Here is a 138,722-nt window from a genome sequence, read left to right on the forward strand (position 1 = left end):
CTGTTTATCCTAAACATTCACACAGCAATTGTGCTTCGTAAAGTTGTTAAATCAGGGCCCAGAAGGACGGAATCGGGAAGAAATTTAAACGAATCCAATGTTTTGAAAATTACAACGAGCCTTATTGTTGTTTCGGCTTTATCCGCTGTTGCACTGGTACCCTTTGCTGTAAATTCTTCAGTGGAGTACATAGTGGGTGTAACCGGCGGAGATCCAGTTGTACTCCAGACGACTGGCAGAATTTGGAAGATTCTAAACGTTGTACGTTTACTGAACTATGCCATGAATTTTTATGTATTGATCGCATCTTCTCAACATTATAGAAATTTGCTGAGAAAGATGTTTCGATGCCCTCACTGTTCTGTAAAAAGACCGGGTAGCCGGTCTCCTGCATCGTTTGATGACCTTAGTTCTCAAAGAAAGATATCGACCATCACAAATAGCACGAGTGTTTCCCGTTAGATACATATGACCATAGACATTGATTATCCAATACTGGTTGAGATTATTGAATATGTCATCTTATAGGTTCCCGATGAAAATGTTATTATAAAATGATGATGGCACTCTTTGATAAATATAGAAAACGACAACTGAGTAAATGACTTGTTATATTCCGTTGCTTATGGAAACGTATGGTTTGAAAAAAATATACAGTGTCATCTTTATTTCGTTAGGTTATTAACACAAAGATTTTTATTTACAAAATGGTCTCCATTTGTATCTGATCAAACACATATATTTAATACAAAATTGTAACACAAAAATTATATGCAGAACGGTACTTATCTTGCTTAAATGTGAGGAATCAAGATTTCCTTGGCATGATTCCGCTGCTATTCACATGCGCTATTTACTGAAACTGGGTGCTACAAGAGAAGCGCTTATTTGACACTTAAGACGAATATCACTTTCTTTTTATTTGTCCGCTCGATCCTAATGTAAGGATTAAAGATACCCCTGAATATTACATTATCAATCCCATTTTAATTCAATTCACATCCCTTTTAAATAACCCGAATTACTTAATTTTACAACAGTAAAACTTTTACAAGTATATTCATCTTGCGATGATATATAGGAGAAATACTATATATGTTATACACTACTCTGAATGTACTAATTATAAATGTGCTGTAGACCTGTGGCCGGGAATAAAATAGTTGACTGTTCGTTCACACACACACACACACACACATTATAGAAATTTCCCACTGTCCTGTAAAAAGACCAGGTAGCCGGTATCATGTACCTCAAAGAAAGATATCCACTGTCACAGACGGCACGAGTGTATCTCTTCAGATATTATACATATCCTATATTCTGCATCTACCTTGTTGATTTTACTGGTCATCCTTGTTACAAAACACCCATAACTGTACCAACATTCACATGTAACCGGTATTCGTCATCTTCCCTGCCTAACTATTTAAAGTTCAGTTGCAAACTACCAACGCACCAAGTTGAATCCCTGTCCCATAACCTTACGAATTTGTATTTTGTATAAAGGAAATAATGTTTTATATTTCAGTGAGTGACGTTTTAAGTTTTTTTTATGTGTCATAAGCAGTCTGTCATCTCTATAACGGAGAGAATGTTTGGCTTCCTTATCCTATTGTTATTACAATGAAAGTGCATCATAATACTTTGCATACCATTGTGACGTCATCGGTAATCATGACATCATAATTAAATGAAATCACTTGCCTCTCTGCTATTGAAACTGATTAGCTCTACTTTTTACACTCAAGGCACTAGTTGTCACTGTTTATAAACTGAATAAGTTGGAAGAATGATTTTGGATGATAAATAGAAACCCACCCTTGTATCGTTTGAGATCAAATATGTCAACACTCTTCTATAAAAAGGGGGCGGTCGAGTAGCCTAGTGGTTAAAGCCACGCCGAAGTCCCGGGTTCGATTCCCGACATGGGTACAATGTGTGAAGCCCTTTTCTGGTGTCCCCTGCCGTGATATTGCTGGAATATTGCTAAAAGCGGCATAAAACCGTACTCACTCACTCACTCACTTCTGTAAAAGTGTAGAGCCTCGGAGTTTTAAGCCTTTATTGACTCTTATATACCACTTATCTTACAACTCGTTGTATGGGTCTTGTGAGGATAACAGAAACAGGTTATTGCACTCGTTCCTTGTTACCGCAACGCGTTGTAAGGTAAATGGTATATGACAAATACGAGTGCAGTTATCTGTTTCTGGTAGCCCCTCTACATCCCATAACCCCAACATCTTTATCCAAGCTGTATACAGTAATATGTTATTGACATACATTAATAAAAAACATTTAGCACATTTTAATCATCAAGCATGGTTATGGTTAATGTCATATATTTAGCATAAATATCTTTGATCACACCCAACAAATAATTTAGTTAACCTCGGTTTATTCCTTCTCGGCTTATCCTTGCGCTCATGGTTTAAATCTTTATTCAGCTTTATTTTAAACATTAAATGAAGTTTCGGTAGAAGATAACTTTGATGCAAATAATGTATGTGATGTAAACATTAAGGAAAGAGAATGCTTAATACCGCTATAGCACCATATATGTTATATTACATGTACCAAGATAGCAAATCATGTGTTTCCTATTTTGGTAATTAAACAAGTTTATTTTCATGTAAATTTTGTGTTCCACAAGGAGAAAACGAATCCGCTGTCACGTTTGCAATATTTTTCTATGATCTCAAAGTGGAAACAGGATTCATGTACGGTGTCCAATCGAAACCAGATGAATTCTATGATCGAATCGAAAATGTAACGACAATATTGGTATGATGTTTTTTCTTCCTTTTTTAATTTTTTTATTATGATTGTATGATGTGGTTTTATAGCCAGACATTCCTATGATCTATAAGAGATGTTAGACTCATTTCATGTCTTTATTTGAAATATTACCCAAACTAAAATGTTAATATTTGGTGGATCAAAAATGATAATTATAGAATGATAATATAATTTCAAAATTGGTCAGGTTTTGAAAAAAGTTGATTCCCATAGATACGTTGGCGTTACATTCAAAAGGAATAAAAATATTCACTTTAACAAAGCAAAGGTTATTAGAACAAGCAACGAAAGCCATGTTAAATCATGAGGTTTAATGCCAAGGACGGAAGTTCAATTTATCTCTGGGACAGTATGGTTGTACACGTTCTTCTCTACGAGAGTTAAGTATGGAGATTTGCAAACATCTCCAAGGTCATGTATCACAAGAAACAATACTTCAAATGTCATGGTACATGCGGAACTTGGAAGATTCAATCTATTAACTTAAAGTGAGAATGATATGTTTTGGGGCAAATGTTCTCTCCGGGAAATCATCTAAATTATCCTTCCTCGTATACATGTTATTGTTTAATGACAATCTTCTTGGAGAGAGTAAACATTAATAGATTATATATCTAAAATATAAAACGATCTTTAGACGAACTTTGAGTTATATATTGTTTTAACACTATTTCAATTATTGAATTGTACATGTATTATTATCTTAGTGAACTTGCACTTGCATGCTCGGCAGAGGTGTGTTGTATTTATTCGATATATGTACATGTTATTGAGTGATTTTGTACCTCAAATGCCAGTAACAGCGACCTGGAAGTAGATAGACGTTCAGTTCAGTTAATGAACCTTAACGTTCATTGGACTGTTCTACAAAAGGTAAATTCCCTTCCACAAAGTGGATGGGTATTTGGGTGTAGGAGTTTTGGGAGACAATCAATCTGTTCCTTACGCACCTTACAAACGTACCATTTCAGCGTCGATTTGATGCATCGTTTGTTTATTCAGGACGTATAAATACATAACACAACGATCATTAGTGACATCATCCGGCGTACTGCTTATTACGCATACCTTGTGTGACCCGCCAGAAAAACGTTTCCGTCAAATCTGCGGATGATCCAGGCTGTGATGATAATGGAAATGAAGAAAGATAAAAGAACATTTATAAAACACCAAACACATTACGCTTCTACACAATTGTAGATTAGTTCATATGCAGCACGATGTATCAAAGAATTACAATCAGACAAGTTGTTTGTCATGAATCTGACCTTGTTTGTCATCACCATGGAGTAGCCATTCATAGACCCAGAATTGAATCTCACACATACCATGTATGTTTGATATAGGTCATCTCAAATGGGTTTCTTACCAACAAGTGTACATGACATATGATACAAACACTATGACCAGAACATTAAACGCACATTATGGAGATATTTGTTATCGTCCCATAAATGAAATCAACGTTATTTCGTATAGTAATGACGATAAGCCACGACTATCATATACAGATCAATCAACATGATAGCTGATCAGACTGGTACCTGTTATTCCAATTAAAATTGTGTTATTGTTTGAATATTGTCATACTTAATTATTCTATATGGTTATTTATATAATGTTACTGTGTATATGTACCTTGGTTGTTAGATAGCTGTGTATGACATTGTATTTCAGTCGTACTACAAATACGTGATCATGAGTAGCGTGTTATATCCTGAGGTCCCAATGTGTTATGAAACTTTGACTTAAAGTTGTTGTTAAATAAAATAATGTTTTTGCGTCGAATTTCCTTGTTCTTCATTGCCGGTTATAGATACAGGAGCGTGTCATTATTTTAATAATATAGCCTACAACTCCTGACACAGAAGATATCATCTTTCGATTCTTGACCAGACGCTAAAATAACAACTTTCTTGACATGACGGTGACATATTAAGCTAACAACACTTCTTATACAGACGCTGAATTAGTAACCAAACAACACTTCGTGACAAGACGATGTAATAGTAAATATAAAAGCAGCACTTCGTGACAAGATGTTGAAATAGTCAACAAGCAGCACTTCGAGACAAGACGACAAAATAGTCAACAAACAACAGTAAGAGACAAGACGATGAGATAGTAAACAAGGAGCACTTCGAGACAAGACGATGGAATAGTAAACAAGCAGCACTTCGAGACAACATGACGTAATAGTCAACAAACAACAGTAAGAGACAAGACGATGGAATAGTAAACAAACAACAGTTCGAGACAAGACGATGAGATAGTAAGCAAGGAGCACTTCGAGACAACATGACGTAATAGTCAACAAACAACAGTTCGAGACAAGACGATGGAATAGTAAACAAGCAGCACTTCGAGACAACATGACGTAATAGTCAACAAACAAGAGTTCCAGACAAGGCGATGAGATAGTAAACAAGGAGCACTTCGAGACAAGACGATGTAATAGTAAATAATTATAAGCAACACTTCGTGACAAACGATGTAATAGTAAATAAACAAAAGTTCGTGACAAGACGATGAAACAGTAAGCAAGCAGCACTTCGAGACAACATGACGTAATAGTCAACAAATAACAGTTCGAAACAAGACGATGAGATAGTAAACAAGGAGCGCTTCGAGACAAGACGATGAGATAGTAAACAAGCAGCACTTCGAGACAACATGACGTAATAGTCAACAAACAACAGTTCGAGACAAGACGATGGAATAGTAAATAAGCAGCACTTCGAGATAACATGACGTAATAGTCAACAAACAGCAGTTTGAGACAAGACGATGAGATAGTAAACAAGGAGCACTTCGAGACAACATGACGTAATAGTCAACAAACAACAGTTCGAGACAAGACGATGAGATAGTAAACAAGCAACACTTCGTGACAAGACGATGTAATAGTAAATAAACAAAAGTTCGTGACAAGACGATGAAATAGTCAACAAACAACAGTTCGAGACAAGACGATGGAACAGTAAACAAGCAGCACTTCGAGACAAGACGATGAAATAGTCAACAAGCAGCACTTCGAGACAAGACGATGAAATAGTCAACAAGCAGCACTTCGAGACCAGACGATGAAATAGTAAACAAGCAGCACTTCGTGACAAGGCGATGAAATAGTAACCTTTATCACACGATTTTACCTGACATTGAATTAGTTTGTTTTTTTGTTGTTCAACGAGTATCAGAAGGAAACAGTCAACAATAAACACTTTGAAGTACTACGTCAAAGTAGCAAACGATCCTATCAGTATTGTTAACACTTGGAGAGACATTTTCAGGGAGTAAGCAACTCCGGACCTTTCAAACAGAAATAATAAATTCAATATATCTGACGACGAGATACAAGTATTGAACAGGGAGTACCTTGGACAAGTTAACACTATATAAAAAGATCCATTTACATCAGATGAGATTAGCTGTGTGGTGAAGACACTAAAATATCCTCTGGTCCTGATGGAGTGACTAATGAATATATATCCAGTAAGGCATGCTGGAGATAGATTACTACACCATCTTGTGATTCTCTTTAGCTTAATAATAAAACACGAATATTCTCCTTTACCTTACAGAACTGCGTTCACGATTGCACTAAGTCTTGCTAGAGAAAGTAGTCATGGAGAGAATACAGAGATGGACCAACCGTAAAATTATCATTCCCGATGACCAACAGTTTGGATTTCGGAAGAGTAGTGGGGCTCAGTTTGCAGCACTTGCTCTGCAAGAATGCAATGCCAATCAGTACTCTACTGCATTTTTCTCGATAACGAAAATGCGTTTATCAAGATTTGTCATAATGGACTGCTGAAAAAACTATTCACACTTATAATAAATGGAAAGTGTTGGCGATTTATCAAACATTCTTACACAACAGCAAGATCTCATATTACATGTCAAGGTCAGCAATCAGAATATTTCGAATGCGTAGAGGTGTTGGACAAGGAAGAGTCCTATCAGCATGACTTTTTCTTGTCTGCATTGATGAGCTTATTAACTAACTGAAACATACAGGCATTGGCATCCAAATATGACCATTCCGACCTTACAACTGGCAGATCATACTACCCTACTTAGTACTACGCTTAAAGGCATGCAGAACCTCATAGACACTGTAGACGCGTATGCTCTGATGGGGGCTTACCTACAACCCGTCCAAAAGCTGATTCATTGCTTTCAAAACGAACGTTAAAAGGCCATTGTCATATAACCTCACCATAGGCGGAGAAACAATTAATAGAGTGCAGCAGACGAGATATGCAGGAGTTATCTTCTCCCATAACACTATACCCAAGCGACGAATTGAATCTGTATGCCACAAAGCATTGAAAACTCTAAACTCTCTGTATACACCCGGATAAAATGTCCATGGGTTTATTTCTATCATGAGTGTAAAGATATGGCGAACTGTTATCTTGCCAAATGCTCTCTACTCATTTGATGCTTCATACACAAAACTTGAAACCACCCAGAGAAAGTTTGCCCGACGTGCACACGGCTTCCTCATAACAGCAGTAATGCATACATATATAGACAAATGTAAGCTGTTATTCTTTGGTCGACTATGTAGACAGAATAATTCCTTCATACTTTTCTTATGGCTATTAGGCAACTGTTTGGCAGCTTTCCATCTCAACAGCAGTCTTATACAAGAGACAGTTTTACTATTTAGAAAATATAATATAATAGAAATACTGCTTGCTTATCTCAGATGTGGCACGCTTATGGGCAAACCGAGATGGTGCTCTGTGGTCAAGAAGATTCTTAATCAATATGAACTGGCATTGAACTCCAGCGTGCCTCACAACAAATCAGGACTGCAAACCTTTTATGAAATTCACCCGACAATGCGTATGCATTATTTGTGGAAACTAGCATACGTTCATCCAACACACAAATTGTACATGTCATCCATGATATATCTGGCATCAATAAAACCTGGTGGTGTTAACTGTACATTATGTCACACCATAGTACCGGACTGCAGAAAACATGTCATCGTTGACTGTTGACTGAGAAATCAGATGCGCGATAAACGTTCTTCAGTGCTGCACATAAAACATTTTAATAATTTTTGTGACTAGGATAACAGTGCAATGTTGAACTGTTTGCTTGGAGGAGATCACAACACTTTATGTCATGTTGATTTTAGCACCTGGATACAAGTTGTGTTGGTTGTCTCAAAGTGTGTACACATTTCCAGGTTATACATCAAACAAAGTATTTATAACCGTTACTGTTTGGTAGCTTTAGCATCTACCTAGAAGGGCATTGATTATCTATTTTTTGTTAACTGCTTTTGCTTAATTACAGGTCATTTATGATTTGACCTACATGTAATTCACTTTCATATGTACCCTTTAATTATTTAGGAAATAAAGAATGTCTCATCAAGCTGACACGATATGATTTAACTGAAATACTGTTCAGAGCGGCGTCAAACCCTTACCAATCATATTAGCTGCCGCACACTCAAATTGTGATGAAAAATGATTCAACAAAGCGGACGTACAATCTTTCGTTATCGCATTTAATTTTACAACTTTCATTTTTTTAACAAGGTTCAACATTCTTGGATGTGTTACAATAAAAGCAAATATTGGCTTTATTAAATGATTTGTATTAATGTGACTAATACCATTTAGCTCTGTTACACATACGGCATAGTATGCGTCAGTCGGATACGACAAATATAGTAAGATGTTTCAGCTTCTTAACCTCAGTCAAGCGTACATTTATTATGTTAAAACAAATAGTGCCATAATAGAATGATTGGTATTAAAACTTTCGTGGCCATTTTTTGCACTTCCACATTCACTGATACCTGATAATTTCTTCACTGACCCCAAAGAAGCGTACAGAAAATATGAAGGTTCATGAAACGTTCCGCATTAAAATATGTATTCAGCTGAAACATTTCGACACAATAATAAAATCGCAACGTTTGGTAAGACACAATATTTCTATTGGTATTATCTACAGTGGTTTATTAATTCATAATGCTTAAAGGCATGAGACCTATAGTACATTCCCCGAAAAGGGTGTTGGCATTGAATCGATATTTACTTACATACACATATACGGTGAGCAATAATTAATCCTAAGCATTAAACATTGCAAGGAAGAGTAGCAACGTTGCATAGCATTGTAAACATACATAGGGATATTTGTAAGTTGACATCAACATGGACATTTAGGTGAATATAGAAAATCTTTTGCTTAAATATACTGATCGTAGATCATACCAGTAACACGTAAAACTCATCGTCAACCTAATTTACTTGACAGAGTTGACAGATTAGGGGTTCCGGTATAACGGACAGATTCTTGTGACATCTTAATTAGGAGAGAGCTATACGGAATTTACCATTACCAATTGCAAACAGATATTGTTCAGGACTTGTTCTGATTTCATAAGCGAGCCATCATCTTGTCATTGTGGCATGCCTACATTTTGTAGCCGATTTACAATGGATTATACATGATACATCAAAGGCAGTTGGGAAGGAGGAAAACGATTTTAAAACGTTTTGATAGGCAAAGGTATATGTTTCTATGCCATTTGATAATTATACTCATGTAGCGAAAAAAAGCCTCGAATAGAGTTTACGATGTGCCGTAAAATACATACATGTTATCGAGGAGACGAATCTGTCTCACCTATTCGTGGTGATTTGTTGATTATTTAAAAAAAAATAATCTTAGAAGTGACAAACGCGCTGCACATTTGACAACAATTACATAAACATAAATAATTACATAAACAAAACGCGACAAAACACTTTTCCATAATCACCACATATTCCCCTAAAGGCAGAGTCTATTGTACGATAACGGCTGTTGTGAGCATGTGTTTATCTATCAAAATAGCGATGGCACCAGGTGTTCGCGATAACCGGTTGCGGCATGTTCTTTATTCTTCTGCTTGTCGTACGAGTTAACAAAATTGGCAATTTCGTACAATCGACTCTGAGTTTAGCACAGATTTCCTGTGGCTCAGCAAAGAGCTTTGTCCTTTTTATTTCAGTTATTGGTGTACTTGGTCCAGACTCGTTTATTGATAGGCTGCCGTGATATGAAATGGATAGGGCTGACACTATTCACTCCACTCACTTGTCAGTGACTGAGTAGAGTTTTACGCCCAGTTCAGCAGTGATATCCCGGGACACAAGAAATGTGTTTCGCATCTCATTTGTCAGACGCTCATGACACGGATCTGCTCAAGACAAGGAACGACATTAACAGGACCATATTCGTGCTCGTGGGTTTCACCTGCGTGGTAAACGTCTGAGACCTGTGTCACATATAACGCTGACACGTGATAGAACTGGAATAATGTTCAGTTTTTCAAATTAAAGAATCTAAATAGGGAATAACATGAAATGAATAACACCTATATTCCCACAATCCTCTAGACATGTGTTTTATATATAGACGTCATTTCCCATACAGTATATTTGCAGTGTGATGTAAGGTCACATACAGTTTATTTGCAGTGACTTGACGGTATGATGTAAGGTCACATACAGTTTATTTGCAGTGACTTGACGGTATGATGTAAGGTTACATACAGTTTATTTGCAGTAACTTAACGGTATGATGTAAGGTCACAAACAGTTGCGATTAGATTATATACATGATGTATTCGTTTAGTAACATGTTAGGATTATATGACTTGTGTGGGTGCGATGACAATATATATATATATATATATATATATATATATATATATATATATATATATATATATATGTATATGTATATATATATATATATATATATATATATATATGGGAAATGACGTAAAATATACATTATCTTTCTCTTCTACTTAATTTTCTCTCTATTTTCATAAGGTTCCACTTGTCTGCCAGCGGCACAATTTATCTGTGGACAAATCAAAGGTATTCCCTAGTTCAGAATGCATAGGTGGTTAAAGCGTTCGCTTGTCATGCCGAAGACCCGGGTTTGATTTCCCACATGGGTACAAAGCCTGAAGCCCTTTTCCGGTGTCCCCCCTCCTGATATTGCTAGAATTTTGCTAAAAGCTGCGTAAAACCATACTCACTCACGCACTCAGAATACATGGTCTATTTTCAGTAAACCCAGAACAAGGCATCGTCACATTGCAACTTCAACATATTGAAATAACGTTAAAATCCTCACTGTTCACTAAAACATTGCAGATTTTAAAACAGAGCAATGAATATAATAAAGCACTATAATAAAGCATGGTTATATAAGAAATCTATGCATCACTTTGTGTAGAAAAAAAGTATGAAAAATGTACAACTTTATGTACAACAATTTCTTGTTTATTGCAAGCTCTAACTTGATAACGGTGTAAGAATCTACATCGAAACGTCGCTATATGCAATAAACCAGTTAAAGTTGTTATCCATGAGGTCGTACGTGTTTCGTACTTATTTGCCAAGTCCTAGAATGCCAATCAAACAGTTATCACCATGTGTTGCAAAAGCCCTGTGTTCAGTTTTCTTCAAGTTGACGGAAAACTGGTCAAAAGGACATATTTGTACTCACAACTGCCAGAGCTTTTCAATCACTAAGATTGTGGATGATGGACATAAATAGCACAGCTTTTGATGTAAAACTGAAATTTGGACGCCCCGAATCGTGTTACGAAATGGTTGAAAATCAATCGCCCCAAACACAACCAAAACAATTTGCTAAGTAATATACGTTCTACAATATCCAGATCAGTGGAGTCGTAGTTGGAGGTGAAACTCTGGCTGCACTTACCTACAAAGAAATGGGTATAGAAGGAACGATGTACTGTTCATGATCATTTACACCCTAAACGTTGGATAGTGACAAATGACATGCTAGGATGAACGCTACAACAGAGAGAACAGGCTGTTGGTGTGATACATCAAGAAGCAACGTATGACCACGTCGCTCGGAGTTTTGGCTGTAGCTTCAGGCAAACTGGGGAGAAGAGAGGCACGGCGGACGAGCTTCTGTCACCACCACCCAGGAAAACGCTAGATAAGTATCCTCCAGCTGAGGAACCATATTTTCACGGTGACGTCATCATGTCAGTCGTATGACAGTGTCCAGAATATCACAACTTGCAGACCGCTTCAAGACGTAACACTGACGCCGCCACACAGACATTGAACACTGCAACGCTGGTAGAACAGGAACTGGAAAAGAGTCATGTTCACAGGAAAGAGAACGTTCCAGCTTTTCAAGCAGGTGGAAGAGTTTGTGTCCACATGGCGGACGAACTTCACGTTGTTGCTTTCAAGATGTCGAACAGTTTGGAGGTGGCAGCATCTGGAGCCATGTCCCTGCGTGAGTGAGTGAGTGACCGAGTTACAATATAACGTCGCATCATTATTATTTTAGCCATATAGCGAAGACAACAAGTTGATAATATACAATTGAGTCCTGAATTTGTCAAACATATTTCGGCATAACAACATTATTTACAACTGGTTTAAACACTGACTATAAGCCACCAGTAACCAAAGCATGGCCATCTCGCTGGTGATCATTGGGACTTGCGTTGCCATAGCTTCCTGCACGATACCCCAGCAGGATTTACGTCATCACTTTAGCCACTGAACAATACTCGCCGATATTAAAAAAATACTCAGCTATGAGTGCGCTTTAAACAGTGGTTGATGATAGTTACATCGATTATGATAGAAACTGCGTGTCACACAGAGAGACAATCATCTTCCGGTACTCTACCTTCCTTGGCAGATCCTTCGATAACGTTTTTTTATTAAAGCATCACAACAAATTTAAAATCAAGAAATAGTTATTCACATACATTTTTAGAATTTGTGACACAGACCAATTTTTTTATGTAGCTTACACGGGAAAACGGATCTTTAAGAATTACTGTTTGATAATGCGAATCCCTTGCAATTGCATAGTCCACACCCTCAAGCAATTTAGCTTGACGGTGAACCCTTTCATCAAGGGATATGCTTATCCTAATCTGTTTTGAGCAGTGTTTCCGTTGCCAATACGACCTCGGCGTAAAACGACCCCATCATGTATTGATTGACAACCCAAGTTGGTGTGACCGATTGTTGGTTTAAATTCATTGTTTGATGATATTTGTACACTTATTTTATTGTTTAATATAATTCAAAGCTGTTACAATCTCATTAAAATCAGATCTGATTTCTCGCTGCCATCACACAAAGATCTGAGGACATCCCATTACGGGTCACGTCGGAACGACCTTTGCGACCACTGAAATGACAAACAAGAAGTCGACATCAGCCAATTAGAAAACAGCTTTCTCGAGCTTTACGGCACTCGTTTCAACCTGGCGACTTTCATTTCAGACTACGCTTGAAAAATATGTTGACATAGTTCTCGGTCAAAATTTAAAAGACTGAACAAACCAACATTCCGGAATGTCTAAAATATGTTTGAGTGCTTCCCACGTACTGTGCAACGCTTCCACCGTTCAAATGTTTATCCCACGGAAGCGGGCGATAGACGATAATTTTGACTGAATCGGTCGTACGGGCCGTAACTATCGTTCGGAATACCCCGTGTTAACGTTTTCGAGGTTGCGTGATTAGACAACACATTCTGACCGTCACTTTCATGATCTGGTAAGCAAATAACCGCTTTGATTGGTCGGATGAAAGGTCGTTTTGACGTTACCCGTAATCGGATGGATCAGTATGACCCCGGCCAGGCTTTGGGAATGGGAATGACAATGGCGTCATTCCACGAAGGATGGAAATGTCCGATTGTCCATATTTCATCTCATATATTAAGTAGGGTTTCCAAACATGAATCGAGCAAGTGTTGCAGGGGGTGAAAATAAATGTTGTCGGCCCCTTGTTGCAGTGTCATGAGCTTGCAGTATGCAATTCATGGAGTGAAAATGTTTCACTGATCGATGCTCTTGATATCAATCACTGGATTGTCTGGTCCAAACTCGATTATTTACAGACCGCCGTCATACAGCTGGAATATTGCTGAGTGCGGCGTTAAACAAAAAAAACAAAAAAAACATTGTTACAACTGACCTTTTTCTTTTCCTATTGTTTTTTAAACATCTGAAATTGAGGGTTTCAGTTGGATGATGGAGAATGGTTTACCAAAGTTTCATCAAACATGTTAGCAATTCAGATTTAGTTGTTAAATGTTTAGTACCATCTTTGAGATGGTGAACCCCAGATTTTGATCCTTTGTCCTTTATCTTTTGAACCATGTTCTACACCTTGGACATGGGTGTGCGAGAATTTATTGTTCCTCCAGGATTTACGTTTGTTTTGTTTAAAAGTATGTATCGCCTTGGCGCTTTTGATTTTAACGTGATTCGGCGGAAATATTTCTCAGCTTTCTTCCTATTTTTTCCTGGCTTGTTTACAATCATTATCAAACCATAGTTTACGTATATGGGGGTTTGCAGAGGACTTCAGAATGCATTCGTCTCCAATAGCATTACATTGTAATAGTTGTATAGCTTCGGGAACATTCCTGAAATTGTCAGGTTTTAGTTTTTCAGTACATAGTGTTTTGAATAACGACCAACTGACCTTTGGAATTTACACCTTGTTGAAGGTGGTACATCAGCGGGATTGTTGGTAAAAGGTCACTTCCACACGGACCGACCATTCAAATTCATTTAAAATACTTGAATCTGTAAGTGAGAAATCAAGGGCAGAGTATGTAGGAGTATGTATGGCAGGATGCAGATAAGTATTAGCTCCATCATTGAATATGCACCATAAACATTGTTTGAGATAAACAAGGTACCTTAATATTGTATTAGTACTCCCCAGTAGGGTTATATGGCCGTTTATATCGCCCATGATCATGCAGGGCTTTGGGAGCTGATCATACAAAGTCGAAAGATCTAATTGACGGACAGTTGAGGAAGGTGTAAGAAACAGTGAACATAATGTGAACACTATGTTCAGAGTTACACGGACAGCAACAGTTTGACGATTAGTGTTAAGTGGACCAAGTGTGTTAAGTGTTAAAGGGGAAGTGTACACGCAAAAATCACTTTCTTTCTTTTTCTAAACAAAACGCAATTTTAGAATTAGTTAATATCTGTGTTTGAAAATGTAAACTAATTTTTTTCACAGTGAAAGTAGGAAGCTCACAATAGTGTGAAAATGATATGCCGTTATGAGGCCTTCGTTTTTCGAGCTAAACAGGCCTGAGTTATCCCCCTTAGATTATGACGTAATTGGTGCCAATTCAACTGGATCCCTGTCTATTCTCAACGCAAAAGATATCAAGTACCAGTTTTCGGTAAAACAACATGGCCTACGACACACTCCGGCGCAGTGGTGACTCAGCATAACACTATGCTGGCTGGCATCTGAGGCGCTAGAATAACACAGCTGTACCTACACCACGTGAAGCGGCTCTAACATATCATGATGACGTCATAATGTTTATCAATTGGCACCAATGACGTCATATTGCAAGGGGCATAAGCCATGGTGTTTTTGTTATGAAAATAGAACACTTGGTAAATGTGAAAAATATAAATCGTTTTAATGCAAAACATATGTTAATTAATTGTGATATTTTTATATTTTTGTCTATGACACTACTAGGTTAACACTTTTAATGTGGAAAAAGTACAAGAAAAATAGGTTCATTTCCGTGTGAACTTGCCCTTTAAGCGATGGATTACGCCCTGCCTCACCAGGATAGAAGAACCTCCTGTAGCTTTATAATCATGAGGGGAAAACGAGTGGTAAGAACTGTACTGACGGATATCACATTTATCTGTTAGGTATGTTTCTTCGAGACAAAAAGCCGATGGTTTAAAATCTTGAATCAATAGCTGTGTTTCATGAAATTTCTTCTTAAGACCTCTGCAATTCCATTTTATTGTGTTTCGTGGATCCATGGTGCTTCCACAGGAGCTATATCCCGCGAACGTGTGGAAGACTTTGTAGTACTCCTATTAGTGTCGTATGGATATGGAGAAACCTTCATGTCCAGGGGACAAAACTTGTTATGTACCTCTATGTGGACCTCTTAAGAAGAAGTTGCATTTGGTGGTTGTGTTTGCAGCTGCTCTTTATGTTGCTTTTGTGTAAATAATTTTCTTTCTTCCTTTGTTGGTTGAACATTTTCTTATACTGGTGCAGGTACCAGTTCTGGAGTGAGACTCGTCAGTCTTTACAGTTTTTGGTTTGGGAAGTGTCGAAGGTGTGTTTACTTGTGAAGGGAAGGGAGTGGTTGAACAGATTTGACCCATGTCAGATCAGGCTGGCAGACAATAGAAGCAGTTGTAAAAACAGGATGGGTGACTGCAGCAGAGTGAGAAATAGATTCTTGAAAGGAGATATTTTGTTCATGCTTAATCCTCAGTATTTGTAATTCATGGTGCCACACAGGGCAGGATTTAGAAGAGGCCGCATAGTTCCCACCGCAGTTTGAACACTTCACATCCTTCCTACAGCCAGTGTTCCATGCCAATGTGGCTTCATTAGCCAGCATAATCACCAGACTTATTACATATAAGGTCGCCCTTATAACAGTTAGCACAGACTCTCTGAAGAAAATGGCGTTGCATCCCATTTCTTGTGATCAGACGTCTTACATCTTCTGCCCGTCGTCTATATAGTGTGTGCATTGACTGACAATTGTGGCATACTGAAGGATTAAAGAGAGTTCCATGTGCATATTTCAATCTCACCCCATCCTCCAAAAGGTAGACACAATATCTTCATTTTTGTTCTTATTGACGGCTTACTTGACAATGTAATGGTGTAATAATTCATGTCTTTTGACAACAGAAGTATATTTCTTGACACAGGTGGCCTCTTCTAATGGAAGATTTGAAATGATTGCTTATAAATAAGTGTTACACGCATACTGTTTCTCATGCTCATTTCTTGATGTCAAAGATTATGGCTTTGCCTATGAAATACTCCGTATTGATGAGGATTGCCATATTGCGGTCAAGATGTTTTATTGATGAGATCTTTGTATAAGAAGATGGAGGCTGAGGTATTTATTTACACAAAATTATAAGCTGGGGTTCAAATGGAAATCAAATGGTCCGCCCTTTAGTTCTGTACCTTTGGATAACCATTGGACTCACTAAACCAGACATTAAGTGAAAGAAATTCACAGATCTCTGCGATCTTCCATTCAATTCACCATGAAAACGGACAAACAGTCCGTTTTTGTCTGTCATCAGAGATGACAATACAATATTTTTGTTTTGTATTCACAGAAAGTTGCTGGTACCTGCACTTGAGAGTTCCGCATGTGATAATGATTAAGCAAGCATAAACATACCTAAATGGTGTCTATAATGTGTTTTGTAGCTTTGGCAATTATACTCTATTGTGACCCGTGAAGATCCGGGGTAGAATAGATCTTCAGCAACCCATGCGTGCCATAACAGTGCTTGTCTTAAGAGGCGACTAACGGGTGGTCAGGCTCGCTGACTTGGTTGATGCATGTCATCGTATCCCAATTGCGTGGATCGATGGTCATGATGTCAATCACTGGATTGTCTGGTCCAGACTCGATCATTTACAGACCGCCGTCTTATTGCTAGAATATTGCTGAGTGCGGCGTTAAAAAACAAACATACTCTATTATACTACATACATTGTATAATACATTGCTTTTTTCAGATAAAGGCTTACATCGATTGATTTATTCATATTGGCCATTACAACTTTATATTATACAATTATATCCTGAATTATGATATCACTTAACAGGTGATTAACATAAATTATGCACATTTCTTAACGTATGAAAGCAGGTTGCATAAAACAGCTTTTGATAAAAACCAGCATACGTTTGCGTCATTTGGCTGAGGAAGGGAAATTGAAAACAGTGCAATACGCAACAGTTATTATCAGAGAACGACTTTATCCAGTCAACACTGACCTCACGGTGCGGTGTAACACACTGCCGAGTGCGGCGAGAATGAGCGCTGTCAGCAATACTTTATAGGCGTCTCAAGTCACACCCTGGAATGAGTCGCGTTCGGTGCAAAATAAATCAAATATTATGAGTTAAATGCTTGTATAATAGCAGAGAAGAAATTTAAAGGGTGTCTTCATACATGTGTTCTATACAATCAGGATTAAAGTATAACCCTACATTCAAGGCCCCAGTAAAGCGTTTGAAAAGGTTTGTGGTAGACATGTGGAGGACATTTCCACATTTGAAGCATCAGTGACAAAATTCCATATTTTGACTACATATGTTCTCGTGGTTTTTTTCCGGTGAACAATTTACTTGCCTTTGCATGTGTTTGTGACGGGTGTCACTGCCGGGGCATGATACGCTCTCCCTTTTCGCGAACACTGGTATCATCAATTGCAACATCTTAATAACACCTGTTGGTAAGATAATGGATCTCTGAGAATTCATGTTGTTGATTCATCATCTAATCTCGAAATAATATTAATGAAAATAAATGTTCCTTCATTTACACTGTTAAAAACGATAAGGCGAAGCTCCGACGTTCATACAGTTTGGTCATCACTCTATGAAGGTTCACACTCCAATAAACTCACACAAGTTGAAAGTCAATTCTCAAATAAATATAAACACGCTCACAATACATATCAAATCTGACTTGCCTTGTAGATTTTTGTAGAAAACTTAATACATGCCTCCATGAGAACATTTAATGAGGCCGATCAATACTCAACTTTCTGTGATAGCAAGACAATTACGATGAAAGTCATCATACGATGACAATTTGCCTGAAGGTATAAAAGGTTGATCATTTTATGAATACAGTGTATTTCTTTTTCAAACTATACATTTATATACCGCAGGTATCCAGGTACAGTAAACTACGCTTATAACGAACACGCTTATAACGAACTGACGGATATAACGAACTTACTTTTTGGTCCCGACTATTTGCTGTAGTTATGCTGTATATATGTTTATAACGAACTACGGTTATAACGAACTAAATTTAGTAGTCCCTTTGAGTTCGTTATAACCGTAGTTTACTGTACTAGTATCTGCACAAATGCAGTATGTCTGGGGATGATTCAGTGTATCATACAATGTTGTCGGTGCCGGTTTCCTTCATATACGAAGTCGTTGTTTGGAAAGGTCTGACAACAAGAATAACATCATCATTTGGTACAGTGCATGAATGTTAAGTATGCGAAAATAACGCGAGCCTCCTTGGCTACTAATTACTTGCGTGTGTGTTCTATTGCGAATAAACAACCTCCATAGACACGGAACAGCTGTCTGTTTTCAACCAAGGAATGATAAGGAGGTAGAAATAATTTGTGACGCTATTGCTGTTTTTATGTGGTTTTGTTTTGACACACCATTTTACATATTGCAATATAGGTTTTTTATATCAAACAAATCTATTCTGCCCGTTTTCTAAACAGTTTGCAAAGGAACATTTGCCGGCCTATGAAATTGAACACATTGAGATATTCATTTTTCCCTTACATCTCTTTTTTAAAATTTAGTGTTATATCAACGATTCAAACATATACAAATTGATAAGATAACTGAATGGATTAAGATAATCTTATGTGTACACGTTGGGTGGAGATTGGATGTGTTATTCAAACATGTCGATGAAAGTGTGTCTAGAATTGCAATGCATTATTAATCCCTTCTGTATTGGTGAAACATGGCACAATATTCTAAACCTCTCACAAGGATGCAGGCTTCATGAACTCCGCGCAATTCTAATTATAAACTAGGCGAAACAATTGTGACATCCCGTCTCTCCGGCCTCCACTTCCTCGGCAGTTACTATATAGAGCGTTACATTCATGGATGTAATTAGCCAATACCCTCCCGTGTCAATATGTGCCGTTACAACTTATCAAGTTTCCGAGTTACAATATTCAACATGTGGGTCACTACTGCCGGTATAGTACTGAAAGTCCAGCCCAAACGGTTTTGTAACCAGTCAAACGTGGTCCAGCACGAGTCCCCTCTCCTCCGACAGCACGCGCTGACGACGAAGTGGGCGGGACGAGTGCGTCACTGCACGTTCAATGACGTCACGGAGCATGGCGCGTGCCGACTGTGTGCACCCCAGGGCCGAGTGACAAACACATTTCCTCCCCTTGATAGCACTAAAGTCAAACGAACCGGGCACAGCGACCTCAATTGTCCGATGCGCACAAGGATATCTGCGGCATGCTTGAACAAACATCGCGCGTCTAATTCCTGTTGTAAGCTGTAGGGTTGTTGCGCGAGTACGGCACGCAACACAACCCACAATTGACTCATAATATCTCTCGGCGTATAAAGCTGATAAGAGTCGGCAACTCCTTAATGAAGAAGCAATATACTTCCTTTGAATATCTACCCATGGTGTCAGTGTTGTGAACAAGGTAAGACCATCATTCTCCATTATTTACCTGTGGACAGGGACTTTCACCGTTTCAAGGCCAGACAGGTGTTACGCTTTCATCTGATCTTAATGTTTATCAGACCGTGAAGAATGTGTGTATTCCACTTAGGTCAACTTTTCCTACTGATACTGAGTATACAAAACGTATGGTTCGAGTCGACAGGTAGGCTATGTGTATTTCACCGTATAGCAATGACCTGATAAGCACACAACGTTCTACATGAGGTCAGGGGAATTCCTCGATCAATACAATCAATCTCGTTATAGCGCGAGTGCAGGGTTAACGTCTACTAACCTATATTCACGAGGGTTGCACGTGGAGTCATTTAAGGGAGTACCGGAAACACAAATGTACACATGTCTGGACAAAAGTAATGAAATCTAGGACATGTTGAAAAGACGAAGTCCACTCATCGCCAGCACACATTGCCTGAGCAAGCACGCTAACATTTACCCTCCCGTTGGTGGTAGTTTCGGGAGGATAGACATGACCCGAACGAAACATCAGCAGTTGGCTGTATAGTCTTATTGAGTGCAGTGTTCGGTCAACATACTGCGAACTGTTTAAATCATTTCATAAACGATGGTATCAGTTGTAAGACGAGTGTGACACGTTTGGCATAGGCACAAACCTGGACGTGCAGTCGATGTATTATTTTGTGTTGAAATGGTGAGAAAAATGCGCACTAACGTGACCTTCATTTTTTAGCTAATTACTCCCCTGGCGAACAAGACAAAACTTGAAACACGTGTATTGTATGCGTGTGTTTGTTTTTGTCTCTCTCTCTCTCTCTCTCTAGATCTCTCTCTGTCTCTCTCTCTCTGTCTGTGAGTGTGTGTGGCACGGTTCTCAGATTCAAATGAACATTACTGGCAGCCACACTAACAAATTCAAAACTGGATCAATAAATCGTACGCTGTAAGCATAAATCACGATCGCGCTCTGCTTCATGTTTTATTCATTTAATTTGATAGGTATACAATACCGTCAGCATCAGAGTTGATATGTACTTTAAGAACTGCAGAACTAAGTTTGAACATTTGCTTCACTGGTATGTCAATATATATACAGACAACTCAACTGTGTGGTATTATACGCACGGTTACATATATATATCTATATTACTCATAAACTAGCTACATTATACAGAATGTACCTAGATCATGATTACCATGGTATTATATTTGTAACAATGAATCACTTCACCTGTTCACTGTAGTTGTGACTTGCATGTTTTATACATAACAACGGTATGTTCATAGCAAGATCTGGGGTAGAAGTATTCAGCAACTCATGCTTGCCATAAAAGGCGAATAACGGGATCGGGTGGTCAGGCTCACTGACCTGATTGATGCATGTCATCGTATCCCAATTGCGTCGATCGATGCTCGTGATATCAATCACTGGGTTGTCTGGTTCAGACTCGATTATTTACAGACCGCCGTCATATAGCTTGAATATTGCTGGGTGCGGCGTTAAACAACAAACAAACATACCGTATAATACTACATACATTGTATGACACATTGCTATTTTCAGATAAAGGCTTACATCGATTGATTTATTCATATGGGCCATTGCAACTTTATATTATACAATTATATCCTGAATTATAACATCACTTAACAGGTTATCTACATAAACTATGCACATTTCTTAACGTATGAAAGCAGGTTGCATAAAACAGCTTTTGATAAGAACGAGCATACGTTTGCGTCATTTGGCTGAGGAAGGGAAATTGAAAACAGTGCAATACGCAACAGTTGTTATCAGAGAATCCATCTTTATCTGGTCAAGACTCGATTATCTTTAAGACCGCCGTCATATAGCTGAAATATTGCTGAGTGCGGCTTTAAACAACAAGCAAACAAATAAACAAATCACAGCATATGACGGCTTCACTAGACGGACGAGGAAGTCGAATGATGAGACGCTTTCCCTTCCCTGTCGTCACTTGCACTTGTATGTGGGATCTTAATCCAACCAGATAATTCTATACATGCGTTTAACTGTTACCTAATACCATGATATGCACGCATGACAAGTGAATAAGCGGCGAGGCTGATACAAACGCACAGAAGGGGGGAAATGGAGACGATTGACGCACTGACTACCGAATCAGTTAAGTTACAACTATCAGATATGTTTAATGAGTTTATGAGTTTTGAAATTGCATAATTATGTTTATAACAGGCAATGGATTGTGAGACTGCAAAGTGATAACGCTTTTATAGTCAAAGTTGCTTGTGCACTTTACAAACAGGCAAAGCACGTATTACCGCTTTCTGTGATGAGCATGTCGGAAAATGCGATAAATATTACTAATGTTCTTCCGTCTCGAATCTGTTGTAATCTAGGCGGAACATGGCGTTGGGTTTCCTTTGTGAGCCATCCTGTCGGGAGTGCAAGTAGTAGATATAATGTAATGCGGTAGTGTAAAGTGATAAGATTGCTCGTGTAATACAACCAATGAGTATTAAGTAGTGCCACATTCCACAGTAAAACCTCGCGGGTGAGGTGAGGTGAAATGGGGTTTAACGTCGCGTCCAATATTATTGCACTTATATAGTGACGTGCATGCACGTGTATGTGTGTGTGTGGCTGCTTGTACTAGTCCGGACTGATGCCGATTTATAGTGCTAGCACACTGAGATACCATGCCGCAGTTTAACATGAATACCCCACTCAGACACAGTATACTGACTCCGAGCCGACCAGTCCTTGTTTTAGCCCCTTAATGCCGAGCGCCAGACAGGGTAACAACAAGTACCATCTTTTAACGTCTTTTCGTATGACGCGGTTTTGGATCGAACCCCGGACCTTCCGCTCTCCGGGCGGACGCTCTACCACTAGACCACGGAGGCGGTCTCGCTTGTCCGGACACCGTGTCTTCCGAATGCTTTATTGAAGGAAAGTGTGTATTCATTTTGAAACAATAACAACCACGGTTTGTTAATCTGGAAATATGTAAATCTGAACATTTGTCTTGTGAACGGTATTGGCTTCAGTCTATGTAGCTTGAGAACTCTGGATTCATGGATCCAGTGAAATGAAATTTCGTATGCATTTCTTCTGGAAAGTATTCTAATATTATTAACTTAAGGGCAACAGAAACTATTTCTCTCAGGTGATTTTATCATGTGTCTGATTTGCAATTGAAAATATATATAGTTAGCAATATCATATCCAAAATATGAACTGTACTGGCGCTTAGACAGCACCCGAAGAAAACTTCTATATGGTTTTATGTTCTTAAATATAATTTAATTTAAAACTTTTAGAAATTAAAAGAAATGTTTTCGCATTATACACAATTGCTGATGGGTATCTTAGATATTTTGTCTTTGGAAATCGATCAGTTTGCTTTTTGCGGCGCAAATATACATTTCATACGTGGAAGGGGAAATATGTGGTTGCAAATTCATTTCTTACCACAGACTTCATTGATCTAATGTATTTTTATACAAAGTTATCCAGCCATATTACTATTTCCAAACACATTCAGGAACGAGTGATGCTTAAATGGACAAAATTAAATTTAACAACATTTCTTTCAATTATCAATTACATAAAAAACGAACTCGGAATACTTTCTTTAATTTTAGTTAGCAGTGTTGTAAAGCTGTCTTCCCTGGTGTATATTGTCGTCTTGACATATCTCGAAATGTGTAGTGATCCTTGGACACACTTAGTATTGGTCCAGGGTACAACGCACAACATCAGCCCCAACTCTGAAGCACATGTAGCACATGTGGTTTCTCCTAAGGCATTATTATTATTTACAGATTAAAATTAAAAATGCAGCAAAGAGGGTTTGAGTGATCCTGGCACAGTCAGGCTGGTCAGGCTCATCATCTGCTCAGGGCCCTTGCCCCCTTTACACGCAGTCCAGCGCATGGGACTTCTTCCAGGAAGCGCTGCCTAGTCAAACCCACCCAGAACTTTTCGGAGAACGTGAAGACTCCCCAACACTGCAGCCTTCTTCATTACAAAGATTGTCAGAAGGCCTGTATTCCTGGAAGCAAACCCAGGTACTTTCCCGTTGTCAGTCAACAGATTTGGGAGGTACCAAACCTACGGCACCGAGGACAATGGGGAGTCGGACAACTTGGTACTTGGAATGTGTGACATTCGGAACGCGAGGTCTGCATATTTGCCATGTTTTTCCTCAACTTGTCAAAAGAGATAGAAAATTCAATGATATAAATGATTTCATTGGGTTTATCAAAGAGGACAAGATCAGGTTTGTTGGCCTGGATATGTCTGCGGCTGTATACGGGCCTATTCCAAAGGATTTTGTATTTATCATTTTGCATGACGCCCCCAACGTATTCAGGGTCGTACCATGGATGGACCTCTGTGTCAAAACCCCAACATGGCGATGACGGTAATAAAATGATCGAGCCACTCATCACGTCGCTTAAGATATTGCATTTGTGCCAAAGCGGGGCATTCACTGACAATGCGTTGGAAAGTCTCACTAAATTACATAATCGACATTACATATTTACATTTTAATGCAAAATTTCGAGTTTTCGAGTGGGAAGTGATTGGTCCTGAGCAGCAAAGAGAAAGCCTTCTGTTTCACTTTTCAGGCCAGCCGACCTCATCCAAGCAGAGGACTCTGCAGGGTTGCCTACCTTCTCAACACACTGCACATAAACTCGATGCAGTGGTCGTTCAGATAGCCTCTCCTTGAAAAACGTGGACTGGGTCGATTTTATATGGCGTTTGTCTTGGTTGACACTCATTTCTGCACCGACCAGCAGTACAGACCCATCAACACTGACATTGAGATTATGTCCCACATCCTTTTTCTTAAGTTTACATTTGTACTCTGCCCGAAGTTCGTCCTTGCATGGGCATTTTGGAGTTTATCCCTTATCTGCATCCCTAAGTACGTATAGGCCTGACCGTCCACGAGATGATCAATAACTCCTCCCCCAAGTAAACTGACTGATCCTCCCTCTTCTACCTTGCCACGTTTTAAATGAAGAGTGTTGCGTTTGTCGAGTCCAAATGACATGCCGATATCATTAGAGAAGGACTCGACAAGCAGAGTCTGTTTTTTGAGTGTAGATCCTCCATTGGCAATAAGTTCAAGGTCATCCATGTAAAGGAGGTGTGTAAGGGGTGTTAGGGATCTGTGCTGAGGAGGTCCCGGGTGATAACCTTCCTCTTTGCTGAACATAAAGCTTAAAGGATTTAGTGGCAAAGAGAAAAGCAAAGGGCTAAAAGAATCTCCCTGAAATATTCCTCTTCTCCTAGAAATTATTATTATTTTTATTATTATTATTATTATTATTATTATTATTATTATTATTACAGGGATACTCCCTAATAAGGCGTAAGGTCATGTGAACAGGAATCATCAGGATCCTGTAACTTGGCGTGCACGACGCCTGTATGTGGTATCAGCTATGCGCACATGCATGAGCTACGTGAGCTAAGGAAACCTATCATTAGTACGTCGCGCCAATATCTTCCTGTTTTGAAATATGTGAATTTAACATGATCACACGATCCATCAATCCAGCTGTCAGTATCTGCATTACATTATAAGAGATGTAGCACGTTATACAATGATATGATTGCTTGGGTTAATGCTGTGCGTCAATTATCTGCTATGGTTTTAAATTTGTCGCAGGATAGACTGAGTCCTGTGAGAAACGGATATAATGTCGCTATGTACATAGAGTAATATTTGACTGCGTGGTTGCCACGTGAAGTACGAATTAGGACAAATGTTTTGTTTCTCATCCGTCACCACTCGCCCTTTTCCGTAACCCACTCGGCTTGACCCGGAATGACACGACTGATCATGAGTGCTGTGTCCTTGACACGAATTCAACTTGCTGCCAATGACCGGGCCCTGTCATTATTCAATATATATGCTTATAATAGCAATCACAAGGTTGCTGGTCCAGAATCAGTTATTGACGGGCCGCCGTCATATTGCTGGTTTTAAACATCAAACAACCACATCATTAAAGAACCATGAGTCAAGTACGACAGAAATAAGTATCGGGGAGAGTATAAATACTGTTACGAACACATGTATATAGTGTCATGAATTATCAATATATATTCACTACATCTCTAGCGGCGGCATACGCGCCTATATGGCAGTGATCGAGTTTGATGTTGTGAGAAGCAGATGTTTCCATATGAAGTACGCCAGTCTGCCGAGGTAGTATTTGTCGGTTACATATGAGTAGCGGTATAGTATTTCAAATTGGCAAAGAGTGGTTTGTTGCTTTGGATGATAAAAACAGAGGAAACCTATGAGTACCGACCCTGTTAGTCAGGACCCCCGGGCACGGATTGGTCAGCAATGCGCTGTGCAGGGTTGCATCCCTTGGACACGCCAGAAACCTATGATTGTGGGTTCGAATCTCGGTTCGCTCCGATTATGTTTCTAGGTTTATCAACATCATACCCATGGTCAACGGTTTCACCAAAGTGGTAAACGTCTGTGACCTGCATCACTTTCCTCCTACAGTAAGCTGACACGTCGTGATATATTGGAATACTGTTCAAAGCGGCGTTAAAACTATTTCACCTCACATCACTAGACTAGTTTTGGACGTGGTGAAGTCTTGACGATGTGTTAATTCTAAATCAGAATGCAACTGTTGCAGAAGTCAACGATGCTTCAAGAAGATGAAGAGGGTCCAGTGAAGACGGTGTATTTGCGTCAGTCAAGTTGGGACCTGCACCATTACAACCAAAGACCTGTGTCAGTAGACCAAGAAAGTATCAAATCAGCGGGTATCGACCCCCGACAAGGTTAGTCTGTCTCGTCGTAGCTTTATCTATTTCTTTTGTTGAACCCAGATCTTGTGCACGGCGATCGAATGCACTAGCCATTGTACCATCGCTCTACTCTGCTGACACTCATTATTGAAACCATACACATACAAACACCTCTTGTCAGAGAGGGTGAGTGAGTTTGATTTAGCGCTACTTTGCAGGTATGAGATGTGTACCACTTTGGGGAACCAGATGCACGAGTATGGGGTAATCCCACAATAGTAATGAGGACGAACCGGGATTTGAACACAAGATCACTGGTTTCTGCTCTTTTTGCACAACGAGTCTAGCTCTTTACAGAGGAAACATGAATTGGAGTCGTACCAAGTACGGGAGGTTGGGTCAACGTAATTCTTATGGGACTTTAATGCACACCTCTAAAATAGTTTTCAAAGCTTATGATTGGAATCAAACCAACGCTGAGCGAACGGTTTAACACGAGGCTATATCGCCATCTCAGATATGAGATATACTGATTAACAAATGTATAGTTTCTTGTAAATCTGATTTGACATTCACGTCCACTCTTTTGTTGCAGTGCCATGGTGGACGTCGAAGCGCTTCCGTTTATCTGTGCTGTGTTTCTTCGGCTTTGCGTGTCTCTATGCTCTCAGGGTGAATCTCAGTATAGCAATGGTCTGCATGGTCAGAGACGACCATTATAACAATACTTATACCGCATCACCTGACAGCACTACGTCTAACACAACAAGTCATTACTCTAAAACAACTGACGCACAACAATGTCCCGTTCAAGCTTCGTCGCATACGGAGGTATTTCTTTCATTCACTATATTAATATTCAGTTTTATTTACGGAGAACGATTTAATTACTTTTTTGCTGTAGTTGTCCGAATGTATTTTTATTTTCACCGCCATGTTGCCTTACATGACCAATGGAACCTGTTTCTTCGGATAATCGAGGCTGGTTATTCTCTGGCGTTGATATTTTGTAACATCTTCTATCATCACTATTTGATTGTGATTCAGGATCACATTATAATGAAATAGTCGGAATCGTACAATCCACTTTTTTTGTTATAAATATGGAAAGGGTTCACTTTTATTTATATAACTATCTGGAATGGTTCAAATTATTTGCAAAGAATGTACTGATATGACGTCAAGTTGCTAGGGACGGCAGTGCATTAACCAATCAACTTCTCAGCACGAATTGATGGCGGGGTTGAGGAATAATCTTCATCAATCGTAGCCATGTGGGGCACGGGACCGGTTCTCGGCTTCACGAGCTAGACTTTAATCACCAGGCTACCCCACCGCCTCGAGAGACAGGTGCACACCTGTTTGTTTGGTTGTTTCTTGTTTGTGGTTATTTCTTGTTTATCGCTGCACTCCACAATATTCCAGCTGAATGACATTGGTCTGCAAATAATAGAATCTGGACCAGACAATACAGTGATTAACATGAGCATCGATCTACGATCGGGATACGGAGTCTGACAACCCGACCTGTTACAAGCATGGGTTCCTGAAGACCTTCACTCTTGTAATCATCACTTTGTGAACGCATGAGCAGGGGAAACGTCACCAGCCAACATTGTTTGTTCATAAAAAAGAACAGGACCAATATCATTGCATACTCTTGTATTGGCAAAAGACATGAATTACCATCATCATTACAAGTTATGCCTTGAATGAGAAGAACAAAAAATAAGGCATACCACAGTTTTGAAGATGGGATCAGTTGTTCAGTAATCGATCAACCATCTAGAATGAAATCAACACATGAAACTCGCTTTTTACCTTCAGAATGTCACATATTGTCAGTCAATATCGTAAATATCAAGTCCAAACGCGACAACGTGCAGAAGGTGTGAGAAGTCAGATCTCAAGAAATGGGATTCGACGCCATTTGTCTCGGAAGGCCTGTGCTAACTGATCCCTGTTACAAGGGCGAACTAGTCGTGCTTTAATGTGAGGTTCAAGGTCCGACAAGTGTCCTATAGGTGATACGTGTGTTGATCGTGCTGACAAGGGCAAGAAGGCCACGTTATGGGCTTGCATGAAATCTTGTCTTGTATGGAGCTTTGCTTTATCTTGCTGAAACAGGGTCTCGGTTTCTGTTGCAAAACGGATAGGACGACTAAGACCTTGTCAGACGGTAGGACGTCTTGAACGCAACAACGTGACGTTCGTTCTCCTCGTCGGCGGTAGACACGAAATATTCCATATTATCTGAAAAGCTGGAATCTGTTCTCGTCTGTGAACATGACTCTGTTCTGCCAGTGTCGCTGTGTTCGAGCCCATCGATGTCTGTGAAGTCGGGGTTCCGGTGTCAGCGTTGCGCCTCGTGTTGGTCTCTAAGCCTTGCTCTTGTATCGTGGCCTTCTTCAGCAAACCTCCCAGCGGCTGACAGGGTGGTGACTACCAGCCACCTGCCAGTCACCGTAGGAAACCGTAGCCGTGTCTTTCTTTGGGATTGGTGGCTGGAGGTCTGACACTCCAGAGCATGTCCCTCGTCTACCCAATCTGCCTGTAAAAAGCAGAGAGTGACTGTCATTCGGTACAGCCAAATACGTTACTCATCATATCATACACCCCCCCCCCCCCCCCCCCCCCCCCCCCCTCTCTCTCTCTCTCTCTCCACTTATTTGCTCGTCAGTAGGTGTAAGATATTGCAAGACATGCTTCTGCCAGAGTGTTTTTCGCAACCCCACTTGTGATTTGAAAAATATAATTAATCTACAGGTTGTAATAATGTCTTTTTCAGGGGGCGGAGTTTTTATGGGACAAGTCACTACAAGGGTTGCTACTGGGGGCGTTTTTCTGGGGCTATTTAGTCCTACAAGTACCCGGAGGGATGCTGAGCGAGAGATTTGGCGCCAAGAAGGTGATTGCTGCCGGTATGTTCCCCGTCGCCATCTTGAATATGCTGACTCCATTTGCGGCCCGTGGAAGTCCCTATCTCCTGCTAGCTGTCCGCGTCATTGTGGGCATTGGGGAGGTGAGTCCACTTTCAGAAATAATCAAAATTTCTAAATTTAACGACGTACGATAAGGGACAAGTTTCACCCATGTTACATATTATCTCTGCAAGCACCAGACAATAATTACTCATTACAAATGGAATGCTGATATATGTTGAGGTTGAGTGAGTGACATTAACGTCTCTTTGAACAGTGTTTCATTTGTAACAGTTGATCGTCCAAACACGTATTGGGAAGAGGTAATGAAACTCTCTTGTTGCTAATCGTGGATGTATCGGAATTTTACCGAACAAGAAACGATATTGTAAAGCATTCGACGACGTGGGTTCTGATCCAAACAGTCATAAGTATGTGAAACCTTTATATACGATAGGCTCAACGCTACGAATATATGTTGATGGGGGCCTTGTTATGTGTAATCGGGTCAGGCACCTTTTTTAGCCAGTATCGAACCACATCATGTATCTTATAAATATTGAAAGAGAGAGAACCCGTTATGAGGTTTCGCCCTGAGGTTACACAATCAACATATGCCTTTGTGTTTTTTATTCGTTGTAGAAACAACGACCTCTCCTGGTCACTTATTCCTAAGTTCATATGTTTTGTGCAGTAATGCCTAAGCTTAACTCAATCTTTCTCTCACAGTCAGTCATGTATCCGGCCTCACAAGCTCTCTGGGCGAACTGGTCACCACCTTGGGAACGGAGCAGACTCATTGGGATATCATTGTCAGGTAAATAAAAGCAACACTGTACACAGAACTAGTTATTTGATTTGTCAGAAACAAAACACATTGAAGGTAGCTGAGAAAATATCATTTTTAGTCATAGAATGAGTAAGTCACAGGAGGACTTATAATGATAGGACGAATTAAGGAAATGGGTGTTTCATAAGTTACCCTTTACGTTGGCTTTGACACGCATTTGTTTATATATCAGATGCTGTTGAATTGAACGCATAAGTAAACTTTTTTCTGTCTCATGCTTATCATTTCCCATCTGTCTATTTTACGCTCCAATTATTTTACAGAATTTATTCAAAACCTTTAGCTTGACTGACAAACAAACACTTACGTTTTATATGGACATTGTGTTACTGGTCAGGGCTACCGGTAGGAGAGGACATACTTAGCCTTTTATTGAACACCTGGTGTCATGACTGACTTTAAGTGATCCAAAATTTTCATTTCTAATTTGCCTTTTCCGTCAAATGTAATATGTTTCGTCAGATAATCGAGACTGATTATTCTCTGGCGTTGCAGTGTTATATTTATAAGTATTAGTTATCATTTTCTTATTACTGTCTTCTTCATATCTTGATAGATATCGTGTCATAGAGGAACATAAGAAAACCGGTATGCTAAAGATATGACCTGCTTCTCTTACCCATGACACTTTATTTTAGGTTTATCAAATTTTAGGTAGATTATAACAATGAAGAATGAAGACCCAGAGAAAACGTTTATTGATACTGTGTTATTTGTTTCAGGGGGGCAGTTTGGTAACGCTTTGATATTCCCTATAGGAGGCCTGCTATGCAGTTATGGTTTTGACGGTGGATGGGCGTCTATTTTCTATGTCATAGGTAACTTTGCCTTGCCTTTGCATGTGTTTATGACTGGAGTGGACGGTGTGGCAGGATACGCTCACCTTTTTGCGAATACCTGGTGACAAGGTTCAATTTACCAACACCATTTTACAGTAACATTGTAAATTGTCTGGGGTGGTTGAGTGAGTGAGTAGATTTGTAGGGTTCAAAGCCGCTTTGAAAATCATTTCACGACGGGTCAGCTAAATATGGGAAGGATTCCGGAATTATGCCTTTACCTCCACGAGCCCGCGTATGGTGCTGACAAACCAAACATCATAGTCTGGTATTCGAACCCACGATCATAGGGTACTGGCATTTCTAAGGGACACAGCACTTATGAAGAAAATAGCGTATATTGACCAAATGTATAATATTTAATGAAATCTTTTATTGTTTTTCATCAGGAAGCTTAGGGCTTTTATGGTGTGTTATCTGGACGATATTTGCTCACGATCAGCCAGATTCGACCCCCGGAATATCAGACCTGGAGAGGAAGTACATCTCAAAAAGCCTCGAAGAGAGCAAGAAACAACCAAAGGTACGGTCAGACATTTCCACCATTTCCACAAATAGCACAGGGCCTCGAAGTAAGTAACAAACGGCGCAGACAGGTTCATTATGTATCAGTAGTATGATATTTAAGTCTCAAAACCCTCAAAGGATGTAACAAAGAGTCATTGTTCGATGTTTTGTAAATGTGTCGTTTACACTGCTTTTGAATTCATTCTGCTATTTGACCACGATACTGACGTTTATATGCGTTTGAACGACTATTTGACGTTCATACGTTTTATCACGAGAATATATTTTTGAAATGACCTTACCACTAAGTAAGGATATGAATTTATGGATGAACAACTTCTTTAATACAATTAAGAGCAATACGTAAACACTGACGTAAACACTGACGGGCTAATTCACATTCCTAAGAGACCATTGGGTCTTCCTAGCATGAATATACATGTATACAGAAGCGCTGTTTCCGAATATTTAGAAACTTCAATCTTGAACTGAATTTGAAGAGACCAGAGTGTTTGAATGCGTGTCCGTGATCGAATACCTGCAAACTGTCCAAGTGAACCAAACAAATGAATGCACACCCATACTTGCGGCGCTAGCTCCAAGTTACTCAGTCACTGTAGGAGTGTTACATATTGCTTGTCATGTTTCCAGGCTCGAACAACTCCTTGGCGGGCTATATTTTCATCAGGCCCGGTATGGGCCATCATCATTGCTCACACCTGTGGCAACTATGGGATATACATGTTGTTGACACAGATACCCACATACATGAAGGAGGTGCTCAAATTTGATATCAAACAGGTACGTGAATATTGAGTTTATATAATGTTTATTTATCTTGATATATTATTTACACTGCACTTTTGGGCGGCCCAGTCGTCTAAGGCGTCGCAATTTGCTCTGCAGAGTTGCGTCCCTTGGACACGGCAGAAACTTATGATTTTTTTATGGGTTCGAAACCCGGTTACCCCGAATATGTTTCTTGGTTTTTCAGCACTATACCCGAGCTCGTGGGTTTCACCAAAGTGGTAAACGTCTGAGACCTGCATCACTTGGGGCTTTCCTCCCACATAAGGCTGACACGCTGTGATATAACTATAATATTGTTTAAGGCGGCGTTAAACCCAAACTACTCACTCGAGTGACTGTATACCTATACAACAAAACGCCAGTAACAAAACTGTGCTACGATGATCGTATCTACTTTATGTGATATAATATATTTCTGAAAATCTTTTAAAACTTCTCCCATTGTTGTAACTTTTAACACGACTACCGTTTCAAAATTCACTGATAACAAATAGAAGTAAAATCGTATGTAGATTTGATAATTTAAATTTTATTAAATTCATTGTCTTCAACGCATTTTCTCTTTCAGAACGGAGTGTATTCCATGCTTCCATACCTGTGTTTCTGGGCATGCATATCGATATCAGGATTGCTTGCGGACTTTCTCATATTACGGAAAATACTCTCCGTAACTTGGACACGGAAGGTTTTGTCTCTCATAGGTAGGTGAGATGGCCATATGATTAAACGAATGCGAGTTCATAAGATATATTTTCAAGGAAATATTTCTGTGCGACAATTAATATGATAATACTTCAATTAGGCGTTTGTTTTTGATACTTTGTTTACAGACCTGCTATCCTTAGATTAAAAAATGGAATGCAATTGACATTTTTTTAAATATTCGCCGAGTCTGTTAATATTTTGACAAAAACACTTATTTATATCAGGCTCAACGTCTCGGCCCGTAACGTTAGTGGTATACACGAGAGTATATGTGTAATAATTACTGGTTCCTGATTTTTACTTATGTACTGACGTCATTATTTACTGACCACGTTATAATGTATTCATTTGTAATCATATTGCTTTTTCGATCATCACCCTGTCTTTTTTAGTTACGCGTTTAAATACAACAAGCGTATAACGACTACCCCAAAAATAATAGCCCTAACACTGGTAAACTCTAAGTATAGAAACATGGATCAAAGTACTGTTAATAGCAACAGAAGGTAAGGAAGAAAATTTATGGATGTCAACTTCTTTATTATGAGGAACACAACGTTTCGGAGTATATACATACTCCTCTGCCTCATAACATTGTTCACCCGATAAAGGAGTAAGTATAAACTCCGAAAAGTTGTGTTCCTCACAATAATGAAGTTAACGTCCATAAATGTTCTTCCTTGTGTGTATCACTTCTAAATGCCTTTCAAAGACAACATAAGGATAACATATGATATATACGTCAGTGGGTGTAGTGCAGTGAATGTCTGCTCCCCTGTTCTTACCCAATGCAGACTTACAGCTCACAAACTATTTCACATCGCACAGGAATGCTGGGGCCGGCGGTGTCGTTGATAGGCGTGGCCCACATGGACTGCACACAGCACGTCGGGGCTGTCATACTGCTGTGTGGGGCTGTGGGGTTGTGTGGTTTTCACTTCTCCGGTTACTTCATCAACCACGGCGACATCGCCCCCAACTACGCCGGCACCCTGTTCGGCATAACCAACACGGCTGCAACTGTGCCTGGAATCTTGGCCCCCTACATCGTTGGTGCTATAACTCCCAATGTAAGTGGTAGTTTCAGACAGAAAAGAAACATATAGCATTACATATATATTATTTCCCAAGATCATGTGCAACAGGCAAGTCAGAATTGTGACTCAGGGAGATACCACATGCATTATCGTTTCTTCGTCGTTGATGGATCAAACCCAAACGATTCTATGTCACCTGACAGGCAGAAAATTGCTAATTATTTACTGTCATCGGATGTACCTATACAACTAAATGTACGTGTATTAAAAATTCGAAAACGTGTATCTCTCCCTTATGAAAATAAAAGCGACAAAGCCCTTTCCATATTCATAAGGAATATCAGGTAAAAGCAGTCGGTTGTACGATTCTGACTATATTATGAGCATGTGTTTATGAATCATTATCAAATAGCGATGATAACAGGTGTTCGCGGAAAGGTGAGCGTGTCCTGCCCCACAGGCGGCACCCGTCACAAACACATGCAAAGGCAAGTGAGTTTTTTACCTGAAAAACACGGGAACATGTGGCCATGGTACAAGTAAAATGTCGTTCCGATCTGAGTCGTGACTTTCTGGTAAAAATAGACGTGAAGAATTCAAGCTTACCCTGATGATCTATTATGGAGATACGTTGTCAAATAATCTGCCACTGGTAGAGGGTGGGGATTACCACACGAGGTATATGCAAGTTTTATAACAGTAACTTGCCGAGGCCTAGTACCACAGCAGCTAAGGTTCTAGTGATGAAATGTGCTTGATAAATGCCTTAAATGTCGTTCAGTGCACCTAAACAAACACACTTATATTTGCGGTTGTGATCGGAGTTGATGAAACATGCTGTGCAGAGTTGCGGCCCTTTTGCCTTTCTGCGTATTGATAAAAATGGAAACGCATTCACTCCGTTTGACTAGAACCTAATGATAAAATATGTGTCGAAACATACTGGTATGTAACTGACCACTTGCAGATCAATCACAGGGAACAACATTGTACATCTAACTAATGTTTTCTACACATATTAATCCAAATCGCAATGATTTCTTAATGATTCAATATGTATAAATTATTCTATTACCCTCGAATGATTCCAGGGCAGATTAGCTCCCACCCCTCCGCGCTCATAAGAGTGATTGAGTGAGTTAGTTTGGTTTTACACCGCATTTAGCAATATTCCAGCAATATCACGCCGGGGACGCTAGACATGGGCTTCACACATTGCTCTTAAGACCAACTAAGGGTCGGTTTCTGGAATGTGTGTCAATTCAACGATGTGCATCAGTTCTCATGCTGACAACTTTGTTGGACCGATAATCCCATATTTACAGGCAGCTTTGATATAACTGGAATATATCTGATGTAACTACCGTAAAAAAACATCCCCCTATGTTTCATAGACACGATCAATAGATCGTACGGACCAGACCGTCTCCTGTGTGGGCCTGGGATTTCTTCATAGTGATTCATGAACACATGCAATGCCTCTACGTGGTGATGCCAGTTGTGAAGATGGCGAAAGTATAAATAGATTATATAGAACGTGTACCAGCAATACTGCTAAAGACGAATTGCGTTTTCTCTTTGACTGTAGTGCATATATTACGTACAGAGATAGATTACCATATATGATGTTTATATACAATCATATAGCATAGGCAACTTAACATCAATTAAGGGGCGGTCGGGTAGCCTAGTGGTTAAAGCGTTCGCTCGTCACGCCGAAGACCCGGGTTCGATTCCCGACATGGGTACAATGTGTGAAGCCCATTTATGGCCGTGATATTGCTGGAATATTGCTAAAAGCGGCGTAAAACCATACTCACTCACTCACTCACTAACATCAATTATAAAGTGACTGTTCTGTTTCAGAAAAGCCAAGAAGAGTGGCAAACAGCGTTCTACATATGTGCAGGAGTTTACATATTTGGTGCCCTTGTGTATCTGGTGTTTGGTTCCGGGAAGATAAGACACTGGGCCAAAGTTATTGAAAAACTCGAGGATGAGAACGTATCTCTTAGAAAACCAATTGTAAATGGACACCGTAAATCAAGGACGAGCCAGCGTGGTACGTACTTTGATAATGAAGAGAGTCACGTAACCATTGAATGTGATCCAGGAGAAAGCTACGCCGAATCTGCCATTGTATAAACTGTCTCTCTGACCAAATGACACATGACCAAATGAAGAAAATATTTTTCCTTGCAACCATGCTCGGAGTCCTTGCCCACAACATGCTGCACTATGAAATCTATATGTATATTATATTTTGTTACTATCCTTTACCAAGGTTATTGAACATACTTTTTCATGGATGTTTTTCATGCACATTATTCGGACTATTTTACGGAATAGTTTTATTTTTGCAATGTAAATGGAACAGTGTCTTATATAAATGTTTTCATAATGTTGCGCGTGAAAGACGTTTGATGAATGTTGTTTGTTTATGAAGTGCTGAAGATTTGAGATGGTCTGGAAGGGGGCACATGTTGAATTCAGGATTTTACCATGGCCTACAGAAGTAGGGCTCCGGAGGACCCCTAATCATTGTTTTCAAGGGTCCTTAAAGGACATATGATGGTCCTGACAAGTAATGAAATGGTGTTGTGTAATGTATTGTGAGATTTGATAATTACTTTATTTGCAGGACCTTTATATTTCTTGTCAAGAATTAAGTATAATGAATATTATAATGCGTCCTGCAGGATGCAATATATATTTTTTCGGCGTCAATTTTATATATTTGTGCTTACTGCACGCACTTTCTGCGTCATGTAAAACCCTGAATTAAATCAAGCCTTCTTTGGGAAAGCACGTTTTCAAGGCGTTCGCAGCTCTACGACTGTCTTGTGTCTATGCTGAGCAGTGGGAGTAGGTTACAGTAGTAATTGCACAACAACTGAAGTGATTCTATGTTAAATAATAATCGGATTGCTGCAACTGTTTTCAGTCGATGTTAAACATTGGGAGATAATACCGATAGTCGTGGCGAACAACTGTCATGGGTCGGCGTTATATATGGGTATTGCGATAGTCGTGGCGAACAACTGTCATGAGTCGACGTTAAAGAATGGGGATTGCGACAGTCGTGGCAAACAAGTGTCATAAGTCGACGTTAAAGAATGGGGATTGCGATAGTCGTGGCGAACAACTGTCATGGGTCGACGTTAAAGCATGGGGATTGCGACAGTCGTGGCAAACAACTGTCATGAGTCTACGTTAAAGAATGGGGATTGCGATAGTCGTGGCGAACAAGCGTCATGTAGTCGATGTTAAAGAATGGGGATTGTGATAGTCGTGGCGAACAACTGTCATGGGTCGACTTTAAAGAATGGGGATTGCTATAGTCGTGTCGAACAACTGTCGTGAGTCGACGTTTAAACAATGGGGATTGTGATAGTCGTGGCGAACAACTGTCATGGGTCGACGTTAAAGCATAGGGATTGTGATAGTCGTGGTGAACAAGTGTCATGAGTCGACGTTAAAGAATGTGGATTGCAATAGTCGTGGTGAACAACTGTCATGGGTCGACGTTCAAGAATGGGGATTGTGATATTCGTGGCGAACAACTGTCATGGGTCGACGATAAAGAATGGGGATTGCTATAGTCGTGTCGAACAACTGTCGTGAGTCGATGCTTTTAGATTATGATTTTCAATAGTCGTGGCGCACAAATGCCAATAATCGAAGTTAAACACTGGGAATGACAATAGTCGTGTCGAACAACTGTTGTGAGTCGATGTTAAACAAATGGAATTGCGATTGTCGTGGCGAACAACTGTCGATGTCAACAAAGCGATAAAACCTTTTCCCATATTGAGAAATGTCTGCTGAAAGCAGAATCGGTTTTATGATTCCTACTATTTCATAACATGTTCACTCATGCTAGCGCTAAGATTCCAATGAGTCTATGATAAATAACGGGAGTTAGGGGTCGTTTGAAAGTCACGATGTTAGCTCCTCGATTGCGCACGTCAATGTTAAGCGATGGGAGAGGACCAAAGTCGAAGCAATATGTACAAGGTTCTTGCATTAAGATTAGTCGTAGAGCTGCATACTCTTTGTTGAGTACTAGTATTCCAAGGCATGCATCCTAATGACGAGTGATTATGTAGCCTGTAACAGTATTATGCGTACCAACTTCCAACCAATACTTTCATGGCAATAATGACAAAAATATGCTTCCTGATTGGTCAAGGCTGTTAACCGTTTATTCAGAAGCAAGTGTATAACTGTTTTTAAAGCTGTTTATATTCACCAATTGTAACAATGTAGTGCTTCGTGCTAATATATGTCCATGTACATGCTTTCTGACTTTCTAACACGGGACGATGTGTCTCACGTGCCTGTTAAATGCTCCTATGCACAATTGTTGATGAGATTATATGGTTGTCTCTGAACGTGCCTAATAGCAGTGAAACTGCGCAGCATTCCTACCAGATATGCGATAGTCAAGTTCCAGTAATGTTTACTTGCTAGCTACCGACACTAAGGACATCGGTAGTCCGCTTGGGGTCTAGCCTCGTATGTATGAAGCCTTATGTCGGGAAGGTGCTATTTGTCCAAGAAACCTTTGTTTTGTATTGCTCCCTGAGCGTATGTGTGGTTTGAGTGGTGTTATATACTTTAGATATGAGTGTTATGAAGACAGAGACTTGAAATAAAAAAGTATTTTCTTGAAGCGTCATTTCACTATTAACCACAACACAACAGTAAATAATATAACTGTAATATTTGGTGGAAAAGATGCCAGGATTAGTCAGGATTCCGGTAAAGAATATGTCCACAGCACCGTATGCTTGTGGCAAGAGGCCCCTGAATGGATCGGGAGGTCAGGCTTGGTGACGTGAGTGTCCTCGTACCCCGAAGCCGTGGGATGATGCTCATAATATCATTCACTCGTTTGTCTGGACCAGACACGATTCTTTACAGGCCGCTGTCATCTAGTTGGGATAACATGCTGATGTGGGATCGTTCAGGACTCCGAGGGTGTACATTGTTTATTGCGATTGCTGGCTATTGGTCTGGTCCTTGACGATTATTGAGTTAGACACGTATTTATTTTCAGTCGATTTAGTTATGTGGTAGCCTCGTTGTAAATACGATCATCATAATTGTCAGTTGAGTTGATATTCTAGATGGGGGCCTGGGATTTTTTTATACAAATTATATGTTCCCTAAAAGACTTGAAAAGTCATTCGACCTCGTGTTTGAAACATGAAAAAACGTTCACTGTGCGCTGGATGTTCTGAAAAATAGAAGCAAGGACTTCACAGAAAGATGCATACCATATTATAGCTTCACCAGTCTTGCAGTTTCTGAACGGAAGGTGTTTACAAGACCCTGAAAGTATTTCGAGAGAAACTGTAATTTGAAAACAAGATCAACACTAACATACATGTACATGAAAAAACTCTTAACATGTGGAGAGTTTAAGTAAGGATAAGATTTATGAATGAACAACTTCCTTATAACAATTCGGAGCGACGTTTCGGTGTAGGTTCGGTGAATGGCTGACAAGTATATATACAGGTAGGAGGCAGTGTTTATACAATAGACTTGAATCAATCAATCTTTATTGTATGAAAGGCCATTGGCCCATATACACATAGAGATAAACAATATCATTTACAGCTGTACAGCGCATTATATAATTATTGGATAACTAATATGATGCTTGACATGTATTAGAGGTATTGTAATAACAGTGGTAATAACCACAGTGGCAGTAGTAGTATAAAATACAAAAGGAATGGAATAGCATAGCACGACGTTCAATACAAAAGAATCTATCAGTAATATATACTCATCATGTCATGACAATTTGACAATTTAAATGTATATGCATTTCTAGTAGAAACAAACAGACAAAAATGAAATCAGATGTAGTTACACTGGAGTGGAGAAGCCTGTTATGTACACAAAAAGCGTAGTAAACATATTGATCGGCGAAGTCAGTGATATAAACAAAAGGGTGAAGCCAGTAATATAAACAAAAGGATTATGACTGATTGGGATCTTTGTTGAGTTGATGGTACGCCAGGGGTATGTAATAGCCTTGGTCACGGTTGATTGAGCCACACAATCAAGAGACTCGTAAAGAAATAGGCCAACATTGATGTAGTTTACAAAAGAACTCACACCATTCAGAACCCAATTTAAGCCAGAGGAAAACCACCATCCAGCCCACAACCAACTAAAACCACACGATCCTTCCGACTCCCAAACAACCAATCAATATTCACGGCAGAACTAATGGGCATGGCCTCAGCCCTCCATAATCAAGAATCCAAAAAACACAAAAATATCCTAATACTTACCGACTCCCTAAGTGGACTGCAAGCCCTCCAAAACAAAAATACCAAAAACCGACCTAAATTAATAAATCAAATACTTAAAAGCTCCAACGACCTAACTAAGGCAGGCAAACAAATAACCTTCTTGTGGATACCCGCCCACGTAGGAATATACGGTAACGAAAACGCCGATAAAGCAGCTAAACTATCCCTCAAAATCCCAGAAATAAGCTTAAACTTACCCATCTCAAAATCAGAAATTAAAAGTGTAAACAAGCAAAAACTCACAAAAAAATGGCATAACCTATATCTAAACTCAAATAGCCAAATCAAAAAAGTGCTCAGCAAACCACTAACCAAACCCAAAATTCTCCATCCATCGACAAAAATCGACAGAGTAATCACTAAACTCCAAACAGGACAAACCAACCTAAATAACCACCTAAAAAAATTTAAAAAACACACTACAGGTAACTGCCCACACTGCAAACAACCAGTAACCCCAGAACACGCACTCATCCACTGCACACACTACCTAACACATCGAACCGCATTACAAACCACCCTAAATCTAAACAAGGCTCTAACTCTAGAAGCAATACTAAACCCACAAAATAAACTAGAAAACTTCAAGGCCTTAGGCGTATTCTTAATAAAAACGGAACTAATAAAACGCATCTAAAAACACAATAACCTACCAAATCAAAATCACATAAACAAACAAACATCCACCATACCCAGCTCCCTTAGTTCTCCTCCCCAATCCCATCGGCATCTATTCCTAATCTCAAAATTCCCAAATTCTATATAAGCAACCCCTAAAACCCCCCTCTTGGGTTGCACAGACCACCTTCGCCCCTTTCGGAAACACATTAAATGGCCTGGCCGTGCCCGTGTGCGAAATACGCATCAGTCGGAAAGCGCACGTTAAATCTCCAAAGTAAGTAAGTAAGTAAGTACCATCCAGCCTCCAACTAGAACCATCAGGAGCAGTGTACCACATTCCGTGCAATTGTGGACACGCTTAAATTTGGAGAAACATCGAGGCCCCTCAAAACCCGAATTAAAGAACATCAAAGCTCAGTCTCTAAAGATGACTCTAAGTCAGCTCTATCAGACCGAAGCCACAGCATCCAGTGGGATAACGTAAAAGCCCTCACCACCACACTCAAAGACTTCAAAATCAGAAAACTACAAAAAGCCATCAATATCAAAAGACTTCAACCGTTAATCAACCGTGATGATCAAAGCTATTACACCTGGCGTACCATCAACTTATCAAAGACCCAAATCCTTTTGTTCATATTACTGGCGTCACCCTTTTCCTTTAGTATATTACTGACTTCGCCGGTCAATATGTTTACTACCTTTTTGTGTACATAACAGACTTCTCCACTCAAGTGTACGCCTCTTGCTTGATAACGGTGTTAGAACCTACACCGAAACGTCGCTCCTAATTGTAATAAAGAAGTTGTTCATCCATAAATTATATCCTTACTTAATACTTTTAAATGCCTCTCAAAGAAATTATTTGGACAGTCTGATTATAAACTACACAGATGATGATTCGAACCTCTTGAACGAATTCAGGTATCCATGTGGGGGATATCCATGCCAATATGCAGCTTGGTCAAATTGTATCCGAGATGATGCTTAAAGACCATGCAACGGAGACTGGACAAGAAGGACATGACATTAGCGCGATTTAGCTATCAATCAAAAGGTCAATGCACAATGTCATTTGGGGAGCGTTCTGTTGTGTTATTTTATTTATATTATCATGGCGTCATATATTTCAAATATTCAGAATTACTATTAAATAAAATTGTACGTTATGCCGAAGGAATGCTGAGGGGAAGTAATATAAATTCTACCATGAATTTGTAAAATACTCGATTCTGATTTGTCTTTCAGGTTTCACATTTTAAATAACCACCTCTGATTTATATACGATTTGACGACCACATCACCGCGGAAACTTATATTTAATTTCAATACCATATTTCAATCATTGTCGGTAAATTGTTTTGAAATAAATAAATCATAATTACAATTATAAGTTACACAAGGAAAGAATACAGATTGGGCAGAAAACAGAAATAGACAACGAGAGTGTATACATGCAATGAAGTCTTCCAGACAACAAAGAGCTCTGAGTTAGGCGCATTTCCACATCCGACTGCGCGTTCAGCTCCCAATACGTTTTGGAGCGGTGAAATCTACATGTAACCTTACGTTAGCTCTTCATTGAAAACACTACTTTTACATCCAGAATGATTGATCGGCTTTAGCCCGACCCTGAATACATTAACCACTCTGCGGTCGCCCCCGGGATGGTTGGTTAATTAGTGTATTGTTTGGCTTTTCCATAAAATAATCAGATTTCGTCGACAAGCACAAGCAAAATGATTGATTCAGCTAGAAGATGGTCGCTTTTTCAACAGTAAAGCTATCAGTGTCAGTATTCCAAAGAGACAGGCATGGTGAAAGGCAAAGAAAGGATTATATTGAGACACGCCATTTGGTGTCTGCAGAGTAAAGTCCCTTAGTCTTGCAAGGATCCCTAGACCGTTGATTCAAATCACAGATTATCATCCCGGGTTTGTCAACACAATGCCCTTGCTCGCGTTTTACATTACGTGTACGCCATGTCATAAAAAAAATCCTGTTCTATACGAGATCTTAGTGTGCATGAAGGCCCAGAATGATGCAGGTCCTAGACTTTGGTAAAACCGTATGGGGATTGTCTTGACATACATAGACATGTGATGAGTGAGAACCGTGATATTTACACCCAATCATAGGGAAGCAGCTCTGTACAGCGAATTGCGCCGTCTCAAACGACTGACAATCCCATGCCCCTGGATGTCAGTTAGAAGATATCGATACTGCATCCGGTGACGTAAGTAATAACATCACTTTCTGGGTAACCGTGTACTGTACAAACATAGGGAAAAAAACTACGAACAACCAGCAACACGGATAATGTGTCCCTTATGAATTAATCCTGCAATTTTCAACTAATTCACGACGAACAAATAATCGGTAATTACGAGCTGCAAATAGGTTAGTTTGTATACCACCAATGGTATTCTGTCAGAGAAAATGTAGACAAATCAAAAGGAGACATGAGTTCAGCCACTGTATTGTTGGAACGACGTCATAAAATCGCCATGATATCATGAACAATATATTACGTCATCTTCAATTATTATGATAATTCGTTTATATTACGTCACGTTGCTAGGGGCCTCTTCTCAAACAGTGAAACAATGGAACAAGTGGTATAATGCTCAGAGAGAATTACTGAACAATATTTTAACCTTAGTCACTCACTCACTTATTTTAGGTTTAAGGTCCACTATTGATCCAGTCAATTTCGTGGACGTGACCTGGCATGGAGGTGAAATGGGGTTTAACGTCGCGTCCAAGATTACTGCACTTATATAGCGACGTGCATTGTTGCGACGTGTGTGTGTGCTTGTACTAGACCGGACTGATGCTGATTTATAGTGCTAGCTCACTGAGATACCATGTCGCAGTTTAACATGAATACCCCACTTAGACACAGTATACTGACTCCGAGCCGACCAGTCCTTGTTTTAGCCCCTTAATGCTGAGCGCCAGACAGGGTAACAACAAGTACCATATATTAACATCTTTTGGTATGACGCGGCCGGGGGTCGAACTCCGGACCTTCCGCTCTCCGGGCGGACGCTCTACCACTAGACCACGGAGGCGGTCGACTTGACGTGGAGTTTACTCTGATTACATTCATAAATGTAACAATGTCTTTTGGTGTCTTTGCACGTACCTGTGTCAAATAACGAGCTATATCATGATGTTCTGAAGTAAATAAATTAATTATCAAAGACAACGAAAGACTCGAAGTGTCTCTTCTGATACGTTGTACGACCATGCATTCCTCGAGGATAAAGTAACACAACCGGTCATCATCTCTGTACGTTTGAAGAGCTCCATCTTGCCCTAAAGCCGGGTCAGTATTGTTGTTCATTAAGGCGACAAAACAATTTCCGTAATCCCATGAAACCTCTGCTAAAAGCTGCTTCCGGTGATATAATAAACACGTGCTTATAAATCACTATGAATTATTGAACACAGGATACAAGTTGTTCGCGATGAGGTGGGCGTTTCCTGCCCTACGACTGGCGGTCGTCACAAACACGTGCAAAGGCATACCATACAACTTTTAGAAAGTTATTTTTCTGAAAGCTTTAATTGTTGTAACCTTGTTCAAACAACTTCTTAGCAGGTATCGTACGACGCTCCTGGAAATCTTGGAATCACAATATTAAACGTGGGTATTCATAGGTGGTCACATATGGTTCTCTGTGATGAGTTTGGTTTTAGTGAGTGAGTGAGTTGTGTTTAACGCCGCTTTTAACGGTATTCCAGTTATATCACGGCGTCTCAGCTTAAAGTGGGAGGAAAGCCCCAAGTGATGCAGGTGTTAGACGTTTACCACTTTGTTGCAACCCACGAGCACGGGTTTGGTGCTGACAAACCTAGAAACATAATCGGGGCGAACCGGGATTCGAACCCACGACCATAGGTTTCTAGCGTGCCCAAGGGACGCAACTCAAGACGACTTAGACGACTGGGCCACCCGTGCCCCCGAGTTTGGCTATAATTTATCCTTCAATGTTGGCCGCAGACCCGTCTCTAGACGACAGGTTAACCCTTTTATGATGTGGCAGTTCATGTACGCATCATCATTGTGGCCATGGGCCCGTGATAAAAAAGATAACACAATGATACTCTAACATAAAAGTATGTGACATGGTGTATTTTTGGCCGGACACTTTAAACACGGAAAACGTGGTCTCCAAACAACAACAAGATCATACACGGTTTTATCAGACACATATCCTCTCAGCATTCAAATATTCCTTGTGATATACTGTCATATGTCATATATTTGGCGTAATATAACTTCAAATATACATATGTATTTTGTCCAGGGTTATAATTTATCTTCAGTGCGATCTTCGGTAAGACTGTCCACTGTGGTTGTATCGTCAACAGGAGGTAGAGCCCAGGGTTGTGGGGTGGTCGTAGAAAACAGGAAGACAATGGTTGACATGAGCAGCAAAGCCGCTGCTACGTAGAACGCAGACTGCCACTCACTCTGAGAACCCTGGGGAAACATGGGGAAATAACGACATTTTGTCTTAGGAAACATGTTCTAGCAATTTGCCATGTATGTTATAAAATGAACGACCACAGTTCTATGTTTTATCATAGGAGACGCGTTCTATCAAGTTGTCATGTGTGTTCTGGCATGCACGACCAATGTTCTATGTTTTATCATTGGAAACGCGTTGATCAACTTGTCATGCGTGGGATTTAATGCATGACCAAAGATGTATGTTTCACCATAGGAACCGTGTTCTATCCACTTATACTGTATGTTCTTAAATGCACGACCAAGGTTCTATGTTTTATCAAAACATAGGAAACACTTTCTATCAACTTGTCATGTGTGTTATTAACTGCTCGACCAAAGTTCTATGTTTTATCATAGGTAACGCGTTCTATCAACGTGTCATAACTGTTATTAAATGCACGCCTCAGGTTCTATGTTTTATCATAGGAAGCGCGTTCTATCAACTTTTCATTTGTGTTATTAAATGCATGGCCAAATTAACATGTTTTGTCATAGCATAGGAAAGGCGTTCTATGAACTTGTCGTGTATGTTCTTAAAAGCACGACCAAGGTTCTATGTTTTATAACACCCAAGAATCACAAGTATCAGAGAATTAGCCAAACTGAAATTGAAACAAATGAATTTATTTAGTATCATGGTTGTCAAATTATTGTCACGTTGAAAATTGATACAACGGTAAAATGAAATCTGTATAGTGACAATGCAACACACCGTCCTCCTTGGAGACCCCTACCAAAATTATACATCTCCTCTTCATAATCAAAGATTATATTTACATACAGTGAATGTAAATGTGCTGAAATAAGTTTGATTTTGACTCAATCATGCACAAAATAAAATGCTGTCTCGATACAGAAACACATTCACAGAGACAGCGAAAGTATATATAAGGACAAGTTGCCTTTTCTTGGTTTGGCCTAAGGTTGAAGTTTTACGTATTTTGTTAAATACATAATTATATGTACATGTACACTACACTTCTCTCTTAACTTTGTACTTCGTCTTCCTCGTATCGATCATTTCTATTGCCAATAACGGTCGCTGATACTGTAATCAAAATATTAAATGTGTAATAAAATATGAGCTCTCTCCAATATCACTTGGTTTTATGGGAAGTGCAGGATCAGGGTATGTTATACTTTTAGACATGGGTGGGTCATGCATGCATCATGCATTGATCATTCATGTTTCAGCAGCATACAACCAACAGAAGCAGTCCACATTCGCCGCCACAAGCCATCAATCAACAGAGATCAAGGCTATTTCATCCCATCCGCCAACTATGAACCCATCAAGCAATAATCACCTATCCTGTTTAATTGGCTTCATGTCCCATTGGCTTCCACTTATGTATTCTCTGTCCATCGTGTTGTGACAGTATCCCTTTGATGTCAACCCCCACCTATGTTATCCCACTCATGTATGCAATTGTTGTTACTGTTAATCCTCAACCTACTATATATATTCTGTACTATGTCCCTAAATCAGTCATGCTTGACAACGGTATAAGGCAGCTATACCGAAAGTATTATAGAAGTTGTTATCCATAAAATTGTGTCTACCTTACACATGAACCGTCTGTTCCCAGAGATCAGAAAACGTTTAAGGCCCAATATTTTATTTGTTGGTTGGTAAACGCCGCACTCAGAAATATTCCAGCTTTATGACGGCGGTCTGTGCATAATGGAGTCTGGACCAGACAAATCAGTGATTAACATCATAAGCATCGATTCACACAATTACGATACGATGACATGCATCAGCCAAGTCAGAGATCCTGACCACCCGATCCCGTTCTCTTACGACAAGCATAGTCGCCTTTTACAGCAAGCATGGGTTGCTGAAGACGTATTCAACACAGGATCTTCACGGGCCCAATAACATAAGTTGACACGAACAAAAGGTCCAGAAGCTCCAGTCGTCCCTTTAATGCAATGCTAATCATACTTTTGTTTGTTTGTTTGTTTGTTGTTTAACGCTCCACTCAGCAATATTCCAGCCATGACGGCGGTCTGTAAAATAATCGAGTCTGGACCAGACAATCCAGTGATTGGCATCATGAGCATCGATCCACGCAATTGAGATCGATGACATGCATCAACCAAGTCAGCGTTCCTGACCACCCTATCCCGTTAGTCGCCTCTTACGACAAGCATAGTCGCCTTTTACGGCAAGCATGGGTTGCTGAAGACCCATTCTACACCGGATCTTCACGGGTCACTAATCATACTTACTGTGGGCGTGAGTCGTGACACTACATAGGGCGCCACTATCCCTGATATACTTGCAATGGTGTTGGACACGGCGAAGAGAGTAGCAGAATGGACACGGGCGATTTCTAGAAACGTTGCATTAAACCCTCCAGTCAAGGCAAGTCCATTTAATGCCCCTGCTAAACACAGCAAGACTACTGCAGGTATTTGACTTCTACTGTCCAGCTGTGCCAGGATGATCATCAAGATGGCATGCAATCCGCACCCTACAGACACACAAATAAACTGTTGGTGACATCATGACATATTTGCGTATTTGTGTGTGACTTGTATATCATCATAATATTTGCAACAGTAGGCACAATCAATCTAAATTTATTGTTTTATGTACAGTTTACTCTTATTAATCGTTAAATGATCTTTGTAGGGAGAGGTGTTTAAATAGGTTGAACCTGTTCCACCAATCCCATTCCTTTTTCCTGGAAATAAATATTGTTTAAATCATAAATAAACTGAAGTTGTAAAGTGTTGATGACATCTGCAAAAGTGTGTGATCCGTGATGTCGAGTAATGGGTTTGTTACCCATATAATTGTGTTTCAGCTTTATGTGAAGACAAAGTATGTGGAAGGTTTGTCATCTTTTATCACTTTTGATGACACTAAAAGCATATATTACACAGAAGCTTGAACAAACTTGTGGTAACCAATTTCAGAAGAGATCAAGCACTTAAAAAGAGAATAAACACAGCTGTAGTATAATATGTGTACGTTTGTCCTTCATTACAGAATGACATTCTTCATAAACGAAAAGTATTTTTAGAAAATACTCTTGTGCACAATATCACAAACATGTGTGCATTTCATTGTGTAACTTATTTTTTTTGTACACCCCCTCTGATTGAAACAACTGGTTTGACGGCCGCATCACCGCGGTAGCTAATATTCATAGAATAGTACTTTTTTCATTGCCGGTAGGCATAGTTAAATAATTATATCAATATTCAAATAATGTGTGACAATATATTTCCTGCAGAAAACACGATAGAAATCTTTAAAGACAATTTAACAATTTAAATTAACATTTAACATTTACATTTGCAACCTGACGCTGCGCGTTCGGTTCAAAATTCAATTTAGCGCGGTTAAATGTACAAGTAACCTAACTCTGCAATGAAAATACAGTATAATTGTTTATCTCCTGAATGATTAATAATTTAACTACAAATTGAATATCTGTCATGGTCCTGATAAAGTGATTTTCATTACATGCTTGTCTATCAACAAATATTTCATAATAACGATAAAGGCTGACAAGTTTTATGTTAATATATATTTGACAATATAAACGTATTTTATGCTGTATTTTGTCTCTGTTAGCACATGATTAGTGGTTTAAATTATACGATCTTTCACCACAAATGGCAATGAGGTAACTATGGTTAGCTGTTAACTCGTCTTCTGTAAGATGAACAAGAAGAGGCTGGGAATTCATAAGACAGCACATATTTTCCAGATGTTTGATACCTGTTTTGCAATTGTAGTTGGCATCACACATGAAAATATTCGAAAATGTTTTACACAAACATGACGCCTGATGGGTTTATTCCCAAAGGAACCTTGCATGTTATATGCGATTTGTAATGAGAATACAAACCAGTCTTGTGTTATTGTAATTGCGGTGTTTTCGTGTAAATCTCAGCACAAACAAAAGCAACTCTAATAGTTTATCTCAAACTTATTGGGCATTGTCTGCTTTATAATCACTCTGGGTGGCCATGTAATAAACATAAATCCCCTGGCAACAATTATTTATTTCTAACATTTTCTGGGTAATTTTAGTGTATTACTTCAATAATTGGAATTCGATTACACTATCCAAATTTACACATTCGCTGACGACGGACTGCTATCAGTGGTAAAACACAGAGATATCTCTCAAATCTGTAAAACAATTCAAGTCAGCCGTGGATGGAGCAGATCAATGAGGCACACAAAGAGGATTCGCCTTCTCAGCTAAACAAATTGTAGGAGTTCCGTTCAAGCAAAGACGTTAAGGTCCCCCGAATAAAGGCTAATGAATCAACTTCGAAAACAATGTCGACTTTCTGGGTATGACACTAGGCATTGTGTATCAAGTCAACACGAAAGGGTAGCTCTCCTTCTGTGGGCGATGTGCTAATCAGAAAGGTTCTGCCTACCTTCCTTCAGATATTTTTCAGGACAGATGGATTGAAGCCATGGCTTCAGCATAAAACATGTTACTGACGGATGCCGTCGACTTCAACAATTACCTTATTGTTGTCACCTCGGTCAACGATGACGACAGAATCCCTGTGCACCTGAATCACTATGGCATTGCCGGACCCAGAATAAACAACAAATGAGATGGCTTCCAGAACCACCCAAAAGGGACACTGCCTTATCCCCTTCCCCACATCTTCAGACTCACTATATTGGTTCGGCCCCAAGACGTATACAGGGGGCATGGGTGGCCCAGTCGTCTAAGGCGCCGTCATTCGCTGTGCAGATTTGCGTCCCTTGGGCACGCCATAAATCTATGATTGCGGGTTCGAATCCCGGTTCGCCCCTATTATGTTTCTAGGTTTGTCAGCACCATACCCGTGCTCGTGGGTTTTACCGAAGTGGTAAACGTCTGAGACTTGCGTCACGTGGGGCTTTCCTCCCACATTAAGCTGACACGCCGTGATATAACTGGAATAATGTTAACAGCGGCGTTAAAACCCAACTCACTCACTCACCCAAGAAGTACACAACTGCAGACTAGGAACCGATTGTGTCTGCTAAAGGAGCAGTGAAAAACAATCTCCTAGCTACATGGATGTAGTTGCACGTCTCATACACCTTAGATACACTGACATACTCCATCACGTATTCCATTACGATCTAAGAACGAGTTTTATGTCTTTAGTGTCAGGTATGGACCATCGTGTCTAGTAATATTCTTGTCACTTCCTTTGTAGAGGTTTTGGGACACAGTCACATTTACCCATTATTCAAGGTAACAGGTAAAATGCAGGGATTAGCTGTGCACTGGGTCGATGGTTTAGCCTACAGACGTTTCGGCATATGTAACTTTGGGACGACACCTCCAGGTCAGTTAATCAATCTCTTATCCGAACGGCCCTAATTGTCACCTTAAAGGGCAAGTTCACACGGAAATGAACCAATTTTTCTTGTACTTTTTCCACATTAAAAGTGTTAACATAGAAGTGTCATAGACAAAAATATAAAAACATCAAATTTAATTAACATATTTTTTGCATTTAAACGATTTATATTTTTCACATTTACCAAGTGTTCTATTTTCATAACAAAAACACCATGGCTTATGCCCCTTGCAATATGACGTCATTGGTGCCAATTGATAAACATTATGACGTCATCATGCTTTGTTAGAGCCGCTTCACGTGGTGTAGGTACAGTTTTGTGATTCTAGCGTCTCAGATGCCAGCCAGAATTGTGTTATGCTGAGTCACCACTGCGCCGGAGTGTGTCGTAGACCATGTTGTTTTACCGCAAACTGGTCCTTGATATCTTTTGCGTTGAGAATAGACAGGGACCCAGTTGAGTTGGCACCAATTACGTCATAATCTAAGGGGGATAACTCAGGCCTATTTCGCTCGTAAAACGAAGGCTTCATAACGGCATATCATTTTCACACTATTGTGAGCTTCCTACTTTCACTGTGAAAAAAATGAGTGTATATTTTCAAACACAGATACTAACTAATTCTAAAATTGCGTTTTGTTTAGAAAAAGAAAGAAAGTGATTTTTGCGTGTACACTTCCCCTTTAAATCATTGTCGACCCTTTCCCCGTGTACCAAGCATTCGTATTGTCAATCCCTCTTGTTATCTTATGTTTGTTAGTGTCATATGCTTACATCACGATACCTGAAAGCTGTAGCTCACTTGATGTAACGACTGGAAGAAGCTATAGTCCTGGGTTGGCCTTAAGAATGCTAACGGAATGGCCTAATGCACCATGTTACAAGTGCCGTGAGTTTTTCGGTGCAGAATCGGTCACCGAGGACTCTTTCCTGTCGTGTCATGCGGGTTGGATGATTATCACATGTGACTTAAATGTGAGACATCGTACACGGAGGGCGAAGATCATTGGTCTACAGTCATATGTGTGTCACCAACTATATACGCCTCCAATAAAGTTAAAAATATATACACAAACATACAATGATATATAAACATTTAAGTTACTAGGGGAAGTGATTTGAGCCCGGGGAGTCATGTGGGCTTACGAGAGTGGAGTGGTCTGAACCTAGGGGCAAGTGATCTGAGTCGAGGTTTAAGATCCTCCAGAGTGATCTCAGCCTAGGCTCAAGTCACTCTTGAGTGAGTAGCGCCGGAGTTTGAGTTGGGCCTTCTACGTCCGCCGTCTTTTTGCACAACGTAAAATCAACATTTTTCTCGAACAATATTTCTATGTATATGCTTTAGCATTTTAGCTGGTCTGCATCCATTCCAATGTCAATGGGATTCCACAGTTAAACGAACGTATTAGTACATAGCACCAGCCCACAAATGATTTCTATATATGTTCATTATGCATGTTTGTGTCCAACTATATTGAAACAGTAACAGTACCTACATCTAAAATCTAAACATCAGTTAGTACCTAGAGTGTTCATAAGCTTCCTTGCGTTGTCGCGAGACAGAAAGTGCTTCCGAATAACTGCATCAGTCAGCCAGCCAGCCAGGAACATCGACAGACCAGTGCAGATGTACGGCAGCATGACAAGCAAACCATTCTGTCGGTGAAGCAACACAATACATGAGCATCCTAGAAACTGTTAACAAGTAAATCGCCATAACACTCAAATGGAGAAGTATTGTTGATCGTCAACATGTGGAACAATTTGCGCTGGTGTTCCTCTTTTGACGTTTTTATCGTAAGTTTCCAGAGGAAAGGTATTAGGTTTTTATAAAAGGCGCCATTTGATTTACAGGAACAAAAGGGACCATGTGATCAAAATAATTGTCCAATGGAACTAATGAAGCACCATCAGAGCTACAAATATTATACACAGAGAACATTCAGGGTTCATATTGGGAAGCACTGTGACAAATAGTATTTCCCTGAATGGACAATATAATAATCAAAATGTGTTAGACCAGTGAATCATGCTTTACTGTCGTTGATTGTTAGCGGGAACGTTTGCGTGTTTGTTCACAGATATTGATTACAATTTTCAAAATTATGATTTTTTTTTAAAGCAATACACTGTGTTGTTTCTCTCTGGAGATGACCCATCACATATCGAACTTTATGTTCTGACCCTGTCGCGCATTACCGTTTAACAGAACGAAGTTGTCAAATATAAAATATCTTAAATCTAACAATCGGAAGAAGGATGCATGGCAATATTTATAGAATTAAACTATATGATACACAGTGAGTGAGTTAGTCAATATTTAACTTCACATCAGCAATATTTCAGCCATATTGTGACGAGAACATTAATAATACTTAAATGTAGACGAATAAAAACCTGTCATCGACGGACAGTGTACTAACTAGGCTATCGCAGTTTAAAGCTAAAACTGGTTGAGAACAATTAAAAGAATAACCTATGATTTAACAATACATTATGAAAGACGGGCAAAAGATCGCCAGCAACCAAAGTCTGGCCACCATACTAGGGACCGTGGGGACTAACGATACTTCTGCTAACTGCAGCAGGATTTACACCACCGGTTCAGCTGCTGGCGATTGTAGTCAATTTTAGCCCTCAATTAAAATTCACAAATAGACTACGATTAAAAATTACGGTAGGAATAACAAACTGTGAATGACTTAGTCTTATGAAACCCTCTCAGGGGGGGGACAATGATTTTACGCTACTTCATCCCCCTTCGAGGACACAGCCACAAACAATCTCGGTTAATAATTATACACTACCATTTCGTAAAAAAATAACTACGTACATCAAAATTGGTCAATAATTCTATTTCTTTTTAAAAAATCTATGATTAAATGAGAACTTAGATTAAAATTATCCTTCATGGATGACTCTTTGAAATATTGATCCCTTGTAATGGGAAAATCAATACAGTCAAGCAGTACGTGCTTGACTGTGATTCTCTCATCACAAGGGAAACAAAACGGAGGACCCTCACCTTTTAATACATATTCATGTGTATATCTTGAATGGCCAATACGACATCGTCGTAAAATGATCTCTTTAAATCTAGACTGACAACCCAAGGAGGCGTAGCCGATAGTTGGCTTAATTTGATGTAATTTATTGATACCTACTTGGGTGTCACACTTCTTTTGCATAAGATCTCGGATGTAACATCTAGTCAAAGGTTTATAATCACTGTATGGAATTGGAAATGGTGTCCCAGATTTGTTGAGCCAGTGTGTTGCCTTTTATGCCCACATGACTGGGCAACCAACACAATACGATGTCGCATTGGTCGGTTGAAAGATCATAATAAAGTTCTAAAATATTTGGATGTTTAGAAGAGACATTTGTCAGTGCCTGAAGACAAGATATAGAATCAGAAAAGATGATAAATTGTTGCAATCTGTCTTTGAATGGACCAAGGCTGTAAGGATAGCCCCAGCAGTGAAAATAGAGCTATTGTTTGATATTCTAGGTAATAAATGTTTCGTTCCAACGACAGTGGCACATGCTACTTTGCCACTGTCCTTGGATCCATCAGTAAATATTGAACGGCGTGTGTCATATTTATTTCTTAATTGTACATATTCCTGTTGATAGATTAGTTGATTGGTGTCAAATATAATAAATATGGTGAGGCAAACGTCAACTTCTGGCCTCACCAGCTGCCAGGGAGGAGCAGACAAGAGCCGATATGGAGAGATAATATCTAGATCTAGATTAGCAGCAATAATATGTGATTTGATCCGAATTCCAAGTGGTAGGATTTGGAGGAAGACAGATAGAATGAATTGACTTTGATACAACAAAAGGAATGATTTCGAGTGTCTCTCCATTTGTAGATTCAACAGCTATAAACCTTTTCCAAGTTTCTTGTTGCTTTGAAACTGAAACATGATCATGAAATGAAAGATGATCTGCCTCTAAACGACTTTTTTTGTCATTTCTGACGGACCCAGAATTGGTAAGGGACAAATTGTCGGTAGTAAGATTCGGCACCCCCGCTCCCCACCCACTACGGGGTGTCAACAAGGAAAGTGTTTCACAGCAGCGGATCTTCAGCATGAAAACAGAGGGATACAGGGGTGATATACTCCATTAAATACGGCATGAATAGCTCTATTTGTCTACCAAATAAAACGCTAGGCTTGCTCGGCTCAAAACCAGAAATTGAAGACATTTAGAACTCGGAGGTCGACATTACCAGATTGGCCCCATCTTCCCGAGGCAAGAGAGTTAACTGACTATAAAAGTCCAGTTTCCACCCTTGCCGAACTAGGCTGGTATTATGGAGTTACATTTTGGCTGGACTAACGAGTCTATGCATAATCCAATCAAAATCGCGCACCGAAATCGAAATCCGGTTCGTAAACTGTCGTGTAGATTTCGGTCGATTGCAGAATTTGCAAAACATGTGCACCGCCAGCTCGTTGTCAGCAGAAATTTTCCCATTCTTTTCATGTTTTTAATCAAGGTGCTCACGTGATTTGATGCATTTCGAGATGTAAGACCCGTTTTATCACAATATAGATCTTGATTATCGATCAGATCGTCCTGACTTGGCGCCACCATTTTGTGTGAAGCAAACGCAAGTGATACGAGAGGTGGAATCTGATTGGTCCATTGGAGAGGTTTATAAGGGACATAACTGGTAATAGCCACTTGTGGCGCTACGATCAAGCCCAGTAATTCAAGCCTAGTTCGGCAAGGGTGGAAACTGGACTTTTAAGGTCAGTTAACTCACTTGCCTCGGGAAGATGGATTGGCCCATGAGCCACCGCCTTCTGGCATAGGACTCAAGGCAAAAGTGTTCATACAAAGTTTAACATTCTAAGCCCAAATACAAAATCATGTAGAAAATTAAACAAGGAGGTTTCTAACACTGGCTTGACATGCCAAGCTGATTGATAGAACCGGGCCAGTTCTACCACCCGTCAAGGTGAAGTCAGGGTCAAAGTGGTTTGTTGGGCAAGAGAACACTGTTCCTGGCTCCAGTGCCCTCAACCACCAGAATCCCTTCCTCCACCGACACAGCAACCCACGGCAAACGGGTTGCCCAATTCGGTCGCCAATCACGACCAGCAATTGGGTGCTGGGGACACATTCTTATCTACCCCGGGACCCCATGGGGGTTATGATACACAGATCTGATGATACTGAAATGTGTTAAAACTTCGTTTTCCCAAACACTACTTCATCTCTTTTACTTACAGTTTTATGATATTCGTAAGTCATTTTATGGTTGCCAGTCATCATCTTTGTAAGGTCGTGTATAATATTTCCACCTACCGATTGTATGTCAAAATGCATGACTTCATTGAAGTAACTTGGAAGCTGAAGCTGTAGCATGTAGTAGGCGTAGGCGTACAATGTGTGGGTGCAGATTAACGTCCACGCCGCCCACGACCTCAACATATCACTCCATGGCATCTTCTGCACAGACAGACATAGAACAAGGTACTAATACATCAGAAAACACGTGAATGACGTACATTATGAAATGAAGGTTGAAGTTTATTACATAGCATTGATGTATCTGAACCCATGAAGATCCGTATCAGATTAGGTCTTCACCAAACCATGCTTGTCGTAAGAGGCGACTAACGGGATCGGGTGATCAGGCTCGCTGACTTGGCTGATGCATATCATCGTATCCAAAGTGCGTAGATCAATGCTCATGATATCAATCACTGTATTGTCTGGCCATGTCTCGATTACATTGTATTTACAGACCGTTATATAGCTGGATTATTGCGGCGTTAAACAACAAACAAACAAACAAAGATGTACCTGAACTAGACATAAAAGACCGCCTCATCTGTTTCAAATTTAGATCTATGCGTAAAGAGTGTGACAAAACACTCTCCACTGTATGACAAGAGGGATTACTTCAACTTTCCCTTATGTCGAGCATTATTCCTGCAGTTCCAGCCCTTGGTTCCAAGATTTTACAACGTTTGAGGTACGATGGAGCCTGTTCTTTCTACTAAGATTAAAAGAGCCGTACGACACTTGCTCAGAAGTTATTTAATCAAGGTGACAACGTTGAAGGCCTCAGTAAAGATTTCAAAAATGTAATGGTGGACATTTCCAAATTTGAAGCATGAGTGACACAAATTATGTGAGATATAATTATTTATGTTGACGTGTACCTTTTGTTAATTTAACTTGCCTTAGCGTGTGTTTGTGACGGGTGTCACCGGAGGGGTAGGATACGTTCACCTTAGTAATTCATAAACACATGCTCATGCTTTTGGCAGAGATTTCTGATGAATATGGAAAGGGTCTTGTCGCTATAATTTTCATGTCCGATTTAGTATATGGTTAAAATGAAATTATCGTCAGTATATCATGGGTCTGTATACACCATGTTTCCCAATTCCTATTTCAAAACACGTCCGTAATACCTTAAAGTAGTCGTTACATTTAAATACCATTACAACGAGCACGCTTATTTTTTTAGTCCCGGCCATTTGTTGCCTATATGCTGTATTTATGCTTATAACGAACTACGGTTATTACGAACTAAACTCAGTGGTCCCTTTGAGTTCGTTATAACCGTAGTTTACTGTATTTGTAACGAACGAATAAAGCTGGTCACAGCGATAGGGACACAAGCAGGCCCTCAGACCAATCAGCGCTCAGAGTACATCGGTAGTATGTCTCGTGCAACATGAGCCATGACCTTGCGACCTCTATTCTACGCACTGCTTCAATACCGGGTGAGGTTCGCTCAAAGCTCATCAACGGAGTAAGGCTCATTTGACTTCCATGAATTTATTTTTCTGATCATGAAAAGACTTGTGTCGCTTTTATTATAATTATACATGGTCTCATTTCATTACCTGACTTCGAATCGACACGCGCCACTACTGCTGGTCACTAATCCATGAGGACTAATGTGGTGTTTGATAAAAGAACTAGTGTTTCTATGGCGGGGCGGGATCCAGGTTGAACATGCAGGTAGTTCGACCAAGTCTCCTTGATGCGTCAAAATTATTGGGGTATGTGAAGCGTGTGCCTGGTGCTAGGAACAGCAACACGTTCAATGTGTCCACAATGAAAAAGGTGACCCTTTTTGGAAAACCTAAATCTTAAGGGAAAGTTTTCTCTTGTTCCTGGTATATATGTGAGTACAATTCGCTTACTTTGTTGCGTGAAATGTCGGCTAGGGTCCTTCTGTTATAAAACAACCAAAAGGATCATCGTGCGATGTGCGTGCATCAATATTGACATTATCACAATAAATAAGGTTTGTGATATTAATGCACATAACGGTGATGGAGATTAAGACGGTGATTGAGATGGAGATGGAGATGGAGATGGAGATGGAGATGGTGATAATAAAGAGGAGCAATTGCGTTCGATGAATTGGTTTCGTTTGTTTTCAATTTGGCATACCTTCTTCGCATGGAGCCGTGATTTGGTAGTCTGTTCTATGAACGTTTTTTCAGCCTTTGAAATCCATGGATGGTCACGTGGTTTATCACGCGAAAGAAACATCCATGATAAAGACCATGCTACCCCGAGGCCCCCTGGAAAGTAGAAAATTTAAAATGTTGCACTGAACTATTGTATCCGTGATATTCCTTGAACAATCTTCGACATACATACAGTAACCTGAAGCGTAGTGTTTATCTTCAGTTTTACGTATGTTATAATTTTACTGAAATACACAATGAAAGATTATCTTCTATGCGTTACCAATACGCACCTGTTACATAAAACACTGAAGGCCATCCGCCGTCAATACCAGATCTGCACAGGATTCCAGACAGCGGGAAGACCAAAGCAATTCCAACTTCACCACCTAGCACGCATTGCATCAATGTACAAAAATAAACCAAAATTCAACAACACATGAAACATATTTAAATATGATTTACTTATAAAACCGGGCGGTCGGGTAGCCTAGAGGTTAAAGCGTTCGCTCGTCACGTCGACGACCCGGGTTCGATTCTCGACGTGGGTACAATGTGTGTAGCCCATTTCTGGCGTCCCCCGCCGTGATATTGCCGGAATATTGCTAAAAGCGGCGTAAAATATAAAACTCACTACTTATAAAACCGAATGCCTTTATATGCAGTAGATCCTCACACAAACATTAGAGAATAACTCAGTTTGAATAGTCAGTTTGCGACATAACATTATAAATGGTATAAAATCAGTTTTTCTTGTTTGTGTTATTTGGGGAATGAATATTGGTACATTCAGTTAATGATGGAAATGTGCTTTAAGTCGGGGTAGTTGTGTCAGAGGTTGTAGTCACTATAGCAGTATTAGTTACAAGAACAGTAGTGTTTGTGTTAACACACTGGACGCGAATGACGTTCATGAGCAGCAGTGTGTTTCATTGTTGCTTAACCCGCACTCAGAAATATTCCAGCTATATAACGGTTATCAGTGATCGAGTCTGGACCAGACAAACCAGAAACTGACATCATGAGCATCGGTCTAGGAAATTGGAATACGATGCCATACATTAGCCAAGCCAATGAGCCTGACCACCCGATCCCCTTATTCGCCTCTTACGGCAAGCATGGATTGCTGAAGACAAATCCGACCTGTATCTTCTCGAATGTGAATAGTAACACATGCATTGTTCTAGTGGGAAATGACACATTATTATCAGCAGGAGCAGCAATGGTAATGGTGCTTCAAAGTTAGCTAGCACCTTGAGTACCTTTCTGATACCAACGTATTAGGAACAATAGATTCTTCAAGCAAACTGATGTCGTCGTTATGGAATTGAAAAACATTCCCATGTGGTCATCGTCAAATGCGATACCTTGAATCATTGTCATTTCTTACTTGGGTGCCAAAACGAATCCAGAAAGCATGTAGCAATGTGTACTATACTGACTTCAAACAGGTGCACATGGGTTGATTGAAATCACTACTGACCACGCGACCGCTTAATAGTTATGTACATGGTTTTGTCACTTTGCTTACCTGCAAATGCTATACCTTGTAACGTTGAGATTTCTGATTTGGGTGCCCAGTGTATCCAGAATGCAGGAAGCGATGTGAACAATACAGACTTAAAAACAGATGAACATGGATGTTTGAAATCACTGCTAATATAACCCAAGCCCGGGCCAGGATTACCAGAGGTTGATAGCATGAACAGCAGTATGCGCCCCGTGTAGAGTGACGCACAATCCGCCGTCATACAATGCAACCATTCGAGTGTTATTAATTAGTCAATTCTCATCACATTTCAAGCTTGGTATAGCTTATCGAGCCCATACATTTAATCAACTCTTTGCATTTTTTAATTTTTGTATAATAATGAATTGTGAAGAATATTTCTATATTTCGAATCACCAAACCAAGTTGCCAGTGTACATGTGTAACTTTTCGTTTCCTTGACTATCATAATTATAAAGTCGAGTGTTTTACGTTGCATCTATGTTTTAAAAAACCAAAAAACCAGAACCAATCTTATGATTTTTAACCACAACTGCTCCAGTTAGGAACTTATAGCAATCAGGATGTAGAACCAAGAACCGGTTTACTTGCCTTGTTTGTTTTTGAATAATTGTATCCTGTATATAGACTTACTTTAAATCAAAATATAAAACTTTTTTTCAAGTTATGCTGCCAAATATGATCACAACTAATTCCTATAAAGTTGCAGCTCTATCTAAAATATATATCAAACAAATCAGGACGGCTCTCACCACAAATGCGCCAGTTAGAATCCTTATAACAACCAGGATGTAGACGTTGTTTCGGGCAGCAACGGGTGAAAACAATGTTGATGCAGAACACAGAATAAATCCTATGCCCATGACTTTTCTGGGACCAAATCGTTCGGCAAGCAGCCCACAGGGAATCTGGAGGCACAGGTATCCCCAGAACATTGCACCGAGAATGATACCTTGCATGTCTTTGCTCCAATCAAACTCCCCAATCTATAAATACAAACGAGACATCACTGTATGCTTAAAAGGGCGTAAAGATGCTTACATGTCATATTTGGAATGCCCTGGAGCTTTGTTAGAAACCTGACTGACACGTGTACATGTCTGCTAGACCCTTTGCCGCAGGTTTCATTTAAGTGGTTATTTTGCCGGTGCAACCAAGACAATGACATCGACATCTTGTGCCAGACAACAAACACCTGTGCTGATCTGCTATGTCAGATTAACTATAATATTAATATTGAATAATCAGGGTTTTTTTTACTTTTTAGTATACACAGGTCATATGTATGTTTAATGTTGATGGTATCTAGACTAAATTGACTGTGTCTGAACATAAGAAGGTAAGTGTTAAACGTTTACAGCTTGTACATAACTTATTGGAGAACATTCTTACCTCAGCACCATCATTGGTAATCCAACTGCCAATCTGACTAGAATTGCCAGATTCGTAGCTGTAGTTTGAGTGATCATCGCGTAGGTGTATATTGTTTGAATGACGTGTGATCAAGTTAGATACCGTTCTGTTTGTTGGCCTTGCTCCTAGATCTTGAGAGTAGCTAAAGTTGCTGTGGGGATGGCGAACCATACACACAATAGTTAAGCCGAGATTCGCTCGCAGACAACTCCCTAAAACCATTCCAACCGACAGAAGTACGGCAAAATAGTAGCGACACTTTCCCCGTGGACATTCTGAAACAATGAATTATAATAGAACAATATATATTTCGAGAATGTGCTTTGACCATTAAATATGATACTTGAAAGTGACAAACGTTGAGGTAATAATACAACGAAACAAGGCACATGTGTGTGTTAGCGTACATGTGTATGTCTTACGTTTACCAGATACTACTGTAACACTCGTGGACCCTTACAGCAGCACAGCATGTACATAGAGGTTATCACGCGAGTGTGTTTGGGGATGGTAAATATCCTGCATTAGGAATAACCATTGTATTTAGCGAGCCTTGGCGAACTAAATACGTAGTGGTTATTCCTAATACAGGCGTTATCATGCTGAAACTCGTGGTTGCCCCGACGTGCCGAATGAGGTATGGCGTGTGGTCTCAAGACTTGATCAATATACTGACTTGCTGTGACACCATTGCCCCTCCCAGGACCGATGTTCCGGAAGACCACAGGACCGACCCTCTGTGCAAACCCAATTCCATCCCACACTATGATGCTCGGACCACCCCACGAGCCTCTCAACAACAAAAGCATCCGCATAACGTTCCCCACGGCGTCGCCAGACTCTCTCTCTCTCTATCTCTCTCTCCGCTGTTGAGATACAGTAACGGCTCTCGTCTGAGAAAGACTCTTTTCCACTGCTGTGTCACCAATGCTGGTGCTGTGTTATCAACTGAAGACGGTCCCGGCGATGACGTAGTGATAGAATGGGTCCTCGGTGTGGCCTGTGACAGTGGAGGTGTCTGCTCGTCAATCGTCGACGCACGGTGTCCGCACTAATGTGTCGATGTTGTGTCCCCATGGTCTGTCGAGCAGTTACCACAGCAGTAACAAGATGCTGTCGCGCAATCTAACGATCCTGACGTCGGGTGGTGACCCTTGGTCTCCGGTCATTTGTGTGTCGGTTGTCTGGTACCGTTGCTTGAGCCTGTATATGGTCCTTACGTAGACTTGAAATGCAATGGCTACTTGCCAGGCGGTTTGTCCAGCTAGCAATCGTCCAAGGGCTTGCTGTCGCTGATTTCTTTTCAATCTTGGCATGTGGTAGCAATTCAATAACGAACGAGAGACGGACTGTGTTTGATTATTCTGTGCATGCCTACATGTTTCCGTATTGTGAATGCAAGGTATGATGATGATCCGGGGATAGGCGAATATACTTGTCATCAAAGGTTGGGATCCAGTTGAGTTGGCTCCTGTTTATTAAAGCATGGATATTGTAATATACTGAACCGCAAAAGAAAAGTCACCATGGATAGATATATGAGAAACACTGTAAACATACTTTGAGACAGATTAAAAAGATGAAACTTGGCAAAACTGATCATCAAGGTTGAAATTAAAGTGTCAAAAGTTCTTAAAGTGAAACACAACACTAGTCAGTATCTCGTGTGTTTGCCATGTGCATTGATGACTGCCGTGCAACGTCGATACATGGAATGGATGAAGCGGTTGATGAAGGCCATAGGCACTTGAGCCCACACACTGAGGAAAGCCTGACGCAGTTGTTGCCCTTGGTAGGACGTCATGGTCTGTCGAGCAGTTTCCGCAGCAGTAACAAAGCGGTCTTGAACAATCTGACGATTCTGACGTCGGGTGGTGACCCTTGGCCTTCCACTACGTGGTCGTCATCTGTAGTGTTGGTGGTCTGGTACCGTTGCTAGAGCCTGTATATGGTCCTTAAGTGGACTTGAAATGCATCGTCTACTTGCAGGGCGGTTTGTCCAGCTTGCAATCGTCCATGGTCTTGGTGTCGCTAATTTCCTGTTAATCCTGGCATGCGGTAGCAATTCAATGACGAAGGAATGTTTTCCGATCTGGGTGGATTTTTATAAGACAAGAAATGGGGGAACGCATGTGCATTTAAATTTTGCACGGACCTCAAGTGTATCGGGTTACCATGGCCTTTACCGTGATGCATTTGGGCGATCGGTCATCTGCTTTGTGTTTGTATCATCAAATTTAATTTTTCCGGAAAAGGTAATGTTAAATTTTAGAAACTTTGACAGAAATTACCCAGATATTTAAATGACAACTTTTCATGCACAATGTTACTGGGGGTGACGTTTATTTTGCGGTTCAGTAATATGCCCTCTGCCTCATAGCATCCATTCACCTGATGAAGGAGTAAGCATATACATCGAAACGTTGTGTTCCTTATAACAAAGAAGTTGACATCCATATTTTCTTCCTTAAGCATGGGTTGTTGAAGGAAGACCTATTCTAACTCAGATCGCCACGGGTCCAGAGATTTATTACTGGTATGGTAATGGATCTGTCGCTTTTATTTATAGGCGCCATTGAGCGGTGATCCTCTCTCGCGACAACTGCTATCATACTGACACATGGGCACGCTCACACATTTTACTGGCATGGGGCTTGATATTGATGTTATACATCTTTTCTTATTAGCATGTGTATTGAGCTAAGGCGTTAGGAGACAGATTAAATATAAATATACACGTCTTTAAAATGGTTATGACGAAAACGCAATTCTTCTGGGCAAATGTGATACAAAGAGAGATAACTAAGTGAACCTCCAAATTATTCATGAATGTATCAGCTAGCTCGTGTCTTTCTCACGAGACGCAAATGATTCGCAATGAGTTTGATTTCCGGAAAGAAAGAACACTGATTAAGTGTTATTATATATGTCAGCTTTGTGCCTTAGACGTGTCAGCTTTGTGCCTTAGACGTGTCAGTTTTGTGCCTTAGGCGTGTCAGCTTTGTAGCTTAGACGTGTCAGTTTTGTGCCCTAGACGTGTGAGCTTTGTGCCCTAGACGTGTCAGTTTTGTGCCTTAGACGTGTCAGTTTTGTGCCTTAGACGTGTCAGCTTTTAGGCTTAGACATGTGAGCTTTGTGCCCTAGACGTGTCAGTTTTGTGCCTTAGACGTGTCAGCTTAGTGCCTTAGACGTGTCAGCTTTGTGCCTTAGACGTGTCAGCTTTGTGCCATAGGCGTGTCAGCTTTGTGCCTTAGACGTGTCAGTTTTGTGCCTTAGACGTGTCAGTTTTGTGCCTTAGGCGTGTCAGCTTTGTGGCTTAGACGTGTCAGTTTTGTGCCCTAGACGTGTCAGCTTTGTGCCCTAAACGTGTCAGCTTTGTGCTTTAGACGTGTCAGCTTTGTGCCCTAGACGTGTCAGTTTTGTGCCCTAGACGTGTCAGTTTTGTGCCCTAGAGGCGACAGCTTTGTGCCTTAGACGTGTCAGCTGGCATGTGTGTAACCCAACTCACTCACCCACAAACAACAATTGTTTGCGAAACGACCACTGACACTTCTGAAAGGTAATTCTGAAAGGTAATTCAGAAAGCGAACAGTGAACGTACCTTTGTTTGTGTTCAATCTTCGTTCCCCTTCCGTCGCCATTTCTTCATACACAGGTATTCAGGTTGTAAGAGCTCATCATTGTAATTCTATCAAAAGTGTTTCCCGTTGCCAGACATGAACCGAATTGTCCCTATGTAGAAAATCCCGCAGTAAGAGTCACGGCCACCCAACAAGCTTAAGTCTAGGTAACGTGAGTCGTATGGAAACAAAACTGTTGTGATCGTGTGGTCGGCATTGTAACATTATACTCAGAGGTAAAAGGTAGTGTCACGTAGACTTGTGTTTACTTTTTATAAGCATAATAGAAATGTTTTGCATTTGAACCAGCGAAAATGTTTCAAAGAAACAAGAATTGAGTGATATTCTGAAGACGTTGTATCAGATGTTCTTTTTAAAAAGTCATATATCCATTCCCTTATCTATGCCACTCTATGCAATCTTCGTTGATGAGTGCAGAGTTCAGAAAACACCACTTCTGATCGTTTTAAAAGTGAAAATGTAAGATGGTGAGCCATAGAAATGCTTGAATCGTGAACTTCGCAGCGACACGCCGATTTCAGCCAAGTAATGTTTTGATAACGGTCGTAATGTTTTTGTCAAAACTAATTTTCAAGAGCATACTTTCTATTGCCCGGCAGTTTAAGTGTAGTGAAACCGTGCGTACGCAATAAGAGAATACACGATCCATCGCGAGCGCTTTACAGCAAATAATTGTTGTTCATATATATAATAGACCGCCTACGTGGTCTAGTGGTGGAGCGTCCGCCCAGAGAGCGGAAAGTCCTGGGTTGGATCCCCGGCCGCGTCATACCAAAAGACGTTAAACGGTGGTACTTGTTGTTACCCTGTCTGGCACTCGGCATTCAGGGGCTAAAACAAGGACTGGTCGGCTCAGAGTCAGAATACTGTGTCTGAGTGGGGTATTCTTGTTAAACTGCGGCATGGTATCTCAGTGTGCTAGCACTATAAATCGGCATCAGTCCGGACTAGTACAAGCAGCCACACAAACACAAGCACAAACACAAACACACACACACACACACACACACACACGTCGCTATATAAGTGCAATGATCTTGGACGCGACGTTAAACCCCATTTCACCTCACCTATTCATCCATGTCTTATCATTAATGTTAATGAAGTACAGCATGTGTGCTGCTCACCTCCGGCCTGTATGGTATCTATTCTAAACCATAATATCTACGGAGTATGGTGAAAGTACAATTGTGAAGATCTTATTGACATTGGCGAGATACACGACGTTTAGGCTCCCCACGTTGTACTCACGTGCTCATGGGAATTGTGTCCACTGTTTAACTGATCCTTCAGTCGGATTGTGGCTTCGAGTTGAGTGTGAGAGACGTCCAGTCGCTCACGTTTCAGCTTCACGACGATTGTGTGAAGGAGTCACATAAGCTTGTGCTGACTATCAAGTGTGTCACTTAGGTGCCTGGTAATCTCAGCAGATTGCTTCTGAACTTTACGACGCTGGTGTGAAGGTCACCTATGCTGGTGTACACTCCATGGATGACTTAACTTACCTTGGAAACCGAGTGTTTGTGAGTGGGAGCAGGCACTACTAAGTCTTGTGACAGCCCAAAGACAAGCCGAAAGAGCGTATGGGGGTGATTACAATAATATCATATATATATTCACATCACATCCATCACCGGGGTGGGTGAGTACAAGACATGTACGTGAATGAGTTAAGGAATATGTATCTCATTTTCTTTCAAACAGGGATTTTTTTTTGCGACCGTTTTATTATTGCGTGTTTTGCGAACGAGACTCAATCGCAAAAATTAAAAACGCAAAAATAAATATACATACATACTTTATTCATTGCAACACGTCATCAAATGTTGAAATCATCAACCAGAACCACAAGTTACTCAATAAGTTAAAAACACAAATGAATGCAGAATGGTCACACATCACAGATGACAGTGTAAACAGACCAATTGGTGTCACTGTTACCTCACAGTAATCCTGCCTTCTTCCAACCTCGCTTGATTGCGTCAGTGTCCTTTGCAATTTTGTCCACAATTTTGTTTGCATTCAAACCCACAGTCATGACACTGAGTTGAGTCAATTATCGTATTTGATAATTGGTCGCAATCCCACCCGGTCAACTTTCCGGCCAACTCAGATTAACTAGCTTTGGAGAGAAGCTGTCTATTGTTTGGTAATCGAGAGGTCATCTCAACATGGCAACTCGCAAAAATATCTCGTCCCTGCATCTAAACCACTCCTCCCTACACCACACCCAAACACCATCCCACAAACAAACACCACACCCATAACCGACAGCTCTGTCTGGGCCCCCTACTGAGAAACCGCACCCACCTCACACACACAAGCAGCCACTCAACCAACCACAAACCCTCCCACATCTCACATAGCCAAAACATCAACCCCCGCATGCAAAACAAACCTCAAAATGACCACCACAACACGACCCTCATCCAAGCACCCTACAGCCCATATGGTAACAACACTCTCCCACAAGCAAGCACAACAACAAAACACAAACACTAAGAAATCATCAGCTACACCCATCCCACAAACACCTTCACAATCCTCCACATCACATGCCTCCCCCATGGAAACTCAATCAGCTAAACCTTATCTAACCGATGACGAAGATTTCTCCACTACTGAGGAAACAATAGACACTACTGCAACTAAAACAAACCAAACTCCCCAACCAGCCAACACCCAAAACCTAAATAACCTCACCTTACACCTAGCATACATGCATAGTCAAAACTCACCAAAAGCTAGCATGAAATCCTTCCACAAAGTAGCTTTCAATCTAAAATTAACCGATCTTCCCTGCTTCCTCTTTAACCTCCATCTAAAAGAACTCACCGAATAAAATAAAAACTAAAAACTAAATCACCAATCACCCGAACCCAATATTCGAAGGACTAAATATTTTTCAGTGGAACGACAACGGACTCACCTCCCACACTAAAAACTAAATTTAAACTAAATAAAGGCCCTCACATTGCTTGTATACAGGAAACCAAATTCTCAAAAAAATCCAAATTCACACTACCTAACTACAACTCAGTTAGAACTGACAGAGCTAAACCGAAAACAAGAAGAGCCGCAGGAGGACTAATCATATTTATCAGGGAAGATATAACTAACGAAGAAATAAAAATAGACACGCCAAACCTAGAAGCCAACGGCATTAAAATCACATTAAATAACCGAAACATAAACATCATAAATATTTACCACTGGGCGGAACAAAAAGTCCAACCTGAGGATCTAAACAAACTACTCCAAATAAGCGATAAATCTACTATATTCCTAGGAGACCTTAACGCTCACCATCCTACATGGAGCATAGATGATAAAATAGATAATCATGGCAAATTAATCTCCGAATGGATAGAAACAAACGACCTAGTACTCCTTAATAGCAACCAACCCACGAGGTACGATAAGATAAACCAACAAATGTCGGCTATCGACCTAACCATATGCACCGCAGATCTAGCCCAAAGTACTCAATGGGAAGTGCACGACGTCCCGCTAGGTAGTGACCACCTCCCCATAAACATAACCATAGGAATTACAAACGTACCAATCCAAACAGAAAACCAAGAACCAAAATTCCATTACAATAAAGCTAACTGGGACCAATTCCAAGATATCTGCAACGAAGCTAACTTAAACGAAATAGAAAATAATGATCCAGAAACCTATTGTAAAAACCTAACAGACTATATAATAAACGCAGCCAAAACCTCCATCCCCTTCAAAACATCTAAGACAGGCAAACCGACGGTGCCATGGTGGAATGAGGAAATAGAACAGACTAGACGAAAACGTAAATCAGCCTTCAATAAAGCAAAACGCGACTACAAATATTTAAACATAGCCCACGAACTAAACCACCAGGTTCAAAAACTAGTCCAAATAGCCAAAAGTAGAGACTGGAAAAATTCTACGTAATCCAAAACAGGAAAAAGGGCACAGCCCCAGGATTAGACCTAACTTCTTACCAAATAATTAAAAAACTACCCCTAAAACTACTCCAGGCACTACTCAAACTATACAATCTCATCTACCTAAACGGACAGGTTCCTACTCCCTGGAAACAGGCCCTAGTCATACCAATCCCTAAACCAAATAAACCAGCTAATCAAGCTAACTCATATAGACCAATATCTCTAACTTCAAACTTATGTAAAGTAATGGAATCAATGGCTAAAAATAGATTACAACATTACTTAACCCAAAATAACATCATAAACCCAGATCAAAGCGGTTTCACTCCTGGCCGCTCAACCCTAGATAACCTCGCCCGACTAGAACAAGATATTAAGACAGGACAACTAAATAAACAATATACCACAGGCATCTTCTTAGACTTCTCTAAAGCTTTCGACATGGTATGGCACGATGGGCTAATACAAAAACTTTAAAAAAATAGGACTCAAAGGTCAGATAATAAACTACATCCAGGACTTCCTAAACAATCGTAAAATAACCGTGGGTATAGACCAAACTCTATCGGACCAATGTCCCCTAGAAAATGGTACTCCACAGGGCAGTATCATCAGCCCCGCCCTCTTCAATATAATGATAAACGATCTATTCGAGAGCCTATCCCCTAAAGTAAACACATCAAAATTCGCGGATGATGGAGCCATCTGGATCCGCACTAAAAGCATGAACATGGTCCAAAATTTACTCCAAAAATCTCTTAATAAAATACAACAATGGGCTGACAAATGGGGCTTCTCCCTTAACTCAGAAAAAACAACAGGAATAGTATTCAAACATAAAAACATGAAACCCGCCTCCCCAAACCTCCAGCTAAACAATCAAACAATCAAATTTCAAAAACAAACCAAATTCTTAGGACTTATTTTCGATGAACATCTCACCTGGGATGCTCACATCAAAAACCTAACAACTAAATGCAGTAAAGACCTAAACACCCTAAGATGCCTAACTGGCTCTAACTGGGGAGCATCCAAAGATACCCTCCTCTCTCTCTACATATCACTAATTAGATCAAAACTAGACTACGGCTGCGCCATATACAACACCCTAAACAACTCTCTATCTAAAAAACTTGACTCAATACAATATCAGGCTCTCAAACTAATTACACGCACCCAACATGGCACCTCCTACACCTAACTTCAGGCCTTAACAGGAGAAATGCCACTAAGTCTACGCAGGCAACAGCTAAGCTTAAATTTCTGGGCCGCGTCCCAATCAAACCCTCTCATCCAAAACTTAATAAACCAAAACATCAGCCCCAAAAACCAAGCTGTAGCTCGTAAACACCCCTTACTTACCCCAATATCCCAAAGAATAACAAACTACCTAAATGAACACCAAATTAAAAATCTTAAACAAACTGCAAACAATCAAATATCTTCACCCCTAAACTTAAAATACCCAAAATAGACACAACACTAGCTAGCCAAATAAATAAACAAACCGACCCAAACATAGCTAAAACTACCACACTAGCATACCTACACGAAAATTGGCCAAATTGGTGTCACATTTACACGGACGGATCCTCAGATCCGACCTCCAAACACACAGGTTTCGGAGTCCATACCACACAACCAACTAAAACCACACAATCCTTCCGACTCCCAAACAACCAATCAATATTCACGGCAGAACTAATGGGCATGGCCTCAGCCCTCCATAATCAAGAATAAAAAACACACCAAAAAATCCTAATACTTACCGACTCCCTAAGTGGACTGCAAGCCCTCCAAAACACAAATACCCAAAACCGACCTAAATTAATAAATCAAATACTTAAAAGCTCCAACGACCTAACTAAGGCAGGCAAACAAATAACCTTCTTGTGGATACCCGCCCACGTAGGAATATACGGTAATGAAAACGCCGATAAAGCAGCTAAACTATCCCTCAAAATCCCAGAAATAAGCTTAAACTTACCCATCTCAAAATCAGAAATTAAAAGTGTAAACAAGCAAAAAATCACAAAAAAATGGCATAACCTATATCTAAACTCAAATAGCCAAATCAAAAAAGTGCTCAGCAAACCACTAACCAATTCAAAAATTCTCCATCCATCCAAAAAAATCGAGAGTAATCACTAAACTCCAAACAGGACACACCAACCTAAATAACCACCTAAAAATTTAAAAAAAAACACACTACAGGTAACTGCCCACACTGCAAACAACCAGAAACCCCAGAACACGCACTCATCCACTGCACACACTACCTAACACATCGAACCGCATTACAAACCACCCTCAATCTAAATAAGGCTCTAACTCTAGAAGCAATACTAAACCCACAAAATAAACTAGAAAACTTCAAGGCCTTAGGCGTATTCTTAATAAAAACGGAACTAATAAAACGCATCTAAAAACACAATAACCTACCAAATCAAAATCACATAAACAAACAAACATCCACCATACCCAGCTCCCTTAGTTCTCCTCCCCAATCCCATCGGCATCTATTCCAAATCTCAAAATTCCCAAATTCTATATAAGCAACCCCTAAAACCCACCTCTTGGGTTGCACAGACCACTTTCGCCCCTTTCGGAAACACATTAAATGGCCTGACCGGGCCCGTGTGCGAAATACGCATCAGTCGGAAAGCGCACGTTAAATCTCCAAAGTAAGTAAGTAAGTATTTGCTATCCGTTATTGAGGTGCATAGTCTTTGGTGCAACTTTTCTGTAATGTACGGGTTTGTCTCGGTCGATCAAGAAGGCATGTAATCCGCACCCTACAGATGCAAGCAAACAACCTGTGAGTTGGGTTTAATAGCGAGAATAGACTCGAGTTAGTTGGCAGACCTAGTATGTTTGGTTCGAATCATCTAAACCACAAAATCATCTTTTGTTTGTAATTTTACAGTATATTTTCCATATCAATAAGTCTAGAGGTCAGTTTGACACCCGTCACAACACACAATGTCTAGGCATACATGTAGACAGGAAAAACCCCATCTAACTATGATGGATTGTGTTGATCGAATTTATTGCTAAATTAATGTTTAACATAATCCCTCTTCTCTTCTCAAATTTTGAAAAAGGTATACTACTTTATATATGCAAACTGTTAAAGATGTACTATATATCCTTCGTAATCAGGCTCAGACCTCTTCAGAGTCGACTCGTATGTGGACGATCTTTAGAAAGTGAACAGATATTTGAGTCGTTTGCCATCTTGGTGAAACCATGACAACTGGGATAGTGCCGATAACCCTGGAGTGAGTGAGTGAGTTAAGATTTATAGTCACATCGGAAATAGTTCAGCCATATCGTGACTAAATCAAGTATTACATTAATAATACATAAATATAGCCATTAAAATCTGTCGACAAAGGACAGTAAAAACACTAGACTATCACAGGTGTAGATTGTAAAACTAGCATATCATAATAAAATTCGTAACAATTCACAACAGTACACAATAAAAATGGGCTATAGATCACCAATAGCCAAAGGTAGGTCACCATACTAGGTAAAGGAGAGGATGGCCGACATATGTTTCGAAAATTACTGTGTCATATTTTGATATTGACCAGCGAAATAGGGGTGAAGAAATACACTCATGGACATTACAAGGCACGGACCATCCCTTCACAGACCGCCGTCATATAGCTGTAATATTGCTGAGTACGGCGTTTAACAACAAAGAAACAGACAAACGTGGTATGACTGACGACGGATGACCTCAAAGGCCTAGTGCGGGCCTGTGGTAGTTACCGGCAGAGGTGGGAGGAAACTTTTATTATTCTTTCATCCCTGTCCCCTGAACTACAGTTTTGGTTTGTCATGTCACATCTTCGTAAAATCTAAAACAATAAAACGTCTTCATCGCCCAAAGTGAAATGTTCCCCTGATGTCCTTTTTTCTTTACGTGGCACACATATGTGTGAATGTCATCTCAATTCGAGAATTTCGTCTGAGTGAAGCACACGTATAATGATGTGGTCAGGATAGACTTTCAATAATTGGAGATTACTTCAAAACACGAATGAGATCCTAATTTTAAAAATAATTGAGACAAGACCAGCGGAATTCAAAGTCTCGCGAGACTCAACGAGATCTCGCCATTCTCCAATTATTAGTGAAGTGCCAGCAAAAAGAATATCAAGACAAAAACTACAACAACTCAAGTGTGAAGAAAAGAACTTTATTATCATAGAGGGACAAGAGGGCTTCCCTGGCACAGTTTGGGCTCATTGAGTCAAAACCAAACCGAAATTGTTCACTGGGTCTCCTTGCACAATTTGCACAAAGTTTGGATCTTTTTTCGTTCAGTCTCTTAATCCCACTATTCAACGGTTGGTTGGTTGGTTAGTTTGTTGTTTAACGCCGCACCCAGCAATATTCCAGCTATATGACGGTAAATAATCGAATCTGGACCAGACAATCCAGTGATTAATATCATGAGCATCGATCCACGCAATTGGGATCGATGCCATGTATCAACCAAGTCAGCGAGTCTGACCACCCGATCCCGTTAGTCGCCTCTTACGACAAGCATAGACGCCTTTTACGGCAAGCATGAGGGGTTGCTGAAGACCTGTTCTACCCCGGACATTCACGGGTCACTACTCTACGGTAACAAGTTTCACTATTCCGCAGGAAAGAGAACTTCTGCTCCCATGCACTCCTTGAAACAAAAACAACCTGTTTGAGAGCAATGAGGCAATTATCAAATGGGAGAACAAGAACAAAAAATAGGGAAAGGGTGATATCTTGTCATTTGTCATAACATTAGGATTTCATTTCACACACTACAAGTGTTGAAGAAATTTCCAATTTCATTTCATTATCTCGGCAAGATACTCAAGTGTTAGTGTAAAGCCTATCTTGAGAGAACTGCAGTCTTGATATCACAACCATTCGGTTCCCAACAATAAAATCTCTTAAAGGTTGACATTGGATGATTTCGGTAGCCACATACCCCTACCCATACCTTCAGTGCTTTAGAAGTTTATGCATTCCTTGTTGAATGAGCCTTGAAATCCGATGTGTCCATGTTGGCCTATTCCATCATAAATACGAATCTGCAAATCAGAGCTGATACATGTGCACAAAGAAACAGATCCGCAAAGCGCGGAGCGTGATTGGTGCCTATGGGTATGCCTACTTCTTGACTAAATGTTTTATCCAAAAATTTCAGCATTTCCCCAGTAAATGCCCGATGGCATTTGCTTTCAGTTTTTACATGAACCTCTGAAGATAGATATGTAACCGTATCTATGGTCATCGTCTTTTGTAACAAAAGCCCCTTGGATCAAGGAATGAAGTTTACCTTAAGTTTGTCATGTGTGATAGTGATGTACGAAGTTGAAAAATCAAATGTTTGACAGAACTGAAGCTGGTTCTTTTCTGAGGTTGTAAACCGTCAGGCATTCTTTTGAGTTTTTTTTAGAATCCACATGGTATTAATTCCGCCTGTCTCAAATACTTTCTGTGAATATAAAGAAAGCCATTCTTTGATTGCATTAATGATTATGGTTAATCTTTGAGACAGGGATTTGGTTGTGCATTTTCTGGACCCAGCAATATATCTCTCTGTGTTCGGATTTTTATGGTGCTTTGTCCAATACAAATGGATGGGACATGTCCCCAGGTTGTAGAGTCAAGTCAAAAGTTGATAGTATTGATGCATGGTTTTGGTAGATTTCTTCCTCAGTTAACATACTGGCCTTATATGTGGCATTAGTTAATATGTCACTTATACCAAGTTCATTGATGATACAATTAATGTAGTGATGCTAACATATAATGGTTATGTCATTTGAGACCTTTTCAGTGGGAACAACTACAAACTCTAGGGCAACCAAACTTTGGATGACAGCTGGGTGTGACAGAACGGGTTTTTCCATTTTTGTTTCCTCTTATTCAATGTGTGCATATTACCAATGTCACTCACTGACTTAACCCACTCTGAAAGACATCCAACAGGTTCCAACAGGCCCATTTATTGGCATATGCTTCGACAGCATAAATAATTATTTTAAAGTTGCGATCCCATTTGGCAGGAGGCTGATGCCGATATTTTTGTCGATTTACAAATAACTGACGAGGGTTGTTATCGTCAAAAATAGAGAAGTCAACTGTGATTATAAGACCTACAGGTTGGTAGCAGAATGATGAGTCTTGGCAGCTACAAGTAGTGACTCAACGTTCTGCAACCCTCACCTATAATTGGATGAATTCCCTTGTTTGCAAATTTCAAGGATTTTCGTTGTGTGTCTTGGAAAATCTCAATATTGTACGAGCGCATCTCTCGATTTGCTGCAACTTACATTAAACACTACTGCCACATAGCAATACACGGAGATGTGTGCAGCTACATATGTTTTGTGACGTTTATGCCAAACGAAATATACATCATGTAGGATCCACACATTGTACTTCAAACATTTTGCAATGCAAGTCAGCTTTGTGACTAGGAATCATAAGCTGGGCCTCACTACTAAGTGTGTCAATCAAATTGCTTGTCTGGTTTGTAACTTTGTGTGGAGGTCACACAAGACAGGTACTCAAAACCTGATGAATGCAAATAACAAATCATGGGACACGTACATTTTGCCACGCGTATCTGCGTGAATCGTTATACTATCAATAAATCCTTGTCTGAGAGCCCGGTACGTGTATGCCCTATCAAGCGACTACTTAGTAATGCAACGACACGTTTAAGTAGAACGAACAAATGAATACAAATATATGGCCTAGTCAGTTGAGCAAGCTATTTCCGTTATCATTACTAGACGAAACACGTCAAAGGTGGCATGATTTCAACTGAGCAGCTTTATGCAATTCTCATTCAACTGATAATATCAAATGTGGTAAAAATTCATTAATATCACCAATTCTAAATTGTAACAATGTTTTAAAATATTCATGCTTTAGTGAGTGTGTGAGTGAGGTTTTACGCCGCTTTTAGCAATATTCAAGCAATATCACGGCGGGGACACCACATTGTATCAATGTCGGGAATGGAACCCGGGTCTTCGGCGTGACGAGAGAACGCTTTAACCACTAGGATATTCGACTGCCCCTATTCATGCTTTAATAAACAGGAGTCAACTCAACTGGATCCCAACGTTTGATGACAAGCATATTTGCCTATCCTGCATCATGATCACACCTTGCATTCACAAAACGGAGACCTGTAGGCATGCACAGAATAATCAAACAAAGACCATGCATAGTCACGTCTCTCGAAGCGTCATCTTCATAGTTGTTGTCTCACATCCATTCTTCAGTTTATATCATCGCCATATCAGGAGAACTGATTGACATATGCTTCTATTGTTGGTAATATATCCGCTTCTGTGCTCTTACAGGTGGTCCCCTCAATAGGAAAGTATCCAGCACTGTAAACATGTATCGACAGCTGTAGAGCTGATTTGTCTGTTTTATTGGTTTTATTCCTTTCCTTATTCGTCTTCTGACGAAAACCATCACTTGCAGGTTTGGTTCTTTTGTGTAGATTTGGACGTGTTTTGAATACATCTACACAACGTTTACTTGTTTTTATCGACTCATCAGTGTGTTTACGTTAGCTACCGTATTTCTCACAGGAAGTTCTAAATTGTCTAATATTCATGTTCTGATCAATGTGGTCGAAACGTAATCTAATATCTCATATCCATGGAGGAGGAGGCTCGTGCCCAGCGTTCTGTTGGTTCAGACGGAAGGGGGAGGTTCGCTTGTGTAGTCGTGCCAGAGGAAACTGTCATGGCTTCCATCTGCCTGCCGTGTTCACTTGATATTGACATTGAAAGAAGACAGGTATCCCGAACTCTGGGGATTTTGTGCCTTAGAAAAGTCCACATTGTCCACAAAGTGACCTTACTGCATTTGGTAACTTCTTGTGAACAATTTAGATGATAAACGTCGTTAAAGCTCATTTTCTCTCTCATTTGACGAGCGTCCACCATCATGTTGTTTACAGGAGCACGCCACCACCACTTGTCAATATAACTGACTACAAGAGAAGGACAGTCTCTTCAGAGTATTAATTGTATCAGTGGATTTCTTACAATACACATTTTCATTCCTGATAGGGATATTTTATCTTTCCATGATATACAAAACTGAATCTCATGATATGCCAAGTGTATATTTTCAGAGAATGTCATATCTGATTATCCTTATCAAACAGTGAGTAATATATATGAGACAACTGTAAAAGTACAAAACGAACTGAACAATAATATACCAGTAATCGTTTACATATTCATGTGTAATAGATGTGTGTTGCGTAGCAGTATCCCTGAATAGATGTGTAAGATGGATGCGTAAGGCAACTGTATGATCCTGAATGATGTGTGAGGTTGTGCAGTAAGCTTATACTTGAATATGGAATGGATGTTTTAGATGCATCACTAGCGCTGAACAGCTGAACATACATTTTGTATGAAGATGTAGGATGTAAATGATCCCTAAATAAAAAATACATTGAAAAATGTGTCGGATGTCCCTGTAATCATGAAGATACGCCTTTAAGCAGGATGAAAGTGTGTGATGCGTACCATTAACCTGTCAGTATTCTTTAGGGACAAACACAGTATGTGAAATGTATTTGGAGACCAACATGTTGGCGTGCATATTGATCAGCTTAATCTTCCAAGATCAGCTGACCGTGATTCAAATTGAAAACTCACTCTAATGGTGATTCGTTGTTTGTAAACACGGCACTCATGGATTGCCTCTCGACCTCCTTCAGAGTTTGCATCCTTCCCCAACCCCTGCCCCCAAAACATTAAGCTAACACACCTTGACACCATTGACATTTGACTGTCGGTCGATCCGATAGCTATTTACTAGTACTGGTGTGAAAGCACGTGAAGATCCGAGTGGAGAATGGGTCTTCAGCAACCCATTGCTTGCCGTAAAAGGCGACTTATGGCATCGAGTGATCAGGCTCGCTGATTTGTTTTAAGCATGATATCGTATCCGAATTGCGTAGATCGATGCTCATGATGTAAATGCAGTCTGGTCTAGACTCGATTATTTACAGACCTACGGCATAAAGCTGTAATATCCCTTCATTGCGTAGTTAAACAACAAACAAGCTAATATATCACATGTCACTCATTCTGCTAGAACTCGACAACCGGCTTTATGTATGTCAGGATACACATTTACATTTCTGATTAAATACTCTCTCCCTAGTTCGACCAACAGGGGTACATGTCACGTTTCTTATATATGTATTCGCAATTCTTATATAAATAAACCATTTAATATTCTGTGATTGTGAAATTTACAAACTAAACGCTTTAACAACAAACAAACAAAACAAAATCCACTTGACTATCGTCGAGTTGGATGCAAATATGACAACGGATGTTCAGCATCCCTCGTATCAGTATTGAGGCTGTTAGAACGTGTCGAGTCCTGTGCATCCAGTCCAATTGGACCCGAGAAGAAAAGTGTTAGAAGTGGTCTTCGGCAACTCATGCTTGTAAGAGACGACTAACGGGATCTGGTGGCCAGGCTCGCTGACTTGATTCGCATATGCCAGTTGCGTAGACCGCTGCCTATCATGTCAATCACTGGATTGTCTGGTCCAGACTCGATTCTTTACAATCCGCCGCCATATATCTGGAATATTTGTGAGTGCGACTAAAACATCGTTTCATAATGCAGACTTCCCACGTCTTTCACTCGTTCACATATTTCTGAGCATTTAAGTTCAAAATTAATGAAGTTTAAAATTATAAAAAATAGTACATAAATAGTGCATATGAAAGCATGAACATTGGAATAAATGATGGTTTATTTATAACCATGAAATTATATGATGGGATACACTTGCAGTTATCTAGTTGAATCAGGAAAATAAATATAGGTTCAACCTAAACAAAGCTCCCAGAAGATGAGGTTTGAATAGAAATCGTGATCGGAGCAGGTGCTGTTTCACTGAATTTAATTAAATATTCTGCACAGGGTTTCTGTGCCAGTCAAATGCTTTGATGTTGCTACGATGGTTGTTCAGGTTTCAAAATCGTTTGGAGATATCTAATATACTGTAACTACAGAAATATCAAAGGATTCTCCAGGGTTATAATTTATCTTCAGTGCGATCCTCAGTAAGACTGTCCACTGTGGTTGTATCGTCAACAGGAGGTAGAGCCCAGGGTTGTGGGGTGGTCGTAGAAAACAGGAAGACAATGGTTGACATGAGCAGCAAAGCCGCTGCTACGTAGAACGCAGACTGCCACTCACTCTGGGAACCCTGGGGAAACATGGGGAAATAACGACATTTTGTCATTGTTAAAACGTTCTGTAAAGATGTCATGTGTTATTATATACACAACAAAACCCTATCCATAATCATAAGCCATCTGTACTAAAAACATAGTTCAAAATACGATTCCGACTATATCATATGCATGTTGATGAATCCCTATCAAACAGTGATGATACCAGGTGTTTGCGATAGGTGAGCGCATCCTGTCCCTCCCGTCCGTCACAAACACATGCAAAATAAAGTCAAGTGTACACGTGAAAAACCCATGGGAACATATGGTAGAGGTTAAAATACAATTGGAAATGCCCTCCACCGGTCTACCATAGAACTTTGGAAAACTTTACTAATGAGATGAATGTTGTAACTTTGATCAAACAGCATTTTAGCAGGATATTTATGGCGCACTTTAAAATCTTTTCAGAGATCGTGCTCGATAGAATCTCAGAAGTTGTGAAATGTAGACACCAAAGCCTGGTTACAGTGTTTCTGGTCCAGTTATATAGAAAGTATCATACTAATAATCATAGACTGGTCCGAAACATCAGTTTTGAATATGATGTGTGTTCACAACTTCATGTTCATATTTGGGTAGACAGACGTTGAGCACAGAGGCATTCCTCATATAACATAATTCACAAAAGGTTTCAACCTTTATTAGCCTCGTGTTATCAGAAATGTACAGACGGCTAATGCCCTGACATAGGCTCACACGAACAGTGTGCTCAGATTAGCTAACACCGTCCCCTAATGCAATGGTATCTATACTCACTGTAGGGGTCAGTAGTGACACAACATAGGGCGCCACTATCCCTGGTATACTGGCAATGGTGTTAGACACGGCGAAGAGAATTGCAGAATGGGCAAGGGCGATCTCTACAAAGGTCACCAAAAACCCTCCAGAGAAGGACAGTCCACTCAATGCCCCTGCTACACAGAGCAATGCGACTGCGGGTATCTGACTTCTACAGTCGAGCTTTGCCAATGTGATCATCAGGACTGCCGGTACAGCGCAAGCTGAAGAAACAATGGTCTATGTGAGTGAAGTTGTGTGTCTTGAGAATCTTTCATGTAATAAGGTATGTTATCGTCATAAGCTTTGCCCTAATATTCGTAGTAACTTCAAATATACCTGTATCATGATAATAAAAATAATATTGGGACGCAACGTTCAATTATTTTCCAAAGATAAATTTCAAAGACAACATTAACATTTGCAAGCACTACCACCTACGTGTAATTTAATCTTATGTTTGATGGTGGCTAAAATGAAACAAACAAGAAATGATTATTCGATGGTGACGTATTTGATACGGTTATCATAGTTACGACATGGCCTTTACGTTTGCAGTGTTTAGGCGACTGTTTTCATCCTGGTAACGTTTGTAATAACGTTTGAAATGTTTTGATCTATTCCAATTTCCATGTGTTCATTTTCTTTTGCTCGGCAGTTTATGAGAACAATTGTGACAATAATGACTCTTAAACACCATGCTAACGTTAAACAGAATAAACACAACAAGAAACGAGAACGAGAGCAATTAGCACCTAGAGAATTCATGAGCTTCCTTGTGTTGTCACATGAGAGATACTTCTTCTTTATAAGTGCATCCGCCAGCCAGCCAGCCAGAAATACAAAGAGACCACATATATATATATATATAAAATTATATATGGTTTAATCGTCTTAATGATATAACGTATATGTAAGGAATAAATGAATAGCGTTTCCATTCTTTGGAAAAAAGGGTAGTTAGATTTTTATCCTGATTAAAATCTGTAATATGCAAGTTCAGTCTTACCGATTGAATGTCCATATGCATGACTTCATTGAGGTAAGTTGGAAGTTGAAGCTGTAGCATGTAGTAGGCGTAGTTGTACAATGTGTGGGTGCAGATTAACGTCCACGCCGCCCTCGACCTCAGCATATCCCCCCATGGTATCTTCTACAGAGAACACCGAAGTTTCGTGTGCACATTTGTATAAATAAAGTACGAGTAATAGAATATATCATGTCAACAATGTAATTAACTTCCAGTACTTATTGAAATTACATTTTGATTTTATCTGTTGGGATAAAGGCTTTTATATAGGCCAATGAAGTTTACACTATAGCCATAGTAATTGTGACTTTGGTGTTTAACACATTGTGACCGGTACCAAAAATGATCTCAGCGTGCAGGTCATCATAAGCCCATACAAAGTTCCTGATTTTAAATTTTAGATACGATCGACACCAAGTCGTGCATAAACCAGTCTTAACCAAGATAGTCAATATAATAACCAACTTCGAATCGATACAATTGACAATACATCATACAACAATAGCGTATTTGTAATGCGGTGTGAGAAGGCGGAGACGGTGTTGTGAGACAGAACGCCAACACTTTTCATGACGAGGAAAGGGCGGTGGGGGAGTCTAGTGGTTAAGAGTTCGCTCGTCACACCGAAGACCCGGGTTCGATTCCCCTCATGGATACAAAGTGTGAAGCCCAGTTCTGGTGTCACCAGCCCTGATATTGCTGGAATATTGCTAAATCGTTTGCTAAAACCATTGTACACATGTCCGGAATCGAAGCCGGATCTTCGGCGTGACGAGCGGACGCTTTAACAACTAGGCAACACGACCGCCCAACAAGTGGATTCCTTAGATGACGTGGAAATGCTTCGCAATTGTTTCTGACGAAGCGAGGCATGAGAATAGCAACATTGGCAGCTGGACAACATATACTAATAGTGAGGGAGTCCGTTGTGTTTAACAGTATTCCAGTTATATCACGCCGTGTCAGCTTGATGTGGGGGGAAACCCCGAAGTAATGCAGGTCTCAGACTTTTACCACTTAGGTGAAACCCAAGATCACGGGTATGGTGCTAACAAACCTAGAAACTATGTCTCATAATTTCTGTTCTACAGATAACTGGGACCTACACTGACACTTTCTACAGTCCTGCCTAACAACAATGTGAAAAACACAAGGTTTTGGATTAACTTCAAGAATGTGGCCCTTGCTGTCCGCAATATGACCACACTTGCTGTAGACGTAGATGACGTATTCAACACCCTTTTATGTAATCGACTCTTTCAAGTCAAATATACACCAACGTATTTTTATTTCCCTGTGGAATTTTCATCTGCAAATTTTGGAGAAAGAAGCAATGAAAGTAATATTTGAAAGCGGTTGGTTTTAACATTTTCTTGGCAAATATGATTAAAACATGTGACAGAACAGGAGATGGTTTGTCTACTGGAACATACTTAATGTTTTCTGTTTTCATTATTACATTCAAGGTATGTTTGAAATAAGCAAATGTAGTAGAGAGTTTTTGTGATGACGTGATGACGTGATGAATGTAATGTGCCCAGTTTCCACAGCTGAGTCAGTACCTCTGCAAGCCAATAACAAGTGATTCGAACTTCATAATCTACTCCACTTATTTTCCAAAATCTATCACTGCAGTAAGGCAGCCTTAGTTTTGTGTACAGAAACACTTACATATCAGCATACCCTTATGAAAACTGTTTTGTAACCTTTAAACAATAGCTTATTAATCACGCATGCCTCTTTTGGTAGGTTATCTTTATATTTACTTGTTCATCGGATGGTGAGAACAAGTTTATTGGGTCAGGTTTTGCACCGTCCACATCATCCTTCATACGATAAATGCAGGATACCAGCATAGAAGGAGGATTGAAACGTCAAAGGAATAGAGTGATGGACAAAGACATATGTGTTTACCTGTAAATGCGATACTTTGTAAAGTCGAGATTTCCGATTTGGGTGCCCATTGTACCCAGAAAGCGGGGAGCGATGTGAGCAACACTGACTTAGAAACAGAACAAAACACGACTGTGAGAAACTGCTCTCACCAACGGTAATGATTCATACACGTGGTTGATATGTTTGGCAACGTCTCATTCAAGAAGGTGAACGAGTATGAAAAGATCATATTAAGTAGCTCCAACGACAAGCAACAAAGTGTTAGCTCACGGGTCTACATTAATCAAAAGCGGTGGGTATGTAATCTAGGAATAGTCAAGGTATAACACAAAGGCAGGTGAGGCCAAAGGTTGACACTAAGAAATATTTAGAGACTACATGTATGTACTTACATTGCTTCCTTCTTAAAAGATGGAGGGACGGTCGGGTAGCCTAGTGGTTAAAGCGTTCGCTCGTCACGTCGAAGACCCGGGTTCGATTCCCGACATGGGTACAATGTGTGAAGCCCATTTCTGGTGTCCCCCGCCGTGATATTGCTGGCATATTGCTAAAAGCGGCGTAAAACCATACTCACCCACTCACTCACTCACTCACTCACTTAAAAGATGGATTACTTCTATGTATGGTTCTAAAACATCAAGTACCTACGATATATTCATACTTGGTGCTAGCCCTAAATAAAGGTTGATGTAATGAAATAATACAAAACATAAATAAGCATACATTTATTATGACAATTCTCACCGCAAATGCTCCAGTTAGAATCCTAAGACCAACCAGGATGTAGACGTTCTTGCGGGCACCGACGGGCGATAACAATGTTGATGCAGAACACAGAATAAACCCTATACCAATGACTTTTCTGGGACCAAATCGTTCGGCTAGAAACCCACAGGGAATTTGGAGGCATAGGTAACCCCAAAACATTGCACCAAGAACAATTCCTTGAATTTGTTTGCTCCATTCAAACTCTCCCATCTGTAAATACCAAGACGTCCTCTGTATTAATACATGAACACAACGATGTATTACTAATGTGGCAATTAATAATAAGAAGAAGAAGATGAAGGAGAGGAAAAAGAAAAACAACTTTACAGGCACTTAAAAACAACCAATGGCAGTCATGAGAAAAGACCTACCATGGATTCCAGTGAGAGGTTTAGGAAACAGGTGTGGTCTATAACTGCAACCTCGGGGTACCAAGGGTAGGGGATTACAATAATAATGTACATGACAAAACACAGTGACATTGTTGTTTTTCATTTACACCCAGTAGCCTGAAAAAGGTAATTAAAAGGTCCAAATCTAATACGGCTCCAAGGCCTGTTGGTATTCGAGATCGGCTTTGGAAACTGTTTCCTTGTGTCCAAAACCATGACTTCAGTGCATAAATTCTCTTGTGGATACAGGGGATGTGAGGCATCAAGACTCATGATGAAAACAAGGCATTCCACATTCCTCATGGAAAGGTTATCTGAGCGACCACTGCATCGAGTTTATGAGCAGTGTGTTGAGAATATCAGCAACCCTGCAGAGTCCTCCGCTTGGATAAAGTCGGCTGGCCTGAAAAGTGAAACAGAAGGCTTTCTCTTTGCTGCTCAAGACCAGTCACTTCCCACTCGAAACCGTCAATGTGTGAGTTTGCATCAAAATGTAAATGTGAAATGTAGAATATGCAATAACTTTAACGAGACTGTCCAACATATTGTCAGTGGATGCCCAGTATTGGCACAAACACAGTACCTTAAGTGACATGATGTAGTGTCTCGACCGTCTTTGCAATGCTTGTTGTTTTGACAGAGAGGTTCAGGAAAAACATGGCAAATATGCAGACCTCGCTTTCGAAATGTAACGCTTGCATCCCAAGAACCAAATTGTCCGTCTCCCCATTGTTCTTGGTGCCTGAGGTTTGGTACCTCCCAATCTGATGATATTTGGAGAATGCCTGGGGTGGCTACCAGGAATACAGCCCTTCTGACCATGTGGGTAACGCAGAAGGCTGCAGTGTTGGGGAGTCTTCACATTCTCCGAAAAGTTCTGGGTGGGTTTGACGAGGCAGCGTTTCCTGGGAGAAGTCCAATTCGCTGTCTGGGCTTCGTGCGTGTGTGTGTGCTGATGATGAGCCTAACCAGCCTGACTGTGCCAGGTCCACCCAAACCCTCTTTGCTGCATTTTAAAATTTTAATCTGTACATAATAACAATTTTCATTCTTCCGTGAATTATGACATGCTAAAACAATCCCTGAAAATAGTATATAGATGTTTCAGATGAGTTACTATAAGACAACTCACCTCGTACCCATCACCATCATTGGTAATCCAACTAAGAAATTGCCCAGCAAAAATGATCTCAGCGTGCAGGTCATCATAAGCCCATACAAAGTTCCTGATTTTAAATTTTAGATACGATCGACACCAAGTCGTGCATAAACCAGTCTTAACCAAGATAGTCAATATAATAACCAACTTCGAATCGATACAATTGACAATACATCATACAACAATAGCATATTTGTAATGCGGTGTGAGAAGGCGGAGACGGTGTTGTGAGACAGAACGCCAACACTTTTCATGACGAGGAAAGGGCGGTGGGGGAGTCTAGTAGTTAAGAGTTTGCTCGTCACACCGAAGACCCGGGTTCGATTCCCCTCATGGGTACAAAGTGTGAAGCCCAGTTCTGGTGTCACCAGCCCTGATATTGCAGGAATATTGCTAAATCGTTTGCTAAAACCATTGTACACATGTCGGGAATCGAAGCCGGATCTTCGGCGTGACGAGCGGACGCTTTAACAACTAGGCAACACGACCGCCCAACAAGTGGATTCCTTAGATGACGTGGAAATGCTTCGCAATTGTTTCTGACGAAGCGAGGCATGAGAATAGCAACACTGGCAGCTGGACAACATATACTAATAGGGAGGGAGTCCGTTGTGTTTAACAGTATTCCAGTTATATCACGCCGTGTCAGCTTGATGTGGGGGGAAACCCCGAAGTAATGCAGGTCTCAGACTTTTACCACATAGGTGAAACCCAAGATCACGGGTATGGTGCTAACAAACCTAGAAACATAACCAGGGCGGACAGTGATTCTAACACACAGTCATAGGTTTTTGCCGGACACTAATCTCCATAGTAAAATGGCAGCGCCTTAGACAACTGGGCCACAAATGCCTCAACATCTAAGGTGAGGTGAAATGGGGTTTAGCGTCACGTCCAAGATTATTGCACACATTGCGACGTGTGACGTCTTTTTGGTAAGCTCTACTGAAATTATACTTCGTTGTAAGTCACTCCCTTTATATTTCTATCAATACACACGCGATAGCAAATCATAGCAAAGTCAGTACTGCATAGGACAAGATAAAGTCGTACTTGGATTTCAAATGACTAGTTTTTTAATTTAATTGTATTTGTCCTACCTTTTCTTTCCGTATCCGTGATTTGGTATTTTGTTCTATGTAGGTTTTTTCATCCTCTGATATCCATGGTTGATCGCATGGTTTATCACGTGACAGAATCATCCATGATAAAGACCATGCTACCCCGAGACTACCTGTATTTGATGAAACATGTGACAGTATGTACCCATACAATCAAAGCAATAACCTTAGTCTGATACGACATGTGACATCACTGCGGTGTGTACATACACTGTGTACATATTGTATAAATTATAAAGCGTTCTTGTGAAAAGTTAAAAAGTTTCCCCGAAAATTAACAAAAATAAAATAATACTGTCTGCTTAATAAGGTGAGGTGAAATGGAGTTTAACGTTACGTCCAAGATTATTGCGCTTATATAGCATGCATGTATGTGTATGTCTGTTTGGCTGCTTGTACTAGTCCTGACTTATGCCGATTTATAGTGTTAGCCCTCTGAAATACCATGCAGCAGTTTAACATGTATACCCCACTCAGACACAGTATACTGACTTAGCCGACCAGTCCTTGTTTTAACCCCTCAATGCCGAGCGCCAGACAGGGTACCAACGAGTACCATCTTTTAACGTCTTTTGGTGGGATGCGGCCGGGCATCGAACCCCGAACCTTCCACTCTCCGGGCAGACTCTCCATCCCCGGACAGCGGAGGCGGTCTTATGGTTGCAAAGGTTGTGTATAGGCGTAAGTGTTACAATCAGCTTAATAACCGATGTGTATGATAATGGAGTCTTTGTTTGTATGCGACATGAACTTAGAATTACCTTTTTAGGTAAAAGGAGCTGCTTGATGTTATTCAAAGAAACATAATTATTATTCACTGATACGCACCTGTGACATAAAACACCGAAGCCCATCCACCGTCAATGCCAGATCTGCACAGGAACCCGGACAGTGGAAAGACTAAAGCATTTCCAACTTCACTACCTAGCACACATTAGAGTAAATCAATAAACCACAAAAGGATAATACAAAAACATTCGCCTGATTTAAAGCGTATTAAATGAAATAACATATGTGTGAGTGTTTTGCAGTGGGTGTCATTCCATATATTGGAGATGTTCTCGTTATGTTGAAGCTGAATACTTCTAAATAATAGTTATCTTGAAGATACCCCTCGGCTACACTGCTATAGTTATGTATGTTTCATTGTTTAGTGATACTGGTGATTTGCTCTGCTTGGTTCCCTCAATTCGCCATTCGTTTAATCAGAGTAAATGCATGAAAGATAGTCATTAAAATTCAAATGAGTGTATTTATTAAGGAGATACATCTACTGTTTTCAATTTAGGGATGGATTATGTCCGACGCAGTTTCCTTTTTTCGACTTGTACCATTTGTTCCTGTGTGGTTGTTTTTCAGGTGAACAATTGACAGGCCTTTCCATAAGTTTGCGACGGGTGCCACCTACGGGGCAGGATACGCCCACCTTTTCGGCACCACCTGGTGTAATCACTATTTGAAAGTGATTCATAAACACCTGCACCTGATGTAGTCGTTCTCAAATATATTCAGTAACCTTTATATTTTAGCATCACTACATTATTTGTTTGATCAAAGATCTTAGTATGATTGACATATCAGACAATGCCACAGTGAAGGACAGTATGTTAATTGGTTGAGGACAGAAAGATTCAGTACAATTTGCCCAAAAAGAAAGCTAATGTCATCTGAAGTTTAGTGAGAAAACAAAATATGAAATGCTGGACTTCCTTATTGAAAATGCACATGTGAAATTAGGGAATATGACATTTTGGCAATAAGAAGACATCTCAATGGACATCAGTTGCAGATCTGTTTCTTGATGCAGATAAATTGGAATTTCAGCTTGGAATGTCAGAGTCAAAACAAGTCAATTTTGCCATGAAGTTGCAGTTATGATTCATAATTATGGAAAAGTTTTTTTGTCGCATTCTTTTACCACTACTATGTCTCATAATTTCTGTTCTACAGATAACTGGGACCTACACTGACACTTTCTACAGTCCTGCCTAACAACAATGTGAAAAACACAAGGTTTTGGATTAACTTCAAGAATGTGGCCCTTGCTGTCCGCAATATGACCACACTTGCTGTAGACGTAGATGACGTATTCAACACACTTTTATGTAATCGACTCTTTCAAAGTCAAACATACACCAACGTATTTTTATTTGCCTGTGGAATTTTCATCTGCAAATTTGAAAGCGGTTGGTTTTCACTTTTTCTTGGCAAATATAATCAAAACATGTGACAGAACAGGAGATTGTTTGTCTACTGGAATATACTTAATGTTTTCTGTTTTCATTGTTACATTCAAGGTATGTTTGAAATAAGCAAATGTAGTAGAGAGTTTTTGTGATGACGTGATGACGTGATGAATGTAATGTGCCCAGTTTCCACAGCTGAGTCAGTACCTCTGCAAGCTAATAACAAGTGATTCGAACTTCATAATCTACTCCACTTATTTTCCAAAATCTATCACTGCAGTAAGGCAGCCTTACATATCAGCATACCCTTATGAAAACTGTTTTGTAACCTTTAAACAATAGTTTATTAATCACGCATGCCTCTTTTGGTAGGTTATCTTTATATTTACTTGTTCATCGGATGGTGAGAACAAGTTTATTGGGTCAGGTTTTGCACCGTCCATACCATCCTTCATACGATAAATGCAGGATACCAGCATAGAAGGAGGATTGAAACGTCAAAGGAATAGAGTGATGGACAAAGACATATGTGTTTACCTGTAAATGCGATACTTTGTAAAGTCGAGATTTCCGATTTGTGTGCCCATTGTACCCAGAAAGCGGGAAGCGATGTGAGCAACACTGACTTAGAAACAGAACAAAACACGACTGTGAGAAACTGCTCTCACCAACGGTAATGATTCATACACGTGGTTGATATGTTTGGCAACGTCTCATTCAAGAAGGTGAACGAGTATGAAAAGATCATATTAAGTAGCTCCAACGACAAGCAACAAAGTGTTAGCCCACGGGTCTACATTAATCCAATGCGGTGGGTATGTAATCTAGGAATAGTCAAGGTATAACACAAAGGCAGGTGAGGCCAAAGGTTGACACTAAGAAATATTTAGAGACTACATGTATGTACTTACATTGCTTCCTTCTTAAAAGATGGAGGGACGGTCGGGTAGCCTAGTGGTTAAAGCGTTCGCTCGTCACGTCGAAGACCCGGGTTCGATTCCCGACATGGGTACAATGTGTGAACCCATTTTCTGGTGTCCCCCGCCGTGATATTGCTGGAATATTGCTAAAAGCGGCATAAAACCATACTCACTCACTCACTCACTCACTCACTTAAAAGATGGATTACTTCTATGTATGGTTCTAAAACATCAAGTAGATACGATATATACATACGTGGTGCTAGCCCTAAATAGAGGTTTTGATGTAATGAAATAATACAAAACATAAATAAGCATACATTTTTTATGACAATTCTCACCACAAATGCTCCAGTTAGAATCCTAAGACCAACCTGGATGTAGACGTTCTTGCGGGCACCGACGGGCGATAACAATGTTGTGGCAGAACACAGAATAAACCCTATACCAATGACTTTTCTGGGACCAAATCGTTCGGCTAGAAACCCACAGGGAATTTGGAGGCATAGGTAACCCCAAAACATTGCACCAAGAACAATTCCTTGAATTTGTTTGCTCCATTCAAACTCTCCCATCTGTAAATACCAAGACGTCCTCTGTATTAATACATGAACACAACGATGTATACCAAATGTGGCAATTAATAATAATAAGAAGAAGATGAAGGAGAGGAAAAAGAAAAACAACTTTACAGGCACTTAAAAACAACCAATGGCAGTCATGAGAAAAGACCTACCATGGATTCCAGTGAGAGGTTTTGGAAACAGGTGTGGTCTATAACTGCAACCTCGGGGTACCAAGGGTAGGGGATTACAATAATAATGTACATGACAAAACACAGTGACATTGTTGTTTTTCATTTACACCCAGTAGCCTGAAAAAGGTAACTAAAAGGTCCAAATCTAATACGGCTCCAAGGCCTGTTGGTATTCGAGATCGGCTTTGGAAACTGTTTCCTTGTGTCCAAAACCATGACTTCAGTGCATAAATTCTCTTGTGGATACAGGGGATGTGAGGCATCAAGACTCATGATGAAAACAAGGCATTCCACATTCCTCATGGAAAGGTTATCTGAGCAACCACTGCATCGAGTTTATGAGCAGTGTGTTGAGAATATCAGCAACCCTGCAGAGTCCTCCGCTTGGATAAAGTCGGCTGGCCTGAAAAGTGAAACAGAAGGCTTTCTCTTTGCTGCTCAAGACCAGTCACTTCCCACTCGAAACCGTCAATGTGTGAGTTTGCATCAAAATGTAAATGTGAAATGTAGAATATGCAATAACTTTAACGAGACTGTCCAACATATTGTCAGTGGATGCCCAGTATTGGCACAAACACAGTTCCTTAAGTGACATGATGTAGTGTCTCGACCGTCTTTGCAATGCTTGTTGTTTTGACAGAGAGGTTCAGGAAAAACATGGCAAATATGCAGACCTCGCTTTCGAAATGTAACGCTTGCATCCCAAGAACCAAATTGTCCGTCTCCCCATTGTTCTTGGTGCCTGAGGTTTGGTACCTCCCAATCTGATGATATTTGGAGAATGCCTGGGTTGGCTACCAGGATTACAGCCCTTCTGACCATGTGGGTAATGCAGAAGGCTGCAGTGTTGGGGAGTCTTCACATTCTCCGAAAAGTTCTGGGTGGGTTTGACGAGGCAGCGTTTCCTGGGAGAAGTCCAATTCGCTGTCTGGGCTTCGTGCGTGTGTGTGTGCTGATGATGAGCCTAACCAGCCTGACTGTGCCAGGTCCACCCAAACCCTCTTTGCTGCGTTTTAAAATTTTAATCTGTACATAATAACAATTTTCATTCTTCCGTGAACTATGACATGCTAAAACAATCCCTGAAAATAGTATATAGATGTTTCAGAAGAGTTACTATAAGACAACTCACCTCGTACTCATCACCATCATTGGTAATCCAACTAAGAAATTGCCCAGCATGGCAATAACTGTCTGCTGTTCGAGATTCATCGCTGTTGTTTACATGACCATGATTTGTAGACACGTTAGGTAATGTTTTCAATGATAACCCTCCTTCAAGATCCTGATCATAGGTCATGTTCCTGTGGGGATGACGAATCATACACACTATAGTAATGCCGAGACTCGATCGGAAACAGCTTCCTAGAAACATGCCAACCGAGAGAAGCATGGCAAGACAGTAGCGCCATTTCCCCTTTGGATGATCTGAAAGAGTGAATTCATTTGCGCTATAAATCTGCTCCTATGATTTGGTCCTGTACGGAGCAGCTGACCTTTTTTAATAATACAAGACATGCAATTGTTGTTTTTCTTGCTTTATTTAAGTTTATTTCTGTAATGACGAGTTCGGTTCAGTCTAACTTTCAAAATGTCACCATTGCCGTCACTTTAAAACAAACACATTTGTTGTATCCTAGTGCAGGTAGTGCAACGAAATACTGATAATTTTTTTCCTGAAATGGCGGCACGGGTAGCCCAGGTGTCCAATTCGCTGTGACATATATTCGCCAGAAATATATGATCGTGGGTTCGAATTCCGGTTTAGCTCGATTTTGTTTTTCGGTTTGTCAGCATCATATCGGTGCTTGTGGGTTTCACAAACGTGGTAAACCTATGCGACCTTCATCACTTCGGGCTTTCCTCCCACATTTAGCTGACACGCCGTGACATAACTAGAATGTTGTTGAAAGCGACGTTAAACCCATCTCACTAAAATCCCGAGATCGGAGGCTATCACGACAGTGCGTTTGGGGGATTGTAAATGTTCTGTATTCTGAATATCTTTGTATATGGCGTACCTTGCCGTATCACATATCTTAATTTCATATTTAGGGTTTTATCCGTATATGACTCGAACGGATATCGTTTTTATTCATTAACTTTATATGGTTAGTGAAATGGTTTATGCTATACTAATTTATTCATATCTTTTCATTTTATTCCTTTAATTTCAATAATTTGTGATTTCCTCTTTTTCCCCATTGTTTCCCTTAAGCAGGTTCTTTTGAGGCCATTTCTTGATTTACAACTTTCTCATAAAACAATTAACCAGAACATGTTATAAGTAGCTGCTCAACTAAGAGAACATCTCTTTCAAAACATTATTCACAGTATCATATTCAACTCATATCATACAGAAATCACAATACAAAACACGTTTACAGTATGCAATCGTATGCATCAATTATCAAAATATAAATATTCTGGGGTATTTCTGTCAGGTGTATCATGTACGTTACGTTGCTCACATTGTAATATTGCACATGGACGTAAACACCGCGGCCTTCATAATGTACAGCCATATCACTTCCAAGCTCATGGATGTGTCTCCACCGAGTGTCCACATTGTGGTTTCTCCAAACGCACTTATAACCCCGGTCAATGGATCAGTATGCCCTAAGCAATCATTCTCACCTCCATGGGGAGTATACAGCCTAATCTGCCTTCTCATCCTACCGGGTACCCATTCACTGCTGGGTGAACAGATGCATATTACTTAACCAAGAAGACACCACATGTGTTATATGTGCTTCAGTGTGGGGCATGATCGAAGCTGCCTAACACAGTCCCCCATCCAAGAGCTCTCCGCGACCAACGTGGCCCAACTTCAGTTGACTTATCACCTGATTTGTGATATGACATTTGTAAACTAGATCCATCAGATATGTAGTTGTACTTGTAAAGGTTCATTCACAATACTGTCAACAACTATACATCTGTCAAATGCAGGAGTGCAGACATCTTAAGTGACGCTGAATCAGAGGGAGGCTAAACCTTCTCACGTGGCAACATCGAATATTACCTCTTTTGACAGTTGAAAACAAATAATCCAACAAACAACCTGTATAAATGACAACATGGCATAAGTAGTGAAGAATGATATTAGACATTCTGTCTTTTAGCAAAAACTCTATTGTTTTTTCTGTTTCTGTTGTATGTTTGTTGATATATTTGATTCTCAATCTATTCATAAAAGAAACACTGATTGGTAAATTTGGTGTAGGTTTCAATATAACATTTTTGGAAATAATGCTAGTTTTCTCACTTTCATTACCACATTTATAAACCATGCATGAAGGAGAAATTGTCTTTTCTTCAGGGCGGAAAGTATCACTGGCACAATTAAAAAATGCATGAAAAGTTTGTGAACTGTCTAGATATATTGTTTCACTCTGAACGTCAACGTATGTGGTGACATATTGCCGTTTAACGCTAAGGCTACCCAACCTTCACCCTTTGGATATACCTTACAGTGTTAATGGTTCGTAACAAGTTTTATGGCCAATATGTAACAGAACGTTGTCCCGATAGTACTGTCCAGTCAACACATTTTCAACACGTGAATATGCTTGCACACACATGTGAGATACCATATATCAAATCAACATGTGGTAAAAGCATAAGATTTTAACGCTAGAGATAGTCTAACAAACACAAAGTAAACAAAATGAAGCCGATCGGCCAACGGGAGCACAGTGATGAGTAGAGATACCATATTGGTGTAACCTTTAAGTATGTGTATAGTGCTGAGGTAGGATACCATTTTTATGAAAATATAATAACAACCAATCAGGGATTCGTCAGATTCTGGAATAACTAATATTGTCCTTTATTCGTAGATACCTAGCCTACCAAACCCATGAATTGAAGACAATAAAAGTTTAATTAAGTACCCATTAATGTACAATGCATACCACCGCGCAACAGGTGGCTACAGTGCCTGAGGCTCTAAATGTCTGTCGAGTTAATAATAACAATTTGCAGATGATAAAACGATGACTTGACACATTTGTCAGGAATGTAAAGCATTACAGTAAACGTACCTTTGTGTATGTTCAGACTACGTTCCACTTCCATCTTTATTTCTTCACATATAGTTGTGTCGGTGTTGGCCAGTTATTGAAATGCAGGATTGCCCCTATCGCCCTGCGTTGTCCTATGTGATGTGACTTTTGATGCAAGAGAAATTCGGGAAGATTCGTTCGGTTGCGAGTGATGTTTATTTGCAGCTGTATGGAAGTCTCGTTAACATCATGTAGGTTTTTGTCTTCATGGTTAATTCCCTGATGTGCCATGAGCATATCGACATGATTTTCGAAATGTCACACTTCTAGTTATAGCTCATCAGTAAATCGATACAGCATATAAGTCTTTTTGGTCACGGATAACCGTTTACTTGAGCTTTTTCACCCAGGTAATATTGATCTTCCACAAACTCGGCGCAGTGGTGACTAAGTATAACACCACAGCCACGGCTTAATATGCATATCACGTGACCGGACTTTTCTCTTGTTTTTAAATCAACGCGCGTATTCTGATATTAGAACAGAAGCCTTTCGGGGCGACACGTGCTTCTCATGTAATACGTTTGTTTGTTGTTTAACTTTGCGGATGCCACAGTGAAACATATGTCCCGCTTCTTCAACCCTCAGTGTGAAGTTAAATAAAACCAAAAATACATCATGCACACACAGTGATGAATTCTGTGGGAACGTCCCTGTTCTGGGATATCGTCTTGCAATCTTTTTCGGCAAAACAAAAATTACTGAAAATTAGAGTCATCTTAAATGATAATCGCTTTTGACATTACACTAAATCACCATTCACGGAGTTATTTCGTGCATATTTTGAAATCTAAGTATCGGATATTTACTCGAAAAATTCAATGGAAACAAAAGCATATCGGTGATACCGGGATCATGTATCTGTTTTTATAAGCAATGACCACCGTTAAACGTCGCCGATAACACCAGGATCGTTCAGAACGTTTTTGAAAATATGCGATCATGAACGCTGATGTGAACTTTCCGCGATATCAATTGTTTGATCAAAAACTTGGTATAAGTGACACATCAAAAGTGCCACAGTTAAGGTTGGTTGGTTGGTTTGTTGTTTAACGCCGCACTCAGCAATATTCCAGCTATATGTCGGCGGTCTGTAAAATAATCGAGTCTGGACCAGACAATCCAGTGATTGACATCATGAGTATCGATCCACGCCATTGGAATCGGTGACATGTTTCACCCAAGTCAGGGAGCCTGACCACCCGATCCCGTTAGTCGCCTTTTACGAGAAGCATAGTCGCCTTTTACGGCAAGTATGGGTTGTGGAGACCTATTCTACCCCGGAATCTTCACGGGTCCCACATTTAAGGACGGTGTGTTAACTGGGGAAGAAATCTGCCCTAACCATATTCTATCAACTTTTGACGACTCTAAAACCTAAAGACATGTCCATTCCTCATATTTACTGGATTCCAAAGCTTCATAAAAATCCGTACAAAGAGAAATATGTTGCTGGGTCCAGCAAAGGTACCACCAAATGCCAGTTCCAAAGATAAAACATAATCCTCAAAACAATCACCGAACGACTTTCTTTATATAGAAAATAATTTGAGATAGGTTAATATCATGTCGATTCTAAACAAAATCAAAGGATTTTCTCGACTTTTTGCAATGTCAGAAAGGAACCACGTTGAATTCTTTGAAAACATTTGATTTTTCAATTGTGTTCACCACCATCCCACATGAACAACTGGAGGAAAAACAGTTACTTCATTCCTTTGTCAATAGGGCTTTTGTAATAGACCATAGATAAAATCATATATCTATCGAAGTACAGGACAATTTGCTAAAGCTGAAAGCAAACGTCATCTGAAGTTGACCGAGAAAACAAAATATGAAATGCTGGACTTCCCATTGATAACATCTATGTAACATATAGGGGTAAGACATTCAGGCAACAAGAGGGCATTCTCTTGGGCCCCAATTGTGCTCCCTTCTTGCTGACCTGTTTCTTTATGCATATGAATTATAATTTCTGCACGGATTGGCAAAGTCAAAACAAGGTAATTTGGCCAAGAAGTTTAACCTGAGTTATAGGTATGTCGAAAGTTTGATATCATTTAATAACCATCAAATAGCCAAATCCCTTTCAATGATGTACCCATCCGAACTAGAAATAAACGATACCCGTGAGACCGTCTCATCTATTTCACATTCTGATCTTTTCAGAGTGACAAAACACTCTCCACAAGACTGGATGACAAGACGGATGACTTCAACTTTTCAATTGTCAACTTTCCCTTTATGTCGAACAATATTTCAACAGCTGAAGCCTTTGATGTCTTTGAGATACAATCAAGCATGCCATACGATTCTTCTCAGTAGTTATTAGATAAAACTAAACTTGAAACAAATTGAAACTTTCACAACGTTTTATGGTAGACATGTGAAGTACATTTCCAAATTTGACGCATCAGTGTCAAAATGATGCAATTCCCTATGGCAACTCGTACCAATTCCCTATGGTAACTCGTACCATACGTTCCATTTTCTTTCAGGTAAACAACTGACTTGCCTATACATGTATTTGTATCAGGTATCACCTGTAAAATACGTGTGTATTCTGACAAATATGAAGCCGGCTGTTGAGTTCTAGCACAGCGAGTGACACGTGACATGTAAAATATTTGCTTGTTTGTTGACTAACGACGCGATTCAGGAATATTCAATCTATTTGCCGGCGTTCTGTAAATAATCGAGTCCAGACCAGGCAATCAAGTGATTGACATCATGAGCATCGATCTACGCAATTGGGATACGATTATACGCACCGAGTCATAAGTCAACGAACCTGAACACTCGACCCCGTTCGTCGCCGCCAAAGGCAAGCATGGATTGCCATTCTAACATGGAATAAACTTGGATTTCAACATCCATGATCTAATCTTATTCAAACGTATCCACTCACAAACGCATTAGCAATAGTGAACAACGAAGACGTGTTTGTCAGTAGCGAATAGCTCAAAGTACCTTCAATGAATAACTACCATTGTCAGCATTTTTACCACGTTTGTAACTCATATGAGAGAAAGGCGCGTTCGATATCTACTCATTTCATGTCCGTCACTGCATTCAACCAGATTAACCACGTGTGATCAACGGGGACAGAACATTATAAGTTTTGTCAGTAATAATTTCATGCCATGAGCCGATGTCGATAGGTTTACCATCCAACATATATAAAATCATTACTTTAAATGCATTGTACGTCATCGGACCAATCGCAGAATGTTTATCACAGATGTACAGAATCCACAAAGGTGGTTGTTCATCATAACTCGATACTGTTGCACGAGAAGCCACTCGTAATAATAAAACTACCATCGTATGTAGAACATTGTGAAAACCGATGAAAGGAGATGGCAGACTGAAGGCATTAGCAACGTTTCTGATGTATGTACATATAGTTATATGCATTTTTAACAGCCAGTGTCATTCCCTTTGAACTGACGTGAAACAGCACAGAGATCTGTGATCATTATTTTATTATCATTTGGTCTTCCACTCATAATTAGAGTGTACCTAAAGTGCTAAACCCTTATTGGAACTTCAAATTCTCCTATTTGTTCCGTGTTGATGTGTTAAATAAGTCCGAAATTCGTAATGCATTACGAGGTGGACGCCTTTGCATTATCGATTCACTGAACATGTGTATCAAACTATTCGATGACCTAGATTTCTAGCTATACATAGATACGTATAAGCTACCTTTTTCAGTGCGTGACCTGGGAGTTCGACACCAGTGTAAAACCATAAAGCATGAATAGGTCCAAAGTAAATATCCCAACTGAGATGCACATAGTTGGAGATCCCCAAATGGAAACTGTGTCTACTATTCTGTAAGAAGCGGAATGTGCTGCAAGTCCGCAAGTCACGATGGCGGTAAATAACCTTTGTGTCTGAGTCACACGTGACGGTGTAGTGAAGCTGTGTGTCACCGGTCGGTGTTTGGTGGATTGGCAGTCAATCAACACGTTGCGCCGAACCTGTACTTGCTACGCTAGAACATTATCAGCAGGGGGCCTTCGTGAGGAACCAATGGAGAAGCTGGTTTCACAACCATTCTGATATCTGCACATTTGAGCAGGCGTATGTGGGTCTTGATGACATGCGATGCAGCAGTAAGTCATAAACTCTTAAGAAGGAAGGTCAGGATAAACCAACAGAGAAGCTGGTTTCACAACCATGCTGATATCTGCACATTTGAGCTGCCTTATACACTCAGATCTAGTATTTTTACTCGATATACACTCTTCAACAAAAGAAACGCACAGGTAGAGTTTTAGTAAATTTATTGTAGCTAATAAAGTCGATATATTTCATTTAATATCATAGATACAAATACGAAATTTTGGAGCTCGATAGTCACATGTTGTCGTTGTACACAGGCATTGAAAACTGTTCATTGTCACATAAGGCCCCAAGGTTGCGCTGAACTCAGTATCTTGTGTGACCACCCCGCGCAGCAATCACGGCTCGGCAATGACGAGTGTACGAATTCTGTCCTGCGGAATCCTGCGCCATTCTGCTTGTAACGCGTTGGTCAGTTGTGGCAGTGTCTGCGGCGTGTTCTAACGTTGACGTACATCGAGTTCATCGTAGATGTGTACGATTGGGTTGAGATCTGGAGATCTCGACGGCCAGGGCAGGCGTTGATGTTGACATTATGGAGGTAGTCAACCATAACACGAGCTGTGTGCGGAGGGGCGTTGTCCTGATGAAGCAGCTCCCTCTTGCGGTCAATGATTGGAAGAATGTGAGGTTGAAGAATTTGATTCATGTAGGGATTTGCTGTCAAATCTCCCTGCACCACAACCAAGACAGATCTCCTGCTGTAGGATACGGCCCCCAGCACCATGACAGTACTGCCACCGAAATTGTCGAATTCACGTACACAATGTTGGGCAAAACGCTCATTTCGACGAGGATAAACACGTTCTCTTCTATCTCGCCTAGTTTGTGACTCATTTCGATTTCAACTCGTTATTAGGAAAACATAAAACTTCAAATATGAGAATGTGTAAAAACGTTCGGCCAAACTCAAGTCAATAAAAGGGAAACTGTGTCAAGCCTACCCATCAAAATGTGTTGCAATTCCATGGGTCACAATGGCGGTTACCGGCCTAATGTGTCAGCTAAGTCACATATACACGACCAGTGAAGCTGCTTTTATGTGGTCTGCTTTCATTTAGTAGTCGATCAGACGTAAACAACACCGAACCATCTGTATGCTGCACCGGAACATAGTCAGTGGGCGTCCTTCAAGTAGCTAGCAATAAACTGCATTCGTTTATAAAAAGGCTTCCTGCTCATCGAACTATACCGGTTGTCATGACTACTATACACGGGCTGATACACGGACTGACACGAAGATACCCGTGAAGATCCGGGGTAGAATAGGTCTTCAGCAACCCATGCTTGCCGTAAAAGGCAACTAACGGGATCGGGTGGTCAGGCTCGATAACTTGGTTGATGCATGTCATCGATACCAATTGCGTGGATCGATGCTCATGATATTAATCACTGGATCGTCTGGTCCAGACTCGATTATTTACAGACCGCCGTCATATAGCTGGAATATTGCTGAGTGCGGCGTTAAACAACAAACCAACCAACCAACTGACACGAAGAAGACCCTGCGAAAGACGGAAGGTGAACGAAATGAAATCTCTTCGTCCGGAAAATGAACCTGTAAACGAAAAAAAAAAACTGTGGTAGAAAGTGAATGTTTACTTACCTCTGGTGTCCGTAACTCTCGGCTGACGATCCACGATAAGGCTGAATGGAGCATTACATATATCCTCCATGCGTAAGTGAACGTGGCACGTCTTCTTTGTGTGCGCATGATGTTTTGTATAATGCAGCATGCTGCATGTCAACAATGCGTACACAAAATTTGAATTGTTATATCCCTATCAGCCTCCATTATACATTGTCATTAGGAGGACGGAGAGTTAAATATTTCAATGCAAATACAATTATGTTAAATTAATGTTCAACTACACTGGGGTGCAAGTCATCTTCCAGTTACGAATACGCGAACCAGTCGCGGTTTGAAGGATATACAGAAAACACGAAATTAAAGTTTATATCCATTGAAGGCGATTCAGACATTCAGTGACAAAGGATGACAACAGGGTGACGGTACGGGCTTGCCGACTCAGGCAGTTACAGGTCGGAACGCAATATTTTAAATGACGGTAATAATTGTTACAAAATTTGTTTCGATCGCTACATGTATTCTCACTGCTTTGTATGGACGATTTTGTTTAAGTAATTTGCACCGTCATGATTGATATGATTATTATAATTAATAGTGTCAAGGTTGTTGTAATATAATGTCTTAGTCAAGTTGTTCATTTTCGAAAAAAGATGTTGTTCAAGTTTTCTGGTGCTTGTATCAAATCTTCTTTAAACTGCGTTCTCCTCTACGTATCGCATCTTACTAATGCAAAAGTGTCTCCGTTTCCTTAATCGTCACATGTCAAAGTGTCATTTATTTAAAGGCCTAAGTATACAGGAATGCGATATAAAAAATCATTGATAAAATTATCACCAATGCTAAACTGTGACAATGTATACTGAACCGCAAAAGAAACGTCACCTAAAAGAATATTGCATAAAAAGTTGTCATTTAAATATCTCGGTCATTTTTGTCAAAGTTTCTAAAATTTAACATTAACTTGTCCGGAAAAATGAAATTTGATGATACAAAAACAAAGTAGATGACTATAAAACCGATCGCCCAAACGCATCACGGCAACGGCCATGGTAACCCGATACACTTGAGGTCCGTGCAAATTGAAATGCACATGCGTTCCCCCATTTCTTGTCTTATAACAATCCACCCAGATAAGAAAACATTCCTTCGTCATTTAATTGCTACCGCATGCCAAGATTAACAGGAAATTAGCGACACCAAGACCATGGACGAATGCAAGCTGGAGAAACCGCCCTGCAAGTAGGCGATGCATTTCAAGTCCACTTAAGGACCATATACAGGCTCTAGCAACGGTACCAGAACACCAACACTACAGATGACGACCACGTAGTGGAAGACCAAGGGTCACCACCCGACGTCAGAATCGTCAGATTGTTCAAGACCGCTTTGTTACAGCTGCGGAAACTGCTCGACAGACCATGACGTCCTACCAAGGGCAACAACTGCACCTGAACTGCGTCAGTCTTTCCTCAGTGTGTGGGCTCAAGTGCCTATGGCCTTCATCAACCACTTCATCCATTCCATGTATCGACGTTGCACGGCAGTCATCAATGCACATGGCAAACACACGAGATACTGACTAGTGTTGTGTTTCACTTTAAGAACTTTTGACACTTTAATTTCAACCTTGATGATCAGTTTTGCCAAGTTTCATCTTTTTAATATTTCTCAAAGTATGTTTATAGTGTTTGGACAAATAAGGTTTCTCATATATCTATCCATGGTGACGTTTCTTTTGCGGTTCAGTATATTACAATATTCATGCTTTAATAAACAGGAGCCAACTCAACTGGATCCCAACTTTTGATGACAAGTATATTCGCCTATCCCCGGATCATCATCACACCTTGCATTCACAATACGGAAACATGTAGGCATGCACAGAATAATCAAACATCGTCCGTCTCTCGAAGCATGTGCAAGTTGTGAATCGGGGATTTAATTTGCGTCATCATCATAGTTGTTGTCTCACATTCATTCTGCAGTTTATATCATCGCCATATTAAGAAAACTCATTGACATATGCTTCTATTTTTGAGAATATATCAGCTTCTATGCTCTTACATGTGATCCCAACAATAGGAAAGTATCCAGCACTGTAAACATGTATCGATAGCTGTAGATCTGTTTTGTCTGTTTTATTGGTTTTATTCATTTCCTTATTCGTCTTCAGAAGTAAACCATCACTTGCAGGTTTGGCTCTTTTGTGTAGATTTGGACGTGTTTTGAATACATCTACACTACGTTTACTTGTTTTTATCGACTCTGCATTTTCCTCATCAGTGTGTTTATGTCAGCTACCGTATTTCCCTCAGGAAGTTCTAAATTGACTAATATTCATTTTCTGATCAATGTGGTCGAAACGTCACCTAATATCTCGTATCCAAGGAGGAGGAGGTTCGTGCCCAGCGTTCTATTGGTTCAGACGGAAGGGGCAGGTTCGCATGTATAGTCAGAGGAAACTGTCATGGCTTCCATCTGCCTGCCGTGTTCACTTGATATTGACATGGAAAGAAGACAGGGTTTTCCGAACTCTGGGGATTTTGTGCCTTAGAAAAGTCCAAATTGTCCACAAAGTGACCTCACTGCATTTGGTAACTTCTTGTTAACAATTTAGATGATAAACGTCGTTAAAGCTCATTTTCTCTCTCATTTGACGAGCGCAAGACCAACGTTCGACCGTCCACCACCATGCTGTTTACAGGAGCACGCCACAACCACCACTTGTCAATATAACTGACTACAAGAGAAGGACAGTCTCTTCAGAGTATCAATTGTATCAGTGGATTTCTTACAATACACTTTTTTATTCCTGATAGGGATATTTTATTTTTCCATGATACACAATACTGAATCTCATGATATGTCAAGTGTATATTTACAGAGAATGTCATATCTGAATATCCCTATCAAAAATTGAGTAATATATATGAATAATTAAATTTTCGTTGTGTTCATGGAAATTCCTGCATTCTGATTAGCTGAATTGGTCACGTGTTATTGCATTCATTCCCAATGAATGTAAAAAATTAAGCTACGCCCACCGCGGCGCACTACTTTTATTACTGCGGAATGTCGGGGAATCCCAATATTACAGTCGAGGGAATTCCCTTTCTGCTCAGGACATTTAGCGACTTTCATGCCTATTCATTGTCCAAACTACCCTTTGAAACCAAATGAATGAAACAGCAAACGTGCAGGCTCGCTCGCCTGTTTTTTTCCCGCTCGCCTCGGTTCAACTTTCATGTCTTCGGGTTTCATTTCTAACTAGCTATTCTCTAACTGTGTTTTACCGTAATCTGGGAAGTAATGTTTGAATCACGCAGTAAATGACCATGTTATTTGAAACAGCCGCCTTCTCTCGGACATATTTCTTCCGGTTCGTTACTAATACTAAATACTAATATTAATACTAATACTAATGCTAATACTAACTACACTATGTATTATATACACTATATACTATATACTAACACTGACACAAATAACTAATGCTAATATTAATACTAATACTAACTTCACTATGTATTATATACACTATATACTACTGGTTAGTTGACAGTTAAACAAAACCTGTAACTGCCACATATGTATTCGCAATTCTTATATAAATAAACCATTTAATATTCTGTGATTGTGAAATTTACAAACTAAACGCTTTAACAACAAACAAACAAAACAAAATCCACTTGACTATCGTCGAGTTGAATGCAAATATTACAACGGATGTTCAGCATCCCTCGTATCAGTATTGAGTCTGTTAGAACGTGTCGAGTCCTGTGCATCCAGTCCAGTCCCGAGAAGACAAGGGTTAGAAGTGGTCTTCGGCAACTCATGTTTGTAAGAGACGACTAACGGGATCTGGTGGCCAGGCTCGCTGACTTGACTCGCATATGCCAGTTGCGTAGACCGCTGCCTATCATGTCAATCACTGGATTGTCTGGTCCAGACTCGATTCTTTACAATCCGCCGCCATATATCTGGAATATTTGTGAGTGCGACTAAAACATCGTTTCATAATGCAGACTTCCCACGTCTTTCACTCGTTCACATCTTTCTGAGCATTTTAGTTCAAAACTTATGAAGTTTAAAATTATAAAAAATAGTACATAAATAGTGAACTTGAAAGCATGAACATTGGAATAAATGATGAGTGGGTTATTTATAACCATGAAATTATATGATGGGATACACTTGCAGTTATCTAGTATAATCAGGAAAATAAATATAGGTTCAACCTAAACAAAGCTCCCAGAAGATGAGGTTTGAATAGAAATCGTGATCGGAGCAGGTGCTGTTTCACTGAATTTAATTAAATATTCTGCACAGGGTTTCTGTGCCAGTCAAATGCTTTGATGTTGCTACGATGGTTGTTCAGGTTTCAAAATCGTTTGGAGATATCTAATATACTGTAACTACAGAAATATCAAAGGATTCTCCAGGGTTATAATTTATCTTCAGTGCGATCCTCAGTAAGACTGTCCACTGTGGTTGTATCGTCAACAGGAGGTAGAGCCCAGGGTTGTGGGGTGGTCGTAGAAAACAGGAAGACAATGGTTGACATGAGCAGCAAAGCCGCTGCTACGTAGAATGCAGACTGCCACTCACTCTGGGAACCCTGGGGAAACATGGGGAAATAACGACACTTTGTCATTGTTAAAACGTTCTGTAAAGATGTGTTATTATATACACAACAAAACCCTATCCATAATCATAAGCCATCTCTACTAAAAACATAGTTCAAAATACGATTCCGACTATATCATATGCATGTTGATGAATCCCTATCAAACAGTGATGATACCAGGTGTTTGCGATAGGTGAGCGCATCCTGTCCCACCCGTCCGTCACAAACACATGCAAAATAAAGTCAAGTGTACACCTGAAAAACCCAGGGAAACATATGGTAGGGGTTAAAATACAATTGGAAATGCCCTCCACCGGTCTACCATAGAACTTTCGAAAACTTTACTAAGGAGATGAGTGTTGTAACTTTGATCAAACAGCATTTTAGCAGGAGATTTATGACGCTCTTAGAAATCTTTTCAGAGAGAGCGTGCTCGATAGAATCTCAGAAGTTGTGAAATGTAGACACCAAAGGCTGGTTACAGTGTTTCTGGTCCAGTTATATAGAAAGTATCATATTAATAATCATAGCCTGGTCCGAAACATCAGTTGTGAATATGATGTGTGTTCACAACTTGCCCTAACCTATCATGTTCAAATTTGGGTTGACAGACGTTGAGCACAGAGGCATTCTTCATATACCATAATTCACAAAAGGTTTCAACGTTATTAGCCTCATCTTATCAGAAATGTATAGACGGCTAATGCCCTGACATAGGCTCACACGAACAGTGTGCTCAGATTAGCTAACACCGTCCCCTAATGCAATGGTATCTATACTCACTGTAGGAGTCAGTAGTGACACAACATAGGGCGCCACTATCCCTGGTATACTGGCAATGGTGTTAGACACGGCGAAGAGAATTGCAGAATGGGCAAGGGCGATCTCTACAAAGGTCACCAAAAACCCTCCAGAGAAGGAAAGTCCACTCAATGCCCCTGCTACACAGAGCAATACGACTGCGGGTATCTGACTTCTACAGTCGAGCTTTGCCAGTGTGATCATCAGGACTGCCGGTACAGCGCAAGCTGAAGAAACAATGGTCCATGTGAGTGAAGTTGTGTGTCTCCAGAATCTTTCATGTAATAAGGTATGTTATCGTCACATGTTTTGTCCTGATGTTCGCAGTCACTTCAAATATACCTGTATCATGATAATAAAAATAATATTGGGACGCAACGTTCAATTAATTTTCAAAGATAAATTTCAAAGACAACATTAACATTTGCAAGCACTACTACCTACGTGTTTTTTAATCTTATGTTTGATGGTGGCTAAAAATGAAATATACGAGAAGTGGTTATCATAGTTACGATATGGCCTTTACGTTTGCAGTGTTAAGGCGACTGTTTTCATCCTGGTAACGTTTTTGATAACGTTTGAAATGTTTTGATCTATTCCAATTTCCATGTGTTCATTTTCTTTTGCCCGGCAGTTTATGAGATCAATTGTGACAATAATGCCTCTTAAACACCATGCTAACGTTAACACAGATTAAACACAACAAGAAACGAGAACTAGAGCAATTAGTACCTAGAGAGTTCATGAGCTTCCTTGTGTTGTCACGTGAGAGATATTTCTTCTTTATAAGTGCATCCGCCAGCCAGCCAGCCAGAAATACAAAGAGACCACTACAAAGGTAGGGCAACATAACAAGTACACCACTCTGAAATGAAAAAGAGCAATAAAGATACTATCGATAAAAAAAAAGGTGTATACGATGTAGATGTACTTTCGACATAACAATTCAAAATCGCCATACTTGTCCTGAAAAAAAGTGCCTTATTCTTCTCACAAGCATCTAAATTCAAAACGTCAACGCCCGAGAATAGACAGTCTATAATATGATATTATCAGCCGATACAGATTCCACTGGGAGCATAAGGCAAAATAATGATGATAGTTATATGAAGTGATCATTGAAAATCAGTGTTCGCAAAAATCGGGTAAACATGTCTTACATTACTCGTAACATGCAGCATGTTTAACCAAATTCCTGAATGTTTTAATCGTCTTAATGATATAACGTATATGTAACGAATAAATGAATAGCGTTTACATTCTTTGGAAAAAGGGGTAGTTAGATCATATCCTGATTAAAATCTGTAATAGGCAAGTTCAGTCTTACCGATTGAATGTCGATATGCATGACTTCATTGAGGTAAGTTGGAAGTTGAAGCTGTAGCATGTAGTAGGCGTAGTTGTACAATGTGTGGGTGCAGATTAACGTCCACGTCGCCCTCGACCTCAGCATATCACCCCATGGTATCTTCTACAGAGAACACCGAAGTTTCGTGTGCACATTTGTATAAATAAAGTACGAGTAATAGAATATATCATGTTAACAATGTAACTAACTTCCAGTACTAATTGAAATTACATTTTGATTTTATCTGTTGAGATAAAAGCTTTTATATAGGCCAATGAAGTTTACACTATAGCCATAATTATTGTGACTTTGGTTTTTCACACATTGTGACCGGTACCAAAAATGATCTCAGCGTTCAGGTCATCATGAGCCCATAAAAACTTCCTGATTTTAAATTTTAGATACGATCGACACCAAGTCGTGCATAAACCAGTCTTTACCAAGATAGTCAATATAATAACCAACTTCGAATCGATACAATTGACAATATATCATACAACAATAGCGTTTTTATAATGCGGTGTGAGGAGGCGGAGACGGTGTTGTGAGACAGAACGCCAACACTTTTCATGACGAGGAAAGGGCGGTGTGGGAGTCTAATGGTTAAGAGTTCGCTCGTCACACCGAAGACCCGGGTTCGATTCCCCACATGGGTACAAAGTGTGAAGCCCAGTTCTGGTGTCACCAGCCCTGATGTTGCTGGAATATTTCTAAATCGTTTGCTAAAACCATTGTCCACATGTCGGGAATCGAAGCCGGGTCTTCGCCGTGACCGGACCCGATCAAGTGGATTCTTAAGATGAAGTGGAAATGCTTTGCAATTGTTTCTGACGAAGCGAGGCATGAGAATAGCAACACTAGCAGCTGGACAACATATACTAATAGGGAGGGAGTCCGTTGTGTTTAACAGTACTATTCCAGTTATATCACGCAGTGTCAGCTTGATGTGGGGGGAAACCCCGAAGTTATGCAGGTCTCAGACGTTTACCACTTAGGTGAAACCCAAGATCACGGGTTTGATGCTAAGAAACCTAGAAACATAACCAGGGCGGACAGTGATTCTAACACACAGTCATAGGTTTTTGCTACTCTCCACAGTAAAATGGCAGCGCCTTAGACAACTGGGCCACCAATGCCCCATCATCTAAGGTGAGGTGAAATGTAGTTTAGCGTCACGTCCAAGATTATTGCACACATTGCGACGTGTGACGTCTTTTTGGTAAGCAGGAACATTAACATATGTTTTCAGGTCCACTGAAATTATACTTCGTTGTAAATCACTCCCTTTATATTTCTATCAATACACACGCAATAGCAAATCATAGCAAAGTCGGTACTGCATATGACAAGATGAAGTCGTGCTTGGCTTTCAAATGACTAGTTTTTTAATTTAATTGTATTTGTCCTACCTTTTCTTCCCGTATCCGTGATTTGGTATTTTGTTCTATGTAGGTTTTTTCCTCCTCTGAAATCCATGGTTGATCGCATGGTTTATCACGTGATAGAATCATCCATGATAAAGACCATGCTACCCCGAGACCACCTGTATTTGATGAAACATGTGACTGTATGTACCCATACAATCAAAGCAATAACCTTGGTCTGATACGACATGTGACATCACTGCGGTGTGTATATACACTGTGTACATATTGTGTAAATTATAAAGCGTTCTTGTGAAAAGTTAAAAGGTTTCCCCGAAAAATAACAAAAATATTATAATACTGTATGCTTACAAAGGTGAGGTGAAATGGGGTTTAACGTTACATTCAAGATTATTGCACTTATATAGCATGCATGTATGTGTATGTGTGTTTGGCTGCTTGTAATAGTCCTGACTTATGCCGATTTATAGTGCTAGCCCTCTGAAATACCATGCAGCAGTTTAACATGTATACCCCACTCAGCGAAGTATACTGATTCTGAGGCGACCAGCCCTTGTTTTAACCCCTCAATGCCGAGCGCCAGACAGGGTAACAACAAGTACCAACTTTTAACGTCTTTTGGTATGACGCGGCCGGGGATCGACCCCCGAACCTTCCACTCTCCGGGCGGACGCCCTATCCCCAGACCGCGGAGGCGGTCTTATGGTTGCAAAGGTATGTATAGGCGTAAGTGTTACTATCAGCTTCATAACCGATGTGTATGATACTGGAGTCTTTGTTTGTATGCGACATGAACTTTATCGAGGTTAAAGGAGCTGAATAATGTTATTCAAAGAATCAGAATTATTATTCACTGATACGCACCTGTAACATAAAACACTGAAGCCCATCCACCGTCAATGCCAGATCTGCACAGGAACCCGGACAGTGGAAAGACTAAAGCATTTCCAACTTCACTACCTAGCACACATAAGTGTAAATCAATAAACCACAAAAGGGTAATACAAAATATTCGCCTGATTTAAAGCGTATTAAATGAAATAACATATGTGTGAGTGTTTTGAGGACAGAAAGATTCAGTACAATTTGCCCCAAAAGAAAGCTAATGTCATCTGAGGTTTAGTGAGAAAACAAAATATGAAATGCTTGACTTCCTCATTGAAAATGCACATGTGAAATTAGGGGATAAGACATTTTGGCAATAAGAAGACATCCCAATGGACATCAGTTGCACTCCCCTCCTGGCAGATCTGTTTCTTGATGCAGATAAATTGGAATTTCAGCTTGGAATGTCATAGTCAAAACAAGTCAATTTTGCCATGAAGTTGCAGTTATGTCTCATAAGTATGGAAACAGTTTTTTGTCGCATTCTTTTACCACTTCTATGTCTAATAATTTCTGTTCTACAACTAACTTGGCACCAACATTGACACTTTCTACATCCCTGCCTAACTAAAACAACAGTGTGAAAAACACAAGGTTCTGGATTAACTTCAAGAATGTGATCCTTGCTGCAGCAATATGACCACACTTGTAGACGTAGATGACGTATTCAACACCCTTTTATGTGCACGACTCTTTCAAAGACCAAAATACACTGTCACGAAAAATACCAACGCATTTTTATTTGCCTGGGGAATTGTCATCTGCAAATTTAGGAGAAAGAAGCAATGAAAGTAATATTTGAAAGCGGTTGGTTTTCACTTTTTCTTAGCAAAGACGATTAAAGCGTGTGACAGAACAGGAGATGGTTTGTCTACTGGAATATACTTAATGTTTTCTGTTTTCATTGTTACATTCAAGGTATGTTTGAAATAAGCAAATGTAGTAGACAGTTTTTGTGATGATGTGATGAATGTAATTTGCCCAGTTTCCACAGCTCGGGAACCTGAGTGCAAGCCAATAACAAGTGATTCGAACTTCATAATCTACTCCACTTATTTTCCAAAATCTATCACTGCAGTGACATTACCAACTCCACGATCGTCATTTGGTATCACCGATGCTTATTTGCAATGCAGCCTTAGTTTTGTTTACAGAAACACTTACACATCTGCATACCCTTATGAAAACTGTATTGTAACTTTAAACAATATATAGTTTATTAATCACGCATGCCTCTTTTGGTAGGTTATCTTTATATTTACTTGTTCATCGGATGGTGAGAACAAGTTTATTGGGTCAGGTTTTGCACCGTCCATACCATCCTTCATACGATAAATGCAGGATACCAGCATAGAAGGAGGATTTAAACATCAATGGAATAGAGTGATGAGGCCTGTGTTTACCTGTAAATGCGATACTTTGTAAAGTCGAGATTTCCGATTTGGGTGCCCACTGTACCCAGAAAGCGGGAAGCGATGTGAACAACACTGACTTAGAAACAGAACAAAACACGACTGTTAGAAACTGCTCCCATCAAGGGTAATGATTCATTCACGTGGTTGATATGTTTGGCAACGTCTCAATCAAGAAGGTGAACGGGTAAGAAAAGATCATATTAAGTCGCTCCAACGACAAGCAACAAAGTGCTAGCCCACGGGTCTACATTAATCCAATGCGGTGGGTATGTAATCTGGAAACAGTTAGGGTACAACACAAAGGCAGGTAAGGCAAAAGGTTTATACTAAGAAATATTTAGAGACTACATGTATGTACTTACATTGTTTCCTTCTTAAAAGATGGATTAATTCTATGTATGGTTCTAAAACATCAAGTAGATACGATATATACATACGTGGTGCTAGCCCTAAATAGAGGTTTTGATGTAATGAAATAATACAAAACATAAATAAACATACATTTATTATGACAATTCTCACCGCAAATGCTCCAGTTAGAATCCTAAGACCAACCAGGATGTAGACGTTCTTGCGGGCACCCACGGGTGATAACAACGTTGATGCAGAACACAGAATAAACCCTATACCAATGACTTTTCTGGGACCAAATCGTTCGGCTAGAAACCCACAGGGAATTTGGAGGCATAGGTAACCCCAAAACATTGCACCAAGAACAATTCCTTGAATTTGTTTGCTCCATTCAAACTCTCCCATCTGTAAATACCAAGACGTCCTTTGTATTAATACATGAACACGACGATGTATACCAAATGTGGCAATTAATAATGATAATAATAAGAAGAAGAAGCAGAAGATGAAGAAGAAGGAGTAGAGGAAAAAGAAAAACAGTTTTACAGGCACTTAAAAACAACCAATGGCAGTCATGAGAAAAGACCTACCATGGATTCCAGTGAGAGGTTTTGGAAACAGGTGTGGTTTCTACCCGGCAACTGCAACCTCGCATGGGTAGGGGATTACAATAATAATGTATATGACAAAGTAATGTCAACATTGTTGTTTTTCATTATACCCAGTTACCTGAAAAAGGTGATTAAAAGTCCAAATCCAATACGGCACCAGGGCCTGTTGGTATTCGAAACCGGCTTTGGCAACTGTTTCCTATGTTCAAAAACCATGACTTCACTGTATAAATTCTCTTGTGGATACAGGGGATGTGAAGCATCAATACTCATGATAAAACAAGGCATTCCTCATGGAGAGGCTATCTGAGCGACCACTGCATCGAGTTTATGTGCAGTGTGTTGAGAAGATCAGCAACCCTGCAGAGTCCTTCGCTTGGATGAAGTCGGCTGGCCTGAAAAGTGCTCAAGACCAGTCACTTCCCACTCGAAACCGTCAGTGTGTGATTTTGCATCAAAATGTAAATGTTACATGTAGAATATGCAATAACTTTAACGAGACTGTCCAACACATTGTCAGTGGATGCCCATCATTGACACAAACACCGTATCTTAAGCGACAAGATAAAGGGTCTCGACCGCTTATGGTTTTGACACAGAGGCTCAGGAAAAACATGACAAATATGCGGGCCTCGCTTTCGAAATGTCACGCTTGCATCCCTAGAACCAAGTTGTCCGACACCCCATTTTTCTTGGTGCCTGAGGTTTTGTAACTCCATATCTGATGACTGACATTGGGAGACAATGACAGCCCTTCTGACAATCTGGAAAATGCAGAAGGCTGTAGTGTTAGGGAGTCTTCACATTCTTCACCGAAAAGTTCTGGGTGGGTTTGACTAGGCAGCGCTTCCTGGGAGAAGTCCCATTCCCTTTCTGGGCTTCGTGTAGAGGGGACAAGGGCCTTGGGCTGATGATGAGCCTAACTAGCCTGACTGTGCCAGGATCATCCAAACCCTCTTTGCTGCATTGTATTTTTTAATCTGTACATAATAATAATTTTCATTATTCCGGGAACTATGACATGCTAAAACAATCCCTGAAAATAGTATATAGATGTTGCAGATAAGTTACTATAAGACAACTTACCTCGTACTCATCATCATCATTGGTAATCCAATTAAGAAATTGCCCAGCATGGCAATAACTGTCTGCTGTTCCGGATTCATAGCTGTTGTTTACATGACCATGATTTGTAGACACGTTAGGTAATGTTTTCAATGATAACCCACCTTCAAGATCCTGATCATAGGTCATGTTCCTGCGGGGATGACGAATCATACACACTATAGTTATGCCGAGACTCGATCGGAAACAGCTCCCTAGAAACATGCCAACCGAGAGAAGCATGGCAAGACAGTAGCGCCATTTTCCCTGTGGATGATCTGAAAGAGTGAATTCATTTGCGCTTTAAATCTGCTCCTATGACTTGGTCCTGTGCGGACCAGCTGGCCTTTTGTTAATACCAATCTCAAGTGACGCTGAATCTAATGGAGGCTAAACTTTCTTACATGGTTTTCCAAATAAAGGGCCCGGCATAGCCTACCGTAAGGTTCTACTAAACGTTTACAGCCAGATATGTACAATTAGTAAGATGGCAAAAATGACCACAAATACATGAGAAATATCTACACTGTACTAGATAACCCCGCTACTCCTTGAAAATCAAAGTTACTAACACACTTTCAACACGTGAATATGCTTGCACACACGTATGAGATAACATTTATCAAATCAACATGTGATAAAAGCATAAGATTAAAATGCTAGAGAATGAAATGTACAGACAACAAATTTTCCAGCGATAGTCTAACAAACACAAAGTAAACAAAATGAAGCCGATCGGCCATCGGAATGACAGTGATGAGTAGATTGGTGTAACCTTTAAGTATGTGTATAGTGCTGAGGTAGGATACCAATTTTATGAAAAGAAAATAACAACCAATCAGGGATTCGCCAGCTTCTGGAATAACTAATATTGTTCCTTTTTTTAACGTGTTGCACCCGACTCGCCTAAAATCCGACTCGAGTCGAATTTAGGCGAGTCGGGTCAAAATCTTTTTAGGCGAGTCGGATTTTAGGCGATTCGGGTGTATCCCTTCGTAGCTACCTAAGCCTGCCAAACCCATGATTTTAAGACAATAAATGTATAATTAAATACCCATTAATGTACAATGCATACCATCGTTCCACTGGTGTCTGCAGTGTTTGAGGCTCCGAATATCTGTCCAGTTGATAATATAATAATATCAAATTTGCATATGGTAAAACGATGACTTGACACATTTGTCAGAAATTTTAAACATTACAGTAAACGTACCTTTGTGTCTTTTCAGACTTCGTTCCACTTCCATCTTTATTTCTTCACAAATAGTTGTGTCGGTATTGTTCAGTTATTGAAATGCAGGATTAACCCTATAGCCCTGCGTTGTCCTATGTGATGTGACCAATGCTGCAAGAGAAATTCGGGAAGGTTCGTTCAGTTGTTATTGTAGGATCTATAGTGAGTGAGTGAGTATGGTTTTACGCCGCTTTTAGCAATATTCCAGCAATATCACGGCGGGGGCACCAGAAATGGGCTTCACACATTGTACCCATATCGGGAATCGAACCCGGGTCTTCGGCGTGACTAGCGAACGTTTTAACCACTAGACTACCCGATCGCCCCTTAGGATCTATAGGATGGACCTGCCTGCCAGTGATGTTTATTTGCAGCTGTATGGAAGCCTCGTTAACATCATGAAGGTTTTTGTTTTCATGGTTAATTCCCTTATGTGACATGAACATATCCACATGATTTTCGAAATGTCACACTTCTAGTTATGGCTAATCAGTACATCGGATACAGCATATACGTCTTTCTGGTCGTGGATAACCGTTTAATTGAGCTTTTTCCCCAGTTAATATTGATATACCACACACTCGGCGCGGTACTGACTTAGCATAACACAACTGCCACGGATTAATATGCATATTACCTGACCGGAATTTTCTCTTGTTTGTGAGTCAACGCGCCTATTCTGAAATTGGAACAGAACTGGCCTATTGCAAGCCTTTCGGGGCGACACGTGCGTCTCATGTAATACGTTTGATTGTTGTTAAACCCAGTGGACGCCAATCAGCCATAATACTGTAACAGTTGTTTATATTACTGGCTTCATTCTTTGTTTATGTCAGTCTTCTCCACTCCAGTATAACTACATCTGATATCTACTCTACTGTACAAACATTGCCTCCTACCTGTAGGGGGCACGGGTGGCCCAGTCGTCTAAGGCGCCGCGATTCGCTGTGCAGAGTTGCGTCCCTTGGGTACGCCGGAAACCTATGATTGTGGGTTCGAATCCCGGATCGCCCCGATTATGTTTCTAGGTTTGTCAGCACCATACCCGTGCTCGTGGGTTTCACCGAAGTGGTAAACGTCTAAGACATGCATCACTTCGGGCTTTCCTCCCACATTAAGCTGACACGCCGCGATATAACTGGAATACTGTTACAAAAGCGGTGGTAAACCCAACTCACTCACTCACCTACCTGTATATATACTTGTCAACCATACTCTGTATTTCACTTTCTTGATAACGGTGTTAGAACCTAGACAGAAACGTCGCTCTTAATTGTTATTCATCCATAAAGTAGTTCATCCATAAATTCTTATCCTTACTCAAACTTCTAAATGCCTATCGAAGAAGTAATCCAGTGATTGACATCATGAGCATCGATCTACGCAATTGGGATACGATTATACGCACCGAGTCATGAGTCAACGAACCTAAACACTCGCCGCCAACGACAAGCATGGATTGCAATTCTAACATGGAATAAATTTGGATTTCAACATCCATGATCTATCTTATCCACTCATAAATGCATTAGCAATAGTGAACAACGAAGACGTGTTTGTCAGGAGCGATGAGTGCACATTACCTTCAATGAATACTACCATTGTCAGCATTATTACCACGTATGTAACTCATATGAGAGTAAGGCACGTTCGATATGTACTCATCTCATGCCCGGCACTGCTTTCAATCAGATTAACCACTACGGGGACAGAATATTGAATACTATAATTATGTTTTCTCATCAATTTATTCATGAGCGGATGTCGATAGGTTTTTCCACCCAAATACAATTTACGCAATATGTATGTCACAGATGTACGAAAACCACACAGATGGTTGTTCATCATAACTCAATACTGTTGCACGAGAAAAGTTTCTAAACAAAAACGTCATTATTCGACCAAAAACAGGTTAAAAGATGAAATGACCCGTGAAGATCCGGGATAGAATGGGTCTTCAGCAAACCATGCTTGTCATAAAAGGCGTCTGTGTTTTTTTCGGAAAAGGCGACTACGTTTTTTTCGGAGGAGGCGACTAACGGGATCGGATTGTCAGGCTCGATGACTTGGTTGATGCATGTCATCGTATCCCATTTGAGTGGATCGATGCTTTTGATGTTAATCTCTGGATTGTCTGGTCCAGATTCGATTTTTTTACAGACCGCTGACGTGTAGCAGTAATATTGCGGAGTGGGGCGTTAAACTACAAACAAACAAACGAAAAACAAATAAAAGATGAAGTATGATCTTTGAGTTACCTGATCCTAGTGGTAGAAAAGACGCAGTAACGGATACTCGTATTTGTTTCGTGTTGATGTGTGAAATAGTTTGCCTATGGCATTACGAGTTGGACGCCTGTTCATTGTCGATTCACTAAACACGTATAAAAAGTTATTCGATGACCTAGATTTCTAGCTATACATTGATACGTATACGCTACCTTTGTCACTGCGTGACCTGGGAATTCAACACCAGTGTAACACCATAAAGCACGAATAGGTCCAAAGTAAATATTCCAACTGAGATGCACATAGTTGGAGCTCCACACAGTCTGCTGACGTGCACATGGAAACTGTGTCTACTATTCGGTAAGAAGCGGAATGTGCTGCAAGTCTGCAAGTCACGATGGCGGTAAGTTGCCTTTGTGTGTCAACTTAGTCACACATGAAGGTGCACTGACGCTGTGTGAAACCGCGCGGTGTTTGGTGGATTGGCAGTCAATCAACACGCTGCGCCGAACCTGTACTTTCTACGCTAGAACATTATAAGCAGGGGGCCTTCGTGAGGAATAAATATGTATTGGGACGGTTAATTAGATAAACCCTTGTTGCAGCTGGGGCTTGAAGCGAGATATCAGATCACGTCACGGCGGCCTGTAAACAATCAAATCCTGGTCAGGGAAACGAGTAAGTGAAAATATGCGCTACATGTACTTTCAACGACTTGGGATTACAATGACATGCAACCTTCTCACATGGCCGACCCAGTTCTGTCGTCACTGACGGCCAGCGCTTGGCTACCAGGGGCCTGTGCTGACCTAAAGGGTGAAGAATCTGATAAATAAGTAGGCAGTCACAAAGAACAAACGATTAGATCGCATAAAAGACCTCAAACCGTTACCATGCTTCTTGCCATACATGCCCCATTTTCTACACTAAATGAAAACAGCACATTTGATCAACGTGTGGTAAATACACGGCCGTGGACAATATATGCTTAATTCAACTAAATGTGTATCGTCATTACCACCGAGTACCACCAACATGCACTTTATACACTCTTCAAAAAAAGAAACGCACAGGTAGTATGTAGTTCATTGAATCTGACGTCACAAAAAATCTGGTATATACATTGGGTATATGCACTTTTCGTACTACAAGAAACCAAAAAAACTTTCAACTGTGTCCATAACTTCCGTCAACTGGCAACGTACTAAATCGACAAAGAGGGGAGAATACAGACAAATACCACAAAAACATAAATCTTTAAAGGACATAATAATCTTCATCTATGACCGTTTTGCCTTCAATCCATGCACCATCCATATCGTCCCCATGAGCCAAGAACAATTGTAATCCTTGATTAATGGATTATTGATTGATGACTTCCATGCAGCAGTAAGTCAGTGTGTTTTTTCCAAATAAAACAAAACATAAACACTTAAGAAATAATGTGTACACCATCAAATCTCCATATGTGACGCATCAGTGACAAAACTTATATCCGATGCCCTATTTTCACTTGAAATACACATACCATGTTCTTGTCATGTGGCCAATTGATTGTCTTCTTTGTATTTGTGACGGATGCCACCGGTAGGGCAGGATATGCTCACCCTTTCGCGAACCAGTGTTATCATCACTATTTAAAAGTAAATACAATCGACTCTGCTTCTTAATAGCGGAGGGCAAGGGTGGCCTAGTGGTTAAAGCGTTCGCTTGTCACGCCGGGTTCGATTCCCGACATTGGTAGAATGTGTGAAGCCCATTTCTGGTGTCCCCCGTCGTGATATTGCTGGAATATTGCTAAAAGCGGCGTAAAACCATACTCACTCACTCACTTAATAGCGGAGGGCAAGGGTGGCACAGTTGTCTGAGGCGCCGCGATTCGCTGTGCAGAGTTGCATCCCTTGGGTACGCCAGAAACCTAAGATTGTGGGTTCGAATCCCGGTTCGCCCCGATTATGTTTCTAGGTTTGTCAGCACCATACCCGTGGTCGTGGGTTTCAGCGAAGTGGTAATCGTCTGAGACCTGCATCACTTCGGGCTTTCCTCCAACATTAATCTGACACGCCGTGATAGCGATATTGTATGAGTATGGGACCGCCTCCGTAGTCTAGTGGTAGAGCGTCCGATCGGAGAGCGGAAGGTCCGTGGTTTGACCATACCCAAAAGACGTTGAAAGATGGTACTTGTTGTTACCCTGTCTGTCGCTCGGCATTAAGGGGCTAAAACAAGGACTGGTCGGCTCGGAGTCAGTATACTGTGTCTAAGAGGGGTATTCATGTTAAACTGCGGCATTGTATCTCAGTGGGTTAGCGCTATAAATTGCGGACTAGTACAAGCAGCTACACAATCACGCGTGCATGCACGTCGCTATATAAGTGCAATAATCTTGGACGCGACGTTAAACCCCATTTCACCTAATCTATGAGTATGGAAAGGGTTGTGTAGTTTAAGGCTAAATTTCTTATGCTGGACCCGTCCGATACCAGTGTGAAACAATATGCACATACTGGCCATATTGATATTCTAATCAAGATATTCCACGTTCACATGGAAACTGTTGTCGCCATCTAACCACTCTTCTGCAAGCATTGACATGTATTGCATATCCATGTGTCATTATTGTTGTTAACCAGTTGAACTTGTTAGTCACACTTTAAGGATCAGAGACGCTACTTGTTTGTCACTATGTCACTCGGTGTTTAGTATGATATGGTCTACCGTCAATTGGTTGACCTCTGATTGAAGCACTTACAACCAATTTGACGGCCGCATCAACGCGGAAGCAAATATTCATTGAATGAACTTGTTTCAGTCATTGTTGGTAGGCCTATTTAAATACTTTTATCTACAATTATAGGTTACAAAATGCAAGTTGCTGTTACTACACGTCAATATCCTGCGCTTAATTTAACATTTGAAACCTCACGCTGCGCGTTACGTTCCAAATTCAGTTTAGTGCGCTTAAATGTACAGGTAACCTAGCCCAACAATGAAAATAGGTTTTCCATACAACATATTCAATCAATCAGTGTTTTCGGTAATGAGGACTCAGGCCCACGTACAGATATATACAATTTAGTTTCACATCAAGTGCTGCATGAAATAATATTTACAGGTAAGAAGAACGAAGACAGATAGCAACTTTAACATAATTGGCTAAGTTCTCAAAACGACGTATTTATATTTTTTTTCATTTATTTTAATGCAATGAATGGATGCAGAATATTATCAAATCCCGAAGAACCTAATGTATATGTAATTATTATTTTGAAAATCTCATTAATATGAAAAATGGCAAAACATACCATAAGATGTCAGGTGTGGTGAAATGGGGTTTAACGTCGCGTCCAAGATCATTGCACTTATATAGCGACGTGTATGTGTGTGTGTGTGGCTGCTTGTACTAGTCCGGACTGATGCCGATTTATAGTGCTAGCACACTAAGATACCATGCCGCAGTTTAACATGAATACCCCACCCAGACACAGTATACTGACTCCGAGCCGACCATTCCTTGTTTTAGCCCCTTAATGCCGAGCGCCAGACAGGGTAACAACAAGTACCATCTTTTAACGTCTTTTGGTATGACGCGGCTCGGAATCGAACCCCGGGCCTTCCGCCATACCAAAAGAAGAAAGATACATTGTGAGTGGCGGGTGCTGTCGGTAGAGCAAGTTATGCTTACCCTGGTGTCCTCACTCACTCACTTTCTGATCCATTCACAGTGCATGTTATTGTCATCACTATATAAAGTTTAAAGTACTTATATACCTATATATAGTTAACCATTGTCAATCCCTTTGAAGTGTAGTGACATAAAAGAACACGACAATCTTTGTTCAAACTATTTTGTGCATCATGTCCTGTTCAGCTCGTAATCTGATTCGTAACTGATTTTGAAAAGGAGCTTCCTGCTCATTGAGACAAGTGAAGATCCGGGTCAGCAGCCCATGCTTGTCGTCAAAAGGCGACTATGCTTGTCGTAAGAGGTGACTGACGGGGTCGGGTGGTCAGGCTTGCTGTCTTGGCTGATGCATGATGCATCCAGTTGCGTGGATCGATGCTCATGATGTCAATACCTGTATTCTCTGGTCAAGACCCGATTATTGACAGACAGTTATACAGCAGCTGCTGGTATATGGCTGAGTGCGGCGTTAAACAACAAACAACTAACAAACAAAGAAATAAATCTTGCTCATCGAACTATACCGGTTGTCTTGACTACTGTACACGGACTGACACGAAGAAGACCCTGCGTAATAGGGAAGGTGGAAGAAATGAAATCTGTACCTGTAAACGAAAACAACCTGTGGTAAAAAGGGAATGTTCACTTACCTCTGGTGCACGCGTCCGTAACACTCGGCTGACAATCCACGAAAAGGTTGAATGGAGCATTACATATATACTCCATGCGTAATATTAACAGTAGCGGGTGACCTCGCCTAGATGAACACTGCCAAGCTGACTGTCGTTCATTTGCCGATGAACGTCAGTATGTCACGTGATTACATTGTCAACCGAGCGGAGACATATAGAATTACTCAGGGGAATTCCTCAATGTCTTAAAATAACATTAAAAATCATTAGGGAAAACTGACGACATCGATTCTGGCTGTGAATGATGCAGGCTTGAAATGAAGCGTCCATTCGAAGCTATAACAGAGAATGCTCGACATACCAAAAGAAATCACTGAGCTCCACACTGTCGTGTATTGCTTCTGGAAATCCAACCGCGCCGCCTCAAGCGGTAATTCCCGTCATCAGCAGCCGTAGTATGACTCAAAACACACACCCAATGTTCACAGGACGTTAATATCAATCCATTTTCAGCATCAGCCGGGTCTGGATTTCTTTCCAACGCCAACTTTTCTGGGTGCTAATTCCAAGTGAATGACATTGCCGTAGCCGCCATTTTCTGCCGTTTGTAAAGCCAAGGGATGTCACTCCACATGGAATGTTTGGGACTCACTCACTCACCTACCTGTATATATACTTGTCAACCATACTCTGTATTTCACTTTCTTGATAACGGTGTTAGAGCCTAGACAGAAACGTCGCTCTTAATTGTAATTCATCCATAAAGAAGTTCATCCATAAATTCTTATCCTTACTCCAAATTCTAAATGCCTATCGAAGAAGTAATCCAGTGATTGACATCATGAGCATCGATCTACGCAATTGGGATACGATTATACGCACCGAGTCATGAGTCAACGAACCTGAACACTCGACCCCGTTCGTCGCCGCCAACGACAAGCATGGATTGCAATTCTAACATGGAATAAATTTGGATTTCAACATCCATGATCTATCTTATCCAGACTTATTCACTCACAAATGCATTAGCAATAGTGAACAACGAAGACGTGTTTGTCAGGAGCGATGAGTGCACATTACCTTCAATGAATACTACCATTGTCAGCATTATTACCACGTATGTAACTCATATGAGAGTAAGGCACGTTCGATATGTACTCATCTCATGCCCGGTACTGCTTTCAATCAGATTAACCACTACGGGGACAGAATATTGAATTCTTTTAATATGTTTTCTCATTAATTTATTCATGAGCGGATGTCGATAGGTTTTCCATCCAAATACAATTAACGCAATATGTATGTCACAGATGTACAAAATCCACACAGATGGTTGTTCATCATAACTCGATACTGTTGCACGAGAAAAGTTTCTAAACAAAAACGTCATTATTCGACCAAAAACAGGTTAAAAGATGAAATGACCCGTGAAGATCCGGGATAGAATGGGTCTTCAGCAACCCATGCTTGTCATAAAAGGCGACTCTGGTTTTTTCGGAGGAGGCGACTAACGGGATCGGATTGTCAGGCTCGATGACTTGGTTGATGCATGTCATCGTATCCCATTTGAGTGGATCGATGCTTTTGATGTTAATCTCTAGATTGTCTGGTCCAGATTCGATTTTTACAGACCGCTGACGTGTAGCAGTAATATTGCGGAGTGGGGCGTTAAACAACAAACAAACAAACGAAAAAAAAAAAAAAGATGAAGTATGATATTTGAGTTACCTGATCCTAGTGGAAGACAAGACGCAGTAACGGATACTCGTATTTGTTTCGTGTTGATGTGTGAAATAGTTTGCCTATTGCATTACGAGTTGGACGCCTGTTCATTGTCGATTCACTGAACACGTAAAAAATGTTATTCGATGACCTAGATTTCTAGCTATAAATAGATACGAATACGCTACCTTTTTCACTGCGGGACCTGGGAATTCAACACCATTGTAACACCGTAAAGCACGAATAGGTCCAAAGTAAATATTCCAACTGAGATGCACATAGTTGGAGCTCCACACAGTCTGCTGACGTGCACATGGAAACTGTGTCTACTATTCGGTAAGAAACGGAATGTGCTGCAAGTCCGCAAGTCACGATGGCGGTAAGTTGCCTTTGTGTGTCAACTAAGTCACACATGAAGGTGCACTGTCGCTGTGTGTAACCGCGCGGTGTTTGGTGGATTGGCAGTCAATCAACACGCTGCGCCGAACCTGTACTTGCTACGCTAGAACATTATCAGCCGGGGGCCTTCGTGAGGAACCAATGGAGAAGCTGGTTTCACAACCATTCTGATATCTGCACATTTGAGCAGGCGTATGTGGGTCTCGGTGACATGCCATGCAGCAGTAAGTCATAAACTCTTAAGAAGGAAGGTCAGGATTAACCAATGGAGAAGCTGGTTTCACAACCATTCTGATATCTGCACATTTGAGCAGGCGTATGTGGGTCTCGGTGACATGCCATGCAGCAGTAGGTCACAAACTCTTAAGAAGGAATGTCAGGATTAACCATTGGAGAAGCTGGTTTCACAACCATGCTGATATCTGAACATTTGAATAATTTTGTATTGTGACTGTTAATAAGATAAACCCTTGTTGCAGCCGGTGCTTGAAACGACCTATCAGATCACATCACGGCGGCCTGTAAACAATCGAATCCTGGTCAGGCAAACGAGTAAGTGAAAGGATGAGCAACTATCAACGACTTGGTATTACAATGACATGTAACCTAGTCACATGGCCGACCCAGTTCTGTCGTCACTGACGGCGAGCGCTTGGCTACCATCAAGAATAAAGTAGTTCCATCAGGTGGCAAGTCGATGAATGTATTTTTCTAGTCTTCCAAAAAGGTTCCTCAAAAGGTGTGCACGTGTCTGTTGTCGCCATTGCAGCACTGCATTATAGTGACTTTGAAAGCATTGAACATCTTCCGTATTCACCAGTGTGACATGCATTATGATCATTTATGCTGTGGAGGACATTCTTACATCACCAGTAGGGAGTTGTGTACACCACTAGCATACAGGCACTACCGCATCGTTGGCAGACTTGTGTAGACGTCGGAGGGCATTATGTTGAAAAGTAATCAGCAGCCAGCGCCATCAACGCAGTCCATCATCATTAGGCTCATGCTTGTTCACCCTCTCATGTGTGCACACAAACATCTGAAGTAGCATTAGCATCTGTATCCTCACTCGATTGCAATGCGAGTGAGTGAGTGAGTGAGTGAGTGAGTGAGTGATGGTGGGTGGGTGTTTGGTTGAGTGAGTGAGTGAGTTTGGGTGAGTGAGTGAGTTTGGGTGAGTGAGTGAGTGAGTCATTCAGTAAGTGAGTGAGTGAGTCAATGAGTGATGTTGAAAGCCCTTTTGATCGTAACCCTACCACGGCGTGTGATCTTGATGTGGGAAGAAAGCCCGAAGTGATGCAGGTCTTCGACCATTTGCTTCTTTAGACATCCTTTCCTCCGCAATCCATCTTGACCAAATATGACTGGTATCATATTGTGTACTAAGAGAATAAATAACGAGCTACGGGGAATTACGGCTTATCTTTCCCAAGGGAATTACTGTCATAGATCCCGAGAGCCACTCAAAACAAATGTATCCCTACGCAACAGCAAACAAGCAAATTGCGGCGCCTGATGCCAAACTTGTGCTCTTAATAGTAAACCCGATACATTTTAATCTTCTTCATTAATCGAGGTGAGGTGAAATGGGGTTTAACGCCATGTTCAAGATTATTCCACTTATTGCGCGAAGAGCCGCTTTCGTGTGTGCGTGTGCGGCTGCTTGTACTCTTCCGGACTAATGCCGGTTTTATAGAGCATGCCGTTTGAGATATCATGCCGGAGGTTAACAGTGTACTGACTCCGAGTCGACCAATCCTTGTTTTATCCCCTTTAATGCTGCGTCCCAGGCTGGCTAACAACACGTAATTCTTTTTACGACGTTTGGTATGATGCGCCTGAGGGTGGAACCACCGACCTTGTACTCTCCGGAAAGACGCTCCATACACTAGACCACAAGGATATCTTCAATAGTTCATATTTGTTGCTATCTTTGCAGAGATCAGAACACAGAGTATTTGCAATCGTTGTGTTTGACAGCTTACTTAATCCTAGACTGGAGAAACAACGTTCCCTGACGATCCCACCTTCAATTATATGTAGCTTTATTTACTGAGATAATTGAAGATTTACAACTTTCGAAAGGGGAGGTGAACGAAGATATAAAAAATGTTAAAGGTCATATTTATACGGCATCGGAGAACCGTTATTAGTTTACTTGAAACATTATATTCACAAATGGAAAAGGATTTGGAAGGTTATCCAACTTAGGGCACCTCTCCTTGATATTTACATACTTTGTTTGCATTTGGTTGGTTGGTTTGTTGTTTAACGCCGCACTCAGCAATATTCCAGCTATATGACGGCGGTCTGTAAATAATCGAGTCTGGACCAGACAATCCAGTGATTGATATCATGAGCATCGATCCACGCAATTGGGATCGATGACATGCATCAACCAAGTCAGCGACCCTGACCACCCGATCCCGTTAGTCGCCTTTTACGACAAGCATAGTCACCTTTTACGACATTGTTTACAAATGTACATGTGTACAAGAGATGGCGAAGGATGACAAGAACAATAAAGAATGATGGGAATGGAAAGAAAGAAATATAGAAGAAAAGAAATAAATTAGACAAAGCGTTTGGTCTGATTGATGTTACTTTGCACGGCCTTATATACATATGTATTATGAATTGTTGATAGGTCTGCACTCCCCTCGAACAAAAGTTTCACATCGATTGGTACATTTATGTTTCGTTAAAGTATGCATTTTAATGTTAATATAAGTTGTTTTCTTTGACTAGTATATAATGGACTTTCTTGACTAGTATATAATGGATATTCAGACAAATAGTGGAAAGAGTTGTCTATGAAGTTGAGTGCCGTTATTGTCTCTTGGCGTGGGTCTCATATGGTACAAGGTTTAGTCCTGCCACGAAAATTTACGAAATCCTAACCTGGAGAAATATTATATCCCCGGTAATCCCCGAGACCACGTACTACTGAAGTTCGAACTGATGACGCATCTTCACATTCTAGAATCTGTAACCCAACACACAACAATTCGGCCTACATAACCCTACAATCGATAGTGTTTTGTGTTTCCAGGTGGTTTGAAACTATGAACAAACGGTTGTTCAACTCACAAATCTCATCAGTGACATGTGTTGCCGGTCTCCTCTTCCACTGCACTCTGAACTTGGAAATAGACAATGATTAGACATTAGTTAAGGACCAACAGCTGGCAAAGTGGCTTTCATTTCTGTGACCAAGGTTGGTGAATCACCGCTCTTCTTCTGATTTTGTAAGTAGCTGTGTTAAGTTGTCATACAAACAGTTTCATTATGATCACTGGGTTGTTAGCGTCTTGTAAGTGTTCATGGGTTTCATCCAGGGGTGCAGGTGACCTAAGTAAACCATTTTATGGAACGAATAAACAGTTCTTGTATCTGACGAGCGACGGCGTGTCCGATACAAGAATTATTCACGAGTTTCAAAAAGTTGGTATTAGATGCGAACAAGTTAAGCATTTTATCTATTTCTTGTCGTATATACAGTAAACTGCGGTTATAACGAACACGCTTATAACGAACTGACCGATATAACGAACTTATCTTTTAGTCCCGGCCGTTTGTTGTATATATGCTGTATATATGCTTATAACGAACTACGGTAATAACGAACCAAAATTAGTGGTCCCTTTGAGTTCGTTATAACCGTAGTTTACTGTATTGGGTTGCTGGGGTCATCGAATGTGCAAAAGCTCCTCTCAGTGATTTATCATCTCTAAACGCAATGTCATTGAATACGCCAAGCGATGTTGAGATTTTAATATTTGTTAGTGAAACTAGCTCCGGCAGTACATGAGCACGCGCTGTGGTACTAATGCCAGATCCTTTTTATTACACTGTGTGTCCCCTAAAGATTCCGGGTTATAATTGGACTTCAGCAACCCGTAATTGTCGTGAGAGGCGACAATGCCTGTCGGTAAGAATCGACGAATGGGATCGGTTGGTCAGGCTCGCTAGTTTGGGTGATGCATGTCATCAATCACTGGTTTTTATAATCGATTATTTACATATCGTCATCGTATGGCTGGAATATTGTGAGGCGTTAAACAACAAACAAACAAAATGTTAAACAGCGGTATCTTCTTCAACAGTCGAGTATTAAAGTGTGTCTGCCACTCATAGCAGTAATGTTATCAAATTGTGAGTGAGTGAGTTAGGTTTAACGCTGCTTTTTTTTACAGTATTCCAGTTATATCGCGGAGTGTCAGCTTAATGTGGGAGGAAAGCCCGATGTGATGCAGGTCTCAGACGTTTACCACTTCGGTGAAACCCACGAGCACTCGTATGGTGCTGACAAACCTAGAAACATAATCGGGGCGAACCGGGATTCGAACCCACAATCATAGGTTTCTGGCGTGCCCAAGGGACGCAACTCTGCACAGTGAATCGCGGCGCCTTAGACGACTGGGCCACCCGTGCCCCCTATCAAATTGTGAAAGGTTTATAATTACGAATACTGAACTTATGAACTGAAATTAGGCTGCTTCAGTTTCAGTGTTCGATGTTTCGCGTTCGGGTACATCTTCCCGAGGCAAGAGAGTTAACTGACTTTAAAAGTCAAGTTTCCACCCTTGCCGTCTTGGCTGGAATTACTGGGCTTGATCGTAGCGCAACCAGTGGCTATTACCAGTTATGTCCCTTCTAAGCGTCTCCTATGGACCAATCAGATTCCACCTCTCGTATAACTTGCGTTTGCTTCACACAAAATGGTGGCTCCCGGTCAGGACGATCTGATCGACAATCAAGATCTATATTGTGATAAAACGGGTCTTTCATCGCGAAATGCATCAAATCACGTGAGCACCTTGATTAAAAACATGTGGCCATTTGGAAAATATCTGCTCACAACGAGTTGGCGGTGCACATGCTTTGCAAATCTTGCAATCGACCGAAATCTGCACGACGGTTAACGAACCGGATTTCGATTTCGGTGCGCGCTTTTGATTGGACTATGCATAGACTCGTTAGTCCAGCCAAAATGTAACCCCATAATACCAGCCTAGTTCGGCAAGGGTGGAAACTGGACTTTTATAGTCAGTTAACTCCCTTGCCTCGGGAAGATGGTTCGGGTATGGTCATCTGCGGCACACATCGATCGATCATTAATCTTGTCACACAATGGATACTGCTTGACGATGACGATGACGGAGTCCTATGGCTTTGCGGTGCATGGTTCCCGTAGAATCGTTACAAACACCCGAAGAGAATCTCAGGACTTTCCATGGCAACTTTGTCTGTATGCTGCCATCAGTGCTGCGGGAAACCTGATATGGTACCTCTTGTCCACTAACAAGTCAACTATTCAACCAGAAAAAAACTTTTAGAGTTTCAAACAGATGATTACTATTTCTATAAATTACGGTTGATAAGGAATGCCACACATATGTGACTTAAGTCACAGTTTGTAACTATTTTGTGACAGTATTTTCAAATATCGACTCAAATGCCGTTCAATTACATTAATATTGAAACGATGAACGCAATGCTGTCTTTGGAAACCATTAAAATCATATTTAGGTTCTAATCGTTACAACAAAACATTTTCTGTCCATATAAACATGCACTACAAAACTAGAATTAAGCCCGAAACATTATATTTATGTTAAGCATAATTTGAATGCGATTACAATCATCAGATTGAGATGAGCTCAAATGACACGTTGCAACACAAATTGTTGTGAAATATGAGTGAGTGAGTGAGCATGGTTTAAGGCCGCTTTTAGCAATATTCCACAGCTGTCACAGCGGGGGATACCAGAAATAGGCTTTAAACATTGTACCCATGGGGGGAATCGAACCCAGGTTTCGAAGTAACAGTCGAACATTCTAACTACTTGGCTCCCTCGCCGCTCCTTGTGAAATATAAAAAATATCGCATCATGCAATGTTAATAAAAAGGAGAGTTGGATATTCTTGTTATATAAGTTTGTTCCGTCAACTGATGTACGTTGTTCTTTTTCAGATTTGTCAGGTGGTTCCCACTGGCTCGCTGATGTTACGAAAGGTGTCACTGTTATTCGGATTTATATCCGTCGTTGGTTTTCTATGGATAACATGCGTCAGCCTTTCACTGGTTTCACATAATGTTAATGAAATTAACACTGTTGAGAGGGAAGTGTACGGGAAGGACGTACACACATTTTACATTGATAAGAGGGGACATGACGTCTTAGTCTTCGTACAAATACCCTACACAGGAGAGAGCGATTTGTCAACGTTGCCACAGAACGGCCTCATATATGGCAACTGTCCAGAATGTATAACACAAAGAGACTGCCCATGCCATATAATAAGCAGAGAATCAGTGTTGTTTTCCAGCATTAAGCACCCATGGCCGTGTGGCGAGTATCCAGGTTTGAGGACGCAATGCTGTCTTTGGAAACCATTAAAATAAAATCTAGGTTCAAATCTTTACAACAAAACATTTTCTGTCCATATAAACATGCACTACAAAACTAGAATTAAGCCCGAAACATTATATTTACGTTAAGCATAATTTGAATGCGATTACAATCATCAGATTGAGATGAGCTCAAATGACACGTTGCAACACAAATTGTTATGAAATATGAGTGAGTGAGTGAGCATGGTTTAAGGCCGCTTTTAGCAATATTCCACAGCTGTCACAGCGGGGGATACCAGAAATAGGCTTTAAACATTGTACCGATGTGGGGAATCGAGCCCAGGTTTCGAAGTAACAGGCGAACATTCTAACTTCATGGCTCCCTCGCCGCTCCTTGTGAAATATAAAAATATCGCATCATGCAATGTTAATAAAAAGGAGGGTTGGATATTCTTGTTATATAAGTTTGTTCCGTCAACTGATGTACGTTGTTCTTTTTCAGATTTGTCAGGTGGTTCCCACTGGCTCGCTGATGTTACGAAAGGTGTCACTGATATTCGGATTTATATCCGTCGTTGGTTTTCTATGGATAACATGCATCAGCCTTTCACTGGTTTCATATGATGTTAGTGAAATTAACACTGTTGAGAAAGTGTACGGGAAGGACGTACACACATTTTACATTGATAAGAGGGGACATGACGTCTTAGTCTTCGTACAAATACCCTACACAGGAGAGAGCGATTTGTCAACGTTGCTACAGAACGGCCTTATATATGGCAACTGTCCAGAATGTATAACACAAAGAGACTGCCCATGCCATATAATAAGCAGAGAATCAGTGTTGTTTTCCAGCATTAAGCATCCATGGCCGTGTGGCGAGTACCCAGGTTTGAGGACGCTGGAGGCGTGTATAGGCTCCTCTCTAAACTTAGGCGTTCGTCGAAGACGTCGAAACAAAATGAGGCACGTAACAAAACATGTCACGGTAATGTTTCGTGTATGTCTAAATACATTGATTCTTTAATGTAATGTGTTTTATTTTACCCAAGTATCGTTGGTCATGGTTGTAGCCGCGAATAATATCTGAGTGTGTTTTGTACTAAATTGCAACCCCGTTCACTAGGACAGGGTCGTTCCAAGTGAATAACTTCCCAGATTTACGAATCGTTGTGTGAAATGTTTCTTTAGTTACATACTTACACACGTCACCTACTGTAATCTCTCTAAAACATGTAACAGGTAAAACATGACGCATATTCTCTTTCAGGTATCTTTACATGACACTTCTCCGATACCCAGCACACCATTTCTACCATGAGTGGAACGAAGTAAAGAAGCATGGATGGCCAAAGTGGTCTCAGGTTCCTTCGGACAAACTAGACCATGCGAGCCGAGAATGCCGTGCAATGTCCAAGGGGAAAGATGTCAGTTTCAAAACTTTCGCTGGCTGTCCACAGAACCCCGCCATCAACAGACAAACACAAATGTTAGCAAATATGTCCTTAGACGAATGCCTTTCTACCACTAAAATGTCGGAAGGTCAGTGTTATGATAAAATGTTGAGCAGTGCTAAAGATACCCTTAAACATATGGCATTCTTTGGAATAACGGAGTATTCGTACATGACTCAAGTGTTGTTTGAAGAGACGTTTCAGTTAAAGGTAATCGATAAATATGTTCATCCGCCGAATATGCAAACATTCATGTCTTCTTACGATATTTCACGTGAAGAATTCGAGGCCATATCTACGCTCAACAAATATGATTTCTTGCTGTATGATTATGCACAGGAGTTATTCTTTGAACGATATGACACTCTAGTCACGTACAGGGGTACTGAAGCCTAACAAAGAGGGCATTTTTTCACCAACTGTTTCTCTTTTTTTGTTTCGGCGTGTAGTCGTAATAAATCATGTATACAAGAACAAAGATACTCATTTATATGTCTTCCCTTACCTGACGTTCTGTTCAAATGCTCTGTTTTGGTTTGTGAAACACAGGAACGTATGCACACAATACAACCATCTGTAGCAAAGGAAACAGCAGAAGTCATGACGGCATATTAGATACACTTAGTACCCAAGGTATCCTAATTTTGGTTGCTGGTGGCCAACGGATTTTAGTAATCACATAAAAAATAGTTAAAGATAATTTGTAGTATTCTTCTGGTTATTGTTTATTATTACTAAATTCGTGCCATCGTGCTAACCATTTCGCTATATCATTTGCTCATGAGGTGAGGTGAGGTGAGGTGAGGTGAAATTGGGTTTAACGTCGCGTCCAAGAGTATTGCACTTATACAGCGACGTGCATGCACGCGTGTATGTGTGTGTGTGTGTGTGTGTGTGTGTGTGTGTGTGGCTGCTTCTACTAGTCCGGACTGATGGACACAGTATACTTACTCCGAGCCGACCAGTCCTTGTTTTAGCCCCTTAATGTCGAGCGCCAGACAGGGTAAAAACAAGTACCATCTTGAAACGTCTTTTGGTATGATGCGGCCGGGTGATCAAACACCAGACCTTCCGCTCTTCGGGCGGACGCTCTACCACTAGACCACGGAGGCGGTCCATTTGCTCATAGTTTGTTATTGCATACTAACTTACCTCGTTGCTGTATATGCTGAAACACTGCTAATGCGCTGTAAAAGATTAAAGAACACAAGCCTTGCTTTATATGGTCCGGACAAAGATTTCCAAAAGGCAGTGAAGGATTCTTCAATTTTCGCATCACCTTTTGTCAATGTCACTATGTTAAAACACCATATAATGCAAATGATGGGCTGGGGTGTTTGATCCTGCCCCACCGGTGGCATCGGGGCACGGGTGGCCCAGTCGTCTAAGGCGTCGCGATTCGCTGTGCAGAGTTGCGTCCCTTGGGCACGCCAGAAACCTATGATTGTGGGCTCGAATCCCGGTTCGCCCCGATTATGTTGATAGGTTTGTCAGCACCATACCCGTGCTCGTGGTAAACGTCTGAGACCTGCATCACCTCGGGCTTTCCTCCCACATTTAGCTGACACTCGCGATATAACTGGAATACTGTTAAAAGCGGCGTTAAAACCAACTCACTCACTCACCGGTGGCTTCTGTCAATTGAAACAAACACGGGAACATGTGGTACACGTGAACAAGTCAAAATAGGGAATTGTGTCTGAAATTATTTTCATCCCTGAATGGTTAAATTTGGAAATGTCCCCACTTGTCAACCATTAACCATATCTTTGCTATAAAGCTCTTTTAGATTGTTCCTCAAAACAGTTAAATTTCTATTGATTATATTCATATCTGCAACACATCACGTGTCTATGTGAGGTCAATAGAATCTGAGCGAGTTAGACCTCTCATCTCACTATTACCTTGCCACAAGCGTCAGCGTCGACGGTTGCAGGACTTCCTCTGCCAAGATCTTCTCATGCTGCTATAATTGGTGTTTTGCTCACTACGGTAATAGATGTAGATCTACGGTACGTTGAGAAATATACTGCCGACGGGATACTCATCTGAATGAAAGGTATGATTGACCGTAATTTTGTCTCAATGCCAAGATTCATTTGGAGGATAAACGTATTTCCTCCTCAGATCATGCATTTAGGCTACATCCACCCCACTGAATTGCCAATAAAGACACCGAGCATTCTAAAAGAGAATTGCCATGCGGAACGACAGTTCTTTGGTTCAAGTGACACGCCTCAAATGTCTACATGTTTACTCGCTTATTCTGTTTCTTTTGCAGCGTCTATTTTGACTGTATTTGGGTCACTTTAAGATCGACATCAGTCAGATTAGCATTGTTTTACTCTATTTCGAAAGATAACTGCATTTTCTTAATCTCACGACCGCCATCTATGAGAAGTATATCGCTTAACATAAGTGAGTGTGAGTGTGTATGGTTTTACGCCACTTTTTAGCAATATTCCAGAAATATCACGGCGGGGGACACTAGAAATGGGCTTCACATATTGTACCAATGTCGGGAATCGAACCCGGGCCTTCGGCGTGACGAGCGTACGCTTTAACCACTAGGCTACCCGACCGCCCCTATATCGCTTCATCCGATATTGCAGGTTTCCAAGAGCATAGTTGGTTACTCATGTACGCTATCTGGACATTCCACTGGATTGACAATCCATTTTGAACAATCATCACCTGTGTCTTATTGTATACACACTTGAGGGACACACCTGGATCAAGAGGAAACACCAGTTATCATCTGTGTCTTATTGTATACACACTTGAGGGACACACCTGGATCAAGCAAAAACACCAGTTATCATCTGTACCTTATTGTATACACACTTGAGGGACACACCTGGATCAAGAGGAAACACCAGTTATCATCTGTGTCTTATTGTATACACACTTGACGGACACACCTGGATCAAGCAAAAACACCAGTTATCATCTGTACCTTATTGTATACACACTTGAGGGACATACCTGGATCAAGCGCAAACGTCACTTAACACCTGTGTCTTATTGTATACAGAGTTGCGTGACACACCTGGATCAAGTGGAAACACCAGTTAACACCTGTGTCTAATTGTATACACACATAAGGGAAACGCCTGGATCAAGCGGGAACATCAGTTATTATCTGTGTCTTATTGTATACACACTTGAGGGAAACGCCTGGATCAAGAGGAAACACCAGTTATCATCTATGTCTTATTGTATACACACTTGAGGGAAACGCCTGGATCAAGAGGAAACACCAGTTATCATCTATGTCTTATTGTATACACACTTGAGGGAAACGCCTGGATCAAGAGGAAACACCAGTTATCACCTATGTCTTATTGTATACACACTTGAGGGAAACGCCTGGATCAAGAGGAAACACCAGTTATCACCTATGTCTTATTGTATACACACTTGAGGGAAACGCCTGGATCAAGAGGAAACACCCGTTATCACCTATGTCTTATTGTATACACACTTGAGGGAAACGCCTGGATCAAGAGGAAACACCCGTTATCACCTGTTTTTTTATACACACTTGAGGGACATACCTGGATCAAGCGGAAACGTCACTTAACACCTGTGTCTTATTGTATACAGAGTTGCGGGACACACCTGGATCAAGTGGAAACACCAGTTAACACCTGTGTCTAATTGTATACACACTTGAGGGACACACCTGGATCAAGCGGAAACATCAGTTATCACCTGTGTTTTTTGTATACACACCTGAGGGACACACCTGGACCAAGAGGAAACACCAGTTATCACATGTGTTTATTATATACACACCTGAGGGACACAACTGGACCAAGAGGAAACATCAATTACCACATGTGTCTTATTGTATACACGGTTGGGGGACACAACTGGACAAAGAGGAAATATCAGTTATGACGTGTCTTATAAAGTATACACAGTTTCGGGAAACATCAAGAGGAAACAATTGTTATAACTGGTGTCCTTAAGTGTTCAATAGGGTGGTTCCCCGGTCGCGTATTATGCCAACAATTACATTATTCGATGTGGCTTTGAATGCCAAACTCGCTCGAATACTGATCACTTACCTGTTCGCGTCTTGCAATTGTTAACTTAAATTTCCTCGGGATAACCGAAAACATATCTGTTATGACCAGTCAAGATAAGGTGTATCATTCAGTATAGCGCCTATCACGATTCTCCCTTGCCATACGTTACATCGTCATAAACACCATTCTTCGGTAACGTTACAGAATTCGAGTAAACGATATTTGGCTGTATGTGCGAACACGTTCACGATATAACCAGTGGGAACCAATGGCCAAGCGGCCGAACAAACCGTATGTCACTGCGCAGAGTTGCGTCCCTTAGATGTACCAGCATCCAATGGACGTAGTCGTTGTGATCCCAGATTTGTCAACCCATTCACAATTCACACGGAGACTCATTCACAAAATGGACTGGCTTAACAGCTAAAAAATAGGCTGAACCGTTCACACAAAATGTGGCTGAGTCACGTGCACAAACTGGTTGACGCGTCATAGTTAGTTCCGCCAAAGTTTTTGCGCTAGGAATTAATCTGACATGCTGAGATATAACCGACATGATATACTGTTCAAAACATTGTTAAACCCAACTCACTCATCCGACATTTTCTTTGTTCGTCCATTATAATGTATATTCCTCTGAAACGGGTAAGGACCACCGATTCTTTCTTTCATATTACTATAGATAATCTGTCACGCCATATGACATATGTGACTGATAACAAATCAATACAAATACTTACAACATTTGTGTAAGGCAACTTTAATTAGGAATGATAAAATATACTTGATTATAAAATCACATCACTCGTTAGAATCAGAATGGCCATGATACCAGTTTGTTGGAAAGTCACACGTCAAGGTATGGAAAAAGGTCATGATAATAATAACCATATTGTAACAAGATATTTCAACAGAAAACACATAATTCTGATAACATCAGGAAGGAACATTCAGATACGTTAGCTTGTAAACACATACACACCCTTCTACCCATGCCTGCCGTAAAAGGCGACTATGCTTGTCGTAAGAGGCGACTAACGGGATCGGGTGGACAGACTCGCTGACTTGGTTGATGCATGTCATCGTACCCCAATTGCGTAGATCGATGCTCATAATGTCAACCACTGGATTGTCTGGTCCAGACTCGATTATTTACAGACCGCCGTCATATAGCTGGAATATTGCTGAGTGCGGCGTTAAACAACAAATAATCAATAATCACACCCTTCTACTTTGGATACTTCGTATGTAGTACATGTAAACATATATGTCTATATATATTCTATATCAAATAACATTTGTCACAAAATGCAAACTTGGAAAACGTCTTCTCGTTATCACTTTGTACAACAAAACAAACGATAAGAAAGGTTCAAGGACGGGCAAGGTAAGTACAACATTCATATTGTTCGTATCTCATTTGTGTCACAAATGATAATAGCATTGTATAAATATATGTCTCATTGAAAACATTCATCTTCACATTAATCTTAGCTCATGAGTAAAGCATGGCTCTTAGATGTCAGAATACAGAGTTTATGCATGCATTAACAGGGAGTCTCGGTTTTATAATGAAGAGAGCCGCCATAACGTAATCATACACACGTCTGCAGCCATATGAGAACACACTCAACACAGTATGGGTCAATCAAATCGTATAGTCACTGGGTGACATCAGCGACATGTGGTTGGTTAGGGCATCAACACTCAGAGGAACAAGGAGAACAGCCAGATGAAGAAAATTATGAAGCGTCTATGATTTAAATCTCGGGTGAAAAGAAAGTATACCGAGTTCGTTTTTTATGCAATTGAAAGTTGAAAGAACTGTTGCCATATTTGAATGTGTCTATTGAACCATCATTCATTCCTTCAGCAGTTGGTAAAAAGTAATCTTTGGATGGGTAACTGGGGTAAACATATATTGGTTCAATGCAGACTCGGTTAAAAAATTAATTTGTAACCACTTAACCTTTACCAACTTTTTAATGTTGTAAATTTGTGGCGAAAAAAACAACAACACATTTATTGATTTTCAAGATAAGATGTCTAAATTACCAATCAGCATATGCGAAAAAAAACCTTTTAGCTTTTTTTGTTGGATATAACATCGCCAACTTGAAATGTTTTCAGATGAAAATCAAACACATGATACAATCAAATCAACAGAGGTATAGTTTCTTTTCCCCCACAGTTTATGTTCTTCACATGAGACACCATATTGGATTGAACAAGTAGGCTACGTCTGTTATATTGCAATGTTACATTAAACACAGTGTTATTGTTTTGCTCATAATTCGTGTCTTGAAAGAAAGATCAATTTGATGTTTATATGGTTTTAGCTAAACGATAACGCTGCATCTAACAGCTTGATATAGATCATGAATGTCAAAATATATCACTCAAAACAAGTTAAGGAACATCACAATTGGTGCATTACCCATCGCCTTGACAGATTTGTGTGAGTTGGGTTTTAAGCCGCTTTTATAAATATTCCAGCTATATCCACCAGAAAATAGCTTCACATATTTAACCCATGTTATGCTATGACAGACAAACAGGTCTTATGAAAGAAGTGTGTTTTCTTTAACTTCCCTTTAGACGTATATTATAAACTAAATATTGATATAATTATGTCTGAGGCACGTGATTACATCATTATTATCTACATAGACAAACAAGTAAAAGACAGGTGCATACACACCGGTATTTGACTAGTGTTATTCGAATGCCATGTAGCTCTTATGGGAGGACACCGCTACATTGCACTTTCGATCGAAGCAAGCCACCGAAATGGCTACATTATTTAATACAATGCGTTAGTTACCCTGAGTGTGTCTGGAGTAAATACTGGCTGTTTTGAAGTGTGTGACTCTTCTCAGTAGCACCCATTATTAGTTGGCAAGGATCACGACACTAAACCGGCACACCATTTCTCGCTCAAATATCCACGAGTATCAAGAAATATGTCAACATGTGAACAGTGGATACTCCCTGAACCATAAACTCTCAACACCGTCCACTTCATATTGAGGTCCGGACGGTAGGAACGAATCCACACAAAAATTACTTTCAACAAGTTATTCGGGTCCAACATGGGTGACGTCGGCTTGAGAGGGTCGGTTGCAACGTTCTTCGTCTAGTTTATTCTTGTAGTATTTGATCTTCAATTGCAAAAGTTCACATTTGAGCTTGTGTTCGGCTTCAACACAGTTCCTCTCAAACTTCAAGTTCTTCATTCTAACCTCATGTTCCAGTCTCCTGTATTGAGCAGCCTTCTTCATCTTGCGGGGCGATGGAAGCGGTACGTGGCCATTGACACTTGCACGGGCAGTATTTGACGCCATTGGTCTAGATGACGTGATAGGACGGTGGGAGTTACCGCCCTTTCTTAAAGGTTGTGTAGAACTGTTAAATCGCTGAGCATTTTTGTACTGTGGTGGACTTGTATTGCAATGCTGATGGTGATTATGCATCCAGTTATCACGTGGTGGGAGGTTTCCTTCACTTGATACAGCGTCTGACAACCGAGGAACAAGCAATCCCTGGGACCCCGGGTGGTCGTACACGCCACGCTCAAAGAGTATAGAGGTGGCAATGCGATCAACTGACTTACTAATGCTTCGTTCCGGGGCTTTGTAAGTAGGCACTGAACACGGCAATCTCGTGGGGACACTTCTCTCCAGGCGTTGAACCTTCTCATCCGGGGGTCCTTCACGGGGAGGGGAACGAGATGGGGATGACGCGAGCGCGGAAACTGATGACGACAGCACATGTGATGATGATGGAGGAATCAGTAACGATGGTGTGGATGCGGTGGGAGAGTAAACGTAATTTACAGGGCCCGACTCCGGAAGGGGTGAAGGAGAATTACTGACGGAGTAGGGTTGTGGATGGGCGTTGAAGGTGACAGTGAAGTCGTCATGGGCGGCATCTTCGTCGTCGCTATTACGTTCTGCTTTCACTGGAAATATCAAACAGAAGTACT

General features: G+C 40.4%; 6 protein-coding genes and 1 long non-coding RNA gene across 15 annotated transcripts in view; 2 read left to right on the forward strand and 5 right to left on the reverse strand.

The window, feature by feature from the left end:
- Positions 1-19,774: 19,774 nt before the first annotated feature.
- Positions 19,775-39,259, forward strand: LOC124114325 (sialin-like). 2 transcript variants are annotated; one of them, XM_046474828.2, is made up of 11 exons: positions 19,775-20,138; positions 26,801-26,948; positions 27,511-27,746; positions 29,704-29,937; positions 30,566-30,653; positions 31,409-31,504; positions 31,915-32,048; positions 32,684-32,833; positions 33,411-33,543; positions 34,376-34,617; positions 36,451-39,259. In XM_046474828.2, the coding sequence occupies exons 2-11, from the start codon at positions 26,810-26,812 to the stop codon at positions 36,727-36,729; spliced, it is 1,731 nt and encodes a 576-aa protein (XP_046330784.1). In that variant the 5' UTR covers positions 19,775-20,138; positions 26,801-26,809; the 3' UTR covers positions 36,730-39,259. The 2 variants fall into 2 exon arrangements, with proteins under 2 accessions (XP_046330784.1, XP_046330777.1); XM_046474821.2 differs by lacking the exon at positions 19,775-20,138 and adding an exon at positions 22,121-22,280.
- Positions 39,260-45,660: 6,401 nt separating this feature from the next.
- LOC124114292 (uncharacterized transporter slc-17.2-like) lies at positions 45,661-66,998 on the reverse strand. Of its 4 annotated transcripts, none has more exons than XM_046474811.2 (11): positions 66,933-66,998; positions 65,388-65,518; positions 61,766-62,061; positions 61,126-61,359; positions 60,395-60,482; positions 59,157-59,252; positions 58,844-58,977; positions 56,732-56,875; positions 52,930-53,062; positions 48,298-48,542; positions 45,661-46,032 (listed from the first exon to the last, which is right to left on the reverse strand). In XM_046474811.2, the coding sequence occupies exons 2-11, from the start codon at positions 65,425-65,427 to the stop codon at positions 45,859-45,861; spliced, it is 1,584 nt and encodes a 527-aa protein (XP_046330767.2). In that variant the 5' UTR covers positions 65,428-65,518; positions 66,933-66,998; the 3' UTR covers positions 45,661-45,858. The 4 variants fall into 4 exon arrangements, with proteins under 4 accessions (XP_046330767.2, XP_046330766.2, XP_048238471.1 ...); XM_046474810.2 differs by having other exon boundaries at positions 66,679-66,992; XM_048382514.1 differs by lacking the exon at positions 66,933-66,998 and adding an exon at positions 62,463-63,257 and having other exon boundaries at positions 61,889-62,061.
- An 11,630-nt stretch (positions 66,999-78,628) lies between these two features.
- On the reverse strand, positions 78,629-81,232 carry LOC124115763 (sialin-like). The gene is made up of 3 exons (XM_046476883.2): positions 81,199-81,232; positions 80,423-80,667; positions 78,629-79,638 (listed from the first exon to the last, which is right to left on the reverse strand). Exons 1-3 carry the CDS (start codon positions 81,209-81,211, stop codon positions 79,465-79,467), a joined length of 432 nt encoding a protein of 143 aa, XP_046332839.2. The 5' UTR covers positions 81,212-81,232; the 3' UTR covers positions 78,629-79,464.
- Positions 81,233-81,379: 147 nt separating this feature from the next.
- On the reverse strand, positions 81,380-89,613 carry LOC125372380. The gene is made up of 4 exons (XR_007218106.1): positions 89,533-89,613; positions 87,638-87,733; positions 86,789-86,922; positions 81,380-81,596 (listed from the first exon to the last, which is right to left on the reverse strand). It is a non-coding gene; the product is annotated as an uncharacterized LOC125372380 (long non-coding RNA).
- A 14,451-nt stretch (positions 89,614-104,064) lies between these two features.
- LOC124114256 (uncharacterized transporter slc-17.2-like) lies at positions 104,065-121,470 on the reverse strand. 4 transcript variants are annotated; one of them, XM_046474807.2, is made up of 12 exons: positions 120,786-121,470; positions 114,860-114,901; positions 114,202-114,333; positions 112,971-113,266; positions 111,445-111,678; positions 110,911-110,998; positions 109,487-109,582; positions 108,647-108,780; positions 107,217-107,360; positions 106,622-106,754; positions 105,872-106,116; positions 104,065-105,079 (listed from the first exon to the last, which is right to left on the reverse strand). In XM_046474807.2, the coding sequence occupies exons 3-12, from the start codon at positions 114,233-114,235 to the stop codon at positions 104,906-104,908; spliced, it is 1,578 nt and encodes a 525-aa protein (XP_046330763.2). In that variant the 5' UTR covers positions 114,236-114,333; positions 114,860-114,901; positions 120,786-121,470; the 3' UTR covers positions 104,065-104,905. The 4 variants fall into 4 exon arrangements, with proteins under 4 accessions (XP_046330763.2, XP_048238204.1, XP_046330764.2 ...); XM_048382247.1 differs by lacking the exon at positions 114,860-114,901; XM_046474808.2 differs by lacking the exons at positions 114,860-114,901; positions 120,786-121,470 and adding an exon at positions 116,663-116,892.
- A 4,621-nt stretch (positions 121,471-126,091) lies between these two features.
- Positions 126,092-131,415, forward strand: LOC125372413 (heparan-sulfate 6-O-sulfotransferase 2-like). 2 transcript variants are annotated; one of them, XM_048382356.1, is made up of 4 exons: positions 126,092-126,139; positions 128,869-128,910; positions 129,752-130,215; positions 130,520-131,415. In XM_048382356.1, the coding sequence occupies exons 2-4, from the start codon at positions 128,899-128,901 to the stop codon at positions 131,097-131,099; spliced, it is 1,056 nt and encodes a 351-aa protein (XP_048238313.1). In that variant the 5' UTR covers positions 126,092-126,139; positions 128,869-128,898; the 3' UTR covers positions 131,100-131,415. The 2 variants fall into 2 exon arrangements, with proteins under 2 accessions (XP_048238313.1, XP_048238314.1); XM_048382357.1 differs by having other exon boundaries at positions 126,095-126,139; positions 128,869-129,259; positions 130,140-130,215.
- Positions 131,416-135,824: 4,409 nt separating this feature from the next.
- Positions 135,825-138,722, reverse strand: part of LOC124114240 — a 5,260-nt gene continuing 2,362 nt past the window's right edge. Inside the window, exon 2 of the mRNA XM_046474805.2 lies at positions 135,825-138,698. Coding sequence (XP_046330761.1) covers positions 137,815-138,698 — 884 coding nt within the window. The 3' untranslated portion in view covers positions 135,825-137,814. The remainder of the gene's footprint in view (positions 138,699-138,722) is intronic.

Source organism: Haliotis rufescens, unplaced genomic scaffold (genome assembly GCF_023055435.1).
Source record: "Haliotis rufescens isolate VD_foot unplaced genomic scaffold, xgHalRufe1.0.p SCAF_4, whole genome shotgun sequence".
In the NCBI taxonomy this organism is placed as follows: Eukaryota; Metazoa; Mollusca; class Gastropoda; order Lepetellida; family Haliotidae; genus Haliotis; species Haliotis rufescens.

Excerpts from the sequence above, each read along its gene's own strand:
- LOC124114325 (XM_046474821.2), top strand. The coding sequence starts at position 22,248 with ATGGAGACGATTGACGCACTGACTACCGAATCA. Across the intron at positions 22,281-26,800 it reads ACGCACTGACTACCGAATCA|AAGTCAACGATGCTTCAAGA; the intron begins GTTAAGTTACAA and ends CAACTGTTGCAG. Across the intron at positions 32,834-33,410 it reads TCAAATTTGATATCAAACAG|AACGGAGTGTATTCCATGCT; the intron begins GTACGTGAATAT and ends TTTCTCTTTCAG.
- LOC124114292 (XM_048382513.1), bottom strand. The coding sequence starts at position 62,601 with ATGCGGATGCTTTTGTTGTTGAGAGGCTCGTGGGGTGGTCCGAGCATC. Across the intron at positions 56,876-58,843 it reads CACGGCTCCATGCGAAGAAG|AAGATGCCATGGAGTGATAT; the intron begins GTATGCCAAATT and ends CTGTCTGTGCAG. Across the intron at positions 46,033-48,297 it reads TGTCACGACTCACGCCCACA|GGTTCTCAGAGTGAGTGGCA; the intron begins GTAAGTATGATT and ends ATGTTTCCCCAG.
- LOC124115763 (XM_046476883.2), bottom strand. Across the intron at positions 79,639-80,422 it reads TGTCACTACTGACCCCTACA|GGTTCCCAGAGTGAGTGGCA; the intron begins GTGAGTATAGAT and ends ATGTTTCCCCAG.
- LOC124114256 (XM_048382247.1), bottom strand. The coding sequence starts at position 114,235 with ATGGAAGTGGAACGAAGTCTGAAAAGACACAAAG. Across the intron at positions 111,679-112,970 it reads ATGATGATGATGAGTACGAG|ATGGGAGAGTTTGAATGGAG; the intron begins GTAAGTTGTCTT and ends TGGTATTTACAG. Across the intron at positions 106,117-106,621 it reads GAAGCTCATGAACTCTCTAG|CTTGCGCTGTACCGGCAGTC; the intron begins GTACTAATTGCT and ends TTGTTTCTTCAG.
- LOC125372413 (XM_048382356.1), top strand. Across the intron at positions 130,216-130,519 it reads AGACGTCGAAACAAAATGAG|GTATCTTTACATGACACTTC; the intron begins GCACGTAACAAA and ends ATTCTCTTTCAG.